The sequence below is a fragment of the Zingiber officinale genome, chromosome 7A (assembly GCF_018446385.1).
Source record: "Zingiber officinale cultivar Zhangliang chromosome 7A, Zo_v1.1, whole genome shotgun sequence".
Classification (NCBI taxonomy): Eukaryota; Viridiplantae; Streptophyta; class Magnoliopsida; order Zingiberales; family Zingiberaceae; genus Zingiber; species Zingiber officinale.
In genome coordinates, this window is record NC_055998.1 from 93183517 (window position 1) to 93327695 (window position 144179).

At 36.0% G+C, this 144179-nt stretch overlaps 8 protein-coding genes across 15 annotated transcripts in view; all 8 read left to right on the forward strand.

Annotated features, from left to right (window-relative positions):
* LOC122001801 (integrin-linked protein kinase 1-like) overlaps window positions 1-3400 on the forward strand; it is a 15498-nt gene extending 12098 nt beyond the window's left edge. For 2 of the 3 annotated variants that reach the window (XM_042556735.1, XM_042556736.1), the window contains exons 10-12: window positions 1224-1345; window positions 1596-1704; window positions 2962-3400. In XM_042556735.1, coding sequence (XP_042412669.1) covers window positions 1224-1345; window positions 1596-1704; window positions 2962-3060 — 330 coding nt within the window. In that variant the 3' untranslated portion in view covers window positions 3061-3400. The remainder of the gene's footprint in view (window positions 1-1223; window positions 1346-1595; window positions 1705-2961) is intronic. The other variant, XR_006117479.1, reaches the window with a different exon arrangement.
* Window positions 3393-4845, forward strand: LOC122001802 (HVA22-like protein f). Of its 2 annotated transcripts, none has more exons than XM_042556738.1 (5): window positions 3393-3527; window positions 3988-4014; window positions 4086-4208; window positions 4291-4534; window positions 4653-4845. In XM_042556738.1, the coding sequence occupies exons 2-5, from the start codon at window positions 3998-4000 to the stop codon at window positions 4677-4679; spliced, it is 411 nt and encodes a 136-aa protein (XP_042412672.1). In that variant the 5' UTR covers window positions 3393-3527; window positions 3988-3997; the 3' UTR covers window positions 4680-4845. The 2 variants fall into 2 exon arrangements, with proteins under 2 accessions (XP_042412672.1, XP_042412671.1); XM_042556737.1 differs by lacking the exon at window positions 3393-3527 and adding an exon at window positions 3534-3884.
* Window positions 4846-41819: 36974 nt separating this feature from the next.
* LOC122001803 (casein kinase 1-like protein HD16) lies at window positions 41820-47617 on the forward strand. 2 transcript variants are annotated; one of them, XM_042556740.1, is made up of 16 exons: window positions 41820-42413; window positions 43745-43879; window positions 43950-44023; window positions 44094-44163; window positions 44249-44304; window positions 44383-44454; window positions 44611-44705; window positions 44809-44875; window positions 44987-45116; window positions 45192-45410; window positions 45539-45669; window positions 45748-45922; window positions 46480-46570; window positions 46653-46810; window positions 46996-47184; window positions 47260-47617. In XM_042556740.1, exons 1-16 carry the CDS (start codon window positions 42084-42086, stop codon window positions 47317-47319), a joined length of 2052 nt encoding a protein of 683 aa, XP_042412674.1. In that variant the 5' UTR covers window positions 41820-42083; the 3' UTR covers window positions 47320-47617. The 2 variants fall into 2 exon arrangements, with proteins under 2 accessions (XP_042412674.1, XP_042412673.1); XM_042556739.1 differs by having other exon boundaries at window positions 41823-42413; window positions 45527-45669.
* Window positions 47618-50024: 2407 nt separating this feature from the next.
* LOC122001804 (kinesin-like protein KIN-14C) lies at window positions 50025-76084 on the forward strand. Of its 3 annotated transcripts, none has more exons than XM_042556741.1 (21): window positions 50025-50320; window positions 50394-50554; window positions 50648-50746; window positions 50916-51048; window positions 68371-68492; window positions 68585-68668; window positions 68785-68862; window positions 68931-69023; window positions 69117-69146; window positions 71361-71702; window positions 71772-71853; window positions 71928-72023; window positions 72116-72295; window positions 72484-72590; window positions 72704-72882; window positions 73113-73277; window positions 73356-73609; window positions 73688-73851; window positions 74623-75089; window positions 75313-75407; window positions 75732-76084. In XM_042556741.1, the coding sequence occupies exons 1-21, from the start codon at window positions 50278-50280 to the stop codon at window positions 75800-75802; spliced, it is 3045 nt and encodes a 1014-aa protein (XP_042412675.1). In that variant the 5' UTR covers window positions 50025-50277; the 3' UTR covers window positions 75803-76084. The 3 variants fall into 3 exon arrangements, with proteins under 3 accessions (XP_042412675.1, XP_042412676.1, XP_042412677.1); XM_042556742.1 differs by having other exon boundaries at window positions 68371-68459; XM_042556743.1 differs by having other exon boundaries at window positions 50027-50320; window positions 50394-50570.
* An 803-nt stretch (window positions 76085-76887) lies between these two features.
* LOC122001805 (elongation factor 2-like) lies at window positions 76888-81525 on the forward strand. The gene is made up of 3 exons (XM_042556744.1): window positions 76888-76961; window positions 78675-78805; window positions 78886-81525. Exons 2-3 carry the CDS (start codon window positions 78715-78717, stop codon window positions 81324-81326), a joined length of 2532 nt encoding a protein of 843 aa, XP_042412678.1. The 5' UTR covers window positions 76888-76961; window positions 78675-78714; the 3' UTR covers window positions 81327-81525.
* A 374-nt stretch (window positions 81526-81899) lies between these two features.
* On the forward strand, window positions 81900-82912 carry LOC122000265. The gene is made up of 2 exons (XM_042554729.1): window positions 81900-82191; window positions 82508-82912. The coding sequence occupies exons 1-2, from the start codon at window positions 82064-82066 to the stop codon at window positions 82782-82784; spliced, it is 405 nt and encodes a 134-aa protein (XP_042410663.1). The 5' UTR covers window positions 81900-82063; the 3' UTR covers window positions 82785-82912.
* Window positions 82913-85301: 2389 nt separating this feature from the next.
* On the forward strand, window positions 85302-94952 carry LOC122001806 (cysteine--tRNA ligase CPS1 homolog, chloroplastic/mitochondrial-like). 2 transcript variants are annotated; one of them, XM_042556745.1, is made up of 9 exons: window positions 85302-85814; window positions 87080-87143; window positions 87556-87717; window positions 93260-93430; window positions 93521-93802; window positions 93874-93999; window positions 94067-94264; window positions 94333-94434; window positions 94505-94952. In XM_042556745.1, exons 1-9 carry the CDS (start codon window positions 85426-85428, stop codon window positions 94736-94738), a joined length of 1728 nt encoding a protein of 575 aa, XP_042412679.1. In that variant the 5' UTR covers window positions 85302-85425; the 3' UTR covers window positions 94739-94952. The 2 variants fall into 2 exon arrangements, with proteins under 2 accessions (XP_042412679.1, XP_042412680.1); XM_042556746.1 differs by having other exon boundaries at window positions 85604-85729.
* Window positions 94953-95367: 415 nt separating this feature from the next.
* LOC122000266 (receptor-like protein EIX2) lies at window positions 95368-99123 on the forward strand. Its single transcript, XM_042554730.1, has one exon. The coding sequence runs from the start codon at window positions 95624-95626 to the stop codon at window positions 98963-98965; it is 3342 nt and encodes a 1113-aa protein (XP_042410664.1). The 5' UTR covers window positions 95368-95623; the 3' UTR covers window positions 98966-99123.
* The last annotated feature ends 45056 nt before the right edge of the window (window positions 99124-144179 follow it).

A 144179-nucleotide genomic window follows, 5' to 3' on the forward strand; every position in this document is an offset into this window, starting at 1 on the left:
CCTAATTTGTTTTTCTGGTCAACTCGGGTCGGGTTCATTTTTAACACTCCTACTTCATGGTGAGGATGAATTCTGGGTTCTTAGTCAAGATTTATGCTGATGTAGCAGTGGATAGTATATGCATGGTTAATAATATCAAACACACAATTCTGTTAGAGTGTGAGAAGTTATTTTTATTCTAGCGACTTTCTTGTTGGGCAGACAGCGAATAGGAAAAGAGTAATTACAGGCGAGGAAGTTAGCTGAAGATGAACAATAAAATAATTACTTGTCGGCTGGAGACTCATGATTTCTTATTTCTGTATGGCTAGCGAGTCAGTGAGCTAAAAATTTGCAGATTGGTTATATTTTATGCGTTATGTTGGACAAAAAATTGGAGGATCTTAAATTATAGCAAAATATGAACTAAGTTTGGTTCAGATTAATTAAATAACAATTTGAGCTGAGCCGAGTTAAAGTTGCATTAACTTTCTTATAGCCATGAAGCATTGGGAACTCTACTCTGGAGATTGTTTATCAGATATATAGTCCATGTTGCCAGTGGTTGAACCAACAATTGTGAACCTGTTGGGAAATTTGTTACTATACAAAGTGATAATTATCCAGTAACTTTATTTCAAAAGCCCTTGTCGGCCTCCTAGAATGTGGAGTTATACAATGTCAGGAAGAGAATGAATTAAGTTCCACAATTATAATGATCCTTTAGTTATTTGTGAAGAAACCACAAATAGCCAAACTGGATCAAATGCCAAGAGGGTAGTAGGAGCTTGATTGATTTCTCTTCTCAGTTAAAATATCCACTGTTTTCTTTCCTTCTGCTCTGTAGGCCTGGATTAAGACAGATAGTTTTGACTATCTTTTTGCAGTTTGTACAATCACTATTGTCCTTTGATGTTCATGTCTTTGCAATCTTGATTATTCTTTCTGTATTCATGGTGTCTGGACTTTCTCTTCCACTTTAACGATCCTAATTGATTTCTTTTTCCACATATTTCTTCTCTTCTAATAGAAGATGACAATAGATGTGCTATATCAAATTATTTTTAACATCAGAAGCCTCTTTTTGTCCTGGAAATATAGTTGTCTTGTAATTACATTACCTTCTTGGCTTGGAACATGTCTTGATCAACATGAAGTATATCCGAAATTTCTTGATATCAAATTTGAAGTTTAACTTAACAAAAAAGCACTAGCATGATTGCCACTTTATTGATTTCCTCTAGATGATTGAAGGTGGTCCGCCTTTTTCTTATAAACAAGACACTGAGGTTCTTGAAGCATATGCATCCAAAGAAAGGCCTGCTTTTAGAGCTTCAAACAAGCGATATGCACATGGTTTAAAAGAGTAAGCCTTTCTCCTTCTTGTAGTCCTTCTGTCCATCTACTTTTCAATACAGAACAGAGTTCAAAATATAATTCAGTAGTTGGTACTTGGTAGTGATGCCATGAACAGTATTATATAATTTGTGCTCATTGGGTAGGACTATGTACTTGCTTTTTGGATGCGGGTTGTCCTCTCTTTTGTACCATTTTTCTACATATTTGCATTCTTGAAGTATCAAATTGTGTATAACACAGTTCACATTGATTTGTAGGTTGATTGAGCAATGCTGGAGTCATGACCCTAAAGAGAGACCAGCTTTTAGTGAAATAATTGATAGGTTGTGCCACATACATAGCAACATTGGTCACAAACACTCAAAGGTATGCCTTAAGAGTTACATCATGCATTTTTGAGGAATAAACTTCCAAATTAACCTAACTTGGCCATTAACTCACGTTATTCTACGTGGTTACACTTACAATGCTCTTGAAATGGTGAATTGATAGGTACTCTTCCCTCACATATATTGAATTATGCAATGCATGATGTTTCGTGTAAATATTCAAACATTGGTCTGATACTGGCACATACATTAACATCTAGCAATAAAAACAATGGTAGACTTATCCAGTAAGTTTCCATTTGTGATACAGATATAGGGACACAGCAAAAATTATAACTATGATCAACTAAGGTTGTGATGTATTGCTTCGCTAGGCTGGCTTGAATTGAAGTTAGGGAAGCTGATACTAAAACTAGAAACATTTATCCCAATTACCTAAAACCCAAAACATGGACCCAATAACTCTATACCTCATCCTTTCCAGTCTTGCGATGCTGGAATTAAGGATCTGTTCCAACTGCCCCTGTTTCTTGCTTCACTTCTAACTATACCTGGTACACCCCACCTTAGACCCATAATTGCCTTGGATGCATGATCACCTTGGACCCATGAAAGATCTCTCCTTAACCTCGAAATGAATTTCCTAAGATTTAATTGAATTTTTCATGATAACTAATGGGCTGATTGCTTGGGTGGAAGATGTAACGCAGATGAGGAAAAGTGAAAAAAAAAAAGATGTACATAAATAATGAAGCTTTATCTGAAATTTTATTAGCCTTTCTCTTCTCTCTTTCATATCTTCCAAGTATTTAGACTCTATTTCAAGGTTTTTTATGTTGACTCTCCATTCCTCTTCATGACAACAATTTATAGATAACATGAACTCTCATCACTCTCCTCATTTTTTTTCTCAAAGCTCTGTTCTTGGTTCTCTTGGATACAAAGATATTATTCATGTATTTCTTCCTCGTATGAGAGTTGTTTATGGAGCCTTGTATGAGAAGAGTGAATCAAATTCTCAGGACAACTGTGGGCTTGCCTCTACCAAGCTATTTTTTCATCTGCTCTTCTTATTTATAATTGTCCAAATTTCACTTGATAAAATGTCATTGCATGTCGATTTCACTTTGACATTGTAAATAATCTAATCGCTAGAAGATTATTTCCCAGACTTTTGTTGAACAATTTTCTGTTTTCAACTAATTTCTTGTTTATTAGAGAACTAAATCCTAGAAGACCATCAAGCTGTGTCATCTATAACTCATTATTCTGTTCCACTATCTTTTTTCACCAGGCGGGAATTTTTAGTTGTTGCCAGAATTTGAACCTCTGGAAGAAGGATAGCTCTAATTCTAGCGGCTACTCATCCCATTCATCTGATTCAAGTTTCTGAATTGAACAGCAAACTCTTGTATGATTCAACACGAGGCAAATATTGAAGAAATCTACAACCTCTCCAAGCAAATATTGGCCTTACAACATGGATACCTCCTGTTCAGATGGCCCTGCTGATGGTTATTGAGCAAGCATCATATACAAATGATACTAGAACGCCAAATATTTTGTAAAAGAAATTGTGTATGGATTTGAAGTTTTTGTATTTGCAAGAATAGTATCTTTTTTTTTTTAAGTATCTTCTTTACACATTCGTTTTTTTTTCTTTTTCAAAAACATGTTATTCCACAAATTGTTATGCTTTTTGGTTCCTTTGTGAAGAGAGATTCTTGTTCATACGATCTAAATTTATGGGATTCTGTGGTATTTATCATAACAGCTATGGGTTATTCCTTATCCAAAAATTGCAGGGATCAGCATCTACTCAAGATCTGGAACAACAAGAGGTTACTTGATTCGATGAAGGTATGGAATATGTTTCTGATTATTCTGTTTTATCAGCAATTCAATTTCTCTTTTAGATCTTTTCCAAAATTCATTCCACTTACTTTTCTTCCCCATTCCTTGCCTTTCCTGCTCCTTTCTCCCTGCTTTTCTTGACCACAGAGCAAAGTAAAGGAGACCTTGAACCCTGACCACAGTTAGATACTTGTCTTATTTGCAACTCTCATTGAAACCTCCTTAAGATCATCACTTGCTCCTCATCTCTTCCACCCTTCACCAACTTTCATCTTAAGCTCAATCAATCTACCCTTCTTGGAGTAATAGAATCATCATGGGTGTCCTAGTTGCTGCAGCTAAGCATCTCGACACATTAATCGGGTATCGTGGGTGCATCACTCGAATGCATGTTTATAGAGTTTGGTTAATTGATACATGTTCCTGCAAATCTGACAGTTTGTGCTTTGTTTCTTCTGTGCATCAGCCCAGCAGTGATGCTGCTTTATCCTCTGTAAGTGGCAAAACCACCCCTATGAGCTCAAATCATCATACAACATGAACTAACTGGTGTTGTTCTATTAGATATGCGTCAATGCGCGCAATCGAGAGCCCTTCTCCGGTGGATGACCAGCAGTGGCTGACCTACTGGGTGATCTATTCACTCATAACTCTCTTTGAGCTCTCCTCCTGGAAAGTGTTGCACTGGTAATACTCAAGTCGATCCATAACACGTATCATGTATTCATGTTAAGTTTCGCAACTCAAGTTGTGGTTTCACATTTGACAGGTTTCCTCTTTGGCCCTACGTGAAGCTTGTGTTCTGCTTGTGGCTGGTGCTCCCTATGTTCAATGGAGCAGCCTACATTTACGAAGACCATGTTCGAAGGTACTTCAGATTGGGGAGATATGTAAGCCAAAAGTATCCCGCGCAGCAAAGAGTTGTGCAAATGGCAAGCCTAGATGCTAGGAAATCGGTCGAACAGTTTATCGACACCTATGGGCCGCAAAGTTTGGAACGAGTCGTCAAAGCAGTAAGAAATAGCTGATGTTTTAGTATTGTTGTCGTTACGATCCACTTAGATGAAAGAATTTAGCGATTAACGGATCATGATGTTCACGATATCTGATTCAAAATTCTTGTTGGTGCAGGCTGAAAGGGAAGCAAGGAAACACTAAATTGCATTGAAGAATCTATTAATGTAGACAAAAATATATTAAACTAATTTCAAATCTCTCTTGGAAAAAATTTATTCGCCTTGTATTAATTGGAGTATTGTAATTGATTCTAATGTAAATAGTTTTGTGTTCAAGTTCAATTGCAATCCATGACTTGATAATCAAATATTTTCGATATCACCCTCACTTAATGTCTATTTGGATTTGAAATATATCATAAAATTATAAAATTAGCATCACATAAACTCTTTGTTACTTGGGTAATGCGACTAGATCCAACCTAACCAAATCTTTTATTATGTTATATTTCATATCGATACAAAAATGATATTCAACACTAAGAGCCCTTACCAAATCATTGCTATAAATTCGATGTAAGATAAAACAGTCCAATGCTACAACATAAGAAACAAAGGATGCACTATGTGACTTCGCAATGAGATAACCAACTACATCCCAACAATGACAGACCTAGAAATTGAACTCTATTAGGGCTAAAAAACAACCCGGGCTTATAGTGGGTTGATGATAGAATTTAATCCCAATCTAATAAGGGAAATTGACTTAAAAAATTGAAAATGATATAGTAAATAATTGAAAAATTAAAATGATATCTGGTGGGGCCCTCGGGCTACCGCCCCAGTACATCAATGCCTCCCTTGCATCCCAAAATATACGACAAGCATTATGACAAAGTACAATTCACTCTCCAAGATTCTATAGAAGAAGTTTCACTTGTGTAAGCAAATTCAAAGAGAAGTTGTTTGAGCTCTAGAAAGACTAATTGCATTTATTGAAGTTACATTGTTTTAGATTTCTAAAAATCCAGTCATTTAGAAAGACTAATTGCATTTATTGAAGTTACATTGTTTTAGATTTCTAAAAATCCAGTCATCTAGAAAGACTAATTGCATTTATTGAAGTTACATTGTTTTAGATTTCTAAAAATCCAGTCATCCTTAGAATGGAATCTCTAACTCTTGCAAGATTCCGATCTTTGTGTGGTCTCTGATAGTAGAACGAGCAATCCATGTTGCTGACGATTCTTCGAGCTATGACAATATGCGGTGGAATCATTCTTTTTGTGCTTCCATCGATGTTTTCATCTTCATCATCGTCTGATCCACAATGGAGTGAGTCGCCAACATTCACCAAGCTTAGCTTATGAGGAATACTAACTTGAGTTCTCGAAGGGATCATGATCGGGTTAGATGATTTTCGATGAGATTGAAACTCCAATGGGCTTGACTTGGGACCAATGAACAGTTTTTCTCGGGAATCATACTCGGGCCATAAGATGTCTACCTCCAAGAACTCTTCATCCATCACGATGGGTCTCATAATCATAACTAGTATACGAGGAGAAAATGAAAGACGAAGTATTTATAGATATTTGTTTCTTGGCTAAGTAAGTTACTAGGAAGCTTTATGAGCACACTTGCTAGCCAAAATGTTAATTGATGTTATGAATTTGGCGTGGAAGCCACCATCATCCTTTCTTAAGGTTTCCATATATTCCACTTGGACCCCCAAATATAATATAATAATAAGATAAACTATTGAAGAAACTTCAATTTTTTTTAAATAATAATAAAAGTTGACTTGTGTTTTTAGAGTTAGCTTGGAGAATGTACTTCTTTATTGGGGAAAAAAATTAAAAAGCATCTTAATTTTATAAATTATTAAAAGACCATTTCTTTTTTTAAAAAAAATCAAATGAGTTTTTTTATAATTTTATCTCAAAAATATCCGTAGATCCACGTTGTTATATATAGAAGCTATCTAGTAACTACTAAAATATGTTTAAGGTGAGTTTAAGATTTAGAATTTAGTATTTATATAGTGTAGAAGCTACTAATAGCTGCCACAACATAAATAAGCTACTAAAACATGTTCAGTATGAATTTAAAATTTAGAGTTTATGATTTAAAGTTTAAATTCTTTGAACTCTATTATAGTAAAATACTATTTACCAACTTAGTCAAAATTATTTAACTTTATCAAAATCACTTTAAAATAATTGTAGAAGTTATTATATAGCTGCTACAATCCTAAATCTTATATTTTAAACCCTAAACTCATCCTAAACATGTTGTAGCAGTTATTGGTAAATTCTACATGTTATAGCAACTAATGAGCAGTATCTATATATTGTAGCAGCTACTTGGTAGTTTCTACACGTTATTAATCCTAAATATCAAATCATGAACTCACTTTAAACACATTGTAAAAGCTAGCGGATAGCTTCTACAACGATATATTTGATCTAAGGATATTTTCAAAATAAAATCATGGAAAGAGCGACCATTTGTTTTTTTTTTTTTTTGGAAAAAAGGCGCCTATATGATGTTTCTCTTAATTTAGACGCTCTTTTGATTTATTTATTTTCCCATCTTTGTTTCCTTGAAAAAAAATCCATTAGTAATAATTGATCAACATAAATAAGTAGTTATTAATTGTTATTTGCAATTGATCTATCTATGAACGTTGACAAGTAAATCACTGATGAGTTGGCTCTATTGCCAACTTAATTGTCAATCGTCGAATAATAACGAAAATGATGGCGTGATTGGGAGTCTGGACGAAGGTTAACAAGAAACAGAGGGTTAGAATGACAACCAGGTATTCCCCGCACTCAAGTTAGAGGATGTAGAAGATAAGTATTATAGTTTTGATGTACATAGATGTGCGTATATATTTGGATATCAGAAAAGATTACCTTTTATAAGGAGACCACGTACCTTTTCTTTCCATTCCCTTTTCATATTATCATTATTTAATTCCTTAAATAATGCGAGACTTGTTCATGTCACTACTTTTTTACAGAAATAATTTGAGATTTGCCTGATGATTATCCTTTTCTTGAAATAATCTGAGATTTGCACGATAATTTATTATTTTCCTGAAATGGTCCCACATTTCGTGTCACAAAGAGGCTAAGAAACCAAGGAGGCATTGATCCAAGAGTATGGAGTCGGGAGGCTAAGGAGCCAGGAGGCCCGAAAGGCTGGATCCAGGAGGCTAAGGAGTCGGGAGTCTAGAGTCGGAAGGGTAAGGAGTTGGATATTAAAGAATAATTATTATTAGAAAATATTTATTTCCTAGTATTTTATGTATTTTCTTATTTTATGTGTTTCCTATTTTACACTTGTAATGATATTTATATATCACATGATATCATAATAAAGTTTGTGAATTATAACGTCAACATGGTATCAGACCACTAAGCTTTACAACAACCTTTTTTCCTTTTCTCCATAATACCCACCGATCACCTTCTACAATAGTTGCCGCTAATGACATCACTCGTCGGATATCTCTCACAAATACTCCCAATTCACCTTCTGCCTTGTGCTTCTCAACGTCAATGCTCAGGCACCATTAAAACTCACCACGTCTAATTACTCTGCTTGGTGCTTGTAGTTCACATCTCTTCTATTCAAATATGATTTACTGGGATTTGTTGATAGCTCATGTCCCTACCCCCCTGCGTAGATAATGCCTACAGACTCCACGCTCCCTCACGTGAATCCTGATTATATTCTCTAGCTCTGTCAGGATTAACTTCTCCTCAACGGTATTATAGGTTCGATGTCTTCTACTTTTGTGCAGTTTATTTCTTCATCAACTTCATCTAGAGACGCATGATAGACGCTAGAGAGAACCTACGCAGCTTCCTCACGTGATAGAATTATGACTCATTGTTAAAATCTTACCATCCCTCAACAGGATAACAGATCTATCACTGATTATATGCAAGACATGAAAAGAAATATTGACGCTCTTGCGCTTATGAATGTCAAAGTTGACTTTGATGAGCTCTTCATTCATATCCTGAATGGTCTTAGCCAAGATTATTGCTATATTTCACATGCTCTGCAAGTTCATGACGTCCCTATTACCTTTGATGAGCTATTCGAGCAGCTCCTTAACTATGAAGCCCAGTTAAAAGTCTCGACATCATCTCCATCTTTGACGCCAATGACTGCTCTTGTGGCTCCAGTAGAGAATTCTTGTAATCAGTATTCAAACTATCATGGTGGTCACCAGCAAGTTCCGTCGATGTTCCATCAGTCACGTCTGTCTACTCCAGGGCTATTTGTGTGTCCTCCTACACATCCAGTTGTGTCCAGTTCCAATCATTATCTTGAGCGCTGTCAGATCTATGGTGTCCAAGGTCACTCTGCTCGCTAGTGTGGTTATATGACTGCCTTGATGCTTACTCTGTTTCCGCTGGCTCCTCCGCGTGCTCCGCGTCTCGCGTGTAGTGCATCGTTTGCGCACACTGCCGTTCATTTTATACCTCCGTCTGATTCTTGGGAATGGGTGGTTGACTCTGGCGCCTCTCATCATGTCACCACTGATCTCACTATCCTCTTGTTTCATAAGCCTTACTCAGAGAATGGTAGCATCATCATTGGTGATAGTTCTGGACTACCCATTACCTGTTGGTGCGGTTAGTACTAACGATTTAACCTAGGTTTTGATGAATGACAAATAGATTAAGTTAGGTTTGTCGTTATCTAATGCTTTGATCGAGTATGCAAGCTAAGTCCAGACAGGTCGACGGACTGACCGAATGTCTGGCACGAAGTCCAAGCGGGTCGACGGGCTGACCGGACGCTTGGCAAGAAGTCCAGCTAGGTCGACGGGCTGACCAGATAGCTGGCACGAAGTCCAAGCGGGTCGACGGGCTGACCGGAAGCTTGGCACGAAGTCCAGCTAGGTCGACGGGCTGACCGGATAGCTGGCACAAAGTCCAGACGGGTCGAAGGGCTGACCGAATGTCTGGCAAGTAAGTAAAGGTAAGTCACTGGAGGAGAGTGACTGTGAGGAGACATCCCAGTTAAGGGACAGTAGGCATCGGTCCAGTTTAGGTCCATTTTGGATCCCTAAATTGAGACTCTGACTAGGTTCTGGTCTCGGGAAGACAGGACCTAACTCATAAATCTATATAAAATGTCTATACATATATTGTTATAACTCTATTTTGTGGATACAAATGTAGAGCTTCAAATTCTGTACGCGTAGCAACTAACAGAGCTTGATTCCGAGTTCGGAGTCAAAAGTTATGACCTTCGGAAGATGACTGTGTCAAACAAGTAGTTGGAGACGACTCGGATCAGTCAGATTCAAACTCTCCTCATCTGATCCGAATTTTTGGGATCTGATAAGCTCTGGAGACCCCTCCAAAGGGCTATAAAAGGAGGGGATGAGCAAGCTTCAAGAACACAACTCTCAGAACGAAGAATCTGCTTCCTTGTGCTCCTGCTGCGCTGCGATCTCCAACAAGCTTTTCCTTTTTGTTCTAAGTCTTTTTATTGTCGGTAATTTTTCCTTATTAGCAATATTGTACTTAACTTGTAATCTATATTTCGAATTGCTAGTGAATTGCCCAACGAAAGTACTCACGGAGTACGGGCCTTCAAGTAGGAGTCGTCACAGGCTCTGAACGAAGTAAATCCACTGTGTTCAATTTTCTTATTCCGCTGCGTTTATACTCGTTGTTTTTCGAATCGATATTCACCCCCCCCTCTATCGACGTTTCACGATCCAACAACTGGTATCAGAGCGGGTACCGCTCTAATTTGGTGCAACCACCAATCAGACAGGGGGTGAAAATTTCCTTTTTTTTCAGTTTTTCCGCATAAGTCCAAACTAGTATCATTACTTGTTTTGGATATTTTCTTTCGTTGCAATTAAGACTAAATTGGTGCAACACCAACTTAGTTCATTTTGATTAAACTCTTCCCGCACTGCTAATCCAAGACGAAGTCTTGGGATATATATATATTTTTTGCTTAATTTCGTGTGTGCAGATTAACATGTCTCAATTAGAAGGCTTCAGCACAGTACGCCCTCCCCTATTCAACGGGGACGACTTTTCGTACTGGAAGAAAAGAATGGAGGTTTACCTGAAGACAGACTACGACCAGTGGTTCAGCGTCATAAAAGCCTACAAACCTCCAGTCGACAACTCCGGAAATCCACTAGACCCTGAACAGTGGACTCCGGACATGAGGAAAACGGCATCGACTGAGAACAAAGCAATTAACATGCTACACTACGGTCTAACACAAGAAGAACTGAACCGGGTCGGACCACATCAGAACGCGAAGGAGCTTTGGGACAAATTGATCGAGTTGCACGAAGGAACAAGCGACGCGAAGGTAACAAAAAGAGACTTACTTTTAAATAGAATTTTTAATATAAAAATGCAGGAAGGAGAAACGGCAAGTCAGCTCCACGCGAGGATCAAGGACATCCTCAACGGACTCCACGCGATAGGCCACCAGATGGAAAACAGAGACTTAATAAGGTACGCACTAAATGCTTTTCCACGTAATAGTTTGTGGGCATCGATCGTAGATGCCTACAAAATTTCCAAAAATTTATCTAAATTAAAGTTAGACGAGCTTTTTTGTGAGTTAGAACTGCATGAACAAACTAATGCTAGAGCCGAGAAAGGTGTTGCTTTATTTGCAGGCTCCTCCAGAGAAAAGAAGAGCAAGCCTGAATCTGAAGAAGATTCCGACCAAGATTCCGAAGACGAAGAATACCTGGTGAACTTGGTAAGAAAAATGTTCACCAGGAGAAAGAGGAGCTTCAGCAAGAAGGATCTTCAAAAGATCAGTTCTCCCATGGAACAAAAGAACGTGACCTCCTTCGGATGTAACAAGAAGGGACACTACAAGAATGAGTGTCCGAGACTAAAGAACGACAAACCGAAGCCGACCAAAAAGAAGGCTCTCAAAGCGACGTGGGACGACTCTTCCTCGGACGAATCGGAGGTAGAAGATCAGAAGCACCAGAGCCATCTCGCGCTGATGGCCCACGAAGCTGAATCGGAAGACGAATCGGAAGACGGGTCCGAACCCGAATCGAGCCACGAGTCCGTACTCGTTTCCAAAGGCCCGGAAGAGGTATATTTCGATTTAAACAAAAAAAAATTTAAAATTATTTCCTGCTTAAATAATAAATTAGTTAAAATAGAAAATGAAAACAAATCACTCCTTGAGGAAAATCAAGACCTCAAGGAACAAATCAAAAATTCAAATCCAACTCAAGATCTAACGAGGAGAATTTATCATTAAAAAATGATATTAACAATTTAAAAGAGATGTTAGAAAAATTCACTACAAGATCAAAAAATCTAGACTTAATCCTGAATAATCAAAAGGCGTGTTATAATAAAACCGGACTCGGATATAAGTCGAACTCAAATAAAACCTTTAAATCATTAATAACCCAATTCAAACCAACACATAAAGCTTGGGTCCCGAAAGCGTGATTAACCACGCAAGTAGGACTTAATCAACTTTACATACCTAAAGATAAAATATATTATATAAAATCTGATAAAGAAAATCAAAAATCAAAATACAAACTTAAATAAAAAAATTCAAAATCTGAACATTTTAAAACTCAACAAAATATAAATTATCACCAAGTTAATTATAACTATAAAAGAAATAGACATAAACCTAAATCAAAAAGGTTAAATTGAAGGCCAATAATTCAGGGGGAGGCTCCAGAATAGCTGGCACCTCCAAAACTAACATACCCGACAGGGTAACCCAAACAAACTAACTTGACAGGGTGATTAAGATTAGTTAAAAAGGGACCAGGTTTAACTTAAATCATGGTACTGGTGAAGTTTTTGGATGATAGTACGTTAGGGAAGCTTGGGCATCGCATGTCTAGAAAGATATGTCTTCGATCTGGTGCATTTGGCCAAGTGGAACTGACCGAAGCTACCCTTAAATAGATCCTAACTAGTTAGACCAAAGTTTAGTACTAAGCTCCGTGGATAGGACTATTCGGAAAACTTTGACGGAATGGTTACTCTAATGATGTCCAGATGACTCACCAGAGCCCAGAGGTTTATCCGAAGAATACCTATTTGTTGAGACCAAAGTTAAACCCGAATCTAACACAAGTTAAACCAAACTCTATAATCAAATCAACTTCATCTCACAAAATTATAGGATTCCCTGATCGATAATTTAGATCGGGTGAGATAAATAAGGTTTAAATTTTTAAATTAAATCTCAAATTAAATTAAAATTTCGAATTAATTTAAATCTCAAATTAATTAAATTTCAAATTAATTTAAATTTTAAATTAAATTTTGAATTAATTTGAATCTCGAATTAATTTAAATTTCGAATGCAAAATTTTAATCTTAAACTTAAAAATTAATTTTAATTCTAAACTTAATTTCAAAGTTTTAATTTTAAACTTAAAAATTAATTTCAAAATTTTAATTTTAAACTTAAAAAATTAATTAAGTTTTAATTTTAAACTTAAAAATTAATTTCATAATTTTAATTTTAAACTTAAAAATTAATTTCAAAATTTTAATTTTAAACTTAAAAATTAATTTCAAAATTTTAATTTTAAACATAAAAATTAATTAAGTTTTAAATTTAAACTTAAAAATTAATTTCAAAATTTTAATTTTAAACTTAAAAATTAATTTCAAAGTTTTAATTTTAAACTTAAAATTTAATTTCAAAATTTTAATTTTAAACTAAAAAATTAATTTCAAAATTTTAGTTATAAACATAATTTCAAAATTTTAATTTTAAACTTAAAAATTAATTTCAAAATTTTAATTCTAAACTTAATTTCAAAGTTTTAATTTTAAACTTAAAAAATTAACTTAAAAGAAATTATTTTCTTTAAAAAAAAATCATTTTACAAACCTTTTAAAAATCCTTTTAAAAACTATTTTAAAAATCATTTTAAAAATCCATTTAAAAATTATTTTTAAAAAAATCTTTTAAAAATTCTTTTTGAAAAAAAAACTGTTTTAAAATTTTTTTTAAAAAAATCCTTTTAAAAACTATCTTAAAATCATTATAAAAATCCTTTACAAAATTATTTTAAAAAATTATTTTAAAAAATTATTTTAAAAATATTTTTAAAAATTATTTTAAAATGATTTTAAAAATCCTTTTAAAAACTATTTTTGAAATTATTTTAAAATTATTCTTTAAAAAAAATTATTTCAAAAAACATTTTAAAAATTAGTTTTTTAAAAAAAAATCATTTAAAAATCCTTTTCAAAACTATTTTAAAAATTATTTTAAAAATATTTTTTAAAAACTATTTTAAAAATATTTTTTAAAAACTATTTTAAAAATTATTTTAAAAATCTTTAAAAAAAACTAATTTAAAAATCCTTTTAAAAACTATTTTAAAAATCTTTTTTTTTAAAAAAAAACTATTTAAAAATCCTTTTAAAAATACTTTTAAAAACTATTTTAAAAACTATTTTTAAAATCTTTTTAAAAACTATTTTAAAAAATCCTTTTAAAAATCCTTTTAAAAATTATTTTAAAAATCCTTTTAAAAATCCTTTCAAAAATTATTTTAAAAATAAATTCTTTTAAAAATCTTTTTAAAAACTATTTTAAAAATATTTTTAAAAAACTATTTTAAAAGTATTTTTAAAAAACTATTTTAAAAATCCTTTTAAAATCCTTTAAAAAATTATTTGAAACTTATTTTAAAAATTATTTAAAAAACTCATATAAAAATCATTTTAAAAACTCTTAAAAATTATTTTAAAATTATTTAAAAAAACTCTTTTAAAATCATTTTTAAAAATTATTTAAAAATTCTTTTAAAAATTATTTTAAAAACTCTTTTAAAATTATTGAAAAATTATTTTAAAAATTATTTTCAAACACTTTTAAAAATCATCTTAAAAATTATTTAAAAACTCTTTTAAAAATTATTTTAAAAATCATTTTAAAAATTGTTTCTAAAATTTATTTAAAAACTCTTTTTAAAATTATTTTAATTTTTTTAAAAAATTATTTTAAAACTCTTTTAAAAATTATTTAAAAACTCTTTTAAAAATCATTTTAAAAATTATTTTAAAAATTATTTAAAAAACTCTTTTAAAAATCATTTTAAAAATTATTTTAAAATTTTTTAAAAAACTCTTTTTTAAAAATCATTTAAAAATTATTTTAAAAATTATTTTTAAAACTATTTAAAAATTCTTTTGAAAACCATTTTAAAATTTATTTTAAAATTACTTTTAAACTCTTTCAAAAATCAGTTTAAAAAAAAAAGAAGTCTTTTAAAAATTAAATCTTTTATAAATCATTTTGAAAAATTCTTCTTAATATTATTTTTCACTTTAATAAAATTTTGTTAACTTAAAAAAAAATTATTCTTTTTGATTATTTAAAATTTAAAAATTATTATTTATATTTTAAATTTTTTTTACCTTAAACATTATTTTAATCTTAAAATTATTTTTAAACTTAATTTAACCTAACTGAAAATTAAAACTTAATATTGAAATTACAATTAAAATTTAAAAATTTAACTTAAACTTAAAACTTGAACCTAAATTAATCGCTGATATTAATTTAAATCTAAAATCAAAACTGAATTGAACGTATATTAATTGTCATTAAATAATTATAAAAATCATTTTAAAATCCTTTTAAACACTGTTTTAGAAATCCTGTTAGAAATCCCTTAAAAATAATAATAATAATAATTCTTTTAAATTCATTTAAAACTTAGACACCTAACTTAAATACTTAAATTCCGTTAACTTTAACTTTAAACTTAATTATGTAATTAATAAGTAGAACTTAACTGTTTAAGTTTAACTTCATTTGAGAACTAAAATTGACTTGAATTAAACCTTACTTAACTGTGTCTAATAATTTTAACTTCATGCTAACTTCAAACTAAATTAATCCCACTTAAAAGGAAGTAAATAAAAAAAATAATTATAACTAATACTTTCATTGACCAACTCAATCAATTAATACACTACTAGAAAACTAGGCTTTTGAGACAAAAATTTTAAGACAGTGACAAAATTCGTCTCAAATACTAAGTAATTAAGACAGTAATAATAGATGTCTCAAAATTTTACATGGAGACATTAACTTTAAGACAGTATTTAAGATTTTGTCTCAAATTCAACTAAATAAGACACCTAATGTAACATACCAAAAATGTAAATAAGGATATACTAACTAAAATTTTGTTAGTTTAAGGAAAATAAATATAATCCAGTATATAATTTATTAGGAAATAAGTTTATATAAATTTAAGATATTTACTGGAATTGTTCTAGATTTTAAAGCAATCATTTTATATTTTGAAGGTTTAAATTGGGTAAAAGATAAAGCTAGTTAATACCTAATTAAAGTGAGGTGTTAATTATATATATATATATATATATATATATATATATATATATATATATATATATATATATATATATATATATATATATATATATATATATATATATATATATATATATATATATATATATATAATACCTAAGTTTAGAGCTAAACCTAGGTTTTAATTGCCTAAGGGAATTCCACCGCTCACCTCTCACGGAATCCCCAATCCTCTTCCTCTCAACTTCACCGCCGCAACCCAAGCTCTCGATTCGGGCCGAGATCTTGGCTGATTGTTGACGCCACACCGGTGATCTCCTCTGTGGACAAGCCTTCCTCTCCGTCGCATCGTCCTGTGGCTAAGGCTCCTGGCAGTGGCAAAAGAAGGAGAAGGCAAGTACATCCTCTATGATGATATGGGATCGGTGAGGTAAAGGATAGGTAGCTAGGTAGGTTGATAAACTTGCCAACAAAGTCTGATTGATGGATTGTGTAAGAGATCGATTTCTTTCCGTGTTGTTCTTGATTCGGCTTGAGGTTCCGTTGATGTTCTTGCTTGGTTCGCATTGCTTCTGGATTTTTTTGCCAGTGCATTCTGTGGTGATGAGTTTGATTTTTCCCAGAGTGTTCTGCTCATGGTTCTTCTGGTGTCCGATGTGTTGTGATTGAGTTTGGATTCGATTTCTTATGTGAAGTGGATGTTACGAGTTTACTGTGTCACACTTGTTTGCTTAAATGCTTGACTAAGATATCGATTGGTAGAATGAGTTGTGATCAAGCTTTTGTGAAGTTCTAGATTCAGTTTGAGATTTCTGTCAGGTCTTGATTTTGGATTGGGTTTCCATGAGGTTTTTGCTATGGTTTGTGGTTGAAATGAGTTTTGATTGGTTTCTTCTTGTCATTTTGAGCTTGGAATCTAGTTTTTGGTAGCCTTGATTAGTTGCAATGATGTTAAATTTGTTTTTGTGCATCTGGAAGTTTTGGAAAAGGTAGTTGGGATTTTTATAGGGTCTGTTGATGATCTTGCTGCATTCCTTTTTGTTTTCGAGAACATTGAATGAAATTGGGCTTTGATATGGAATTACCTTTCAAGATTGTTCTGTTCCTTTGTTGTGGTTTTTGATTTCTGTTTTGGTTCTTGATGCTGTCCGTTTGTGTTCGGTAAAGATTGGACGAAATGGGAATGTTATGGGACTTCCCTGCATCGTTGTTTTTCTGTACCCAAGCACCTGTGGATTTCAGTTTTCTTTGTTACCCTTAAGTGTTCTTCAATTGAGTTAGCATTGGGTTTCCTCTTCCTGGCAGTAACAAAGATGAGGGGTTTTTCTTTCAATGGTGTGCACATCTTCTAGTTAGCTGAATTTTATTCCATGATAGCTGAACTTGGGTAGTTGTGATCCATCAATTCTGTGAAATTTGAACGTTATTGCACTATTGAAGTTTAATGTAGTTACTTCACCTAACTGCTTAGGAGGTGTAGAATTATGGAAGAACTAGAGTTGTAGTCCTTATTTATTATGCATGAGTCTTTATTATTCGTTAGTTATCCTATGTTATACATGATTTATGAATTGTTATGAATACAGAATGAATTGAATGTATTATTGTTATAGGTATAACGTGGATTGAGCATATTTTCTTATGTGGCTAATTGGATGGGTATGAGCATATGTGGTGATAGTACGGGTTGGGTGCCTTGGGATGAGCTCCGGGAAGGGCCCTTCCAAATATGACTGATACTGTAACTTATGATTGATACTGTAATTTATTGTTAGTTTCGGCTATATGACTGCATGTTCTCTAGGAGGTACCTCTAGGGTCATGAGACTGTTTGACTGGCTCTATTAGTGGTTACTGGATATGTGACATACTCACCCCTATTAGCTATGTAGGATCTTTCACATATTGCATTTTTCCTTAACTCTACTATATTTGAGTTATGTTTCATGTTGGTGGGAAGCTTAAACCGAAAGGAAAAGCATTGGATGTGAAGGGAGGTGGCATGAAAAAGAAAAAGAAGCATAACTATGAAATAGATTCCAAGACTGAAAATCAGGAACTTATAGAAGGTTGATTCTTACTATTTTTTTTCTCTAGAATATATTTTATAATCATACCAAGCAATTTCAAGATTATTCTCTCCTACCTTGGCCTTTCATGAGATGTTCTTGTTTTCTGATACTTATTAAAATCCACTTTATTTGAGAAGGGATGTAACAATTTTTTAAGATTGCTTATGGTATCATACAGGTGGGAGTTCTGGATTATTAACTGATCCAACTGAAGTCCTCACTGAAGCCGAGAAGGTTGGGTCTGAAGGACAAGCCCCATCAGTCGATGATCACTTGACTCCAGCAGAAAGGTGATATATTGAATAGAGGGAGAGGATTAATGTGAAAAAGTTGGCGAAGACATCAAACAAGTCTCACCGTGATCGCATCCAGGATTTCAATCAGTATCTGGCAAATCTCAGTGAGCATTATGACATTCCAAAGGTGGGTCCGGGTTAACTATATGGGTACTATCTTGAACGAACTACTAGATTTAAAAATCAAAACGTATCTTTACTTTATTTAAATAATTAACTTTTATAATAAATTTGGATAGTTTTGTGATACGTACATTATTTTTTATTTAGGTTGTAAATAATATTATTTCACATGAACAAGGAATGGATAACCAACAGGTACATTGGTAGTTGTTTTCATAAGATTTTTTTTAGTTTTATTAACAATTTTGGTGATGTAGTAGTGTACATATTTTTAAGCTGTAGATAAATTTATTTTACAGGTGCAACAACTTGAAAGGCACAAAGATATTGACAAACACATAAACCATCATTTCTTATTACGAGATGGAGAGGTTTGTTTAACTTGGGGTTGTTTATGTTGTATATATATATATAGTTGCAATAAAGAGAATTATGTGTTAGATGATGAGATTTCTTATTGAAATGTTCTATTTATTGATTTTTTTTTTTAACAGTATATATTATAAATCATCTTTACCTCTAATAAGAGTTTTTTTTTTATGTTCAGGATTCTGATGAAGAAGGATTATAGAAGTTATCTCTAGATCACGAGGCGTTGTTCTTTAGACTTTCTTTTGTGTAACTTTTATGGGAATAATTATTTTTTTTATTATCAAATTAGTGATAGATATGTAGATATTTCTGTTATTGGATGAATATTGGATGCATTTCAATTAATGATTATAGAATTTTATATTATGGATATCATTTTTAATTTATAAAAAGAGAGTTTTTTCTTTTGTTTTGAAATGATAATTTAATAAATTTAATCTAGATTAATTTGTATAATAAATGTTCTTTAAAGATTATTAATTTTTGTCATAATTGTTGCATCTAACAAGTTAAAATATTAGGGACAGTAATTTACTGTCTTCACTTCTATTTGAGACAGCACATTACCATCTTGATTTAGTGTCTTTAGTTTTTTCACAGGATAAGACATAACATTTGAGACAAAACAATAACTGTCTTAAATACTTTTGAGACAATTGAATAATTGTCTCATCACCATCTTAAATAGCATTTGAGATAGTACAACTGTCTCAATATTTTTTTGAGACGCTTGTATTAGGGACGACTACATTACCGTCTCATCACCGTCTCAAAAATATTTTGAGACACTAAATTTATAATTTAAGACATATTTTGTTGTGTCTCAAAAGCCTAGTTTTCTAGTAGTGATATGAAATTTAAATTATTTTATTAAGTATTAAATTATTAAATCAAGTAAAAATTAATCAATAAATTATTGATAATGGCCAACTGTTTTTGATTTAATAAAGTTTATCTTATTAAACCTTAAACTGAAACTTAAGCACCTGAATCTAATATTAATTATTGTTTAATCAAACTCAAATAAACAATTATATCAAGGATACAGAGATAAATATGTAAATAATATAAGTGTTACCAAATCCCCTAGAATACTTAGGTAGACAAATGTGTTAGGGCTTAAAATTTAACACACTCAAACCTTAGCATTATGTTAAGGGGGAGTAATAAATAAGGAGGATTAATAAATTAAAGGAGTATCAAATTCAGGGGGAGGTTTATTTTTTTAATTATCTCCTTAAGTGTTATTTTTTTTAATCTTCTCTTTAAAATCTCTCTAGAAAATTCTACCTCAAATTTTTTTTTTAAAAAAAAATCTACTTTGAATATTTTTAGCAAATATTTTCAAAATTTTATGTCAGGTTCAGGGGAGGAATTAATTAAAATTTTCCCTTTATTTAAAATACTTTAAAATTTGTGTTTGAAAAATGGTTTCTTAAAAATTTCTTAAACCTATTTTTGAAAACTAACTCTTATAAAACTAAGATGTTTTTAAGAATTGGGTTTTACTTTTTATTGAAAATTAATTTTGAAAATTAGATTTAACTTAGTTTTGAAAATTGAATTTAAAAATCTAGTTCTTAAAATTTGATTTTACTTAATTTTGACAATTTGATTTGACAAAATTAGTTTTGAAAATTACTATCAACTTAGTTTTGAAAATTATTTTAGAAAGTGATTTTTTTTAAAAAAAAAACTTATGTTTGAAAACTTGAATTTTTAACTTTGACCTTAAAAACTATACTTGAAAAATTAGCTATCTTTTAAAATTACAAAGTTTTAAATCAGCTATCTTTCAAGACTTAGTTTTTTTTCAAAGATTTAAGAAATAAAAGAAAAATAATCTATGTTTTAAACTCCCCCAGATTAACTTGACATTATTTCTTACTTTGTCTGAAGTCTGTATTTCTGCTTACTTAATCCATGCTTACTTTTGATGAATGCCAAAGGGGGAGGGTTAGGTGGTTAAGTTAGCTAAACCAAACTGAAAATACAAACTAACTTAAAAACCACATAAATGCATGTTGTTACTGTTAGGACCTTCGGATGGCTAGAGAGGGGGGGAATGAATAGCCTCCTCTAAAAACTCAATTAATCTCCTCACAAAAGTTTGTTAGCACAGCGGAAATAAACAAAAGGAAAACTGATGCAAGGAAAAGAAACAACCCACCACTAACACAACAAGGATGTACGAGGTTCGGGGATAACTTGCCCCTACTCCTCGGCGTGTCCGTAAGGTGGATGATCCCTTGATCTTTCGGTAGATCACACCCCGGACAGATTCCGGCTAAGTATTTCTCCTTCTCGGTGGAGTAACCTCTCCACAAAGTCTCAGAAAAGATTTGAAATGAAGCACAAGACTTACAGAGTTTAGTGGCTAAAAGGAATGAACAATAAACTTACAGTCACGATGAAAGCAAAGCGCAAAGACAGAAGAAGTTCCTCAGCCAAGAGCTCAAACACACAGCACTCTTGCTTGATCGACAGAGAGTTTTTTGAAAATTGCTTACCCAAACCTCTCTTCTTCCTTCTTCTTATTCCTCTGCTTTCTCACTGTCTTCAGCCAGAGCCAAATCACTGTCACCTGTATCGAATCACTGCGACCAACTCAGGCGTCGCCAATCACTCTTCCTCCTCATCTGGTTCTCTGAACTCACACCAATACCATTCATGGTCTTCACTGGTGTCTCTAAGCTCGAACCAATAGCAAGAGTCAAGCTGTTGCCAACTGATCGCAGCCAGTGAACGTTGACGCTCCAATTGCACCATTTGCAACGAAACACAGCAGAAAGAGCACTTGGTCTTATTCTTCTGATGGAGCTTAATTTGAATTTAAGCATTGGCACGACACCTGCAATCTGTAACTCAAAAAAAGCTTACAGCAGATGGTTAGATCAGATGAATCAGAAATCGCAGAGAAACAGCAGAAGATAAACGACATCGTTGTGGATCGGTCAACAGACCGATCCATAACTCTCTGGACCGATCAGGACACATCCTGATCGATCTGGAGTGATGCTGATCGGTCTGTGGACCGATCAGCCTATAGGTGGATCGGTCCACAGACCGATCCCCCTATCGATCCCCTGTTGTCTCGCTTCTTACTGATCGATCACCAGACCGATCAGATAACCCACAGAGAGCTATTGTGTGGTTACTGATCGGTCACGAGACCGATCAGATAACTATAGACACCGATCGGCCGATGACCGATCCGATGTACCAGTATCACCTGGATCGGCCATGCATCAATCCAATGCCTCTGGTTTTAGAGCTTCCCTAAACCCTAACATCTCCCGGTCTAGAGAACGAGCCACCGAGCCCTCTCGGACCTAGTCCAAGAACGAGCTACCGAGCCTCTCCGACTTCCACGTCCGGTCACGAGAACGAGCTACCTCTCTGACCTAGTCTGGAGAACGAGCTGCCGAGCCCTCTCCGACTTCGTCCGGTCCAGAGAACGAGTTACCGAGCCCTCTCTGACCTAGTCTGGAGAACGAGCTGCCGAGCCCTCTCTGACTTCGTCCGTTCCAGAGAACGAGCTATCGAACCCTCTCTGACCTAGTCTGGAGAACGAGCTACCGAGCCCTCTCCGACTTTGCGTGCCAAGTATCCGTACTTGGACTTTTCCTCTCCACATGATCAACCTTGATCATTAATCAATCTGAGTTTAATTAATATCTGATACAAACTTAAATCAGTGTCAACATCAAAACAACAGTCAGGTCAGACTGTATTAACAATCTCCCCCTTTTTGTTGTTTGACAACCCGATTTAAATTTAGATCAGAAATGTTCATATTTCCCTAATTTTAGGGGAATCAAGATCCTCCCCCTAAGACAGATACAACACCATGTAAGGATAGGGGAATCAAGATCCTCCCCCTAAAGCCAAACTTTCATTTATCTCTAAACTTAGTTATCTTCTCCCCCTTTGTCAAACACCGAAAAGGTGCGAATTAGGTAAGAAAACGTTAAAGGACTCCCCCTTAACCCATACTGTCTTTTCCTTAATCCACCTAGAATGTCCTCTAAGTGTATTATAAGACAGTGATAAAAAAAATAAGAGACATACAAGACATGACATATGAACAGCATATTAATAGCCAATAGGAAGTGAAACATAAAGAAAAAACAAGAAAATGAGCAGCATAAATATATGAAATCAGCAAGTATCCAGGTCAGACATAAGTATCCAACAAACAACATCCAAAACATAGATAATCAAAATGACAGCATAGAACAATGTGTATCAATCAACCTCCTCATCATGAGGGGCATCAGCATCATCAGCTGGAGGAGTGGGTCCCTGAGGTGGCATGCCACTGCTCGAGGATGGATAGCCCGGGAAATACTATGGAGGTGGGTATCTGGCCATCCATCCCATAATCGCCTGATGTGTCGCCAACTGCTGACTGCATAAATCATCGTAGCGCTGGTCAATCCGAACGCGCAGCCCGTGGAGCTCAGCAACCAGCAGCTCATCGTGCTGATCAATGTGACTCTCCAACTCGGCGATCTGCCAGCGCAGATCAGGATCTGCCTCTCCATCGTCAGCAGCAGCAGCAGGAGGAGCAGCAACAGGAGCAGCCGCAACCTGTCGTGGAGGTGCCCGTGGTAACTCACCTAGTGCTCTCCCATCCTTCCACCGAACCTCTCCATTCTGTCCTATGATGTCAAACTTGGAAAATGCCCGTTTCCCAAGTCTGCAGTCCTGCCTGACCATCTTGACTATTCTACCCTTGGAGACATCAATCTGAAGGGTCTCGAGCCAATCTGTAATTATATGCCCATAAGGCATATAAACAGTGAAGTTGTTTGGCTCACTATAGGAGATGATCGAAGAATAGATGCTAGACATGATGTCAAAGTTGAGACGCCGATGCAATCCATAGAGCATCAGGCAATGATATGGTCGGATCTCAGACAAGGGTTTAGATGTGATTGGCAGAAGACAGTTTGTGACAATCTTAAAAAGAATGTAATCTGGGGCAGATAATCTCAAGGCTGCAAAAATAGGAAAATCAACATCTAATTCATTTAGCCCACCCGGTCTAGGATGTCCGAAGAAATACTCATAGATGGAGTCAGATGAGATATCAAAGGGTGAAGGTAAGGGGTCTGGTAGATCAGGATATATAGAAAAGACATTTCCTGAACACCTCCGGCAATCTAGATAATCAAAGAAAGCCGAGAAACTGAAATCAAGAGTCTGCTTAGCAACTTTTGTTTTATAACTTACATCATTAGTTTGATGAAGGTTGTTATAAAACTCAGATACTAAGTCATAATTGATATCTCGTTCTAAATAGACAAGTGAATCGAGTTTGTAATAGACAATGATTTCTGACACAGATGGACAAAATTCGTCCATGAATTTTCGATCCACAGACCTACAAGGGAGCAATTTGAAAGTCCGTTGTTTAAAGACTTGTTCAAAATGGTGGTTTGGGAATCTCCCGGAGACAGATGGTTGAGGTCGGGAGGGAGCCTTAGTCTTAGACTTCTCAGGCGACTTAGAGGTTCCTTCACCCACTTGTTTCTTCCTAAGTTTTAACAATGTGATACAATGGGGCAAGTAAATGAGCACCGGAGCCACCAACAACCAAAAGCCAAAACAACATGCACAGAAACGGTGAGAAATGAAACTGAAATGCCAAGGTGAGTAGTTCTAGGGAAGTATGGAGTTACCTTGGTGCCATTGAAGTATCTTTTGGCTAGGGCTTTGGCTAGGGCTTCGGCGTGCAAAACGAACCTGATCGGTCCCTGGACCGATAAGATTACAAACAGAATGGTTTGGAGAGATTTTGGATCGATCGACAGACCGATCCACCTTCTCCTGATCGGGCTGTAGACCGATCAGTGTCTGATACTGAAGTTTCTCCAGTAATTTCAGTAACTGAAATTCGTAGAGGTGTTCGATAATTCGTAGAAGTTTTTCTAGTAAAACTTCCAAATTCAGTACCTAGAGCCTGAAGAATCTACAAGCATAACTATTTCCTAAAGATTATGGTCTGAAATTGTTTATAGTCCGAAAGTTTCAGACATTTAGAAAAATAGACAACTCAAGGCTTGAAAACTGAGATTTTCGACCTTGTTATGTTCAGTTTCAAGTTTGTCAAAATATAACCAAATTGCTATCATTATTTCAAGGACTTGTCCTAGTTTCAATCAAAATCATGAAAAGTATCGATCAAAGGTATCAAACAGTCCATCAACCAAAGTTACATAATTTCTAGATAAAGGTCCAACCAAGTTTCCTTGGTTGGAATATATGAGTAAGATCTAGGAACCAAATACACATGAATTATGTAATGGTCTTCCCCATACTCAATTTATGTCTCTTCAACCTAATTATTCAAGGGATGCATGATACATTTTGAATAATTCGGCTGATCCTAGCATCTCACCCCATTTCTAGCAAACAAAAATAATTTGTTAAACCTTATAGTTTGTGTGAGATGTTCCCAAGTTGCCCAAATTAATTTCCCTTTTTTTCTTATCGTTTTAATTGTCCTTATTGATCATGACGTGGTCCTAATGACCTATGGAGCCAAACACATTCCCAATTCTCTCCTCAAATGACTAAATTCATTTTTCGGAAGAGGTTTGGTGAAAATATCAGCTAGGTTTGATTTTGACTCAACATATGTGAGTGCAATGTCTCCCCTAGCTACGTGATCTCTAATGAAGTGATGACGCACTTCAATGTGTTTGGTCCTTGAATGATGGACTGGATTTTTCGTTAGGTTTATTGTGCTGATGTTATCACACAACACTTGCACTCCCTTATATGAAAGCCCATAATCTTCTAGGGTGTGGATCATCCACAACAATTGTGATACACTCTCTCCCATGGCAATGTATTCAGCCTCGGTTGTGGAGAGAGCAATGCAATGTTGCTTCCGACTTGACCAACTAACCAATGATGAACCTAAAAATTGGCAACCTCCACTAGTGCTTTTCCGATCCAATTTGCACCCAGCATAATCGGAGTCGGTATAACCTATCAAATCAAAAGACTCAGTACGAGGGTACCAGAGACCTACTCTAATTGTGCCCTTAAGGTATCTCAGAATTTTCTTAACTGCAATTAAATGAGATTCCTTGGCACATACTTGGTATCTAGCGTACATGCCCACAGCAAAAAGTATGTCCGGTCGACTAGCTGTGAGATATAGAAGACTACCGATCATGCTTCTATATTGCGTTAGATCAACTGGTTTTCCATTCTCATCATTGTCAAGACGAGTGTTCGTCGCCATTGGAGTGGATACTTCCTTAGAGTCACTCATTTTTAATTTCTTGAGCATCTCTTGAGTGTATTTCGTCTGATGGACATAGATGTCATCTCGAGTTTGTTTGATTTCAAGTCCAAGGAAGAATGTCAATTCTCCCACCAGACTCATCTCAAACTCACTTTCCATGTGAGTGATAAATTCATTCAAATAGTCCTTGTTATTTGAGCCACAAATTATGTCATCGACATACACCTGGGCTACAAATATGTTTTCACCATCTCTACGCAGAAATAGTGTTGGATCTATTTGACCTCTTACAAAACTCTTTTCTAGTAAGTAAGTTGACAACCTTTCGTACCATGCTCGAGGTGCTTGTTTAAGCCCATAAAGAGCTTTCTTGAGCTTGTACACGTGGTTTGGAGCTTCGGTATTCACAAACCCCGGTGGTTGTTCAACATAGACCTCTTCTTTAATGAAACCATTTAAGAAAGCCGATTTAACGTCCATTTGATAGAGTTTGAAACCTCTATGTGCAGCAAAAGCTAGCATTAAACGAATGGACTCTAATCGAGCCACGGGAGCATAAGTCTCATCATAATCGAGGCCTTCGACTTGACTATAGCCCTTGGCTACAAGTCTTGCCTTGTTTCTTACGACTTCTCCCTTTTAGTTTAACTTATTTTTGAAGAGCCATTTGGTTCCAATAATGGTGGTCTTCTTAGGTCTAGGAACTAAGTCCCGCACTTGGCTCCTTTCAAATTGACCTAACTCATCTTGCATAGCTATGATCCAATCAGGATCGTGCAATGCCTCATCAACTAATTTTGGTTCGATTTCTGGGATCAAGGCGACCTCATTAGACTTATTTCTAAAGAATGATCTAGTCCTAACCCCTTGTTGAATGTCTCCCACAATCTGGTCTTGGGGATGACTAGAGGCTATCCTAGATTGCCTTGGTGTTGGCGGTGCCTCATGAGTGGTCTCACTAGACACAGGCAAGGGCTCAGTATCAGGCAAAGGATCAGACTGAGCCCTCTCTTGCCTTTGCTCATCATCATCGGAGTCAATTTCGACTCTTTCTATGTTTTGATCATTTAAACCTAGATTTCTAAGTTCAAATTGAATTTCTCCTACATCCCTTGATTGATCATTTGATTTAGGAATTTCTTCAAATGCTACATCCGAGGACTCTTCAATCAATTTAGTCCTATTGTTGTAGACTCGATAGGCTTTGCTGATGAGAGAGTACCCGACCAGTATCCCTTCATCAGCCTTAGCCGTGAACTTTCCAAGATGATCCTTGGTGTTCAAGATGAACACCTTACAACCAAACACCCTAAGATGTTTAATTGTAGGGGGTTTTCCAAACCAAAGTTCATGGGGGGTCTTTCCTAAAAACCTATGTATCAAAACTCGATTTTGCACATAGCAAGCTGTATTTACAGCTTCAGCCCATAAGTAACTCGGTAGTGAGTACTCATTGAGCATGCTTCGTGCAGCTTCTTACAAGACTCGATTCTTTCTCTCCACAACCCCATTTTGCTGTGGGGTCCTTGGAGTAGAGAACTCATGCCTATATCCTTTTTCTTGACAAAATTCTAAAAATCTATGATTTTGAAATTCTCCACCATGATCACTTCTAATTGTTTTAATTGTTGTTGATTTTTCATTTTCAGTTCTTCTACAAAAGGAAACAAAAATATCTATGGTTTGATCCTTATTTTTCAAAAAGAAAGTCCATGTATATCTAGTAAAGTCATCAATGATCACTAAGCAATATCTACTTCCATTCAATGAAATGACATTACTACAATCAAACAAATCCATATGCAATAAATCTAAAGCAGTAGATGTACTTACAGCACTTTTACCTTTATGAGACGTTTTTGTTTGCTTACCCTTTTGACATGCATCACATAATTTTGTATTTTGGTACTTGATGCTTGGTAAGTCTCGCACTAATCCTTTGTTGGCTAGCTTTCAAATATTCTTCATGTTCACATGGGCCAACCTCCTATGCCACAGCCATGATTCTTCTTCTTTTGACATGAAACACTTAGCATAGACATTAGTAGCACTTTTAAAAAATACTTGATAAATGTTATCTACCCTTGTGCCTACTAGTACCGTGTCAAGTGTGTCAATGTGTTTGACCAGACATTGACTTGAATGAAACTCAATTGTGTAACCCGTATCACACAATTGGCTGACACTTAGGAGATTAAAGGTCATCCCCTTGACTAGAAGGACATTTTTGATTTGGAGACATTCGGATATATGAATATCTCCAACTCCTATAACCTTAAGGCTACCATTATTACCAAAGGACACATTACCTCTATTTTTGTTTTGAAGGGTAGTAAAGAGTGACTTGTCCCCGGTCATGTGCTTAGAGCATCCACTATCAACAAACCAAGTTGATAGATGCTCCCCCTTGACAAATGCCTACAAGACACGAAAGATAGATGTTTTAGGTACCCAAATCTTGGGACCTAATGCATCTACAATGAAAGACCTAGGAACCCATGCCTTGGTCACACTCTTCCTAGTCTCATGAACCCTAGAAGCATGTGATCTATGAAATTGGGTTCTAGACACTAGGGAAATGAAACTAGACTCCTTAGGTTGATATCCTAACCCAGCCTTGTTGTAGACCGCCCTTTGGGCATTTAGAATCATATCTAAGGTCTTAGAGCTAGTTGAGAATTTCTCAAGCATTTTCTTGAGTTTCTCAACTTCACTCTTTAAGGCTTTGTTTTCATCCTCAAGAAGTTCTTGATGTAGGTCATCAACCTCATCTTCCCTAAGAGTCTTCAAGTGTTCTACTTCAACTTTTAATGATTTGATTTCAGTTTTTGATTTCTTAAGCAAAGTAGATAAATGTGCAATAGTTTTATAGCATTTTTCTAAGTGAGGAGAAGTTACCTCTTCATCATCCGAAGATGATGAAGCCGCGGCTGATGTATCACTTCCGGAATCCGATTCCTCCCTTTCCATGAGCGCTAATTGACGAGTGTTTTTCTCCTTCTTCTCTTCCTCCGATGAGCTTGAGGAGGATTCATCCCAAGTAGCTTTGAGAGCTTTCTTCTTCTTGGCCCTTTCCTCCTTCTTCTTGAGTTTTGGACACTCGCTCCGATAGTGTCATTTCTTGCTACACTCATAACACGTAACATTAGTCTTATCAACATTTTGATCAATAGACTTACCTTTCCCTTTGTATCTCCGGCTCCTTCTCATGATTCTCCTTACGAAGTTGGCCATCTCGCTTGATGATGATCCACCTTCATCATCGGACTCGAAGGAGGATGAGGATGTAGGAATCTCTTTCTCCTTCTTCTTTTCTTTCTTCCTTCTTCCATCCTTGCTCTTTTCTCCTGCAACTAAGGCAATACCTTTCTCTTTTTGACCCTTGTTAGCAAGTTCATGAAGTTCCATTTCACAAAAGAATTCATCTAATTTAACAATTGAAAGGTCCTTGGAGACCTTGTAGGCATCTACCATAGATGACCACAAGGCATTCCTCAGAAAGGCTTTGAGAGCGTACCTTACAAGATCGCGATTCTCTACGCGTTCATCTACGGAATGAAGACCATTGATGATCTCTTTGAACCTCCCGTGTAGTTCACTTACCGTTTCGTTCTCCTTCATGGTGAGATTTTGTAGTTGGTTTAGGAACAAGTCTCTCTTGGCGATCCGAGAGTCTCGGGTTCCTTCTTGGAGCTCGATGAGCTTGTTCCACAAATCTTTTGCGCTCACAAATGGGCCTACCTTGACAAGTTGATCTTTGGCTATCCCACATTGTAGAGTGACCACTGCCTTGGCATCGGCTTGTCCTTTGCGAGTTTGCTCGGCGGACCACCTTGACGACTCTAGTTCCTTACCTTCTTCGTCCTTCGGAGGTGTGAACCCTTCCTTGACCGAGAACCACATGGAGATGTCGGTCTTGAGATAATACTCCATACGGCTCTTCCAATATTGGAAGTCCGCTCCGTCGAAGTAGGGTGGACGATTGGTGCTAAAACCTTCCTTCATAGCCATCTTCTTGCTCTTTAGGGTGTTAATCCGGATGAAGAGCGCCTTGCTCTGATACCACTTGTTAGGACCTTCGGATGGCTAGAGAGGGAGGGAGTGAATAGCCTCCTCTAAAAACTCAATTAATCTCCTCACAAAAGTTTGTTAGCACAGCGGAAATAAACAAAAGGAAAACTGATGCAAGGAAAAGAAACAACCCACCACTAACACAACAAGGATGTACGAGGTTCGGGGATAACTTGCCCCTACTCCTCGGCGTGTCCGTAAGGTGGACGATCCCTTGATATTTCGATAGATCACACCCCGGACAGATTCCGGCTAAGTATTTCTCCTTCTCGGTGGAGTAACCTCTCCACAAAGTCTCAGAAAAGATTTGAAATGAAGTACAAGACTTACAGAGTTTAGTGGCTAAAAGGAATGAACAATAAACTTACAGCCACGATGAAAGCAAAGCGCAAAGACAGAAGAAGTTCCTCAGCCAAGAGCTCAAACACACAGCACTCTTGCTTGATCGACAGAGAGTTTTTTGAAAATTGCTTACCCAAACCTCTCTTCTTCCTTCTTCTTATTCCTCTGCTTTCTCACTGTCTTCAGCCAGAGACGAATCACTGTCACCTGTATCGAATCACTGCGACCAACTCAGGTGTCGCCAATCACTCTTCCTCCTTATCTGGTTCTCTGAACTCACACCAATACCATCCATGGTCTTCACTGGTGTCTCTGAACTCGAACCAATAAGCAAGAGTCAAGCTGTTGCCAACTGATCGCAGCCAATGAACATTGATGCTCCAATTGCACCATTTGCAGCGAAACACAGCAGAAAGAGCACTTGGTCTTATTATTCTGATGGAGCTTAATTTGAATTTAAGCATTGGCACGACACCTGCAATCTGTAACTCAAAAAAAGCTTACAGCAGATGGTTAGATCAGATGAATCAGAAATCGCAGAGAAACAGCAGAAGACAAACGACATCGTTGTGGATCGGTCAACAGACCGATCCATAACTCTCTGGACCGATCAGGACACATCCTAATCGGTCTGGAGTGATGCTGATCGGTCTGTGGACCGATCAGCCTATAGGTGGATCGGTCCACAGACCGATCCCCCTATTGATCCCCTGTTGTCTCGCTTCTTACTGATCGGTCACCAGACCGATCAGATAACCCACAGAGAGCTACTGTGTGGTTACTGATCGGTCACGAGACCGATCAGATAACTAAGGTATCACTGGATCGGTCGACAGACCGATCCAGACAGCCAAAGTATCACTGGATCGGTCAACAGACCGATCCAGTGCCTCTGTTGGTTTTAGAGCTTCCCAACCCTAAATCCTAACGTCTCCCTGGTCTAGAGAACGAGCTACCGAGCCCTCTCTTACCTAGTCCGGAGAACGAGCTACCGAGCCCTCTCCGACTTCCACGTCCGGGGTCAGAGAATGAGCTACCGAGCCCTCTCTGACCTAGTCTGGAGAACGAGCTGCTGAGCCCTCTCCGACTTCGTCCGGTCCAGAGAACGAGCTACCGATCCCTCTCTGACCTAGTCTGGAGAACGAGCTGCCGAGCCCTCTCCGACTTCGTCCATTTCAGAGAACGAGCTATCGAGCCCTCTCTGACCTAGTCTGGAGAACGAGCTACCGAGCCCTCTCCGACTTTGCGTGCCAAGTATCCATACTTGGACTTTTCCTCTCCACATGATCAACCTTGATCATTAATCAATCTGAGTTTAATTAATATCTGATACAAACTTAAATCAGTGTCAACATCAAAACAACAGTCAGGTCAGACTGTATTAACAGTTACTTGTTTTTTTCTTGCATATGTTTTCACTAACTTAACCAAGTTGTCATTCCATCAAAAAGGGGGAGATTATTGGTGCGGTTAGCACTAAAGATTTAACCCAGGTTTTGATGAATGACAAATAGGTTAAGTTAGGTTTGTCGTTATCTAATGCTTTGATCGAGTATACAGGCTAAGTCCAGACAGGTCGATGGGCTGACCAGATGTCTGACACGAAGTCCAAGCGGGTCGACGGGCTGACCGGACGCTTGGCGAGAAGTCCAGCTAGGTCGACGGGCTGGCCAGATAGCTGGCACGAAATCCAAGCGGGTCGACGGGTTGACCGGATGCTTGGCACGAAGTCCAGCTAGGTCGACGGGCTGACCGGATAGCTGGCACAAAGTCCAGACGGGTCGAAGGGCTAACCGAACGTCTGACAGGTAAGTAAAGGTAAGTCACTGGAGGAGAGTGACTGTGAGGACACATCCCAGTTAAGGGACAGTAGGCGTCGGTCTAGTTTAGGTCCATTTTGGATCCCTAAATTGAGACCTTGATTAGGTTCTGGTCTCGGGAAGACAAGACCTAACTCATAAATCTATATAAAATGTCTATAGATATATTTTTATAACTCTATTTTGTAGATACAAATGTAGAGCTTCAAATTCTGCACGCGTAGCAACTGACAGAGCTTGATTCCGAGTTCGGAGTCAAAAGTTATGACCTTCGGAAGATGACTGTGTCAAACAAGTAGTTGGAGACGACTCGGATCAGCCAGATTCGAACTCTCCTCATCTAATCCGAATTTTTGGGATCTGATAAGCTCTGGAGACCTCTCCAAAGGGCTATAAAAGGAGGGGGTGAGCAAGCTTCAAGAACACAACTCTCAGAACGAAGAATCTGCTTCCTTGTGCTCCTGTTGCGCTGTGATCTTCGACAAGCTTTTCCTTTCTGTTCTAAGTCTTTTTATTGTCGGTAATTTTTCCTTATTAGCAATATTGTACTTACTTGTAATCTATATTTTGAATTTCTAGTGAATTTCCCAACGAAAGTACTCACGGAGTACGGGCCTTCGAGTAGGAGTCGTCACAGGCTCCGAACGAAGTAAATCCACTGTGTTCAATTTTCTTATTCCGCTGCGTTTATACTCGTTGTTTTTCGAATCGATATTCACCCCCCTCTATCGACGTTTCACGATCCAACATTACCCACACCGGTTCTTTCTCTTTCTCCACTCCATCTTTGTCTTTAGTTTTCTCCAGTGTTTTATTTGTGCCATCTATGTTAAAAAATTTAATTTCTATCACTGTACTTTGTGCTACTAATCTTATTACATTTCTTTTCTTTGATTCCTATTTTTAGGTGTTGGATAGTCGTATGGGGGTGACATTGTTAGTGAGGTCCATAGAGATGGTGTCTATTATTGGCCAAAATTTGTGTCTACGCTATCATCCTCTTCTGCCTTTTCTGTGTCTGTCTCATCATCTATTTCCTTATGACATAGCCATCTAGGTCATCGGACATTAAGTGTTTTGCAATATTTTTTTGTTATCCTTGGATCTTTTATTTTTTAAGGATATTTTGTCTAATTTTTCATGCACTTCGTACAATATTAATAAGAGTCATAAGTTGTCATTTCATAAATCTAGTATTTTGTCTTGTGCTCCTTTGGATATTATCTTTTTTGATGTTTTAACATCTCCTATATATCATTTAATGGACTCAAATATTATGTTATCTTTGTTGATAATTTTACGAAGTATATATGACTTTATCCCTTATGAAAAAAATGGATGTATATGTTGGTGCAACCTTAGGTCAAGGTTGACCTGGTTGACCTGGCTCGAGTTGACCTGACTCGAGTTGTATTTTGATGTTTGACTTAGGAAGATTGTTGGTGCAACCTTAGGTCAAGGTTGACCTAGTTGAGTTGTATTTTGATGTTTGACACTCGTGGAAGAGTTGTATTCTTGATATGGGACAAGAATAGATGTTTGGGAGATTATTAGTGCAACCGTAGGTCAAGGTTGACCTGGTTGACCTGATTCGGGAAAAAGTCCAAGTATGGAGACTTAGCAACGGAAAAGTCCAAGCAGGGAGCTTGGCACTGGAAAAGTCCAAGTATGGAGACTTGACACTGGAAAAGTCCAAGCAGGGAGCTTGGCACGCGAAAAGTCCAAGTATGGAGACTTGGCACGGGAAAAGTCCAAGTATGGAGACTTGGCACTGGAAAAGTCCAAGTATGGAGACTTGGCACGGAGAAGTCCAAGCAGGGAGCTTGGCACGAGGGAAAGTCCTAACTGGGATGTTAGGCAGTTGGAAAGTCCTGGTGAGTGAAGCCAGGCAGTAGGAAAGTCCTAACTGGGATGTTAGGCAGTGTGGAAAGTCCTGGTGAGTGAAGTCGGGCAAGGGAAAAATCCAGATGGATCAAGGGTGATCGGACATCTGGTGTGGAGAAGTCTAAGTGGGTCAAAAGGATTGACCGGACAATTAGCGGGAAGTGCTAGCAGGTCAAGGGAGTGACCGGATGCTAGGAATGATGTACCAACAGGTCAAGGTTGACCGAATGTTGGTGTGGAAGCCTTAGGTCTAGGGCTGAGAAGTTTGGATCGGTCTGGTGACCGATCCAGTGATACTGCGTTTGCCCTGATCGGTCTGGTGATCGATCAGAATCAGATCAGTGGCTCACTGATTGTAATCTGATCGGTCTGGAGACCGATCAGGAGGCAACGCAACCTGAAGAAAGCCGTGGATCGGTCTGCTGACCGATCCACCCATGGCCTGATCGGTCGGCAAGACCGATCAAGCATAAGCCTGATCGGTCTGTGGACCGATCAGGGCTTCGATCGCGACACCTGATCGGTCTGGGGACCGATCAGGTGACAAACAGAAGCTTCATGCGCCTAGGCTGATCGGTCTGCAGACCGATCAGGGTTCTAGCCGTTGCGACGCAACGGCTAGTTTCTTCGCTGTCTTCTTCATATAAAGGCTTTGGTGCTACTACTTCTTCTTCCTTCTTCCTGTCCCTAAGTGCTGCTGTGCTTGAGCTTTGTTGAGCTCCTCCAAAGCTTCGCGTGAGCTTCATTCCACGACTGGATCAGCTGCTGCTGAGTTGCTTGTTGCATCTGTCCGTGAAGTTGCTACTTCATCCGGGACCCCAGTCGACGAGAAGGCAAGCTACTGTGTTTACATTCCTGTTGTATTTTGTTCTTGCTATTCTCTTGTACTCTTAGCTTGCTGTTGCAAGTGATTGTGGCGAGGTTTCTCCACCCACAAGGAGTTTGATTTAGCCGGTTTTCCGGGGACTCATCCACCGACGGATTGATAGGCTTCGTCCACCTTACGGACACGCCGAGGAGTAGGAGTTTCATCTCCGAACCTCGTTACATCCTTGCGTAGAGGTTTGATTTCTTCTCCTGTTTTCTTTCTGCATTTAGTTTCCGCTGCGCTAACCCTAGTTTGTAGAAAGAAACGCGAGCAATTGGGGTCGGCTATTCACACCCCCCTCTCTAGTCGTACGAAGAGATCCTAACAGTATACTCTACCTTTATTGTATTTAAAACTCTTGTTGAAAATCGGTTCCTAATGACTATCACAACACTCTTCACTGACAATGGTGGTGAATTCTTAGCCCTTCGCTCCTTTCTTACTACTCATGATATCAGTTATCTTATTACTCCTCTACACACTCCTGAACGCAATGGATACTCTGAATGTCGTAATCGTCATATAGTCAAAACTAGTCTTACTTTGTTGCGCAGAGTATCTATTCCACTCATTTTCTGGCCTTATGTCTTTGTTGCGGCAGTCTATTTGATTAACAGCATGCCTAATGTCAAATTTTCCCACATGTCCTCTTTTGAAAAATTATTCACCACCATTCCTGATCTTTCTAAGCTTTGAGTTTTCAGGTGTCTATGTTTTCTATGGTTGTGCCCCTACTCTCACCATAAGCTTGGTCCCAAGTCAACTTCTGTGTCTTCCTTGGCTATTCTTTCACCCAGAGTGTCTTCCTGTGCTATGATGTAGCTTTCAAAAGAGCCTTTGTATCTCATCATGTTAAGTTTGTGAAGTATATTTTTCCATTTGTTGTCACCTCCTCCTTGGATTCCATAGTAATAAACACTGACTTTGAGCTTCTACCGCACCAGTCCTCTCATAGGACCCTCTAGCATCGGTGCCGCAACCTGCCACTAGTCGTAGCCGTCCGTAATTGACTTCTTCATCGCCGCCATCACTGTCTCCTGTTGTCGGTCCGTCCAAGCTATCTGGTGGTGACTGACCCTCAGCCCGCCACCTCTCTATCCCACTCTTGTTTCTCTAAATCAACATCCCATGCAAACTCGCTCTAAAAATGTCATCTATAAGCTCAATCCAAAGTATCCTTTTTATACTAGCCTTCTACAATCCTGTGAACCCTCCTCTGTCACGTAGGCACGCAAAGATTCGAATTGGGTATAGGTCATGCATGAAGAGTATGATCTCTTCTCTGTAATCAGACTTGGACTCTTGTCCCGTCTTTGCCAGACCAAAATCTTGTGGGTAACAGGTGGGTGTGTTCACATTAAGCATAATTTTGATGGCTTAATTGATTGGCATAAGGTCCGCCTTGTTGCCAAGGGTTTTCATCAGTATCCTGGTGTTGACTTTTATGATACATTCAACTCTGTTATTAATCTAGTAACAATAAGTAGTGTTCTTAGTCTGGTTGTGAATCGAGGGTGGTGTCTTCACTAACTTGATGTCAATAATACATTTCTTAATGGTGATCTTGTAGAGGAGGTTAACCTTTGGGTATGCACAATGCTGAGTTTTCGAATCATGTTTGTCATTTGCATAAGGCGTTTTATGACATGAAGCAAGCTCCGCATGCTTAGTATTTGGAGCTTCGCACTTTCTTGGTCTCTCTTTGTTTTGTCACATCTTGGACTGACACCTCCTCATTTATTTATTTTCGGGATGGTACTGTTATATATTTCCTTGTATATGTTGATGATCTAATCATTACAGGGAGTGATGCTTCTTTTGTTGACATCGGAGTATGTAAACTTCATGTAAAATTTACGATTAAGGATCTTGGGGATCTTTCCCTCTTCTGCGGTGTTGAGGTTCACCCAACCTCAAATGATCTTCTCTTGTCTCAGCAAAAGTATGTCGCTGATCTTCTCTCTAAACACAACATACTTGACTCCAAGCTGATCTCCACTCCTATTACTACTGGCTCTCATCTTACTTTACATGATGAGTCTTCATTTTTTCATCTGACTATGTTTCGACAAGTTGCTGGAGGCTTACAACATTTTTGTATGACTCGTCTTGATATTTCCTTTACAATCAACAAGCTCTCATAGTTTATGCATGCTCATTCAGAGACGCATTGAGATACTATAAAGTGTCTACTTCGGTATCTCAATGATACTAGGGATCTTGACATTCGTCTTCTTGTGGATACACCTCTTACTCTTCATAGTTTCTCCAATGCAAACTGGGTAGGAGATTTAGATGATCGGTGTTCTATGAGTGCGTTTGTTATTTTTTCTAAGTGCTAATCCAATTTTCTGGAAATCTACCAAACAACACATGGTTGCACGTTCTTCAACTGAGGCTGAATATCATGTCATTGCCTCTACGACATCTGAGATCCAATCAATTAAGTCACTTTGGACATATCTGCTTCTTCCTGTGCTATCCACTGATAATTTGGATGTCACCTATCTTTTGGCTCATCCTATTTTTCACTCTCTGATGAAACATCTGCAATTGATTATCACTTTGTTCATGATCTAGTGCGGGCCTCGGAACTGTGAGTTACTCATATTTCTGCTGAGGATCAGTTGACCGATGCACTTACCAAGTCACTTTTTCCACCTTTGTCGTTTGCTATTTGCAGTAAGATTGATGTCATTTTTGGGATACCATTTTGAGGAGGCGTATTATGAAATAATTATTATTAAAAAAAAACTTATTTGTTTCCTAGTATTTTATGTGTTTTCCTATTTTACACTTGTAATGATATTTATATATCACATGTTATCATTAATAAAGTTTGTGAATTCTATCGTCAACACTGGAAGGCCTGAGAAGTCAGAAGGCTAAGGGGCTAGGAAGACCTGAAGGCAAGAGACTAAGGAGCTGGGAGGTCCAAGAGTCAGGAGCCGGGAGATCAAGAAAGGTTGCATATGATAATCAAAATACCTGGAAAATTATAAAATCCTAAATTAGTATCTTAAATATGATAAGAGACAAATTAGAAAAGTGTTACAAAGTTATGTATCCAAAAAATTTCTTATTAATCCAATAGGTAAAAATTTATTTTGGGTCCCTAGATTTTGCTTAGTCTAAAAATGATTATGCACGTTTTATGTTTAGAAATATAAATTTCAATTTCAAAATTGAGGTCCTGTTAATATGTATATTTGAATTTTTTTTTTCTATTTCTATAATGAAAAATGTCTTAGTATTAAATTTTGTTAATTTTTTTTCTTCTTCAATTTAAAATAATTATTTTATGAATTTTTTGAAAAGACATAAGTTAAAACTTAAAATGTTTTAGATATATATTTCAATAAGCCTAATTTTTCGGAGAATTATCGTTATATTTTGAATAACGAGAAAAATTAGTATGATTTTTAAAAATATTTTAAATATTTATTTTTTAAAACAATCATATCTATTTTAAATATTTTTCAAACAATTCTTCTTTTCAAAATTCTTATCATAATTTTTTTTATATATAATGATAGATCCCTTAAAATTCTATTTGAAAATATTTTTATAAATTCTTTGACACAGAATAAATTTTCTATGCATTACTTACCAAAACCTTATTTTTAAAATAAAAATAAAAAAAATTATTAACAACTTATCCTTGAAAAGTTTAATTTTTTAATTATTATGCATTCTGTTCTCAATACTTAGAAAAATTTTAGAAATTTTTAAAAATCTAATTTTAAAATTTAACTTGCAAAAACTATGATTCTATACAAAAACAAGTTTTTTTAATATTAGAAAATTATTTATAATTTTTTTTTTTAACTTCTACTCTCTTTACCCTTAGGGTGCGTTTGGTTTAAGTTATCATATATAATCTTTGTTATGTGATTACTAGGTAATCATATAACAAGATTATGGGGAATAAAACATAACCAAAAATTATTTGGTTCAACTTAGGTAATGCAACAAAAACTTGTTTGTTTGAAAGTTTTAATCAATAACCTAGTTTAATATTTTACTATATTACCCTCAGTTACAAAACCAACTATACATATTATTATTATTATTTAAACTTTATGTTTTTTTATTTTTTTTCTTTTTCAAGTTTTTCTTTATTTTTATGTGTTTTTTTTTATTTTTTAATGTTTTTTTGTTTTTCTCCTTTTTTATTTCTTTTACGTTTTTCTAATTTTCCCCTATTTTTATGTTTTTTTACATTTTTTTTATTTTTTAAATATTTTTTTAGTTTTTTCTATTTTTATTTTATTTATATTTTAAATTTTTTCACGTTTTTTCTATTTTTCTATTTTGTTTATTTTTTATTTTATTTTATTTACTTTTTTCACATTTTTTCTATTTTTAATTTTATTTACATTTTTTATTATTTTTAAACAACTTTTTTTTTTTTACCTTTTTCCTTTTTTTTTTTTTTTTTTTTTTATGGTTTTACATTTTTTTATTTTTTTACATTTTTTCCCTTTTTTTTAAAGTTATTTTATTTTTTTCTTTACATTTTTCTTTTTTGTCACATTTTTCTCTTAGGTTATTTTGGGTAAAAAAAATCGTTAACCCCGAAATCATGAAAACCTCAGTTTTATGAGGTTTTCCGATTCTAGGTTGTATGCCCCTTCTGCTGACGTGTCGGCATGGAACATTATTTGGGAATCATTAATTACCTAAACCAAACATGATTTTCATTGATAACCTTTAATGGATAACTAAGACTATCAAGGATAACCCCAACCAAACGCACCCTTAGAGAAAGTTGCAAATTTTTAACATTGTTTTTTCTCGAGTTTATTTTTACTGTGATCAAAGGGGGAGAATGAGAGATTAAGTCTAGGGGGAGGTTAATTATGTAAATTAAAAAATTCTTAGTACCCTAACTATTATTTTATTACCTCTATGTTTTTTTTACCCTAACTCTACTTGGGTTGATACACATAAACAAAAAGAGAGATTGTTAGTACTCGAGGTAGTTTTAATGTGGTTAATCGAATTAGAGTTAGGTCATGTTGTGTTTTGATGCCCTGTGTTTGAGTGTATAGGAACTTAGGAGTACAGGAAGTCGAGCGAAAGACGCAGCTAGCAAGAAGGACAGCACGGAAGAGAATCGACGGGCTCGTTGCATTCGAGGGACGAGGTGCTGCGAAAGAGTACGCTGGCGGATGAGAAGGAAGCGCGCGACATTTCCGAGGGACGAGAAGCCGGAGCGGAAGATTGCTCAAGAAGGCTGGAAAATGGGTTCAGGTGAACCCTATTCCAGATGACCGAAATCATCCAAGCGAGTGAAACTGGAGTAAGAGCACAGATAAAAAAAGTCAACCAGAAAGTTGACTTCAGTTCGGGTGCCCCTGGGGCACCTCGCCCAATGGGGGTTGTATCGCAACAGTCCGGGCGCCCGGAATATAAAGTTTATTAAAACTCAACGTTTTGCGATCCATTGTGACTTGGATAAAATTTTATCCATGTCTAGGCGCCTGGAATCCTTCCAGACGTCTCGATTAGGGCTATAAATACAACCCTGATCCCAATAGTTCAGAATCACTTATACACGAGTTTCTTTAATTGTTCTACTACTTTGTGTGCTTCCAACGCTTAAGATGCTTCTCCGCCTACAACAAAAGGAGAATTTGATTAGTGCTTCAAAGTCTTGGATTAACAACCTTCCCGATTGTAACCAAGTAAAATCAATAAGCTTTTTTTTATTAGTTTATTAATTATTTTTATACAAGTGTCTTATTATTTCAAAAGATCGAGAAATATTTGATTTTCTTTTTGAAGGGCAATTCACCCCCTCTTGCTTGTCGCACGAGTTCTAACACCTTTGACACTTAAGTCAGTGGTGGAAGGTCAGCGTATACCGCCCCACCATTCCTAGGCGAGTCACATGGATGATCACATGAGCGAAGCACCGTCCATCGGATAGCCACACAAGCGGGCTGTTGCGCTGGGTCAAGGAAGAAGCCAGGAATTCCATATTGGAGGGGTGAAAGATGTGTCTTTACATTGAAGGAGAACAATTATATCATTATCCATCATTCGCCCTTCATTACTATACCCCTACACCTTTTACACTTAAAAATTGAAGGGAGGGTGGTCGTCGCCATCACCCTCACTTGGACTCTATCCTTGTTGGAGCGACAACTACCGAGTCATACTTTTGACGTTGTTCGATCCTTAGCCTGATATATGATTGAATATTTGATTAAAATTGCACTAAATCAAATCAACAAAAATCAAGCAACTAATTTTTTTTGAATTGACTAAATTTTTTAATAACAATTGAATAAATTGAATAATAACCTTTTTTTTTTTGAATCACGCTAGATTTAATAAAAGTTGAAACCAAAATTTTTTATAATGATGGAATAAGGAGATTTATTAGTTTATTTTTTTTTAAAAAAAATTAACTTAATAAAATATTGAAAAACTGAAATAAATCGATTTATTTGTTTAAACTGAACTTTTACATGACTTTCCAAATAGACAGTCTCATTGGAGGCAATTTAGCGTCAGAGATCATTTAGAGAGAACCGGGCCGGAGGGATATTAAGGGGGCGTTTAGTTTGGATTTATGAATTAGAATGGTAATAAATTTAATTATGAGATCAAATAGAAATCAGGATTATATTACGTTTAAATCAACTTCAGTAATGGTATCAAATAAATTACAATAGATATTTTTAAAATGTGAAATCTTAATAAAAACAAAAAAATATCATTTTCTTGGCTGAACTTTTTATTATAAAAAACTGCCTGATTAAAATTTCTTAATATTGGGCGTGTAATAAATGCGATTTCATAGATATTTACGGAACTACCCCCACGGTGATCGCTTATTCTCTCCCAAGGACACGACCACAGCTCGTCGACTCTCTCTCTCCATCGCATCATCGATAATATCAAAATCTTCCTATCAAAACCTTTCCAAACCCTAGCTCCGATCATTCTCGAGAACGGCATCCGTTCCCCTCTCATCTAGCCGATTCCACTCCGGCGAGATCGATCGGTTTCTCGCTTCCGATCTCCAGTTGGCCTGGTTTCACACTCTGGAGGCACGGTCGAATCGCGCTGCGAAATTGCGGTTTTGAGGCATGGGGTTGGGTCGGTGAATGATGCCGGAGCTGCGTAGCGGAGTGCGCAGGGGCCGGGCGCAGGCGAAACCAGTGATTCAGGCTGAGAAGCCGAAGACAAGGCGGAGGCGGACGGCGAGGAATCAGCAGCCAGTGGGCGAGAATCCGCCGCCGCCGAGGAGGCCTGCTGAGCGTGCGGAGGAGGTCGGTTTAGAGGAAGGTCGCGGCGAGGTTGGTGGATTGGCCGGGGAGGAGAACGAGGAAGGGGTCGGGGAAAGGAAGATGAATGATCACGATAGTGGGGCAAAGAGTGCGGATAAAATCGCTGGCGGGGAGGACGAGGGGAACGCTGCGCCTCTCCCAGAAAAGGTGTGACCTTTACTCTTTTTTTTTTTTTTTTTTTTTGCTGATTGTGCTGCTGCTGATGAGTGCTTTTGTGTTTGGATTTTCTGTGAACACCATGCTTACTGGCTTTATTTTATTGTCTCGTATATTTTGATTAACTCAATTTGAAGCACATGAAGTTTCACGAAATAAATTTCATGGAAAAGAAATTCTGTGATGCGAGCCTCATATAGGATTCTATTTCTGTAAATCGATTCATTTTAGGTTTTATATGCGTATCCAAATTTCAATTTGTATTTTTAACCTTGTAGCCTAAGTCTACATTTGATGGTTTTTATTTGGGTTAATTACCTCAAAGAAGCTCAAGTAAGCCAATCGGCTTGATGTTATGTTGAAATGTTTTTGGTTGTCCAATCATTTTGCCATCCAATGGAGTGGTTAGACAACTGATGAAACGGTCTAATGCTCAACACTCTGGTCACATGGCTACAAATGGATGTTTTGTATTTGTCCACTCACATATCTTACTTGTTTTTGGTATCCCTCATCCTCAATTGTACACAGTCCTTCGAATGAAAAGAGGATATCATTTTTTTTAAATTGATGTCAGCATGAGTGGTAGAATAGAATGCATCACTGATATGGTCTCGTTGATGTGGAAATGATAAATTGATGCTTAACAAATTAACATAATAGAGCTTGAGGCATCTAAAAGAGGAGTGACGCCAAGATAAAGAGGCATGTGATGTGAGTCTTCTGCATGGACAGTGTTTTTTAGCCATATGGACAGTGAATACATTGGCTGTATAAAAAGTGTTATAGGTAAGAAATTGAAGGAGGTCAAAACCATCTCACGTCTAGTTAGGATCTGCTAGGTGTATTTTGGAGGTCATGTTGATTAAACTTGCAAAGTGTAAAGGTTAGATATTGTTAGGTTATTTACCTTCTTTTTAATTTCTATCTATCATTTATTTGGTTAACATTCGGAAACAACCTCTTACAAAGCAGGATAAGGCTGCATACAATAAATCCTTCATCGGGACTCTGCATTAGCGGAAGATTCGTGTATCGGGCTGTCCTTTAAATTTGTTTGATTAACATGGCTTAGATTTGAACTTACTAAGGGTTCACAAGACAATTACACATAACTATGGATTGCCAGACTGCCCTATCAATAATATCTACATTAATGTCTCCTATTGTTGAAGATAAGCATCTGGGAGCAAGTTGTGATACTGTTTCAATACTAAGAGAGTACTTTTAGTGCAAGGAACTTCTTATCTCTACTTTTGTCCTTACTTATTATGATGCTTTTTATATTCTTGCAAAAATTGATCGTTTTATCATTTCAACAGGTACAAGTCAGCAATTCACCACTGTACAAAGTTGAAAGGAAACTAGGAAAAGGTGGATTTGGACAAGTTTATGTTGGACGTCGAATTTCGCCTGCCAACACCAATGATAGGACCACTGGTTCTAATGCTGTAGAGGTGTGGTATTTCCTATTAACATAATTCTGAATGGTCGTAACACTTCTGACATATACTCAGTGCTTCCCAGATAGCACTAAAGTTTGAGCACAGGACCAGCAAAGGTTGTAATTATGGTCCACCTTATGAATGGCAAGTGTACAAGTAAGTATTTTTCTATTTTCAGTGAAAACTACAAATATAGAGAAATCTGATCAATAATCTATTTGTGTAGCACTCTTGGTGGTATTCATGGGGTACCAAAAGTCCATTACAAGGGTCGGCAAGGGGATTATTATGTCATGGTACTTGGAGAATTTTTAGCTCCTCTGCTTTTAGAGTTTGTAACATAATATGAGATGTTTTCTAATAGCAAAAGGAAAACTGCAGATTATGGATATGCTGGGACCAAGCCTGTGGGATGTATGGAATAACAACTCACACACGTATGATTAATGCTGAATCTTGGTTAGCACTTGTTTTGAATTGGTTAACTGGCTATTTTCATCTCTCCTGTTATGCAGAATGTCTGTGGAAATGGTCGCATGTATTGCAATCGAAGCAATCTCCATATTGGAGAAGATGCATTCAAAAGGGTAGAAGTTTACTGTTTTCTTTGCATCTGAGTTTGTTCTTTTATGTATTAAGAAAACATTATAATCAATAACAACTTTTCAATCCTGGCATTTGAACAAGTAGCCTACCTCTTTTATATATTTTTTTAATGTAACTACTGCCATTGCTAATGTCAGTTATGTGCATGGGGATGTGAAGCCTGAAAATTTTTTACTCGGACCTCCTGGGACTTCTGAAGAAAAGAAATTGTTTCTTGTTGATCTTGGCTTAGGTAATTAATGTGTTTGTCTTAGCTTGTTTAATTTTTTAAATTCCTTTTCAGTAACTGTCACTAAATTGATGTCTTATTAAACTCTTACATTCTTAACTGACAGCCACTAAATGGAAGGATAGTTCAACAAATTCACATGTTGAATATGATCAACGGCCAGATGTTTTCAGGTAATTAATTCCTGCTACACCTTTAACATTAAAAATGATTCTCTACTTTCTCAATTAGATTTTAGATTTAGTTTAACCATTAGTAAATTTTAATTCTGGTTGTGTTTATAGGGGGACTGTGCGCTATGCTAGTGCTCATGCTCACCTTGGGAGGACAGCAAGCAGAAGAGATGATTTAGAATCCCTTGCTTATACACTTGTCTTTCTTCTCCGTGGTCGTCTACCTTGGCAAGGCTATCAGGTAGGCTAATTTGCACTTTTATTGATGCTGTCCATGTTTATCTTCTTCTTTATACCTTTCTGTGTGTACTATTAGGGTGAAAATAAAGGTTTCCTTGTCTGCAAAAAGAAGATGGCTACATCTCCAGAGTCTCTTTGTTGCTTTTTCCCACAACCTTTCAAGCAGTTCGTTGAGTATGTGGTTAACTTGAAGTTTGATGAAGAACCTAACTATGCAAAGTGCATCTCTCTTTTTGATGGCATAGTAGGTCCTAATCCAGATATTAGGCCAATTAACACTGATGGAGCTCAAAAGGTATTTCAATTTCCTATATTTGTATCTTGGATCTATTTATTTACCTCCTAGAGTGATTATGTAATAGACTGCCCATTTTTTTTTAAAGATCTAAGATGTCTTCCCATGTTATAAAGCTTATATATCAGGTAGGCCAAAAAAGAGGTCGTCTAATGATGGAAGAAGAAGTTGATGAACAGCCCAAAAAGAAGATTAGAATGGGGTTGCCTGCAAATCAATGGATTAGTGTTTATAATGCACGACGACCTATGAAACAAAGGTGTTTATTATCTAGATAGTTGACTCGTTATCAAATTCTTAGATAAGAGGAACTTGATGACAAGGTCTTCTACTCTAGGTACCATTATAATGTTGCTGATATGAGGCTTGCACAACATATCGAGAAGGGGAATGAAGATGGTTTATTCATCAGTTGTGTGGCTTCTTCTAACAATCTTTGGGCCCTGATCATGGATGCAGGCACTGGCTTCACTGCTCAGGTTTATGAGCTATCTACAAACTTTCTTCACAAGGTGAGTAATGTTCTGATTCACTATGTGTTCTAATGGCAATCCTCCAACTCTAGAATCAGATGTGCCAAACATGGATAACTGAATATTTTTTAAGTGTAAATTATATACACTCTTTTTCACTAGTAGTCCATATACATTTTTCAAATGTTTATCTAGGCCTGTGAATTGGCAATCTTAACTACATTTGATAAAAATTGATCCCAAGTCTCTAGGTGTCAGGCAACACATAAACTCATTATTAGTTACATTTACAATAGTTTCTGTGCATTCACAAAAGTGCCACAAAATACCCATTAACAAATCAAATCTTAAAACACCTTTCTTTTTGAAATATGGGAAGTATGTTGATTACTAGTAAAGTAGAGCTAGTGCACATATAATTTGCCCTTTGTGATAGTTTCTGTGGCTTACTCACCTACAAATATGTGAAGCAATTTTTATTAAATGTAGTTAACATTTAATAAAGTACATTGAAATTACTAGTAGACATAATGTGCATATAATTTACCCTTTGATTAATGCTTTTCTGTTAAACCACTTCCTTTTTCCCTTTGAAGGAATGGATAATGGAACAATGGGAGAAAAATTATTATATTAGCGCACTAGCAGGGACAAACAATGGCAGCTCCTTGGTGGTTATGTCCAAAGGTAATCTTCTTCAAACATGCATCAGTTCATTTTCAATTTCAAAATGTTCCATTGGCTTCATCTGTTTGATGATTTATTACAGGTACTCTATATGCGCAGCAATCATACAAAGTGAGTGAGTCATTTCCTTTCAAGTGGATACATAAAAAGTGGAGGGAAGGTTTTTATGTTACTGCAATGGCAACTGCTGGCAATAGGTGGGCTGTCGTTATGTCTCGTAATGCTGGTTTCTCTGATCAGGTCAGTTTCATTTCCCACGTTTTGTTACTAAAAAGATGGGAACTAAAAGGAGCAAAGGAGAAGAAAACAAAATAAGGGTTGTTCTATGTCTAGTGTTTTGTGGTTGAGGCCTTTAAGGTTTTGTATGCTATGCTGCATGGTTTTTGATGCCAAAGTCAAATCACTTAAATCATTTTAATTTTCAGGTTATTGAACTCGACTTCCTTTACCCTAGCGAGGGTATTCATCGAAGATGGGATAGTGGTTATCGCATAACAGCAGCTGCTGCAACAGGTGACCAGGCTGCCTTGGTGCTTAGTATACCTAGAAGGAAACTACCAGATGAGACACAAGAGACTCTTAGAACATCTGCTTTTCCAAGTCAACATGTGAAGGTGAGAGCAGTTACTTTTGTGTTAACATCACTATTAGTTTCTACCCTAACAAAGAAATGTTATGTTTGCTTCTAGGAGAAATGGGCAAAAAATCTATATATTGCATCTATTTGTTTTGGCCGAACCGTCTCATGAAGTTGCTGACCTCCACCAGAACCGTCAAGAACTTTTTTGGCAAATTGCAACACCATTGGCGGTTAGGATTATCTTGTTAAGGCACCTTTCATTGCTATTAATGTGGGAAACGAACTTACTGGTGCCATTCTATCAAGTTTCGAAGATGCTTTGCGTGTGCTATCAAAATATATTTGGTCTTCGGCATCTTCAGTAAATTTAAGCCTGTATAGTTACTAATATTTAGATTGAGACTGCTTATTTTTGCAGAAAGTTAACCATCTAGTGGATGCAATCATTTACTAGGACTGCTGTTTAATTTCGGTTGCTCTACTGCCAGTTTCTTTTGCCGCCTAATTTATTTTCCTTCGATTTTCGTAATTGCAACAACACACTAAAAGTAGTGGTCAGGAAATTGGATTTCGATATGCTGGGATTATGCTTTTATCCAACTTGCTGTGTTTAAGAATTTGCCTTCCTATATCATGATATTGCTCGACAAGTTAACAATTGTTCTCTTAGACACTAGACTACTTATTTTCATGTTTTATAAATGTTGTCACGGGAGCATGATGTTTGATGTTTTGTTCTTCCTTTTCTCCTCTCATGTTGTACCCACTTTCAGATATCATTTGTTTTACTTAATATCGATGAACTGTAAACAGGTCAGACACTTATCTGTAATGGTTGCAGTCTGCTTGATTTATGTTTGTCTTTTTAAGACCGAGTTCGACACTTCAACCCCAAAGTTTCAGTTACTTGTACATGTTAAAGAAGTTCAGTGCCATTTGCAGCTTTATCATATTATTTGAACATACCATACTGTTTGTAGAGGTTTCTAATGCCCCAGTCGTCTTGTGCTTGTTTATAGAGAAGTTTACATTCCGGTAGACATTATGGATCCTCTTATAGGATTGAGCTTGATTCGTTGTTATATTCTCATTTATATTTAGATAAATTTTAGTTGATGATAATTTCCATGCGTTCGATACTAAACCGTTGGGTTACATTCGCAGCTGAATGCTTGAGTTGATCCTGTAAACAGAGCAGTGTAGTTGTTTAACCTGGCCCTAGATCGATTATGATCATTACTTGTTTGCAAATCATTAACAATTAGGAACTATTAATTCTTAATGGATATTGATGGGAGATGATTTGAATTAACTTCAAATCGGTTTTCATATTTCTTTTAACAATTAGTAGCAATTTGATCGTTGATAGATTTTAAAAGCCTTCAAATTAAGGGGATAAAATAAATTTTGGTAAAAATCAAAAGTGATTGCCTCTTATTATGTTTTTTTTTGTCAAAAGTTTGTCATATCTCATATTTTAACTAGTGATCGTGCAGTGCACATGTATTGAGTGAGCTATCAAAGCTCGTCAGATCGTGTAATGTTAGGGTAACATTTGAGAATCTATTGTAATAATAAAAATTAATTTAATATCAAAGGTATGTTTTATAAATTGCTGGTATATTTTAGATTTTTAATTGATTAATTAGAAATTTTTTTAATAATATATCGTAGTTGAGTTTCGAACTATACATCTTTGAAATTTTTTTTTAATAATACGATGTAGTTGAGTTTCGAATTTTAGATCATTGATTGATTAATGTGAAAAATTTTCAATAATGTACTGTAGTTGAGTCTTGAATCCTTGATTAGGGTTATGGTGCAGTGGCAGGACATCTAGGTTGTCACTCATGTATTCGCGGTTCGAGTCCTAGTTATGATGAATTTGTAAGAATTTTTTCTCCAAATAGGGCACACAACTAAAGGATGTTTGTTAGGCTTTTGGGCTGCTCGCTCTGAGCGCTTCTGTGGGGACGGGCCGTACATAATTATTTTCAATATAAAAAATAAAAAAAATATTAACATAATTTTATTATTAGTAAAGAGAATCTATTCTTAATAAAATAGTAACATATTATTATAACAAGTTTAACTAAAATTAGTATAATATATATTATTCTCTTAAAAAGTATTACATATAATATTGTTCGAAATGGGTTAAAATGTGAAATAAGATGCTACAATAATATTGAATGAAGTTTACTAAATTACATCAATTTTAATTATATTAAAAAATATTTTAATATATAATTTGTGGTAATGTTAGTTAAAATAGTGTTAACATAATTTTTTTTTAAAAAAATAAAATAAATCGTGGTGTGATGTTTTTTAAAAAATTTAAAATGTCTTTTTAATGAGAATAAGATTTAAAAAAAAATTGCCCAATCAAATTCTCTCCGCAGATATTCGAGTCCCTGGCGGTTGAACCGGGCTCCCGGCTCTATAGACTATAGTCCTCTCCATCCATAGCGCCTCGCAGGTGGCACGTGTCGGTCTTCTCCCACTTCGCAAATCGTTTCTTAGGCGGGAAAAGCAAACGCCGTTGGCCGTTTTCCAATAGCTGACCTTGCTTAGTCTCATCGATAACGTTTCTACAAACACAACTGCTCACCGACTGGCTTACCCCGCTTGTGGGGCCCACAATTTAGAGGATAAGCGTCGGGGCATCCAACTTCCCACAATGCGAATGGAAGCACCACTTCTTCGAATTTGTAATTCGTTTTAAATAACCCACATATAGACCTGGATCGCCACTAGACAGGTCATGTGGGCACACGAGAGGTCCCCTTTCGGAAGAACCGATCACGTTTCTTCCCCACGAAGAGAGTGGCGTGAGCAGACTTAACGCCGTCAAGTCTGAGAAATCAGAAAGCGACGGAGAGGAAGAGAGACTAGACGAAACAAAAAGTTGAAGCGAGAGAGACAAAGGAAGGCGGGCGCAGACAACATCGAGATTGGCTTTAAGACAAGAAGAAGCCTATCCGACAAACTCCACCTCGCTAGGGCGAAGCTTCGCCCGGTAGCTGATCTCAAGCTAGTCGTAGCGACGCTTATTCAGCTTTCTTCAACGGAACTCGGAATCGGCTGCTGCTGAAGTTGAACTTTTGAGACTTAAGTGGCTTGGAGTATGACAAGCAACATGGAAACTGTACATGTCGACGCTGGAGCTGGTAAAGTTTTGGCTTTTTATTGGTTTACTAAACTTTCAGTTGGTACAGAATTACAAAATTGTTTCTTTTACAGTTTCAGAAAAAAGGCGATCGGATTTGATTCGATGGCTGAATACTCTTTTCGTGGGTTTGAATATGCCTACGGGATCGTCGGAGGAAGAACTGAGAGCTCTGCTATTGGAAGGCACTGTTTTCTGTGGAATTTTGAGCCGGATCAGTCCAATTTTTTCGGAGGTATGACTATGAAGCGGTATGTTTTAGAGTTTGATCATCTTAGATATTGAGTCTTTTGATAGTTGCTTACTCGCTGTTATAAAATGTTCACAGGATGGTTCTCCTGAGAAGCGGTTGATAAACATCAAAAAGTTTATCTCAGTTGTTGAGGAAATGGGATTCCCCAGTTTTAGACTTGTGGATCTGGAGCAGGTACCTGTCTACTCCGTTTAAAGTTAATTGGGATTTGAACTATAAGCAAGGGCACATTTGACATCCGTTTATGATCCAATAGTCAAAATTTATTTCCCCACCAAATTAAGCGTTCAATGCTTCATTTTCCCACTCGCTTGGTTTGTATTGTGCATCGTCACTGTTTCAGGCATCTATATCTAGAGTTGTGGAATGCCTTCTATCCATCAGGGATCACTTAAACTTAGACGTTGTTGAAGTTTCTCCTCCTGACCTGAACCAATCTGAAATCCAGCTAAGAAAGACGTGGAAATTTCCAAAAGGTTAGTCATTTTGTATGAAACTAGAATCCTTATCTGTCTCTTGTTGAGGTATAAATGTTAAAGAAATAACAAAATTATGATAGAAGTTGTAAAACCTAAGGAGCATGATCTCTAGAAATCGAATAAGAACCCGACATAGGAAATACAATAGTAAGGATGAATCTTGTTTCAACGAAAGCATGACATAACATCAAAGCATAAACAAAAGTGATAAGGAACCTAATTGAAGAGCCATTATCTTTGTCCTGTGTCTGAGCGATCCCTACGGAAGAAAATGAAACACAAGCAAACGAAGAGATCTTCCATTCCAAGGGGCTTAGGGTTGACGGTGCCGCAAACTCTTGTTAATGGGGAATGAGGGTTCTATCAAGATGATGCTCTAAACCCTTGGGGGCGTCCCCTTATATAGACAACCAATTCGTTATCAGCCTATATATGATAACGAATTGGGCTAAAGAGTTCTACACATTAACTCACATCGAATTACCTGAAACCCAATAACCTTAAGTTGATCACTTAAACGGATTCAGTTCATGTTTATATGCATAACTTACAAATAAGGCCACATAAAAGGGGATAATATCCAATAGTATCCTACTTGGGCTACTTGTGAGTTGTATATGAAATACAAGTAAGACTTTAGGTAATATCAAATTTTATGGGTAAGAACAATCTGGTTCATTAACTTTATTGATATAGGACTAAAGAGGTCATAGCAACGGTTCAAAATTTCGTTCCGTGCCGGGCGGAAATGGCAAAACTTACCGTTTCGCCAGCGCATTGAAACCGGCACCAGGTTAGCGAAGATTTAGTCACGTCATCGTGTGTGCTAGGAAGAATCGCGCGCACGTGACAGCATGGGTAGCGTTGTCAGACTCTTCTGGTGCCGCCGAAAGCGTCGTTGATCACTTGAAGCATCGTAGGCGCCAGAGGCATCACGACGCAATGTTTTTGGCAGCGTCGAAAGCGTCACGGGACTCTTCCGGGGCCACCGGAAGCATCTCCGGACGCCTTCGGTGCCGTCGGAGGTGTCGTCGGATGCCTTCGGCGTAGTCGGAGGCATCTGCGTGTTGCGGTCACAGGCGGGCGTATCGCGGGGCATGGTGTTACTGTGTAAAATTAACCCTAATTAAGTCAAACAATTCCCACTTAACTGTGATATTTTAAAGAGACTTTCATAAATCCTAATTAAGTTATCCTAATAAAATACAAAAAATATATTTATAATTTTTTAAAAATTAATAAATTTTATTAAATAATATTCTGAAATTATTTTTTTTGTTTTAAATTTTATTTACAAATTCTAAAAAAATTTATAAAAATTCTAATAAATCAAATTTATATTCTTTTATATTTTTTAATTATTTTGTATTTTTTTACTCTTTTAATGTTTAATTGATATTTTAAATTTTTTTATTATTTTAAATATATATTATTTAAATTATTAAATAAATAAATAGTTAATTTATATGATTATTATATATAAAATGGTATTTTGTATTAATTTATATAATTATAATTATTTAATCTGGATATTGGAGAACTATAAAGGTTGTCTAAGCAAAATATTACAAGAACCCTTCAATTTGATTCACGCCACTTCTTTTAGTATTAGTAATGTAACATATTATGAAATTATGATGTATCAATTTTAATTTGAGTTATTGATACATCAATTTTTTTTAAAGAAAATTATATTTAATTATTTTTTCTAAAAATATTAAATTGTTTAATAATGGAGAACTTATATAAAATCAATATATAACTTATTTTTAAATTATATACAATAAATTTATTTATCTAATAATTACTATATAAAAAAGGACAGCCCAGTGCACTAATAATTACTATATATAAATAAAAAATACCGAAATCATATGGCATGACACGATACGATATCGAAATCATATTGTTCCGGTTTAGGACTGAAACCTCGGCAAGGGTCGAGATTTTAAACCTTGGTCATAGCTACTATATATGCCTGTAACAAACCCTAATAGTAATCATAATATCAATGACATTAATGACATAGATCAAGATATAGATGTATAGTGTGGAAATTATATGAAATATGATTAGTACATGTCAATTTTCAACTAGTCCTAAGTGACCCAAAATTGTCTGATTATATTTGCAAATACCTTATGCTAAACTGCAATAGTAATCATGATCTAAACCTTATGATTCCTAAATGAGATTTATATCATATTTACTAAATGCTAAACAGTAGTAGTAAATCATGATACTTTATTTTAGAGTGTTAAATAAACAAACAAAATTCTCATTAATGTTTTGAACCTTAAGTACATATAATAATCAAAATAAAATGTTTGTCTTTATTAACATAGAGCAGTAAATGAATACAGACTCCCACTAAATGAGTCTTTCTATAAAGACTCTCATATCCACAACATGTGTATGAAACACCTTAGGTACCAAGCCCTTGGTGAGTGGATCTTTAAACATGGAATCTGTATTAATGTGCTCTATCGTGACCTAACGACTCTCAACTATTTCTTTAACTGCCAGAAACTTGATGTCGATATGCTTGGATTTTGACGAACTGTGGTTCTTCTTGGCATACAATTTGCTTTAGTATCACAGTTAATCCTCAATTATCTATTAATGCCATCAATAATTTGCAATGTTGTGATGAAGTTCTGCAGCCAAATACTGGGATTGAATGCTTCGTAGCATGTTACGAATTCTGCCTTCATAGTAGAAGTGTTTATTGGTGTCTACTTGATGCTCTTCCAAGATATAGCCCCTCCAGCTAGTATTAAAATATAGCCCAAAGTTGGCCTCCTGCTATCCAAGCATCCCGCATAATTGGAGTTTGATCACCTCTAGGTGATCTGACCTCTGATACATAAGCATGTGTCCCTTAGTTCTTTGCAAATACTGCATCACTCTCTTTACTGCTTTCAGTGTGATGGTCCTGAGTTACTAACATTTCTCCCTAACATCCTCACTATAAACGTTTTATTTGATCGAGTACAAATCTGTGCATACATGTGACTTCCCACAACTGACACATAAGGGAATTGTTCCATCTCCTTTATTTCAAGTTCAAGTTGTGGACATTGCTGCAAGATGAATTTGTCACCTCTAGACACAGGAGTCACTTGGTATACAATTCTGCATACCATACCTTATAAGCACCCTTTCAATATAGACATTTTGTGATAGTCCAAACTTGAATGATTATGACAAATTTGTATGCCTAAAACAAAGGATGCTTCACTAAGATCTTTCATTTCAAAATATTAGATAGAAATGACTTGGTTTCATGCAATGGATCCTTATTATTGCTCATAAGTAATATGTCATTCACATGCAGAACAAGTATAACAAATTTGCTCCCACTGAACTTGATATATATGCACTGATCAAAAGGGTTTTCTCTAAATCCAAAAGAGTTGACCACTTGATTAAATTTTCGATACCATTGATGGGATGTCTGTTTCAAATCATAATTGAACTTCTTTAATCTATATAATAGGTGCTTTGAGTCTGAGTTCTCCGGTTGCACCATATATATAGACTCCTCAATGTCTCCATTAATGAATGCAACCTTTATGTCTATTTGGTGTTGCTCTAAATTATAATGAATTACAAGTGTTATGATTACTCTAAGGGAGTCTTTTATTGACACAAGGGAGAAAGTATCATTATAATTAATATCTTCCTTCTGAGTGAATCTCTTAGCAACAAGACGAGCTTATACTTTTCGATATTGTCTCTTAAATCCCACTTGGTTTTAAATATCCATTCGAACCTTCAAGCAATTTGACAAGTTCCAAACGTCATTGTTGCCATAAGCTTTAACTCTTCTTGCATGACGTTAATCCACCTTTCAGAGTTAGAGTATTGTTTGACTTTTTGGAAAGATGCAGGATCACTTTCCAATCCTATGTCAAAATCATGCTCTTCGAGATACACGTACTCATGAGAAATCGTGGTTCTCTGTTTCCTCGTGGATCACCTTAATGACACTTGTGTTTGAGGTGACTGAGGTACTTGCTGGCAATATCTCAATTTGAGTGATAGACTCCTCCAATTGCATTGGAGATAACACAAGAATATCTTGACTCACTACTTTGATGTGTAATATTCATAATGTGTGGTATGGAAATCAAACTGCTACTAATTGCACTAGTAGTGATAACAGGAGGGTCGCTAATGCTTTTCTCAAAAGATATTCCCTCCCATTGTCCTCAATAAATTTGACGTTTCCCGTTTCAAAGAAGGATCTCTTAGAGGGATCGTAAAATTTTATCCCCTTGATTTTGCAGAGTAATATACAAAATTGCAACTAACTGTTCTCGAGTCCAGTTTCCTTTCGTTAGGCCTATAAGGCCTAACCTCAGCTGGACGACCCTAGACATGTAAATGCCTTATGCTAGGTTGTCTATCCGTTCACATCTCGAATGAGGTTTTAGTTACTGTCTTACTCGATACTCTCTTAAGTAGGTAAACTGCAGGCTTGAGTGTTTCGCCCATAAAGACTACGGTAGAGAAGTGTAGGCCATCATACTCTCACGCCTTAATCTCTCCTCCTCTTGGACGCATTGAGCTATAAGCTCATTCAATGTCTACTTTTCTTTTTGACTATTATGAGATATCTTAAAAGTAGTGAATTGTGCAGGCAAAGACATCAAGGCGAAATGCACTAACATAGACTTAAACATATTGAGTTTAAGTACTTTCAGACTTGTGGCGATATTGGACATCTCCATAATGTACTCTTTGATATTTCCTTTGTCGTTATACACATAGTTACCAACTTCGAAAGAAGTGTGAAAGTCTCGACCATTTCGTTTGGCCATGAAATAGTCTGCTAATTGGCTAAGGAAACTCCTAACATCCTCTCCCTCAATTATAAAGCTTTTAATTGGTGCCGGAATGGAAAACCTCATAATACTTAAACACATGTGGTTTGATCACTCATACTTTTCAAATTCTCTCCTTGCTCTATAGTGTCGGCACTAGTCAGGGGTACAGAGCGATCATACCTCAATGCATAGTCAAGTCCATACAACTTAAGATTACAATCACTTATTATTTCCGGTCAGCAAAATTCAAACAAGTTAATGTGGGAATATTATTAATAGTGATAGTTACAAAATTGCACTGAAATTAAAAGAGGGTAGATTATATAGGTTCACGATTTAATTAAAGTCAAGAACATGAATAAAATTATGCAAATAAAATGAAATTTTAAATGCATATAAATGGACTCTTTATGAGATACTAAATACAATATTGCATTTTACTCTGTGGACTAAAATACAATTTGTTAGCAATACTCTCTAATATAATTCAATATTTAATTGGCTACATAATGAGTCTTCCTTTGGGCGACCAATTATGTGCATAATTCGACACTTTATATGTTATAACTTGGTCCATAGCTTACAACAACTTTAATCTGTCACGTAATATGCCTTTTTTGGGCCGACATATTTTGTGCATGATTTAAACAAAATAAATTTTGTTCTATAGTTGTAGGCTACATTGAACATATATCTCGCATAAAAATAATTTTCCGAGCCAATTATTTTTAGCATAGATATATGTCTAAACCTACCTAATGTGCCTTCCTTTGGGTGACATAATAGTTCAATTTAGTAGCATGTGTGTAGATAGACCCAAAAAAAACTCTAGGAACTTTAACTGAATAGATCAACACTTAATCAGTTTGATAATTAATTGATTGGTACTCAATCGATTACCACATCAATTGATAATTAATCGATTAATTAACCATTTAATAGCATGTGTGTATGCGACTACAGGATCATATATAGAACACATCCTTAAGAAAATGAAGCTTCCTTGAAGTTCTTTAATTGAATCATTATTTAATACCAATTAATCCATTCTCACTGTTTCACGTAGAAAAGAATGTGTTAATCAATTGGAACAAATCCAATCGATTAATAATTGATCTTTTAAAGATTTTAATCGATTGGAAAAAATTTTGATTGATTGATAATTGATCCTGTCGCGAGTTTAAGGTTGTGATTGGAAAAATTCCCAATCGAATGATATCATCAATCAATTAGGCTAATTGATTCCAATCGATTTTATCACGATTTTCTTCTATTAATCGATTGGATAAAATTCCTAATCAATTGATGATATCAATCGATTAGCGATTTCAATCTATTTGTCACGGTTTTAAGTTAGTAATCGATTGACAAAAATTGCTAGTCAATTGGTAGCATCGAATTGATTGCCTTATCGTTTAAAATTGATCCCGTATTCGATCTAGTCGTGCTAATCGATTGGAGAAATTCATCAATCGATTGGTGTCTATCAACTGAATTGATTGGGTAATCTATTCGACTACGTTCTGTTCGCAATTTTAGACTTGATAATCGATTGGCCGACCAAGCCAATTGATTGAGCCATCGTGATTTGACTTAAAATTAGGTTAAACGCGACGGTTCTTCTTGAAGATGACAGTGGTTCACCACTGTGCTTCGTGTTCTTCGTGATAATCATGAAAAACTTGGACAACAAGCCTTTCTTAGGTTTTCTTATACAAGATTTTCGACAATCAAATACTAGCAAAGCCTAATCTAGCATGTAAACAAAGATCGATAAAAAACAATTATTATTGCTATGAAATCGAAGAAACAGAGCCTTCGCTATGATACCAATTGATGGAAGTTGTAAAACCTAACCTGCATGATCTCTATAAACTGAATAAGAACTGGACATAGGAAATACAATAGTAAGCATGGATCTTGTTTCAACGAAAGCATGACATAACATCACAGCATAAACAAAATGATAGGAACCCAGGGCCTATCATGTGGAAAAATCGAAAGAGAAAAATGAAAAGAGGATAGGGTGATCACTTCGAGGGGATCGACCTCCAATAATCAAATGAAATTGATTAACTAAAAAGAAAATTACTTGTCTTCCAAAATTATATAATGTCTCTTTAAATAGACACCTAAACGACCTTTTCAAGGAAAAGGTATAAAATAAAAATAAAATAAAAATACATCTTCAAGAGAAAATGTCTTACCTAAAACTTGTCTTATAAAAGGAAAAAGTCTAAAACTTATCTTAGAAAAGGAAATAAAGTTAAAGGATTTATTTGAATAGATCCATTAAAGGATCCTATCATTCCACCACCCTTCAAAACAACCTTGTCCTTAAGGTTTTTTAGCAATAAACTCTGGAACATTTTCTTGAATGGTATCATATAATTCATAAGTACTACTCCGATTCTAACTTCGGATGCATCGAGTTCAATGACAAATTGCTTATTAGATAGTGCAAGAACTAGTGTTGTTCATCATAGCCTCCTTTAAATTCTGGAATACCTTTTTTGCTTCAAGACACCATCTAAATGCATCTGTGAGATCCAAAAAATCACGTAATGCCTTGATACACTTTGGGGTGGGCCACTCCATCATAACTAGCACTTTTGAGGGATCAGTAGCTACTCCTTTTTGGCTTACAATATGACCAAGGTATTCCACCTTAGTTGTCCCAAAGCTGCACTTAGCTCTTTTCACAGAAAGAGAATGCTCACACAAAAGAGCGAGTACTTTATAAAGGTGATACAAATGATCTTCGAACGATGAACTATAAATAAGGATGTCATCAAAGAAATTCAAAACAAACTTACAGAGGTAAGGCCTGAAGATATCATTCATCAAACTTTGGAATGTAGAAGACGCATTAGTTAAATCGAAAGACATGACTAAAAATTCATAATGACCATCATGAGTCTGAAATGTTGTTTTTGGAATGTCTAGCTGATGGATTCTTATTTGATGGAAGCCTGAGCGAAGATTCAACTTTGAGAAGAATGAGGAACCTCCTAATTCATCAAGTAATTCATCAATGATGGGGATGGGGTACTTGTCTTTCATTGTAATTTTATTGAGTGTCCGGTAATCTACACACATTCGCCAATTTCTATCTTTCTTTCGTACAAGTAGTACTGGAGAAGAATATGGAATCACACTTGGGCGAACGATACCAGCCTGAAGCATCTCTTGTACAATCTTCTCAATTTCCTCCTGTATGTATGGGTAGCGATAAAGCCTAACATTTGCTTTAGGATCTTTTTTCATGGAGAGTTGCATGAGAAAAATGGAGCAATCTTTCTTTAATAATTGCTCTGCCTGATAACTATTGATTGATGTAATAGTATTTTGTCTCTTGCCTCTGATACAAACTTCTTTTCCTTGATCTTGGAAGTGCATTGTTAGTTGAGAAAAATTCCATATTATGTCTCCTAATGTTTTCAACCATTGTGCTCCAAGTACAACATCACATCCATTTAGGGGGAAGAAGAAAGAGATCTGTCATTAATTCATAATTTGGTAAGAAAATTTTAATACTATTGCACTTTCCTGGACTTGTAAGTGATCTTCCATCCGTCATTTTAACATCAAATGTAGATGCTTGCTCTATTTTTTGTTTAAGCCTGCTTGCCAAGGTTGAGTCTAGAAAATTGTTGGTGCTTCCTGAATCAATAAGTATCATTATTGGTTGTTTTTTAATGAATCCTTTTACCTTCATCATTTGCGAAATTTGTAGTCCTTCTAAGGCATGAACTGATATTGCCATAGAGTCATATTGTACTTCGTTGATATTATCTTGTGTTTCACCTTCATTGAAATCATCTTCTTCCTCATAGTTCTCTATTGGTTCAATCATCAGTATCCTCTTTTGCTTGCATTGATGATCACGGTGCCACTTTTCATCGCAATGCCAGCATAATCCCTTTGTCATTCTTTCCTTGATCTCTTCTTTTGTCAATCTATGGGGTGTTCAACAATGTGATGTGTTTTCATGAATTACCTTATTATTTCTTCTTCCTTCCTCATTGATCTTCTCTTCTTGTAGTCGCGCAAAGGATAAGGCAGTCTTCATGGTGCAGGGTTGATTCATTTTTACTTCTCGTCGTATATCAAGGCGAAGTCCTTCAATAAAAGTCCCTAGTAATTGCTTTTCTGACCAATCACGAGTTCGATTAGAGAGTTGCTCGAATCGCCCTTGGTACTCTAGTACGGTTGTAGTATGTTGAATTTTGGCCAATTCTCCATCAACATTCTCATAATCGGAGGGACCAAATCGATTGAGAAGTTCTTCTTTGAATTCCTCCCATTTTGGAGGTCCATGACATGCTTTAAGCCAGTCATACCATTGGATGACATCGCCTTCGAGGTTTATATATGCTAATTCTACCTTTGCATAGTCCGGTGTGCTGTGGAAACGAAAATATTTTTCAGCCCTTTAAATCCATCCAATCGGATCATTGTTCTCCTAGTGAGGAAACTCCACTTTCATACGTGGAAGGTTGTGCTCTCGATCTTTATTTGAGTTCGCTTCTTGATCATATTGTTGTTGTTGAGACTACTGATTTATTCCCCTTTTGAGTAGTATGTTTGAGCTGGAATGTGCTTTTAAACGATCCTTCAATTCTTGCACTATTGTGACCAACAATGTCATAGTTTTTTCGAGTTTATCCATTCTTGTCTCGTGCTTAGCTTTAAACTCCAGAGCCCATTTAGTGTCAAGATGAGATCCTCCGGTCGTCATGTCAGAGTAGATTTTCTTCTCTTGAAGTCGGGTTAAGACCATGCACTTGTTGAAGTTGCTGCGAGATACTATAGGGCGATGATGAAGTGAACGCGCTCTGATACCAAGTTGATAGGAACCCGGGGGCCTATCACGTGGAAAAATCGAAAGAGAAAAATGAAAAGGGGATAGGGTGATCACTTCGAGGGGATCGACCTCCAATAATCAAATGAAATTGATTAATTAAAAGGGAAATTACTTGTCTTCCAAAATTACATAACGTCTCTTTAAATAGACACCTAAAAGACCCTTTCAAAGGAAAAGGTATAAAATAAAATAAAAATTACATCTTCAAGAGAAAATGTCTTATCTAAAACTTGTCTTATAAAAGGAAAAGGTCTAAAACTTATCTTAGAAAAGGAAATAAAGTTAAAGGATTTATTTGAATAGATCCATTAAAGGATCCTATCACAAAAGCGACAAGGAATCTGATTAAAGAGTCATTATCCTTGTCTTGTGTCTTGTCTGAGCCATCGTTGTGGAAGAAGATGAAGCAGAAGCAAATGATGAGATCTTCTTGCAACGCCCGCCCTTCATATGACGGGGTTACGGGAACATACATGCATATTAATCTATTTCTAAAGCAGCGGAAGTATTTATTCATATATTTTTCTTTCTTTTAAACACAAATAACTAATTATCTAAACATCTATAATCATGTGAGCATGTTTAGCATAATTTTAAATTTAAGAAGTCATGATATCAACTTCTAACATAAGCATGAATAAGTGTTAAGTAATCATGCAAAACATTAACATAGGGTAGGCATAGTTCATATCAAGCATACATTAACATAAGCAGGTCTTTTTCCTTAGCCGAGCCACCACCACACACATCTCTTGCCCCTCCTGCTGCTCCCTTAGTTTATCCATCCTTTACCTTTATCTGCGGTACAAGGAAAGTAAACTATAAGCACACAGGCTTAGTAAGATCCTTTCCTACTCACAAAAAAAAAACATATATCATAGCATGATCACATAAGCATATAGCATGGAGACATAATCATCTAAACATCATATCATGTAAAAGAGCATCATAACATATCATATCATCTTATATAAGAGTATCATATCATACGTATCATATCATGAAAGAGCATCATGTCATATCATAACATATCATATCATATCATAAAAGAGCATCATGTCATATCATATCATAACATATCATATCATAAAAGAGCATTATGTCATGTCATATCATAACATATCATATCATAAAAGAGCATCATGTCATATCATAACATATCATATCATAAAAGTATATGCAAGATGTCTTTCAAAAACATGCGTCCTGTCATGTGCAAGATGTCTTTTAAAAAAAACATATCATATCATAAAAGTATATGCAAGATGTCTTTCAAAAATATGCGTCATGTCATGTGCAAGATGTCTTTTAAAAAAAACATATCATATCATAAAAGTATATGCAAGATGTCTTTCAAAAATATGCGTCATGTCATGTGCAAGATGTCTTTTTAAAAAAACATATCATATAATACTTAAATATAATCTCAACATGAGGGTCCGACTATGTACCACATAACATAAATGCGCGCAATCCCTAGGACGGGGTAGCTAGTCCCGAACCTACTAGGGATCTAGGTCCGTACTACGATCGTCGACCTAGGGGCGAACTAAGGAGCCCATCCCTTGGACACTAAGGTCCGGTACAAGCCATATAAAAAAGTAAAGTAGCATGTCATATTTACTTATCATATCATGAAGAGGTCCCAACTAATAGGGAAGTAACTCTTAGGCCTTTATTTGTCATATCATAAAGAGTGCTCTTAATCCCAACTAATAGGGAAACATCTCTTAGGCCTTTTCTTGTCATATCATAAAGCATGCATACTTGAGCATATAGCCCATCATAAGAGTCATTATCATGCATGATTCATAAGCATACATAAATGAGCATAGAACATATCATAGGGAAACATAATCATGCATGGAAAACATTAACTATCATCTCCTAATTCATATCATAGCATGGGAGACACATAGTAAATCATAATTGGGTCTCTAACCCTAATTCCATGGAGTGGCAGAAACATGCAAGGTATTGTCCTAGGCTACAAGCAACATAAAAGCATATCAACCCTAAACCAACTTTATAACACTTATCATAAAGAACATCATGAGCATGTTTAGTTTAGGTTCTAAGCTTCCTAGGTCTTTTAATCTTGTCATGGCCGAAACTTGCCAAGCATGAATCTAGGTTACAAGTAACATAAAAGCATGTGAACCCTAAACCAACTTCATATCATATACCATAAGGAGCATCATGAGCATGTTTAGTTTAGATTCTAAGCTTCCTAGGTATTTTAATCTTGTTATGGACGAAACTTGCCAAGCATGAATCTAGGTTACAAGTAACATAAAAGCATGTGAACCCTAAACCAACTTCATATCATATACCATAAGGAACATCATGAGCATGTTTAGTTTAGGTTCTAGGCTTCCTAGGTATTTTAAGCTTGTTATGGCCGAAACTTGCCAAGCATGAATCTAGGTTACAAGTAACATAAAAGCATGTGAACCCTAAACCAACTTCATATCATATACCATAAGGAACATCATGAGCATGTTTAGTTTAGGTTCTAAGCTTCCTAGGTATTTTAATCTTGTTATGGCTGAAACTTGCCAAGCATGAATCTAGGTTACAAGTAACATAAAAGCATGTGAACCCTAAACCAACTTCATATCATATACCATAAGGAACATCATGAGCATGTTTAGTTTAGGTTCTAGGCTTCCTAGGTATTTTAAGCTTGTTATGGCCGAATGTTTAAGGAGCATGAAACTAAGTCTAAGCAACATACAAGTATAAGAATATCAAGCTAACTTCATATCATATCATAAGGAAAACCATAAGCATGTTAGATTTTATTTTAAGCTTTCTTAGACCCCTAATCTCATCATGGTCGAAACCCTAAGGTGGGATGCATCTAGGCTCCAAGCAACACGCGAGCATGAAAAGTCATGAGCATGATAGATTAAATTTTTAAACTCTCCTAGACCTTCATTTCTATCATGGCCGAAACCCTAAAACCCTAAAGTGGCATGCATCTAGATTCCAAGCAACATACAAGTATGAAAACACTAAGAAATCTTCATACCATATTATAAAGAAAGTCATGAGCATGATAGATTAAATTTTAACCTCTCCTAGGCTTTCATTTCTATCATGGCGAAACCTACTAGGCATAGATCTAGATTTCAAGCAACATAAAAAAATATTAGAATTCTAAATGTAACTCATATCCTAAGTTACATATCATAAGGGACATCGTGAGCATGTTTAGTTAGGTCTTAAGCTTTTCTAGGTCTTTTATTCATGCCTTGGCAAGTTTAAAGAATATGAATCTAAGTTCTAAGCAACGAAGCATAAGAACACTAAACTACTCTCCTATCATAGGGTACATATCATAAGAAACGAGTATATTTAGTTTAGGTCTTAATCTTGTTATGGACGAAACTTGCCAAGCATGAATCTAGGTTACAAGTAACATAAAAGCATGTGAACCCTAAACCAACTTCATATCATATACCATAAGGAACATCATGAGCATGTTTAGTTTAGGTTCTAGGCTTCCTAGGTATTTTAAGCTTGTTATGGCCGAAACTTGCCAAGCATGAATCTAGGTTACAAGTAACATAAAAGCATGTGAACCCTAAACCAACTTCATATCATATACCATAAGGAACATCATGAGCATGTTTAGTTTAGGTTCTAAGCTTCCTAGGTATTTTAATCTTGTTATGGCTGAAACTTGCCAAGCATGAATCTAGGTTACAAGTAACATAAAAGCATGTGAACCCTAAACCAACTTCATATCATATACCATAAGGAACATCATGAGCATGTTTAGTTTAGGTTCTAGGCTTCCTAGGTATTTTAAGCTTGTTATGGCCGAATGTTTAAGGAGCATGAAACTAAGTCTAAGCAACATACAAGTATAAGAATATCAAGCTAACTTCATATCATATCATAAGGAAAACCATAAGCATGTTAGATTTTATTTTAAGCTTTCTTAGACCCCTAATCTCATCATGGTCGAAACCCTAAGGTGGGATGCATCTAGGCTCCAAGCAACACGCGAGCATGAAAAGTCATGAGCATGATAGATTAAATTTTTAAACTCTCCTAGACCTTCATTTCTATCATGGCCGAAACCCTAAAACCCTAAAGTGGCATGCATCTAGATTCCAAGCAACATACAAGTATGAAAACACTAAGAAATCTTCATACCATATTATAAAGAAAGTCATGAGCATGATAGATTAAATTTTAAACTCTCCTAGGCTTTCATTTCTATCATGGCCGAAACCTACTAGGCATAGATCTAGATTTCAAGCAACATAAAAAAAAATATTAGAATTCTAAACAGAACTCATATCCTAAGTTACATATCATAAGGGACATCGTGAGCATGTTTAGTTAGGTCTTAAGCTTTTCTAGGTCTTTTATTCATGCCTTGGCCGAAAGTTTAAAGAATATGAATCTAAGTTCTAAGCAACGTACAAGCATAAGAACACTAAACTACTCTCCTATCATAGGGTACATATCATAAGAAACGTAGTCAGCATATTTAGTTTAGGTCTTAAGCTTCCTTAAGTTTTTATACTTTGGTGGCCGAAAGTTTCAAGAAGCAACCCTAGATTTTTAAGCAATCTAAACTCATGGAAAAACACATGAACTACTTGTACCACAGGTGAGGGGATACTTACATCCTCTTGCTTGGTTTTGTTTTTATTAAAAGAAGGTACCCTTGTGAAGAGGAAGAAGAAAGCTTCTCCTTCTAGTTCTCCCTTTTTGCTTCTCTTGCTTGTAAGGAGTAGATCTTGAGGACTCCTTCTTGTGAATTAGTTTCCTTAGGGAGAAAACCTTAGCTTGGGATTTGGAAATGGGAGAGGGGAGAGTTTTAGGTCTCGGTGGAGGAGGAAAAAGGAGAAAGAAGGAGGAGGAAGAAGTAGCTAACCTTTCTTTCCCTTCTCTTCTCTCATTCCTATTTATCCTCAATGAGGAAAAATGTTCTAATTTATCCCCTTGATTCCTCTATTCCCTCACCCTCATTCACTCTCACGAAAATAGAAAGAAGAAGAAGAAAAAGGCAACTTGTCTTTTGTCTCTTGCTTGTTTCTTCTCTTAACCAAGAGAAAGAGGAGGAAAGCTACTTGACATTTTCTTGCTTCCTTACTTAATCATACTCTTGCTTTTAACTACAATTTCCATTCTTTGCTAATCATATATCATTCATGACTCTATTGGTTATCATACACCAATTTAGCTTTATCCATTGTGAGGGGTTCAAGGTTAAGCCTTAACTTCTCTCTCTTTTTATTTCTTTTTGGTTCTATTTCCCTTTTCCTTTTATTCTAAAAGAGAATACCCATATGTATAGCTAAAAAAAATTTCGCGGGTGTTACACTTCTAAGGGGCTTAGGGTTGACGGCGCCACAAACTCTCTTTAATTGGGAATGAGGGTTTTGTTAAGATGATGCCCTGAATCCTTAGAGACCTCTCCTTAGATAGGCAAACAATCCGTTATCAGCCCATAAATGATAACAGATCGGGCTAAAGAATTCTACACATTAACCCACATCCAATAACTCGAAACCTAATAACTTTAAGTTACATCAGTTAAACGAGTTTGGTTCGCATTCATATGCACAACTTACAAATAAGCCCACATAAAGGGGATAATATCCAACAAATTATTCTTAAACTCATACTATTTAGAGTAGATTTAATCTGATTTTTTCCCCTAGATTTGTCTCAGATTATTTTCTAATCTACCTGATATATTTTTCTTTTACAGTAATATAATACCATTTATGTACTCTCCATTTGTCCTCTATAAAAAAAGTTGATCAATTGTAATCAAATATATTGAAGCTAATAAAATTGCTCCACCATCAATTTTATCAACGGTATCATGTCTATTTAATCCTCTAATCTTTCATTGTGTTCTTGGTTAGGCGGGAAGCTGCAGGATGATTGCAGCCTCCTTCCTTTTCAGATCCTTTCCTCCCTCATTCTCTTGCCTCCGCTGCTCTGCCATTTCCTACCAGTGGTTCCATCAACTTTGTTGATGTTTTACTGGTATGTTATTTTTGCCTCGATTGTCATGATTCCCAGTTCGATCAATGCTTCAGACATGCCTGAACCTGTCTTTTGTCTCCCAATTGACGTTGGACAATTGTTGTCCTTGCTCAACCGGCAATCACCCTCACTGCACTTGCCACAAACTCTCATTTACTCCAGATTGATCACACCATTGCACAAGCAATTCTTGATGCCTTTGCCATGACATCAACAACCTTGGCCCGTAATCCCCATCATTGCACCTCAAAATGAAGTATTGATTAATATCACCATGAATCATTTGTGTTTTCTTGAAATTTCCGTTGTATTGTCAAACATGCAGATCTGCCATGGACCATGTGGGTTATCTGATTTGGTTTTAAGTGGTAATCCAGAATCAATGACACGTTGCACATATTCAATAGTTATGAAGTTTGCATATCAACTTTGGCTAGGTGTGTCGTCCAATCTGGTTTCAGCAGAAAATCTCATTCGTGTTTGATGCAAAATGAAATTATTTTCAGCATCACTAGTTTGAGGGGTTGTTAAATTAAGACAATTATTTTAATCTCCAACCTGATGTAGTCTGATTTCTTCCAGACTTGCCTCAGATGTTTTTTCAATCTACCTCAGATATTTTCCTAATTCACTCTGAGATAATACCATTTATGTACTCTATTTATATTATGCATTACCTCTATAAAAAAAGATCATCTATTTTATTCAGATATCTAAGCCAATGACATTATTCCACCATCAATTTTATCCAATAATAACCTGTTGACTTCAGAGAACTACACAGAATTACACATTTACCTTTGTTAGACCAACAAATCCAAAATTCTTTAGTTCAACTTACCATTCAGTCATCTAAGCATGTAGAGTATAAACAACTTTCATTGTACGACGCCTTTCCATGTGACCTAAACTTGAGGTGTTATGGTCCCCTTGGGGTGGTGCGGTGGTTGAGGCATGGGGTGTTGCCACATAAGGTCTTGAGGTTGAAACTCGGCACGTTCAAGCATGCCTTCCTCCATGCCTTGGTCACCTGCACTAATGGCTAGTAGCCACCCATGATTTACCTCCTCCGTGTTGGCCTAGGGACGGGTTGGTAGGGGTGTTGGGGGTGAGCGAATCTCCTTCTGCCACATAAACTTGAGGTGTTATGTATTCCCTCACATAAGGTTTGATGCCTTTGCTGAGGCTCAATGTTCATCTTATAGCCCAAGCCATCCATAATTGACCACATGTGAGTTCCAACCAATAGTGGTTCAACCACATGCACCCATTTTATACTGGAACATCTCACTATGTTTAATTTTGGTACCAACTATAACAACCTGCTTAGCTGAGACGATTGGTTCAATAGTTTACTCATCTGAATCTATAGACGCCTGCTTATTAGCTTCACAATTTTTTACATAGGAGTAAACTTGGGTTGTTAAATTGGTACCTTGGTCTCTTCTTGTCATTCGAAAAATATATTGATTTTCAAAGGGAAAAGAAATTCTGATGGTTGTATTATGATTGTTTATTAAAGTTTTTTTTTTTTAATTTCTTCTTTGCTTTTTGAATGTAACTGGCATATGTTAATGCAAAAATTGTTTCTTTTGGTAGGGTCATCCTTTGAATTTCGTCGTGGGCATAATTTTCATGAAGTTTTTCAGTTGAGACAAGGGCATAATTCTGGTCTTACACCTGCCAAAGTTACAAAAGTGTTAAAATCAAACTGTTTAGATGTAAGCTTTTAGATGTACTAAATGTGATGCAAATTTATTTTGTTGATTACAATAATTTCTTGTGCTTTTGCTTGTGACATGTTGGAATTCAGAATGCCCCAACTCAATCACTTTTAAGCATTACAAATGGAATTCTAGATGAAAGCATTGAGAGAAAGAATGGGGAGATATCTCAAGTATGTTCTGAGGAGAGCAAATAGTTGGTTTACTCTACAAAATCTTGTGCATATCTTGCCATGTCTATTTTGACTTTTCTGAGTTGACGAATGGTTCTCTGCTTTTCAATCCTCAGCATGTAGCATGTTTATTGAGAAGAGTTATGCAAGAGATGGAGCGTCGAATTTTAACTCAAGCTGAACATATAAGAAATGTAAGATAAAATGAAATGGCATTGAATGTTTTTTGGTTTATAGCTTTCTAATAGCCTCTTATTTGCAGCAAAATAATCTCATTAAAGCGCGTGAAGGAAAGTACTTGTTAAGAATTAGGGTGCTAGAAGAACTAGCAAGAGGGACACATGAAGAAAATCAGGTATTCAGTGATTAGTTCATGTATTCTCCCACCATCCATCAGTGCAAGAGATCTGTTTTGCTGATAAATTCTATATTTTTATTACCGTGGCAGATAATCATGAACCAGCTCTTGCTGATAAAGGTAGAATTTTTTTCTGCCAATCACCAATAACAATTTTTATTGTATGAGAATGTTATGATGTCTGAATCTTGCATGCTCCTTGTTTGTGAAATTCACAGCATATAAACTTCATCTTCATGTCTCCTTAAAGGCATGTTCATGTCTGCTCATAAATTTTATTTCTTATATGTTAACAAGTGATGTTATAGTTTTAAGAGAAATATTTGTTGTTTCATTGTGGAAACAGTACAGAATCTCCAAGCCTCCTAGTTTACTTGTGTGATCTCTTACATATTGGTATTTGTAATTTGTGTTGCATAGGTATAAATGCTAGTATATAAATATAAACTGAATTTGTGCCCCATAAGTATTAAAATATTTGAATCGCAGTTAAATATTGAAACTGAGAAATTGTGCATGTTTGTCGATAGAATGGTAAGTTTTAACCATGCCAAACAACAGAACATGAGATTTTAAACTACGATTTAAATAGTATATCAAATTATATCATGCATGCATATTTAGAAACAAATTATCAACCCTATCCACAAAATCGTTGCAAGTTTCATGTAAAATTTTAAAGTATTTAAGACGATTTGGAGATCTCTTATTAGAAAAGTTAAATGGTTTCATAATTTGTATAATAGAGATAAAATAAAGTAAATTGACCGATTGAAATTTGGATGCTAGTATCTTAATGATAGCTTAATTTGAAGCATGTTGTTGTCATTCTTAATCAAGTATCTGAAAGCTATGGGGTTTATCTTCAGTCTTCAAGGAGATGCTTCTCTCAATGGTTTGTATAGAAATTCTTTGTAGTGGGGTTGCCATATCTGCTTAGATTCATGGGAATTCTAGCTTTGAAACTGCGTAAACTAATGAGAAGAGGTTGGAGATTCTCTTAGATTTGCTCAGTGTTCTAAATGGCGGTCGAGGAGGGATGCGGGCATCAACCGCACTGCCTAGCTGAGGCGGTGCTTTAGGCGGTAACTCACATTTTTCTGCCACTGTTGCGCTTGGAGTCGCCGCTACTATCGTTTCGCCATCGCGATACATCCAGATGCATGGCTTGGGCCTGACGATGAGTTTGGATGCGTTGCGCTAGCGCAAACACAACGTGTGGGCCTTGCGACGTGTCTAGACACATTGCGCAAGCCCGGATGCGTCGCCTGAGCTTGGCGATGGGCTCGGAGACGTCGCCCAAACCTGACGATAGGCCTTGACACGTTGCTCAGCCAATGACGCATCCGAACTGGTCATGTGGTCCCGACGATGTGTCAAATTCGTCACCCGACTGAAACAGAGTACGCGGGTAAATTGTAAGTTAGGGTTTAATTAAATTACTTTATGTTAATAATTTTAATCAACTCCTAACTATGATTGGGATAATTTAAATAGACTTAATTAAAACCTAATAAAATTATCCTATTATATATATATAGATTAAATATTTAATTTTAAATTAATATATTTGCTTAAAAGTAAATATTATGAAGAATAATGATGATTTATAATATTATGTATATAAAAAAGTAAAGAATATTCAACTGCCTAGGCACTACCTAAACACCGCTTAGGCGGCCGAGGTGATAGGCGGTCACTGACCGCCCCGCCACTGCCTACCGTCACTTACAACACTGGATTTGTTGATATGTAATTTAGGTTGGTATTTATCTAGCTCAGGTTATTTTTTTTCGCGTTTATACTTAAGTTTGGGCATAGTTAAATATGTTCTCTTTTATAGTAGCTTTTGATAGGAGGGTAATTCTGTAATTGAGAGGTTTTCATTTTCTTGGTTAACGCATGTACATATTCTTTCTTCAATACCTTCCCTTGCCTAGTCCAAAAAAAAAAAAATAATAAAAAGGATGCTTCTTTCGAAAATGTTAACATATTCATCTCAGCAATAGCCAATGTTGCATTACTGTAATTTCACATAGATTGCAATTGGTTTAGCATCTTAACTTATAGAATTTTTTTTCTATTATTAGAAAAAATTATGTTATATTTTTAACAATTTTTAATTGAAGTAGAGTTATTAACTTTATTTCGGTACTATGTCCTGATAATTCTGTATGATTTTTGGCTTTTCTGAGTTATCTGGCATTGGAGACACTGATGTGCCTTTTAACTTATCTGAACCCTTTTACCACATTATAAGACATTATTTGTTATACTTGTTCTCTATTGCTTTTGACCAGTGCTTATTTATGACACATGCATATTTTTTTGTAGGCAGAAAAAAATAAGATAGTAGAAAGGGAAAAAAATGGAAAGCAAGATATGATTAGGTTGTCTAAGACAAAAGAAGACATGGATAATGTGATTGCAGAGCTGAAGAGGGAATTGGAGATGAGTCACAAAAATTATGCACGATGCTGCCAAGAAATGGAGGACAAAACAAACAAAATCAAGGGCCAGTTAGACAAGAAGACAAAGGAAGTTGAATTCCTTCTAGAAGAATCGAAAAAGAAGATTGGAGAACTTGAAGAAACTTCAAAATCTCAATTAAATAGCTGGCAAAATAAGGAAAACAAAATTGGAAATTTCATACATTCTCAACTGCAATTGATGCAGGTTTTGTTTGACCTTATTCTGCCCTTATAACATGTGTTTCTCTGTTAGACTTAAATTCTAATGTCTCAGGACTTAATGGAATCATCTAGCTCAATCAAGCAGGAAATCATTCATTCTCAGACAAAATTCCAGGATGAGATCATTAATTTGGGTACTGAAACTCTGAATCTCTTTTTGCATCATTCTAGTTTTTTCCCCTTCTGATCCAATACAAGCATTTTGCAGGATTGAATCTGAAAGTGTTATCAGATGCTGCTGATAATTATCATAAAATTCTTGCAGAAAACCATAAATTTCATAATGAGGTCCAGGAATTAAAAGGTAATTCTTTAGGCATAATATGACTAATTATGAAGTTTTCTGTTTTCTGTTTTCCATTCTGTAGGTTTTTTTTATATCCACTTACTTTGTAGGGAATATTAGAGTATATTGCCGCATTAGACCATTCCTTTCTGATCAAAATGCGAAGTCGACGACCATATATTATTTTGGCGATAATGGTGAGCTCCTTATCAGGAATCCCTACAAACAAGGAAAAGATGGACTCAGGATGTTCAAGTTCAACAAAGTCTTTGGTCCTACTGCATCTCAAGGTTTAAATTTTGTTGATGATCTATTATTTCATTGAATTGTTTCTTAAAATAATGCAACTGTTATTGCTTTTTACTAGAATCAATAAGATTTGATAATTTAATTGGTGTGATTTAGTTCAATATCTTGATTGTTAATTTCTATTCATAACACTTATTTCAGTTTATCTATTGTGCTTTATCAATAATAGCTGAAATATTCTCGGATATTCAACCATTAATAAGATCTGTTCTTGATGGCTACAATGTATGCATTTTTGCATATGGTCAGACTGGTTCTGGGAAGACATACACAATGGTACACTTTTTGTTCCTTCTCATTAATGAATTTTAAATCATTTTTTCCATTAGTTTACAATGTTTCTTTTTACCTATGATTTTCGGAAAGTTGAAAATCTTTCTTGTTTTAAGAGTGGTCCTAATTTAGAATCAATGGAGGATTGGGGAGTGAACTACCGAGCTTTGAATGACCTTTTTGAGATTTCTGAAAGGCGGAGAAATAATTATTTATATGAAGTTGGAGTCCAGATGGTTGAAATTTACAATGAACAAGTGCGTGATCTTCTTTCAGGCGATGGTTCTCATAAGAGATATCCTTTAAGCACATCTTATTTAAAAATTCTTGTAGGAATATTCATGTTTTACTGGAGGTAATTGGGATATTGATCTGATATCTAGCTTAATACGACTCAAAATATGCCTGTTGATTGTAGATGTAATTGTACCTACTTGGTAAACTTTTGTTCTATCTCTTGGTCTTAGAATGACTTTAAGTATTGTTGGAACATAAGTGCAACTTATTTACCTTAACCTACCAAACACTTGGTATTTGGAGTATCACTCAACCAAATGGACTTGTTGTTCCTGATGCTAGCATGCATCCTGTCAAATCAACCTCTGATGTTCTGCAATTGATGCATATTGGACAAACAAACCGAGCCGTAGTTTCAACTGTTCTCAATGAACGAAGTAGTAGATCTCACAGGTCATTCTTCTATTTTTTGCAGTTCATGCACATACTGTAGTTTTCCTTAGCTATTTTTTTTCTATTATTTTACTGCAGTATCCTGACTATCCATTGTCGAGGTGTGGATTTGAAGATTGGATCTACATCGAGGGGTTGTCTTCATTTGATAGATCTTGCAGGTAGTGAAAGAGTTGAACGTTCTGAGGCAACTGGAGACACAGTTAAGGAAGAACAGTATATCAACAAATCTTTGTCTGCTCTTGGAGATGTTATATTTGCTTTGGCACAAAAATCTACTCATGTTCCATACAGAAACAGTAAATTAACACAAATTCTTCAAAGTTCTTTAGGTAACTATTCTTTTATTTGTTGGAGATTCGTGTTAGCTGTGCAATGAGTCCTCATTATTTGGAACACTTTCACAACAGGTAAACAAGCAAAGACACTTATGTTTGTTCAAATAAATCCAGACAATGAATCATATTCCGAGACTATCAGTACTCTAAAGTTTGCTGAAAGAGTGTCTGGAGTTGAGTTGGGTCCAGCACGAAGCAACAAAGATGACAAGGATGTCAAAGATTTATTAGAACAGGTCTTTTCTCTCTTGTCCTTCCTGGAAACACAATACATTAGCCTCTAACTTCAACTTCCTTATAAGTAAATACTTGCAAATATTTTCAATAATATTTTCCCAAGGACATGAAGTATGGAAAAGATCTTTGTTAGAATATGGCTATGAGTTTTCCTGAATTAGGCCAACATAATTTTTAGATTCACTTGAGGTTGTAAAAGAAAATACGGTAGTTAGTAATCGTAGAAATAACCATGGGTAGAATGTGAAAGGAATTTTGATGAGGGCTGTACATGCATAAATACAAATGGTGATTGTTCTTCAAGATCATTTATCTTAGCTTGCCATTGACAGATTAGTTTGGGTACAACTCAAATGCTAAGGAAGCTAAATATCATCATCATCGTCATGATTATCATTGTCATCATCAACATTGTCGTTGTCGTCATCATCACATCATCATCGCCATCATCCTTCTAGTCCTCTTCATCACCATCCTCATCTTCTATCATTGTTGCTCATCAGGTTGTGCTTATTCCAACTATTTGGGCTCGGCAGGTTCTATAAGATACAACAGACCAAATTCTAGCTGGGTCATTTTAGCCTTATCCTCATATTGTTTGTCTTAGTAAAATATTTCTTATAATGGTCAGATAATTTTGTTCCATGAACCATCCTGTAATAGAAAGACTTCCTGATTGTAGTTATGTTTTGCAGTTAATTAATTTACCATGCTTTCTGTTCCCTACAAAGTTTCTTTGCAGTTATCCGTAAAACTTCATTGTTTTGCAGGTGGCATTTCTCAAAGACACAATATCCAGGAAGGATGTAGAAATTGAACAGATGCAGATGCTGATAGATCATCAGACTGTATCGCATGAGTCAACAAATGAGAAGTATGCAGTGTTAGGACACACTTCATCCACTCCTGGTATCCGTCCCTCAGAAGAAGAAACTACAAGTTCTCATTTGCCTCATGGCATGCTAGTAACAACTGATAATTTTGCCTCATATCTTGAGAACCAAACTCAATTTAGTGAAAACGATGACACATCTAATGGAGGGGATAAATGTCAGATCTTGCAAGCTGGTTCTGACCTTGTTGGTTACAGAGATGCAGATTTAGAAGACAGAATTAGTGACATATCTGATAGTGTCATATCAATGATGACAGAAACAGATGGTTCTGTAACCAGTTCCACTGATTTTTCATTATCCCCTGGTACTAACAAATCAGAAGAGAAGAAAACAGGGAAGATGTACGTTTCTGAAGTGCAAAAGTGCTTTTATCTATCAATTCAATGAAATTTCTTGATACTTTTCATAAATCTGTTGCATCACTGAATTTTTTTATCCAGAAATGTTTGCTCTCTCAATTTCTGATGTCAATGTTGTCTCCATTTTCTTTGCTAAATGTTTTGGCTTAAATATATTTGGTATCTGCTTTCAAATCTTTTACTTGTTTTCTTTTTCTTAATGCAGAGCTAAGTTTCAGTCAAGATTTTCTAAAACGGTAGCAAAGGTAGGACAATCAATAACTTCCAGGACGAAGTTGAAAGAACCCTCGAACTCTGGAGGTATGTTATGAATCTTTCTCAGCTTCTTATGGTTTTGTTCTTTCAATCAGTATGGTTGATTTCCATTTTAAAGATGTTATTGGAAGAAAAATTGAAAAGAACCTACTGTCGCTGTGCATGTTTAAAGATGTTATAAGGATTCCTCTTTCCATGATCAGTGATTTAATAGGTATTTTTATTTTACGGTTCATATTCTGGGTTGGATCTATCTCTCTAACAATCAAACATCATCATGAGCAGCCCTTATCAACCGTGTTACTCTACTATAGAAAATGCTTCTTGATTACATCAAGCATTAGTGCTTAATCCTCCTCACATTATCAGGCACAAGCAAAGCAACAAGCAATAGCAACCAGGCAACAGCTACCATGAAGCCTACAAAACACTGGCACTAGAAAAAGTAGATCCACAGAGCAAATCTATGGAAGGTCAAAAGAAGTTTAGAATGCAATGTATGTGCACTTCATCTGTCGATATGAACTCTATAGATCGAAATCTGTATCAAAGGTCAAGTGATAGTTCTGTTTGGGTTGTAATTTGTATCAAAATGATGCATAGAAAATTGTTCCAATGTCTGAAGAGCAATTACCATGGTAATTCTCAAAATGACCCAAGGAGACAGCTTTTTCAATATGCTCCTAAAATTTTATGGACTTGGGAGTAAGCACTCTTGAATATTTTTGTTTGCCATTGATAAATGAATAATTTGATCATGATAAAATAGTTGTTTTGATAGTAAAATAAAATATTAAATGTGTTTTGATATTAATAAAACTTTGACAATATTATAAGCTTTGTGAGGCATTTAAAAATAAAACTTGATGTATTAATTATTAATGGCTAATAAAAATGAAAGTTTATTGGAATGAAATTAATATAGGGAGAGGTATATTACATAAGATTTTATTATTAGTAATAATAAAATAAGATAAAATTTGATTAAATATAGATGGAAAATATAATAGAGGATAGTATTGGAATGAAATTTTGAACTTTATAAATTTAGAAAAATTGAGGGGTTTTTACAAAGATACAAGTAAATTGTAGAGGAGAAAAAAAGTGAAGGGCAAATATGCAAATTTGAACATATAATTTTAATAGTAATTCTGGTGTGATTTTAGAATTTATCAAATATATATTAATCCAAAAAAAGAAAATCATATAATTTATATTAAATTTTACCTTTTATAATTGACGAACATATAAACTAAGAATAACTAAGAAAGCAAATAAATTTTTTTCTTAAATTAAATTAAGAATTTCTTGGTTGATTTTATTCAATTTAAAATAATAAATAAAGGCAAGTAAAACCATAATACGGAACTAACTAAATTGAACAGTTCGATTATTAAATCGTTACGGAAGATGGGGCCACCTCTTCTCCAATTGAAAGACTGGTACAACGGTGGGGTATGTATCAACGGATGCACATACATTATGAAACTTTAACTCTATAAATAGCGCGGAGAGTGGCAGAACGAGGGTAACGTAGCAAGCTTAGGGTTACGCTTCGTGCAATTGCGGCGTGGTTCTCTTTTTTCTCCATCTTGAGAGGTATTACTCTTGCCGCCGCCGATCTCTCTTAAGATCTCATGTTTCTCTGTCAGATGTTTTCTGGAGCTTTTATGCAATTTGGATCGCTCTCGACGGATTTGTTCTCTGAGATAATCTTGGCTGCATATTGCAAAATTTGGCCCGAGAGCCATGGTCGTAGACGGCTGATTTGTTTTTGTTGATATCTTACGCTGTGATCTTGATATTATCATAGTTTTGGTGAATCTCGATTGGCTTGGCAGGAAATACGTATATTTGTAACATTAGTTGGTGTTACGAACGTTTAAATTCTTCTCGTGTTGTTTATTAAATACGCTTGGATGTTTATCTTGTAAGGTTCAAAATCGTTTTTTTTTTTTGCTGATTTGCTTTTTCTTTTTCTTTCTGATCTTTGACTCTGAGATTGGAGTTTGACGGGATGATTCATCATTGAATTTTATTTTCATCTACTAATGTTCTGTTGATTTGTTGATCTGTTAGACAAAGATCTGAAATTTGAATGTGGTTTTCTCCCCAGAAAATATTATTTTCTTATATAGCTTAGAGGTTGCATTTTGATTTTTTTTTGTGTTATTGATCTTGGTCTACAATATTAATTGATAGCTAGTATGTGCCATCAATTGAAAATCTAAATGCTTATAAAGCTAATATCTGAGTTTACGTTAGATGACTAAACTGTTAAATTTAACCTTTTTAGCACCTATATATTGATACGTCAATGTTCTTCCCTCTTTTGTTATTCTAGGGGCAATTTGGGTTGTGATTAGTATGGTGTTGAAGTGGAAGGATCATGGGCTAACGCCTTAGTTTTTATATACGGATTTCCTTCAAGTGGTTATTGTACATTGACTATCAAGTACAGGCATCGTGCATATTTAAGGCTTATGACTTGTGCTATTTACAATTATACTGATTGTGCTATTTCCTGTATAATGTTTCAAGTAAATTTGATTTGTATCATGTTTGCAACCTAAAGATTCATAAATATGTTTGAAGAAACACAGGACATATGACAATGACTGAATCTGTCTGTTGGTCTATATATTTTGTATTTTATATTAATTTAGATGTATGACCCTTTTGTTTCTGAATAGTTTTATCATCTTCTCTTGTTGTTGCTTTACTTTTAATCGATCTATTCTAGCTTCATATGTTTACATATTTTCATGGTTCCTACGTATTTCTTTTTCTGGTTCTTAACTTCCTGTCGGTGTTGGTTTTCATACTTTTATTTCTTAATTTGTATTTTATACTGATCAACTTTCATGTGAATGATGGCCCTATAACAGGATTCCCTTTAAATTTGTTACATCTCAGCTTAATATTTTTTGTTTGTGCGGAAATCCATGCTTTGTTGACAAATCGGGTATAGCTTCTGTGTCTGTGGTATTGATTGACATTTACTGTGTCATTTGAGTTCATAATTTCAGTTGTTGCTTGGTGTTCAATTATGATAAGTTATTAACACTTTGTTATCTTTCGTTAACTACATTTGTTTTGGTTGTTTTCTTTAAACTATTTTTTAAAGCCTTATTAATACGCTCCTCATCTTTTTATAAATTATTATGAGATTGCTTTTCTTTGTTAAAAAAAAGCTTTAAAAAAAAGGGAAGCTGGATATAAAGTTGTCTTTTTCATTATTCAAATTTTTTTCTCTATTGTTATATGATTCATTGTGACCAGGAACCTGTTCTGTCATTTGTGCATTCACAGGGTCATTTGGAGGATTGTATAATTTCTAAAACCGGTCGAGATGGTGAAGTTCACAGCCGAAGAACTCCGTCGCATCATGGACATGAAGCATAACATCCGCAACATGTCTGTCATTGCACATGTCGATCATGGTTAGTTATTCCCTAGCTCATACTTTCTCGATACATTGTGAAGTAACAAATACATCAAGTGTTGTTTCTTATATTTGCAGGTAAATCAACCCTCACTGATTCTCTCGTTGCTGCTGCTGGAATCATCGCACAAGAAGTCGCTGGAGATGTTAGGATGACTGATACTCGCCAAGACGAGGCTGAACGTGGTATTACAATCAAATCCACTGGGATTTCCCTTTACTATGAGATGACAGAGGAATCTCTAAAAAACTACAAGGGCGAAAGGAGTGGAAATGAATATCTAATCAACCTCATAGATTCACCCGGGCACGTTGACTTTTCTTCCGAGGTCACAGCGGCTCTTAGAATCACTGATGGAGCGTTAGTCGTCGTGGACTGTATTGAAGGTGTTTGTGTCCAGACTGAAACTGTGCTCAGGCAAGCTTTGGGTGAAAGAATTAGGCCCGTATTGACTGTCAACAAGATGGATAGGTGTTTCTTGGAGCTTCAGGTTGAAGGGGAAGAAGCCTATCAAACATTCCAACGCGTCATCGAGAATGCCAATGTTATCATGGCAACCTATGAAGATGCTCTTCTTGGTGACGTCCAAGTGTATCCAGAGAAGGGTACTGTGGCATTCTCTGCAGGTTTGCATGGTTGGGCATTCACTCTGACCAACTTCGCCAAAATGTATGCTGCCAAATTTGGAGTCGATGAGTCAAAGATGATGGAGAGGCTCTGGGGTGAGAATTATTTCGATCCAGCTACCAAGAAGTGGACTACTAAGAATACAGGATCTGCTACCTGTAAGCGTGGCTTCGTCCAGTTCTGCTACGAACCAATCAAGCAGATTATTAAAACTTGCATGAATGATCAGAAAGACAAGTTGTGGCCGATGTTGCAGAAGCTCGGCGTGACGATGAAATCCGATGAGAAAGAGCTGATGGGCAAAGCTTTGATGAAGCGAGTCATGCAGACTTGGCTTCCGGCGAGCACGGCTCTGCTGGAGATGATGATCTTCCATCTTCCGTCTCCTTCCAAGGCGCAGAGATACCGTGTGGAGAACTTGTATGAGGGTCCTCTCGATGATGTCTACGCTAATGCCATCAGAAATTGTGACCCAGAAGGCCCCCTCATGCTGTACGTTTCGAAGATGATTCCAGCTTCCGACAAGGGCAGGTTCTTTGCATTTGGCCGGGTGTTCTCCGGCAAGGTAGCTACCGGGATGAAGGTCCGGATCATGGGGCCGAACTACGTGCCAGGGCAGAAGAAAGACTTGTACGTCAAGAGCGTCCAAAGAACTGTCATCTGGATGGGCAAGAAACAGGAATCAGTGGAGGATGTCCCCTGTGGAAACACAGTCGCCATGGTCGGTCTGGATCAGTTCATCACCAAGAATGCAACTCTGACAAACGAGAAGGAAGTGGATGCGCATCCCATCAGGGCCATGAAGTTCTCTGTCTCCCCCGTCGTGCGTGTCGCCGTGCAATGCAAGCTCGCGTCGGACCTGCCTAAGCTCGTGGAAGGATTGAAGCGCCTAGCTAAGTCAGACCCCATGGTGCTGTGCACGATAGAGGAGTCTGGCGAGCACATCATCGCCGGAGCCGGGGAGCTTCACCTCGAAATCTGCTTGAAGGACCTGCAAGATGATTTCATGGGAGGAGCCGAGATCGTGGTATCCGACCCGGTCGTTTCCTTCCGAGAAACTGTGCTCGAGAAGTCATGCAGGACCGTGATGAGCAAGTCCCCCAACAAGCACAACCGCCTGTACATGGAAGCGCGGCCCATGGAAGAGGGTCTCGCCGAGGCAATCGACGACGGGCGCATCGGTCCGAGAGACGACCCCAAAGTGCGGTCCAAGGTCCTTTCGGAGGAGTTCGGCTGGGACAAGGATTTGGCCAAGAAGATTTGGTGCTTCGGCCCCGAGACCACCGGCCCCAACATGGTGGTCGACATGTGCAAGGGAGTTCAGTACCTCAACGAGATCAAGGACTCTGTCGTGGCCGGCTTCCAGTGGGCATCCAAAGAAGGAGCACTCGCCGAGGAAAACATGCGAGGAATCTGCTTCGAGGTGTGCGACGTCGTCCTCCACGCCGATGCCATCCATAGAGGCGGTGGGCAGGTCATCCCCACCGCGAGAAGGGTCATCTACGCTGCCCAGCTGACGGCCAAACCAAGGCTTCTGGAGCCTGTCTACCTAGTAGAAATCCAGGCCCCTGAACAGGCTCTCGGTGGCATATACGGCGTGCTCAACCAGAAACGAGGCCACGTCTTCGAAGAGATTCAAAGGCCCGGCACTCCTCTGTACAACATCAAGGCCTACCTCCCCGTCATCGAGTCTTTCGGATTCTCCAGCACGCTGAGAGCCGCCACCTCCGGCCAAGCATTCCCCCAGTGCGTGTTCGACCACTGGGACATGATGTCTTCTGACCCGCTCGAGTCAGGGTCGCAGGCAGGGCAACTGGTGGCCGACATCCGCAAGAGGAAGGGGCTGAAGGAGCAAATGACTCCCCTCTCTGAGTTCGAAGACAAGCTCTAGACCTTCAAGTTTCAACTTCACTTCCTGATTACCCTTTTCGCGCATTGGGATTTTGGTTAATGTTTTCGAGTTTATTTTACGGTGCAGGTTTCCCTTTTCTGAGAGTAATCATTCTGGAACCGAGTTATGTTTTCTTAGGCGAGCATCTGATGCTCTGGTTATTTATGTTTTGAGCAGAGTAATTGCGATTTCCATTTAATAGTTTAGTTCATTTTATACTTTTAACTCTCTCGCTGAATTCAGCCTCTGCTCCAAAAAAAAAATTAAGGGTGTCAATCTACAATTTGAATATGAATGTTATAATCTGATTAAAAATAATTTTTGATATATATAATTTTTAAAATAAAATTTAATTTAACTTTAGAAACCCCAGTAAATTTTAAATTCAGACAAAACCGCGTCAATTTGAGCTCGACCCGATCCACCAATATCGAATGCCCCACTAACTTGAGACGGGCGAATAACGCAATCCACCATGGACAGATGGCTCAATTCCTCCCGTCAAACCCCATGGTGGACAAACAAAAGGCTGCGTGAATTGCGATGGATTTGGACGAACATATCCACTGCCAGCCAATTTGCCATGAAGAAAAAGAATCCAAGACACAAGGAGAGGCACGCCAATGGCAAAAGGGAGCACCTCGCCTTTTCAACCCCCCCTTTAAATCGCAAGCAAGTACATAGAAATGTTCCCCTGAGGCATCAAACTTGAGCAATTTCTATAGCTGGGTTTCGATATGGGCGAAGCTGTAGTCGATGACGAAGAACTCTCTGATTTCGACTCCGACTACGACGATGATGCAAACATGAGTAAGACTGGACCTCTGTATGAGCTATCTACTCTAATGGAGCAACTGCCTATCAAGTAAGTAAATATAGGACCGCAAATGAGTTATAAATCAAGCCGTTCAAATAGTTTGAGTTTGGTTTGTTTAATTCAAACTTATTTGATTAAGCTAGGCAATACATGTTTTTTTTTTAAAAAAAATTATTTTAAAAAATAATTTATAATCTTTATTCATAAAGATTAACTAGCTAATTAAAAGTTTGTCCATTGTTGATGAAACTCATTCATTTAATTAACTTTTAACGTAATAAATAAATATAAATAAATTTTTACCAAGCTAAACTTTTCATAAATATTTAATTCATTTAGGCCCCTAAATAAATAGATCTTGCAGGAGAGGGCTCTCAAAATACTACCAGGGGAAGTCACAGTCCTACACGTCCCTCTCGGTGGTCCGGGGCATAGAGGACTTGCCAAAGAAGGAGAGCTCTTACAAGAGAAAGATGGCGAAGGCATGCGAGAGCTACAAGGGAGTGGATGCAAGGCAGAAGAAGGGTACTGGTCATGCTCTTGCAGGGAAGGTTCCAAGGGTTGCTTCTTGTGCTTCTTTGGCCACACCGAGCGACAACAAGAAAACCACCTCTTGTTCCCGCACAGAAAAATTCATGTGATTCTCATTGATTGTTTTTTTTTTTAAATTATATATCGTTTCTAGATAAGGAAGAAAAATCGAGTTGTGTGTTTTTTATGTATTTTGATGCGTTACTAATAATACGATTTAAGTTAGTTGTTGTTTGTGTTTCTAATGTGTAAATTTGTTGACTTAACACGATCGAGTTGTGTTTAACTTACTGACTTAGTAGCCTCGAATGAATGGTTAAGCTTTGGAGAAACTTGAAGAACTCAAGGGCATGGACCATTGATTGACAATGAATCCTAGTCATAAAGAAGGACGAACTAGCTAGGCGAGCTTAATGTATTTGAATACTTGGCGGACTAATGCAAGCTTAGGGAGCTTGGTGCATTCGATAACTTACCAGCTTAGATTGAAGAGATTAAAGATCATAAAAGTGAGTGTTGATAGATTATGAAAGTCAATTAGGTAGAGGGTTTGACTTTAATACAATATTTTTGACAAGAGGTAAAATCCATTCGATTTATTTTAGAAGCATTAGCTTTAATTCGACGGCTACATTTGGCTTGCCATTCAACTAGAGGTTTTGTTCAATTGAGATGACTAGATTAGAGTTGTTGGAGTGCTTATTATACTCGAGAGCACACGATAATATTCTCATTTTCATCCATGAATAAGTGCTCAAAATCTTCAAAGCTCTCCTAATCTCCTCGACCCCTATCTTAATGTTTCTTGTATCTTTTGAGAGAGAACTTATCGTAAACAATCATAGGTCGTGTAAGTAGAGTAGATAAGTATTTCGATACTTCTGCGACCATTAATTGTTGACACGATCGACCAAACACAGACGAGAACACTCAGCTACTGACTTTTATTTTTTAAAAATATGACCCGCAATCTTAAAGTACTGTTTTTGTCTAAGGTGTAAGGTGTGTCGTCTAGTCCATAATTTTTGGTCTCTTTCTGATCCCTTCCACAATTTATATGTCGAATTTAGTTAAAATTATCGAATTTAGTTAAAATTGACTATGATCTCACTTGAATTCACCTTCCCATCTAGATTATAACTTGGGTTAAGTCAAGCGACTGAAGACCGCAGGCGATTGAGCGGACTGTATGGCACTGACAAGTGGGAGGCTCGTCCACTGTCGGCGGCCTTCGATCATCTGGTTCAACTCAAACTATAACTTAGATGGAAAGATGAATTCAAGAGAGATCATAATTAATTTTGATCCAACATCTAAATGGTAGAAGGGACTAGGAGGGGATAAAAAATTATGGACCACAGAATCTAAACTGGTTTATTGGTGCTACTAAATTATATTTTTAAGTGTTATGAAATTATATAATAGATGTCAATAAATCTATATTATAGTTACTATCACATTATATTATAGATAATAACAAATTATACTGAAGGTGCTGCTAAATGATATGATGCATGCTACCAAATTATGTCTTAGTTATATGGATAGTTTTTATGTTATTGGATTATATTTTTTATTATATTATTATTTATATTTAAAAAAATTATTTTATTTTATTACTGTTAAATAATTTTTTTTAATCTTTCTCTTACTCATTTGATATACATATTTGTTATAGTTTCATGTCTTTTAACTAAAATATTTATTGATCGTTTAAGTATATATTCGTATCATTTTAAACATGTCTCTTAATAGATGCATCATTATTTTTTTCTTTAATATTTTTTGTTTCTTATCTTGTCCATTCTTATATATTGGTACATCCTCCTTAATATCTTCATATCTACAATTCTTATATTCTACTCATGTGTTCGAGTTATAACATAATATTCTATTTCAACTATTCTGATTACAAAGAATACATGACAACCTCCTCTATTTCAACTATTCTGATTCTATTCTATATAAGATGTCTCTTTCAATCCTTGTATCATTTTTATAAAAATGATACTAAATATTTAAAACTCTCAAATATAAGACAACTCATTATTTTTTATTTTAATAATTATTTTATTATGTCTAGCATTATTAAATTTAAATTTTATTTATTTTATCTTTATTCTACAGGGTTTAAAATTTTTCACCTTTAGTATTTTTTTTTTGTCAAAATTTAGATTTAACATTTATTCTCCACGTGTCTCATTTTGCAAATTTTACAAATGCTACTAAAATTGTATCATAGGTGTGACCAAATTGCTAAATTACATTATAGTTATTAGCAAATTTAATTATAGGTGCTAATAAATTATAGGTATTTTGTTAGAGAAATAGTTTGTATCCTGGTTTTAATTTTACTCCTCAAAATTACTAAATTATATTATAAATACAATTAAATTATATTATATACGCTAATAAATTGTATCATTTAATTATATTTATTAAATCTAAACAGTAGTGTAATTTTTTTGAAATTTAATGTAGAAATTATATTATTAAATTCTTTTATTTATAATAAATAGTGAAAATAAGGAAATTCTGAATAGATTTCAAAACTAAGATGATATATTTATTATTATTATTATTATTATTATTCCTGATAGCAACCTCTGGAGAATAAAAGGGGGGACTTGGGTTATCTTCGCGAGTAGTTCCTGCAGCGGCAATCTCGCGTTTGCCGGCGCCGGCGATAAGGCGAGCGTTAGGCGGCCAACAGAACCAGGGACGGTGCCTGCAGAGACTCATCCACAAGGAATGACTGCCTCACTGAAGCGCTGCTGCCTTCTCTTCTTCTCTCCCATCTCCCCCTTCTCCCTCGCGAGATTGGGCCCTCAAATCTCCGCCCGCGACCTCTCCTCCCTCTTCCTCAGATCAAAGGAAAAGAAATATCTCTCCTTTTCTCGACCCTTCTTCTCTCCTCCCCAATCCATTCCTTGCGACGGCGCCAATGGGAGGACGCCGGTGTCGGCCGAGGCGAAGCCGGCTACGGAGCTTTACCTCTACAATACCATGGAAAGGGAGAAGGCTCTATTTCAGCCGAGGATTCCCGGTAGAGTGGGTATGTACGTTTGTGGCGTTACCACCTACGACCTCAGCCATATCGGCCACGCTCGGGTCTATGTTACCTTTGATGTTCTTTATCGGTAAAGTTTCAATTTTTATAATTTTCAAGATGATACAATCTGGGGTTTGGGAAATTTTTTTATTGGATTGTTACACTCTGATCTACGCAAGAAAGTTTTCAACTGGTTTCCGAGTAAAAAGGGCTTCATTTGATTTATTCTATTTAAATTTGCAACTATCTTGTGAGGTTTTTGCACTTGAAGTTTCAGTGTCGGCTTTCAAAGTTTCCAACTTCGGTCATGCAATCATTTATCTTTTGCTAGAAGGGATTATATGATTCCATATTTAAGCATCATGCAGTTGCTTTAGATGTTAGCTTTATCTTAATTCAGCTCTGTGACCAATACATTCATGTTTCATTATGGATTGAATTAATTTCTTGGTGCTTTGAGTGCCTGTTATAAAATGTGATTTTTGACTATTAAGTTTAAGGTCCTTTATCTTGTATAATAATGTGAACTTCCAACAATCGGGCGACTATTGGAATCTTACAAATTCAAGTAGATCAGCTCAATTGTGGTACTTAAATCTTAAGTGGTTTGACTACTTATTCTTATATAATTATGACACTGAGAAATCCATGTTAGATTGTAAATAATGGGAATGAAATGTTGCAGAAATCAGCATTCACCGACCTCTTTGATTTTATCAGAGAATTCACAGAGTATTCTGCATTTTGTGCTTGAGTGTCAGACTAGATATAAGATATAAGCTCATTTCCTCTGTTAATCATCTCTAGGTTTATTCAATAAGAATAAAACAACATCTCATTTTAGTGAATTCAGTGAAAGTGAGTGTTCACAGCAAGTGTTTTCTATTTTTCAAAAAGGATTTATCTTTCTTATTTTTTTTCTACAAGTTTCTTGCCCATGTAACTGACACAGAAATCTGGGTAATCAAACCATAATTATGAATAATGATACAGAGAAGCTGGCTGTGGAGCTTAGTAAAGTTCGTAGTATTTCATAGTTAAATGGTGCACTTGTATGATCATTGCATGTCTAGGCTACAGATATAGTACAGATATTAACAACAATATACTCTTGGAGTCTTGGTCAAACCTGACATAATCACAGGTATTCTTCCTCTAAAATGATCTACTTGCATCTTTTGATCTCACATATCTTGTCTTGGCACACATCATCTTCTTGGTTGTGTTGTAATGTTGATTGTTTACCCTATCTTGCTAAAAATATGATGTATCTTGTGATAAGTTTTTTCGTCTCTTCTTATCTTATCTATAGATAGCAAATAAACTTATCATCCCTAACTGTCAATATGACAGATATTTGAAGCATCTGAATTATGATGTCTGTTATGTGCGAAACTTCACAGATGTTGATGACAAGGTAACAACTTGAATCTCATACTTGTTCTCATCAACTTAGCTATACATTTAACTTAGGTACTGTTTCTACTTGGAGAACACTAGAAATTAGAACCATATATTCCTGATCAATTATCTTGTCTTCCTCAATAACTGTTTTGAAGGTCTTGGTGTTTATAAGCAAGACATTTTCTCTTCTAGTTACCACATCCATAATCCTGCGCAGATATTCACACATCTCATACTTTTCTTTTGAGACAATTGATTTGCATTACATCTATCATCTCACTTTGTTTTCTGCTGCATGACAATGTAGTGATTCTAGTTTCTTAGTTTATATTTACACTTTCTAGTAGTATTCAGCTTTGTAGTCTAAGATTTTTCTTGTAAATGTATGATAAGGAACCTAATCTCTGAATTTGTAATATCCGTAGATTATTGCTAGAGCAAATGAATTGGGTGAAGATCCTTTAAGGTTGAGCAGTCGTTATTGTGATGAATTTCACATTGACATGGCTTACCTACAATGTTTGCCTCCGTCTATTGAACCACGTGTTTCTGATCACATAAATCAGATCATAGACATGATTAAGCAGGTACATTGTGATGTATATATTTTTTTACTCTAACTTAATTAACCTCATTCAAACATTCTATTGATTGTTTCTTGCTTATATTAAATTTCACCATGTTGCTCACTCAGTATGCTTATCATGCTATGTATTTTTTTTTCATACTACGTTCTGCCTAAGCCATATTAATTACTCCCATCTACTTTGGTGCTTCTATTTCTTTTAGACTGATCAACATGTTAGTTCGAACTACTTGGGATTGACTACATGGATCTTCTCTCTCCATTAAAGTATATGCAAGACAATATTTATTATTAGTAATATCCAAATCTCTTATATAAAGCATATTATCTGAATTGTAGTTTTCTTTGGTCTCCCTCTACCACTCTAATCAATTCAACTAAATTATATAATTGATTGCTTGTCTACAAACAATTATTACCATCTCATTCTATTTTATCTCATTCATCATCTGTCTAAGCGCTTAATTACTTACCTGATAATAATATTTTTGATTTATTTTTATAACCTCACACATCCATCTTTACTCTCCACTGTTAATTCTCTATGTAAATTGTAAATGTTTTTCTTTTAACAGGTTTAATCATTAATGCACCTCACTTATCCATTATACTTCCAAATTATAATTTATTGGCCAGTGTACTAATATACCAGAACTGACAAGCTACGATCCCAATTAATTGAAGCCAGTTAGACAAACCTTATTCTAGCATTATACTCTAATTGTATTAGATAGAGTTCTCTTTTATCTCCTCTTCCTTGCACACCTTCAATCCTAATTGATTGATCTTGTCTTATTATGAACTTGCTGGTGTTCCATATCAGCATATTTTATAATTCTATCATTCGATTAGAGCTGCACTTAATTGCTATTGGACACATTTATCTTGTCTTGTAATTCACAAATTCATCTTAGCATATTTTATCTTTGTTGCATTGACTTTATGTTTGCATTCTTTCTTAACCACCCTCACCTGTAAAGTATGGTTAGCGATACAATTTATGCATTTAGCTAAGGTGCAGTTGACAAATGCACAAGACTTTAGAACTCATCTCCATTTTGACTGCTTAGATTGTATCTGTAATCAAAATATAAAAAAAAAATTAATTGCAGGGGTTCCTTTCCTATTCAATTAATTACATCCACATTTTTATCATTATACTGATGTACAAATCACAAAGTCCTTCACGAAACTGGCTTTTAGGAATTGCCTATTTAGCTAGGAACAATGCATGCACTCATTCTAATCAAAGGAGTAAATCTTCCTAAGTTACATAAAGTAGCAACATATACAACAATACCACTCAATTTTTCTATGGTCATAATATATATTCAATGCTAAAGTAACTCTTCCTCTCTTGTTGTCATCCTCTCTTTTGCTCTTCTCTTCCTCTTGTTTTCTCTTTCCTCTTCTTCCTCTGTTCCCATTCACCACCAAACTGAGAACATGGAGACTGCACTGGTACGACCATAGCCACTAACATCTAATGATCCTAGATTCCTGTTTCTACCAGATATGGAAAATTTGTGGAATAATATAAGAATGTTTTCTCTCGAACATATCATTCCATGGCAGTGGTGGAGCCACATTAATGGCTACTCGAGCTGTAGCCGGGGTAGCCAATGACGGTCATAAATAAATTTATGAGGGAAGAAAGGAAAAAAATGTGGGAAAGGGGCGGCTAGCCTAGGGCGACGATGTTAGCGTCGGTGGCTAGTCCGGGGTGATGACGTTGGCGTCGGCGCTCGTGACCCACAGGCTGGGTAGATCACCTGGGTTGGCTCTCGCCATTGTTCCATGGCATTCAAAAAACTAAAGGTTAGCAACTATATCTTACACTAAATCCCTCTATAACATGCCATCTTGATTGTAAAAGAAGAATCCTCAGCATCTCCTTGAGCATTGCTCTGCCAAAGCTCTGTGCTTTCCTCTCTTGGTTGTGGTTGTCGACAAATTGTATTTTTGCTCTTGGTCTCTCTCCCTCCCTCCTGCTTGGCCTCTGGTGGCACAGTATACACAAACAAACAACAACAACAACAACAACCAAGCCTTTTCCCACTAGGTGGGGTCGGCTGTATGAATCCTTTTACGCCATTGAGCTCTATCTCCTATTATATCATCATCTATATTTAAATAAATTTTATCTTGTTTTATTGTTGCTAACCAAGTCTTTTTTGGTTTTCCTCTTCCTCGTTTGATATGCATATTTATCATAGTTTCACATCGCCTAACTGGAGCATTTATTGGTCGTCTAAGCACATGTCCGTACCATCTTAAACGTGTCTCTCGGAGTTTTCCCTCAATAGATGCAACTCCGACTTTCTCTCTAATCCTCTCATTTCTTATTTTGTCCATCTTCGTATGTCCACACATCCACCTTAACATCCTCATCTCTGCAACTCTCATCTTCTGCTCGTGTGCTCGAGTCATAGCCCAACATTCAGCTCCATATAACATAGCAGGTCTAACCGCGGTTTTATAGAACTTACCTTTAAGTTTAAGAGGTACTTTACGGTCACATAAAACACTCGACGTTCCCCTCCATTTCACCCATCCTGCTTGTATTCTATGTAAGACATCTCTCTCAATCCCTCCATCGTTTTACAAAAGTATAATCCAAAAATGATTCTAATGCTAATTTTTAATTGTTTTTCTCTTAAGTATACTATATTTTCTAAACACTTATCTCCAGCTAATTTACTAGCTCAAATATTTTAGTGTTACTATTTCTTTTGGGGTTCAAATTTCATATTTCGTTTAAGTATTATTAATGGTATTATATTTTAATGAGTGATTCTTATTACTAGATAAATGTTTATACCAAAAGATAGGCTTTTAGTATACATCCTGACTGTAACCCTATCTTTATTGGAAATGCTTGAGTTACTCTGTCCGAAATCTTTACCCTAGTTGTTACATCCTCGTACATATCTTTAATTAGTCCAATATATATTATGCTAACAACTCTCTTTTCTAGAATTCTCCATATAATTTCTCGGGACTCTATCATAAGTTTTTTTTAAGTCAATGAATACCATATGTAAATCTTATTTTTACTTTTGATATTTTTCAATTAATTGTCTAAGAAGATGTATAGCTTCTATTGTCGACCTTCCAGACATGAACCAAAATTGATTTTCGATCACCGTGTCTCCTTCCTTAATCTTTTTTCTATTACTTTTTCCCAAAATTTCATAGTATGACTCATTAGTTTAATACCACTATAGTTTGCACAATTTTGTACGTCTTCCTTATTCTTATATAAGGGAACTAGAATACTTATCCTCCATTGATCAGACATTTTTTTCGTTTTCAATATCATGTTAAATAATTTTGTAAGCCATTCAATACCTTGTTTCCCTAAGCACTTCCACACCTCTATCGGAATATCATCTGGTCCAACGACTTTTCCATTGTGCATCTCATTTAAAGTTTGTTTTACTTCTGAAGTTTGAATTCTACGATAAAAATTAAAATTTCGATGCTCATTTGACCTAATTAAATTACCCAAGTTAAGTTGGTCTCCTAAACCTTCATTAAAAAGTTGATGAAAATACCTCTTCCACCGCTCTTTTATTTCTCCATCGCTTACTAATACCCTATTACATTCATCTTTAATACATTTTATTTGACTAAAATCTCTTGTTTTTCTTTCTCTCACTTTAGCTATTCTATAAATGTCTCTTTCCCCTTCTTTTGTATCCAATTTTTGATATAAGCGTTCAAAAGTTTCATATTTTACTTCACTCACCACTTTCTTAGCTTCTTTCTTGGCTATTGTATATTTTTTTAAGTTTTCCTCATTCTTACAAATATATAATTCCTTATAAGCTATTCGTTTTTCCTTCACTTTCTCTTGTACTTTCTTATTCCACCACCAAGATTCTTTACTTAGCGGTGCATGCCCCTTTGACTCACCGAGGACACTCTTAGCTACTATTTTTAACTTTGATATCATCTTATCCCATGTTGTATTAGAGTCATCATATATTTCACCTAATGCTTGTACTTCTATCTTCTCCTTAAATATATGTTGCTTCCCATCCTTTAACTTCCACCACTTAATTCTAGGAATTGTATATATTTTCTTTCTATTGATACTATGTTTAAGGCGTATATCCAACACTACTACCCTATGTTGGGTAGTTAAGCTTTCTCTAGGGATGACTTTGCAATCATTACAAATCTTTCTATCCTTCTTCCTAACCATAAGAAAGTCAATTTGCGATTTATTATTCCCACTTTTGAATGTGACTAAGTGTTCTTCTCTTTTCTTAAAAAACGTATTAGCTAATATAAGGTCATATGCTATCGCAAAATCTAATATAGTTTTCCCTTCCTCATTCCTCGTTCCAAACCCATAGCTCCCATGTACTCTCTCATATTCCTCATTTTTCACTCCGACATGCCCATTTAGATCACCTCCTATTAAAATCCTTTCATTTGGTGAAATATTTTGTAATATTTCATCTAAGTCCTCCCAAAACCTTAATTTGGTAGCTTCATCTAATCCTACTTGTGGTGCATATACGCTAATTATGTTCATAGTTTCTTTCGCCACTATTATCTTAAGGACTATAATTCTATCCCCTTTTCTAACTACTTCTACAACTTCATCCTTTAACAAACTATTTACAATAATACCCACTCCATTTCTTGTTTTACTCTTTCCAGTGTACCATAACTTAAAACCCGAGTTCTCTATTATCTTTGCCTTCTCACCTGTCCATTTTGTCTCTTGTACACACAAAATATTAATTTTTCTCCTAATCATCATATCTACTACCTCCATTGATTTACCAGTGAGAGTTCCTATGTTCCATGTTCCAAATCTTAGATTATTAGTTTTCCTATCATATTTGTTCTTATCTAACCTATGGTGTGAGAACTCTTGCCTATTTAACACTACACCCAAGTTCTCATGGAGATGTAGCGGTCCTTGCTGAGACGTTACAGTTGGACCCTGTAACGCGAACTCTTGCATATTTATCACTACACCCGAGTTCTGGAGATGTAGCGGTCCTTGCCGAGACGTTACAGTCGGACCCTGCAACGCGTTCCTTCCGGGGAACAACCTAGCATTAGCACAATAGTTTAATGAATTCATTCATGAAATATTTGTCATAGTTTGACGCTGGCTGGCAACCTAACGCAACTCTCCTCCTTTATCCGGGCTTGGGACCGGCCATGACCGGCCATGACAGTGTACACAAACACACGAAGGAAAAAAAAGCAAGACCTTTCCTTCACACTACTGTTGATTTAAATTCATGGCAGGGATAGACATGGAGCCTCCTAATTCAATAATAGAATTTAATCTCCATAAATAGTTGGGATAAACATGGCTGATTATGCTCTTATAATTCATATAAAAAAATTAAAATCCAAAACTTATTTTGCGTAGTAACTAAAAATTCTTTTACTGGTCAGTTCCTATTCCAAGTTTGTCGATTTGCAAATGTGTATTATGAACTTAATTGTTCATCAAAGGACATTGTTCATACGAATTTCGCTTTGATATTCCTGGCCTATCTTTCCAACAGATTCTTGATAACGGTTATGCCTACAGACTTGATGGGGATGTGTATTTTTCTGTTGACAAATTCCCTGCTTATGGTCAACTATCTGGACGGAAATTAGAAGATAATCGGTCGGGAGAAAGGGTTGCTGTGGATTCGAGAAAGATAAATCCTGCTGACTTTGCTCTGTGGAAGGTACGATAAGTTTTTTGGGTTCTTCCTGTTGAAGAACTTTAACATCACCTCATAGGCTAACCATATTAAATGAATTGCTATGTGCTGCAGTCTTCCAAGGATGGCGAACCATATTGGGAGAGCCCGTGGGGACCAGGAAGGCCAGGATGGCACATAGAATGCAGCGCGATGAGTTCGACATATCTTGGTTATATGTTTGACATACATGGTGGAGGGATGGACCTTGTGTTTCCCCACCACGAGAACGAAATTGCCCAGAGCTGTGCTGCTTGTAGCAAGAGCAGCATAGCCTATTGGGTACACAATGGATTTGTCACTGTAAATGAGGAAAAAATGTCCAAGTCACTGAAAAATTTCTTCACCATTCGCGAGGTAGAGTTCAGTAAATCATTCCTTGAGTTTCTCCTCGAGTCTATTAGTTCAACTAATTATGGAATTCTCAGGTCTTAGAGCTTTACCACCCATTGGCTTTGAGGTTCTTCCTAATTGGTACTCATTACCGGTCTCCAATTAACTACTCGACAGCACATCTTGATGTTGCTTCTGATCGACTGTATTATATCTATCAAGTAAGTTACCTCCATTTGCTCCTTCACTGAGATTGGTGTGGTTGAGTGTTCCCTGTGCATGGTTCAGAGCCTTTTGGATTGTGAAGAAGCTTTACGCCAGCAAGCCCGTCTTAGTGATTCTCTACCACCAGAAACTCTTCAATGCATCGATAAACTTCATCTCGATTTTGAGAGTTCAATGTCAGATGATCTGCACACTCCTGTCGCATTGGCTTCGATCTCTGAACCTCTTAGAATAATCAATGAGCTTCTGCACACAAAGAAGGTACGAGTCTTAAGTCCTCTCTGCGCACATAACTTTCTAATTCTAATCGGTGTTCATCCATTGAGCAGGGTAGGAAGCAAGAACTGAGAATGGAGTCTCTTTCTGCTCTGCAAAAGGGAATCAGTAATATTTTGAGTGTTCTTGGATTAGTTCCTTCAAATTTTTCTGAGGCAAGTATTTTTGTATTATGGATATGTCTAAAGTTAATATCTCGCTTAGTGACACATATTAGTAAATCAGATATTACAAGAGCTGAGGGAGAAGGCTCTGAAAAGAGCTGAAATCACAGAAGATGAACTGCTGCAAAAGATTGAAGAAAGGACATCGGCGAGGAAAAATAAGCAATACGAGAGATCCGATGAGATCAGGAAAGAGCTATCTACCATCGGAATCGCTCTCATGGATAGCCCCGATGGAACAAGTTGGAGGCCTACCGTCCCACAAAGTGTCGAGGAGCATGCGAATGTAACATGATTGCATTCTTTTCTCAGGCATTCACCGAAGTAGCTTCTTTTTTGTTTTTTTTCCTGCTCTCAGAACTGGCCAATTAAACATAGAAATGTAATTCTTTTTTGAAGTTATTGTTTCATGTATCCAAACACCATAAAACATGAATAATTTGACTCAAGAAACCACCTTCCTTAGGTCTTCTTCATTAGGTTTTTAAAAAATTTTGAGATTGAATAAATTTTTTTTAAATTTTTTTTCTTCTTTCGTAGTAGCTGTTTCTTTCAAAGGAACAGTGAGTTCTTATACTTCCAAGGGTTATTAATTATGAAAAATGTAAATATGGTAGAACAGATGCTAACTCCCTTATATCACAATTAACAAAGCAAATTGTCCAAGCCTTAGACTCCGCAACACGGAGGACAGTTAATAAGGCTAGCTATTGGCAATTTCCTCTACCACATGGATCTTTATTTATCTCTTTTACGTTGAGATTGCTTTCTGCATTCACAATAAGGACGATATATGTCCTTTTTGATAATTGAATGATAAACATGTCCATTTGGTATCTTTATTATGCGCATAAATATATAAATTATTTTCAAATATATGCAATTAGATGCGTGATGAAGTTTTTCTTTTCCTTTCAGGAAACGCATGCAGAAATGAGCGAACGAAGTGCAGTGAAAGAGAGATTGCTACACTTGTGATGCCACATTGATCTGGGGCTCATTTTCCACTTAAATATGCTGGTTGATTTAAAAGACACGGCACATGGGAAGACTTGGAAAAGTATAATCAATAGAAAAGATTGAATCAGATGCACATCTATATATTAAACAATAAGCTATTGCAATCCCCCATCAAGGAAATTAAGCAGCAAGTAGCTAGTTTACCAAATCGAGGAAAACTATGCCTCTGCACTCGCTCTACTACTCTTTGTTGCTTTGTGGGCTTATTATTATGAGCCTTGCCTTTTGTTTCAAAGAAGCAGCAGTAGCAACACCAACACGAGGCTGCTCGGAAGTGGAACGGGACGCCCTGCTCGACTTCAAAGCCAACGTCAAAGATCCTTCCCACCGTTTGGCCTCCTGGTCTCCACAGATTGACTGCTGCAAATGGAGTGGCGTCGTATGCAAGACGACCAACAACGCAACTTTGTTCGGAGGCCACCGTGTGGTGGAGCTCAACCTTCAAAATCCAAATGTTGATAATGAGCAAACTTTCCATACGGCTCTGCGAGGTGAGATACTGAGTCCTTCTTTGTTGAACTTGACTCGGTTAGAGCGGTTGAATCTAAGTTGGAATGACTTCGAAGGAGCTCAAATTCCACAATTCATTGGCTCATTTTTGAATCTCAAGTATCTTGAGCTTTTTTGGTCCAACTTTGCTGTAGTCATTCCTTCTCAACTTGGCAATCTGTCGAGCCTTTATCATCTTGGGCTGCAGTCAGGATGGGGTGCGACCCGAATTGCCCATCGTTTGGATTGGCTCTCAGGGCTCTCTTCTTTGAGGTACCTCGACCTTACCCAAGTGAATCTCAGTGCAGTCTCTCAAAATTGGTTGTCGGAGGTCAACATGCTGCCTTCCCTGCAAGAATTATATTTGTACGGCTGTGATCTTAATCACATCCCTTCTTCATTTAATTCTCATCTCAATCTCACTTCTCTCGAAATTCTTGACCTGGAAGGCAATCCCTTCTACTCCTCCTCCTCCTTGCCCAATTGGCTGTTTCGACTCACTAATCTCTCATTGCTTAGAATTGATGCTTCAGGACTGATACCTGCTGGAATCAGTAACTTAACTAGACTAATTCAACTTGATATTTCTGGCAACATATCTAGTCCCCTACCTGTAGAAATCTGGAGTCTTAATCATCTAATACTACTTGACCTTAGTGACAATGAAATGCTAACAGGTACCATACCCGTAGAAATTGCAAATTTAAGTAGTCTACAATCATTGTTTCTTTCTGATTGTTCACTTAATGGTCAAATACCTTCTGAAATGGGAAACTTGAATAGTCTAACAACACTCGACCTTTCTTTTAATTCACTTTCGGGTCCCATACCTATTGAGATTGGGAACTTGACTAGTCTAATAAATCTTGACCTTTCTTTTAATTTACTTTCAGGTCCCATACCTACTGAGATTGGGAACTTGACTAGTCTATTAAGTCTTGAGCTTTCTTCTAATTCACTTTCGGATCCCATACCTACTGAGATTGAGAACTTGACTAATCTAATAAGTCTTGACCTTTCTTATAATTCCCTTTCGGGTCCCATACCTATTGAGATTGGGAAACTTTCCAAGTTACAAGTTTTATTTCTTTCCAATTGTTCACTTAATGGTCAAATACCTTCTGAAATTGGAAACTTGACTAGTTTAATAAGTCTCGGCCTTTCTTATAATTCATTTTCGGGTCCCATACCTACTGAGATTGGAAAACTTTCCAAGTTACAAGTTTTATTTCTTTCCAATTGTTCACTTAATGGTCAAATACCTTCTGAAATTGGAAACTTGACTAGTTTAATAAGACTCGACCTTTCTTATAATTCACTTTCGAGTCCCATACCTACTGAGATTGGGAAACTTTCCAAGTTACAATTTTTATTTCTTTACAATTGTTCACTTAATGGTCAAATACCTTCTGAAATTGGAAACTTGACTAGTTTAATAAGACTCGACCTTTCTTATAATTCATTTTCGGGTCCCATACCTATTGAGATTGGAAAACTTTCCAACTTGAAGGATTTATACTTGAGGGAAAACTCTCGAATTACCATTTCATTAGACTATGACTCGATCCCTTCTTTTCAATTAGAAAGCCTTGACTTGGCATCTTGTACAGCAGTGGGTCCTAGGTTTCCACAATGGCTCCACTCACAGAAATCCATGTCTGTGTTGAGTTTGTCCAATACAAGCATTAATGACATCCTACCTCATTGGTTTTGGAATTCATCTTCTTCCACCTTTTCGGTTATTGATCTCTCTCATAATAAGCTTAGGGGTACTTTGCCATCATCGATCGAGGTCATACGAAGCCTTGAATATATAAATCTACGTTCTAATAAACTGGAAGGACTTGTTCCTCGTTGGACACTTCAAATCTGGGCCCTAGACCTATCTTTTAATGATTTTTCTGGGCCTATACCATCATCAAAAATTTCACCATTCAACTTAATCCTTTCGAATAATCACTTCAATGGGAGCATACCATCTTTCATTTGCAAATCGGAGCAATTAGAGGGTTTGGATTTATCCTACAACAAATTATCCGGAGAGATACCCAAGTGTTGGAAAGAAGCAAATACGAACCTTTACTTTATTCACTTGGGAAACAATAAGCTCACCGGTGAAATTCCTAGCTCCATTGGAAACTTGATTGGATTGAGGTCTTTGCATTTGGACAATAATGATCTCAGTGGACAACTTCCAATGTCATTACAAAATTGCACTGAACTACGTGTCATTGATCTCACGGGCAACAACTTTTTAGGAAGTATACCTACGTGGATGGGACAAAGTTTGCAACAATTGACTGTTCTTATATTACGGTCAAATATGTTTTCTGGCATTATTCCTTCAAATCTCGGAGAACTGAGCAAGCTTCATGTTCTTGACCTTGCCAATAACAATTTAAGAGGGTCTATACCATGTTCCTTTGGCAATTTCAGTACAATAAGATTGACATCAAGAGCAACCGATGACACAATTTCAATTGAAGGATCAATCGATGATATTTCAATTGAAGGATCAATCGATGATTTTGAATATGGAGAAAGTGATAGTGTATCAATAGTTACAAAGGGATATAAATATAGATTTTCATCTATTCTCTATTTGGTGAAGATTATAGATCTTTCAAGTAATAGTCTTACAGGTGAGTTTCCTACGACATTAGGATCTCTTGTAGGACTTCAAACTTTGAATTTGTCAAGGAACTTTTTAAGAGGCAGGATTCCATATACTATTGGTGGAATGAAGTCATTAGAAACATTGGATTTGTCATTCAACAACTTATCAGGCGTTATTCCTCAAGATTTGTCAAAATTGACTGCTTTGGACCATTTAAATCTTTCTTACAATAATTTATCAGGGGATATTCCTTCCGGATTTCAACTTCAAACACTTCTAGATGCTTCCATTTATATGGGCAATGCTTATCTTTGTGGGGATTTGATTAATAAGAGTTGCTCTAATGATGTCGACAACAATGTGACAAAGGAAGAGTTGCAAAAGAGTAAATCATAAATATTTCTATCAATTTACTTTGGTGCCTCACTTGGATATGTGATTGGATTATGGAGTGTGTTTATAATCCTACTATCCAAACACAATTGGAGGAATTTGTATTTTCATTTGATTGACAAAGTTCATGTACCATTAAAGTAGGGTAACTAAATAATGTTTAGGCAAACTGTGGGATAAAATCTAAATTAATATCAATGTATTCAGATACTTAATATCAAGTTAATAGAGTCCGATTAAATTTTAGCAATGTTTAAGCAAATTCTGATATAAATAAAATTTAGTTTGTATCGATGTGTAACTACTCAAATATTTTATCTTCTATAATGGATCTTTATTACCCTATTGTGAGTACTTATAGTTAATATTATTATTTTTTCAATCAAAGGAAAAGATGCAAGTCCCTTGGTTAATAATATGGAGAATAAAGAAAAGAAACTGATGCAATACAAACTAACATAACAGAGACGTGAACACATTGTAAATAGTAAAAGAATGAGTCAATTATATGGAGATTTCGAGTGGAATAGCTTTGTGTTTTGGAAATATTTATTTATGTAATGATCAAATTCAATAAAATTTAAAGATTGTTTTTATATTTTTTCTTTTTTTTGGGTAGTCTGGCCCACCTTATCGTAGGGATGTATTGGCTATCACTATCAAAACTAATATAATTGATCTTTGCACCAATTAACTTAGAATTGGTCAATTTTGGCATCAAACCTCACTATATCACCATAATTTATAATCCAACTTAGGAATTTTTTCCCTTCTCATCTTGCGACCAATCTAAGCCTACCACATACTAACCTGCCTAGAATCGCAACACATACGAACTGACTCATTTAGATCCGCTTTTAAATGAGTTAATATAATTTTAATCCAACCTACTTAAATTATTTGGTGAGATAGATTAATCGAACGAGCCTAACTCAAATTGACAGTTCTAGTCAACATGCTCTCTTCCTGACAAGAACTCTATTTGGATTATTTTGTGATCTTAATTACATCCCCTTTTCATTTAAATTTCAAAATGATTAATTATTGTGGTTATTTCTAATATATTTTATTAATTTTTATTACTATAGTAATAAAATTTAGAACAATTAAAAATATTTTTTTAAAAAAAATAAATATGATTAAGTTTTAAGATTGTTAAATGTTTGTTGAAAATTATTCATGCTTGCATAATTCATGCAAATCAAACATCAAACACATTGGAGAAATTGCATATTCCTTTCTGCAACACTAAAATATATTGGAGAAATTTTTTAAATATTTATTATTATTATTATTATTATTATTATTATTATTATTAAGCATCATCTTACTATTTTATTAATAATATGTCCCCTTTGTTATATGAAACTTAAAATAAAATTATGTTAATATTCTTTTTTTTCCTTTTCACATTGAAAATAATTTCAAGCTTTATTAATAATTTTTACAAATATATCAATCAGGTATCCAGAGTTCGAGACTCAGTTAAGACATATTATTGAGAATTTTTCTTATTAATCAATCAATGATATAGAGTTTGAGACTCAACTGCGACATATTATTATAAATTTTTCTCATTAATCAATCAGAGAGAGATCTAGAGTTTTATACTGTATGAGGTATTATTGTGAATTTTTCTTATTAATCAATTAGAAATCTAGAGTTTTCTTTAGTCCCATATTTTAGAATTGGTAACACTGTGAGTAGAAAATTTTTTATAAATATCTTAGGTTTGCATGTTAAAAGTATATTTTTCTTAACTTTTTGAGTAAAATTAAGTATGATATTAAATTAATTTTTTCTCGGGTATGTACAATTGCTAATTATTATTATTTATATTTGTTCAAATTTTATACTAAATAAAATTTTTCCTGAGCAGTTTTATTTTTCAACTTTTAAGCATTCCTGACCAAAGATTATAAAATATGTGAATTCAAATTGGCAATGCACTTGTCAAACAGATGAGAGGTTGGTGAATTGCCATTATCAATTGCACAAGTGGAATTAATTAGAAGTGGTTTCCAGTGCACCACTGACCGAGTCAAAATTCAGTAATGATGGGAGTCACCTATCCTACCTCGCTGTTATTCGATAAGTTTTCGTTGCCTACAATATTTGTCTGGTGAAGATTAGACTCCAAAACGTGGTACGCAAGTTGTGGAAATGGAGGATGTATATATCTAATTAAAGCTACAGGAAAAGTCCAGATTAGATTCCACAACATGTAATTAATCCAAGTGTTAAACACGGTATAATTGAATTAATTAAGGCTATTAACAATCTCCTCATCCACATAAATCGTTATCTCTTGAAGTAGAGATTGCTTTGTGCCGTCTTAGTAATGGTGGTAAAAGACGACTACGGGTGGCTACCTCGCTGCTATTCGATAAGTTTTCGTTGCCTACAATATTTGTCTTGTGAAGATTAGACTCCAAAACGTGGTACGCAAGTTGTGGAAATGGAGGATGTATATATCTAATTAAAGCTACAAGAAAAGTCCAGATTAGATTCCACAACATGTGATTAATCCAAGTGTTAAACATGGCATAATTGAATTAATTAAGGCTATTAGCAATCTTCTCCTCCACATAAATCGTTCTCTTTTTAAGTTGAGATTGCTTTGTGCCGTCTTAGTGATGGTGGTAAAAGACGTATACGGTCGCCCTCAGTGCCCCTGTCACTGTCTTAGGACCAACACGAAAAAGGTAAATTACGGATGACTACTAGCTTTTGAAATAATGACTGACGCATAAAAGAGACATTTATCTCAATTATACTGAGATTTGAACCTCAAATCTTATAGTAATAATACCTTATATATTAATCATTAGACTATCTCGAGGAGTTTTTATTTTGATAGCCAAGAGCCCACTTCATATCTTTATTAATTATACAATTGTACGTCGTCAATGGTGATTCGACGACCTTGAGTCCAGTCTATTTGATATTGACCGTTTGAATTGGTAAAACTTAGTATGACAGCTTCAGTTTATAAATCCCATTTATATATATTCTCAACATTTTCTTTTTTCATTCATTTATTATTATTATTATTATTATTATTATTATTATTATTTAACTTAGTTTTATTGGTTACCAATTTAATAGTGTTGATTGTCAAAATGTCTTTTACACATTTTTTTCAGATAAAAATCAAGTATATTATTAAATTAATTTTTTATAAGAGGGTCCGTTATAGTAGCTTGCTATTGGGATTATTGAGCGCCATGCTAGCATTATACTATTGCATGAGTCTGAAGCACCCTTACCCAATTTATGAGTGACCACTACAAAAAACTAATAGATTAGGAACGAAATTTTGGGACAAATAATTTTCGTCCCAAATCGGTAACAAATTTAGCAACAAAATAAAAATTCGTCCAAAGTAGCAATGAACTTTCCAACCAAATAGTTTCATCCCAAAATTAACAACAAATAATATTTTGTGGCAAATTTCATTGTAGTTTGACAATGAAATTTAATTTTTGTTATAAATTATGCGACAAATAAAATATTCGTTGGCACTTTTGCAACGAAAATGAGATTTTGTTACAAATTAGTCACAGAAACTTAATATTTTAATGAAGTCAAATCTGGGACAAATCCTAAATTTGTTCCCAAATTTGGGACCAATCCAGGATTTGTCCTAGATTGAAAAAATATTTAAAAAAGGAAAAAAAATCAAAGGCCCTAAATATGGACATATAAATGTCAGAATTTTATGAAACAAGTTTTTATATGTTCGTACTTTTCTCCTAATTATAAAATATTTCCATCCATAATTTTGACGACTAAATATATTTCATGTGATGATTTTTTAACACAAATTAGGTAAAATTTGTGTTAAAAAATCACCAAACTTAATTTATTAGGTCAAAATTATGGATGAAGATATTTTTATGATCAGGAGAAAAATATGAACATATAGAAACTTATTTCATAAAATTCCAACATCTCTAGGTCCATATTTAAGGTATTATTTTTTTTTTTAATTTTTTCAATTTTCGGGTGAATCCTACATTCATCCCAGATTTGGGGATAAATCTCAAGATTCGTCCTAGATTTGGAGATGAATCCCGAATTTGTTCCAGATTCAAAAAATTTAAAAAAAGAAAAAAGAATAGGAAGCCCTAAATATGGACCTAGAGATGTTGAAATTTCATGAAATAAGTTTTTATGTGTTTGTACTTTTCTCCTGATCTTAAAATATTCTCATCCATAATTTTGAGCTAATATATTTTATGTGGTATTTTTTTAACATGAATTTCATGTTAAAAAAATCACCACACTCAATTTATTAGGTTAAAATTATGGATGAGGACATTTCTACGATCAAAAGAAAAATATGAATATATAAAAATTTGTTTCATTAAATTCTGACATCTCTAGGTCCATATTTAGGGCTTCGATTTATTTTTCTTATTTTTTATTATTTAAATTTTGGGACGAATCCTGTATTCATCCCAGATTTGGGGACGAATCCCTGGATTCATCCTAGATTTAGCAACGAATCTAGGATTCATCCCTAAATCTATGATAAATCCAAGATTCATCCCAAAATTTAAAAATAAAAAAATAAGAAAAATGAATCGAAAGCTTTAAATATGGACATAAAGATGCCAGAATTTCACGAAACAAGTTTATATATGTTCATATTTTTCTCCTGATCATAAAAATATCCTCATCCATAATTTTGACCTAATATATTAAATTGGGATGAATCTTATATAATTTTGACCTAATATATTAATAAACAAGTTTAACATAAATTTATGTTAAAAAATTGCTACACTCAATTTATTAGATTAAAATTATGGATGATAACATTTTTATAATCGGGAGAAAAATACAAATGCATAGAAGCTTGTTTTATGAAATTCTGATATCTCTAAGTCCATATTTTAGACTTTAGTTTTTTTTTTTAAAATTTTTTTCAATTCTGGGACGAATCCTGGATTTGTTCCAGATTTGAGGATGAATCCTGAATTTGTCTCAGAATCTGGGATGAAATTGGCGAAGAAATAGATTTGTTGCCAAAAAAACCCCTAAAATCTAGATTTGAGATCCAGATCTCCTTCCCTTTGTAAAAATCTCTCATTCCTTTGCCACTCATATCTTCTTCTCTCGGCGGCGGTAGTGGCAGTGATCTCTGGTGGCAGCTACAGTGATCCCTAGCGGCGACGTAGTGTCTTTCTAAGTCCCTCTCCCCTCTCCCCTAATGTGGCACCGCGTGGCCACGTGGGGTAGCGCGGGGACGCGCGTGGCCACGCCTACTCGCGTGTGGTAGTGCCTGGCTGCGCTTACCTACATGTGGCCGCACCTGGGTAAGTGTGGTCACGCGTGGCCCACCAAGCCCCGGCCGAGTGGCCTGGCATGGCTGCGGCTGGCCCCGGTGGACGTGTGCAACATGCCCCCCTCGCGCGGCAGTCGCAACTGCCCTTGGTGGCCGCGGCTGCCCCCGGGGGTAGACCGGTGGCTGGGGCTGCTCTCGGTGGCCGCGACTCGACTGCCCTTGGTGGCCGCAGTTGTAGATGTCTGATTTGATTCTTATATTAACTAATTATATTTTTGATTTATTATCGTAAGGTATTGTCTAAATTTGTAATGTTGTTTATGTAGGTCTCAATTTGCCGTGATCTCGGTGTAGTTGGAGACACTCGTATTTGTGATTTATTATCATAAGGTATATTATGATTAATTGAAATAGATCCAATGTTTACGTAAGAGTTCTTGTAGATCTTCCCTGTAGCATCCTAGTACTGGCATTGTTTATTTCAAAATTTCATCCTTGTAATATTTTATATATGTGTGTGTTCCTTCATTTTGATAAGGTGCTCTTTGTTACTTTGTCTTCAATGCTAAGATTTATGTGTAGTAGTTTTTAATAGTATTTAAATAAATAAATATAGGCAAAATGCAAAATAAAATAAGTTGGATGTATAACAAGAATTTTCTTGATTTTCGTGGTTTAACTGATCAGTTTATCACTGGATTGAGGTAATTTTTGAATTTTGCATCTAGTCAAGTAAGTATATCGATGACAATAGATAAGGTGTCCGTGTAGAAAGTATCACAATGGTAAATTTTTAGTCTCTGATAAAGTTGAAGAACATCTTTGTAGATTTGGTTTACCCTGAATTACTATAATTGGACATGCTACGATGAACTGTTCATATCTGATTGGGATTATGGACAAAATATCCAAGTCTCTGTTAGTGTGGATCAGAGTTATTATGAACAATTAAATCTATATCAGAGGATGTTAATTGATGCAACAGGTCATAATTTCATTCTCGAAACATTTGGTGCAAGTTCTTGTTTCCCTCCAATAGTTGAACAATTATTTACTACTTATACATCACCATTGGAGGAGTTAGAAGTACTAGGTATAGATGAAACATATCGCAAATTTTAGGAAGTGTTAAGTGCTGTAGATGAACCATTATAGGCTAGTTGTGATAGTTAAACTAAATTATCTCTCACCGCAAGACTATTAAATATAAAGGCAGATCATAATGTGTCACAAGATTATTTTAATGATTTTGTTTAAGCTTTTGACGACACATTGCCACATGATCACATTTTACCTCCAGATTTTTATAGTATGAAAAAATTGGTGACAGAAATAGGTCTTCCAATGGAATGAATTGATGTTTATAGAGATGATTATATGTTATATTAGGGATATGAAGCATATATAGATGTTTGTAAATTCTGTAATCAAGATAAGTACAAGACTACCAGAAGGAGTCAACAATGACATAAATCATATAGCTAGTTGTTTTATTTGCCTTTAACTCCTAGATTACAAAGATTTTATGCATCAAAGGCAACTGTTGAACACATAACTTGGCATGCAACTCATCAAACAAAAGAGAGGCTAATGTGTCATCTATTAGATGTACATGCATGGAAAAATTTTGATAGAATATATCCAGAATTTGTAAAGGAGACTCAAAATATTAAATTTGTCTGTGTGCTGATGGATTTGCTCCATTTAGTAAATCAAGAAGAACTTATTTTTGTTGGCCAATTATTTTAACTCCGTATAATCCTCTACTTGGGATGTACATGAAAACACCTTATATGTTTTTAACATTGGTTGTGCCTGGCCTATAAATTCTGAAAAAGTTAATAGATATTTATATGCAACCCCTGATAGCAAAACTGAAACAACTATGGAATGAAGGTATTCCTACATACGATGTTCATACTAATCAGATGTTTGTAATGAAGGTTGCTCTTCTTTGGACTATAAATGACTTTCCATCTTATGGTATGCTATTGGGTTGGAGTAGTGCTAGGATCTTTGGATGCCCAATATGTATGGAGAGATCAAAGTCAATTAAATTAAAACATGGGAAGAAGCCAAGTTATTTTCATTGTCATAGATAATTTTTACTGCTAAATCATAATTTCAGAAAGAATAAAGATGAATTCACTAAGAATAGAATTGAAAGAACACCTCCGCCATTGAGATTGATAAGTCTAGATATTTGGTACAGAGTGCTTCACTTTCCATCTATTATTGAAAAGCCACATGGTACAACAAAATGAATATGGAAGTACACATAAATGGACTAAATGAAGTTTATTTGAGATTTTCCATATTGGTTTAGTCATTTGATACATCATAATCTTGATGTAATGCATATTGAGAAGAATATTTTTGATAATTTGATAAATACAGTGATGGATATCAATGGAAAAATCAAAGGCAATCTTATTGTAAGAAAAGATATGCGACTCATTTGTAAAAGACTCACTCTTGATGTCGATGAAAATAGTAGGGCACCAAAGCCAAAGGTAGTTTATGTTGGTGCAATCAACCTAGGTTTTGATGTGTGTGTCAAAGAGTTTAAGTTAGGCTTTCATATGTATTTGATATGTGTTTGAGTCATGCAGGACTTGGTGGAACACATGAGAGCAAGTGTGAGAAGCTCATCCAAGGGCTCGGATCGTTGAGTCGGTGAAGGATGGTGTGGAAGACATCCGAGGGACCGCGTGGACGAGGAGTAATGGAGTGGAGCCGAAGGAAGTGGACTTCAAGGCAGCGTGAAGGATGGCACGGAGAGGAGCCGCGGGCTCGGGTGCATCTGAGGGACGAAGGCCGACGAAGAGGACTTCAAAGGCGACTCCGGAAAGGATGAGAGTGTGAGAATGTATTGAGACCAGTCGATTGGTCATGAGACCAGTCGACTGATCCAAACTCACAGAATGCACAGAAGCATTCTGTGCTTGTCGACTAAGGGGACCAGTCGACTGGTCCTGAGACCAGTCGACTGGTACATGTCCGTTGGCTGTGAAAAGAGCTGTTGGCTGTGCCTAACGGCTAGCACCAGTCGACTGGTGCATGGACCAGTCGACTGGTGTCGGGGTTTGAGTTGATTGTGATTAACTCTCTCCTCTTATTTAAGGGGAGCTTTGGGGCATTGAGGAGGTTACTGATGCTTGTAGTTTAACTCCTATTCTGTGCCCAAAGCTCCCAAGTCAACTCTCTTCCTCCTAATTCTAACTCCATCTTGTAAAGAGGAAGAGTGCCTTTGTGAGAGGTTTGCTCCACCGAGAAGGAGAAGCTCTAGCCGGAGATTGCCGGGGACTAATCCACCGAAGGATCAAGGGATCGTCCACCTCAAGGACACGTCGTGGAGTAGGAGCATCATCTCCGAACCACGTTACATCGAGCTTGTTAGCGTTTGCATTCTTGGTTGTCTTTCATAGTATTAGTTTTAGTATATTCCGCTGTGCACTAACCCTTTTGTAGAGAAGAAATCGATTTGGGGGTGGCCTAGCTATCCAACCCCCCTTCAAGCGGCCACCGATCCTCCAACAAGTGGTATCAGAGCGAGGAAGCTCTTCAACGGACTAATCGCCAAGAAGAGCAACATCATCAAATGGCCGGCTCAAACATTCATCCACCCAAATTCGAAGGAGACTTCTCTTGGTGGAAGAGGAGAATGGAGGTATTCTTTAATACCGATTTTGACATTATGCTAATCATGAGGAGTGGTTTTGAAGAGCCCAAGGATGAACACAATGAGACAATCGACATAACAAGATGGACCAAAAGGCAAAAAGAAGAGCATCTAGCAAATGCCAAGGCAATCCATCATCTACATAATGTTCTTCCCCAACAAGAAATAACAAGGGTTGAAAGCTACTCAAGCGCCAAGGAATTATGGGAAAAGCTAGTGGAGCTTCATGAAGGGACATCGGAAGCGAAATTGGCAAGAAGAGACCTCCTTCGAACTCAACTCAACAATGTCAAGCTTGAGAAAGGAGAAAAGGTATCAACTTTACATTCCAGAATTAAAGAAATTATTAATGGACTAACAAGTGTAGGTGAGACACTCTCAAATCGAGACATGATGACAAAAGCCCTAAATGCTTCCCCAAGAACCACAACTTGGAGCTCCATTGTAGATTCATACTATATATCAAAGGACCTAGAGAAATCCTCTCTAGATGAACTCTTCTCAATGAAAGAAGAGTTGAAGGATTAGATGAAGAAGCACATAGATCAAGAGGAGTAGCCCTTGTGGCAAACAAGGGAAAGGGAAAGAAGAAGAAACCTTCATCACCATCATCTTCCGACTCCGAAGAATCAAGTGCCTCAATGGATAGCGATCAAGAGGCATATATGGTAAGGAAGATGAGAAAGGCATTTAAATCTTTTTCTTCTAACAAATCTCGTGCTAGGAAAAGTTCAAGAAGCAAAAGTAGGACAAGGAAGATCATTTGCTACAATTGCCAAAGAGAGGGACACATAAGAGATGATTGTCCTCTCTTGAAGAAGAAGGAAGGGAAGAAGAAGGTGGAGAAGAAGACAAAAGAAAAAGGGAAGAAGGCTCATAACCTAAAAGCAACATGGGATGATCCATCATCATCATCGGAGGAAGAGGAGCACCATGTAGTCAATTTTGCTCTAATGGGAATTGATGATATAGCCTCCACCTCATCAGAACAAGAAGAAGGAAGGAACTCAAGTGATGATGAAGAGGGGAGCTCAAGTGAAGGGGGAGGTCAAACCTCGGATTCGGACTTCTCGGTAAGTGAGGTACATAATCTTCCTCCTCATATTTTAATTAAAATTATTTCAAGCACAAATGATGATTTGTTCAAGGTAAAAAGGAGAAATAAACTCTTGAAACATGAGATTATGTGTCTTGAAGAAAAGTTAGAATCCATGTCTTCTAAGGACAATGATATGCATGCTTCTTCTTCTTCAAATTCAAATGTATCATGTTTAGAAGAAGAAAATAGGGAATTAAGGGAAAAGATAGAATACCTTACCAATGCCCTTAGAAAATTTGAAATTGGCTCTAAAACCCTAAATATGATCATTGGGAGCCAAAGGGCAAGTTTTAAGAAAAATGGGATAGGATACAACGAACCAAATAATGAAAAGACCTACCATTGTTTACTTGCTAGGGGCAATCAAAAACCAAGACCATAGATAGAAAATGGATTCCCAAGGAATATTTGGTTAACCCAATTAGAAAGAATTTCTATTGGGTGCCAAAATCAATCCTCAAGGGTTAGAGGATTTTGGGTTTAGTCAACCAATGAAATCATAACTCAAATTTTTGAAAAATGGAACTGATACCATAAGTGTGTGTACGAGTTTGGTACAATATTTTTGATGGTGTCAAAGGGGGAGAAAGGGGTAGGTTTAAGTTAGAGACCTACTTGGTTTATGTGTGTGCAAATCTTTGAAAATTAAAGTATGTGATAAGGGGGAGCTTGGGTGATTATCCTTCATGTTTACACATGGCTTGTAATTTTCAAAGTTATTATTTGTGCTTAACTTAAACATATTGCCACACATCAAAAAGGGGGAGATTGTTGGTGCAATCGACCTAGGTTTTGATGTGTGTGTCAAAGAGTTTAAGTTAGGCTTTCATATGTATTTGATATGTGTTTGAGTCATGCAGGACTTGGTGGAACACATGAGAGCAAGTGTGAGAAGCTCATCCAAGGGCTCGGATCGTTGAGTCGGTGAAGGATGGTGTGGAAGACATCCGAGGGATCGCGCGGACGAGGAGCAATGGAGTGGAGCCGAAGGAAGTGGACTTCAAGCCAGCGTGAAGGATGGCACGGAGAGGAACCGCGGGCTCGGGTGTATCTGAGGGACGAAGGCCGACGAAGAGGACTTCAAAGGCGACTCCGGAAAGGATGAGAGTGTGAGAATGTATTGAGACCAGTCGACTGGTCATGAGACCAGTCGACTGATCCAAACTCACAGAATGCACAGAAGCATTCTGTGCTTGTCGACTAAGGGGACCAGTCGACTGGTCCTGAGACCAGTCGACTGGTACATGTCCGTTGGCTATGAAAAGAGCCGTTGGCTATGCCTAACGGCTAGCACCAGTCGACTGGTGCATGGACCAGTCGACTGGTGTCGGGGTTTGAGTTGATTGTGATCAACTCTCTCCTCTTATTTAAGGGGAGCTTTGGGGCATTGAGGAGGTTACTGATGCTTGTAGTTTAACTCTTATTCTGTGCCCAAAGCTCCCAAGTCAACTCTCTTCCTCCTAATTCTAACTCCATCTTGTAAAGAGGAAGAGTGCCTTTGTGAGAGGTTTGCTCCACCGAGAAGGAGAAGCTCTAGCCGGAGATTGCCGGGGACTGATCCACCGAAGGATCAAGGGATCGTCCACCTCAAGGACACGCCGTGGAGTAGGAGCATCATCTCCGAACCACGTTACATCGAGCTTGTTAGCGTTTGCATTCTTGGTTGTCTTTCATAGTATTAGTTTTAGTATATTCCGTTGTGCACTAACCCTTTTGTAGAGAAGAAATCGATTTGGGGGTGGCCTAGCTATCCAACCCCCCTTCAAGCGGCCACCGATCCTCCAACAGTTTATATATTAACTAAGGATTAGAGATGTGTTCTTTGTGAATGGTTAAAATCATTGAAATTTCAAGATGGGTATGTCTCTAATCTTGAAAGATATGCCATATGAAAGAATGCAAATTGATTGGTTTGAAAAGTCATGACTGCCATATAATAATGCAAACACTCATTCTTATTGCTTTTAATGAACTCTTACCATATTTTGTATAGGGTATGATTACGGAGTTGAGTATTTTTCTATATGATATTTGTTCAAGAGTTTTGAGACATTCACAAGTGGTGAAGTTAGAGAGAGACATTCCAATCATTTTGTGCAATTGGAAAGGATATTTCCACCATCCTTTTTTGATTCCATGGAGCATCTTTTAAGTCACTTGCCATACGAGGCCAAAGATGGAGGACTTGTTCATTTTCAATGGATGTATCCATTTGAAAGTTGAATTTTCATTTTCTATACTTTGACTTTTTGAATGCATAAAAAATTACTATTTATATTATATATTAATATTTAATACAACTTATTTTTTTAACCACCAGATTCTTATACCATTTGAAGAAAAAAAGTGAAAAATAAAGCACGAGTTGAGGCCTCTATTGTTAATACATACATTGTGGAGGAAGTAACAACTTTTGCATCATATTATTTTGAACCTCATGTTCAAATCAAAAGGTGAAGAGTGGGCAGAAATGATGAGGGTCCTATTGATCCGAATGTAAACTAATTTTAATTTTTAACTATCTTGGCTGACGACCAAGTGGACCATGTAAATAAAGATATTTAACTAGTAAAGAATGATGAGCAACCCAGACCTATATTTTACTGAATTGTCCACAAGAATCGCCATATTACGAGTAAGTATATATATTTTTATTTTTGTAATGTCGTAAATTGTTTGTGTTGTAATATATTTTTTTGAGTAGGATTTTCCTAAACTTATATTTTGAATTGTCAATACAAGAGTTTGATCGATTTTGTGAAAAAGAATTTGCTGCATGGTTCAAATCATATGTAAGTAAAAATCTATATTTGTTTGACATATATCTATACTTTTAACAACCGGCGTTTTGACCTTAGGTTCATGGTAATCAAGCTCACCTTGAGCTAGAATGACTATTCCATTTGTCATGGGGTCCAAAAGTATTAGTACGCACTTGGCCAGCATATTTCATAAATGGATATAATTTTCATACTCAAGAATATGGAATGGGGAAGAATACCATGAATAGTGGGGCGTGTGTTCAGTCATCCGATGATGAAGGTGCAAGCAATGATTTTTATGGTTTGCTTGATGAAATTACAGATGTAGAATATCCAGGGCCAGAAATACGAGTTATCTTATGTATGTGTCATTGGTTTGACCCTGTCAAAGGGATGAAGGTGCATCCACATTATAATTTGGTTGAAATAAATTATAAGAGATTTTATAAGAAATATGAACCATTTGTGTTGGCACAATAAGTAATTCAAGTATTCTATTCTTTGTATCCTAATTTGAAACGTGATAAGATTGATTGGTGAGTTGTTTATAAAACTAGAGCATGAAAAAAAAATTAAGGAACGTTGGGAAAACATTGCATATCAATAAAAGAAAGTTGTGAACACTTTTCAGACTGAGGAATATATTATTCCAGCTTTACGAGATCCTAGCGGTGTAGTGATAAATGTGGATACAAGTGAAATTGATAATGATGATAATGAGGACGAGGAGGATGAGGATGACAATGAGATCTTTGATTTTTGATAATGGGTAAGTTTTGTTAGCTTAATTTAAAAAATTTGCCATATTGTTTTCCATATCTGGTACTGATTTTTTTACAAGAACATTTACCTTTATTATGAAAATTTACCAAAATCATAGGTTTTTTATATACTGCCTCATTTGTAATTTTATATGTTTTATTTGTAATACACTATATTTTTTTCCTACAGGTCATTAGAGGTGACATTTCATTTTTTCCTTCCTTATTCTATGAGCTTTACTTAAATATGGTAAGTTTTTTAATGTTCTTTTTTATGCATCAAAGCATTAAATTTACTTTATCCTATATTGGAATTTTTAGCATATGTTTCGACGAGGTGGACGTAGATGGAGATCACAGGATCAGACAGATTCATTACCAGCCAGTGTACCTATACCACCCCCTGATCAGGCATGACCATCTCATGCACCTTCTCTAGCACCTTCGCATTCGTTCACCGCCAGTACCATTGCCAGTGCAGTATTACTAGTTCCCGTAGATCTTCTTGACTCGATAAGAAGCTCATTTGCTGAGTTTAGAAATGATAGAGCTTTTATAGTCCCCATCAGAGATTCATATGTATTATAAATTTTTTTATTTTTTGATCTATCTTAATTATTTAACATTATTTGTTTGTAATTTAATGCAGATTTGAAAATCCTGTATAAGTTATTCATGAAATCAATAGAATCGTGAATAACCATTGGGGAGGAGAATCAATGACATATTCAAGTACTCTACTGGCCACAAAAGAATTATGGTGGAGCGAGTTCAAGGTATATCTGCTTGAATTTATATTAAAATTTAAAGTGAATATATAATCAATTATTTTTTTTCTATTTCAATGACTAAATAATTGGGACCCCACTAACGAAATGGAGATCAAAAGAATATTTAAAAATAAATGTGGCGATCACATCAAGCATATTGAATCATGCCGAGAGTCGGGGGAAAAAAAGCCAAACTTCACAACCAATGAAAATTTGGAGAGAATCACCAACTTTTGGGCAACAGAGGAGAGTAAGCAAAGGAGTAATCTGAATAGAACAAATCAATCTTATAATTCTGGTAACTCTGCAACAACAATCCAAAATATGTAAGAACAACGCTCTACCACAAACCAACAATAATATGTGGGAGCTCCGCTCCACCACAAACGATCCATAAGTGTCCAAGGTACCTAACTATCCAATTAGAGGCTACACGAGATCACTCAACCACATATCACTGTGGGCAACCAAAGGTATAACAATCCAGCAATCAAATCAAACTCATCGTCAATTCTATCAACATCGTAGTGAGTCACCCACTGATAAGAAAATGGGTTGACAGGGTAATCCAACAAATGACATAATGCAGACACTCCACATCCTGCATTCAACATAAGTAGAATCATCATGCTGTTACCAACAATACACCTGGCACACGTGCTCACACAACATATGTATGATCGACATAATCCTCCAATTTGTACACACCACACATACTCACAACATAGGTATAATTCATCATGATACCTCCAACAATGCATACCAAACCCGTGTGCATATATCAACATAGGTATAATCAACAATACACCTCAAACAACACTCACATGACATATATACACTTATGCCAAGAGTATAATCAACGTAATACTTCCAACAAATCATAATCAACACGAGTATACACTCAAAACAATCATATAATAAACAAGATACCTCAAATATTACACCGAACACATCTGCACATATCACAACTCAGATTAAGTCGATAAGATACCTCCACTAAAACATTCAAACACATGTGTACATTTCACAACATAGATTTAATCGACAAAATACCTCTAATAAATCAATCAGACCACCCGGGTATAATCTACTAGAAACCCACAATAATCATCATCTGGACAAATATACACTCACTACATGTAATTTTGATCGTCTATCATAGAACTCCTACAACACATAATAATCAAGTGTATAAACTACACATGTATGTATAATTAGCATATTTAATCCAATCTACCACACAAACCCTATGTTACCTACTCTCATGGTTTAGGGGTATAACTAAATAAAATCAAACATAAAGATCATACAGGAAAACACAATCATAGACAATCCCACTAGGTACATACAGTCTAAAATTAAAGTCCACCTGGAATAGGATACATTGATCCTCAATAGACTGACCAAGCCGACAATGGTATACGGCTAATTCAGTCTTTTCCACGTCAGTACGAGTCATGTACTCAAATGTACTCTAAATACTTAACTAAGCACAAAAAAAAAAAAAATCAAAAGATTCGAACCTCTAAAAAAAATAGAGTATGACTGTCCTCTACTGATCAAACTAACAAAACTAAATCAGTCATCTACTAACTAATCAAGAATACATTAATCCTCCACAAGCAACTAAGGTATATGAATATATGACTACCCAAATCAACAAGTGTAAATCAGACTCCTACTGACCGATCTAACAAGAGTAAACCAATATTTACTGATGAAATTAACTAAGATAACATGGTATACAACTGGCTAGGTCAACATAAATAGGTAGATACTATCCACTACACAGCTAATAATAGCAGAGGCAGGTATGTGCCTCCATCTCCTACTAGTAGTACTAGAAGCTAAAAACTACTGGTGTATGATATGAAAAATCACCAGAAACTGTAACTCTTAATCTCTATTACGGTCGATAATCATCAGTGACTAACCCATCACATGTAATATGACTACAACATCAGACAGATACCAGATACAAAGTGCTATTACATGTCATAACTATCACAGTCAAAAATGCATACACTAACAAAATAGTAGGATAACAGTATACCAACATACCTCCTATAACTTGGAGATGTCCTGCTGCTACCAGGTCCCAAAACCTGAAAAGTCACATCGAGAAGACCAAAACATGAAATCCGAAACATAGGAAAAATAAGACTCGTAAGCCGATCTCTGATACCAAATAAATTGGTATCAGATAAATCTCGAAAATCCAGAATACATAGCAAGTATCGTATACCTACTCTGATACCACTAAATTGTCATGCCCCGGGGGAGTCCCTGTCCGAAGAAATTTCGGCAGCACCACCCCTGTACGGCTGACAATCTGAATCATTTCTACATGCACAATATACATCAGCCACAGGCGGCTGGAATATACACCCAACCACGCAGTTATATGATACACCCTACTCGGCTGATACAATAAAAACACAACCACACGGTTATATGTAAAGCAGCCCACTCGGCTGTACCAAAACCAAAACACAACTAAAAATGACAGAAACTAAATACAAACCAAACACAAAACTGCTAGCCGACTAGGCTTACACAACCAACAATAATACAAAATACCACATAACAACTTTAAAACTCCAGAAACAAAATCGGAGCACAAACTAAACACATTGACACATAAAACAAACAAAACATAAATGAAACCGATAGATCTTCTGAGGTGACGTGGGGACCAGTAGACAGGATACTCCAAGCGACATCATAACCAACCTGGTACCTGAAAAAGATAGTGTCCACGGGGGTGAGTTCAACAACTCAGCGAATACCAATGGACATGCCTAGTAAGATATATCTAACAGCAATAAACATGGAATACAACTTCCTAATCATATCTAGGAAATATGCAAAACTGAAAGGTAACTGAGGAAGCTGTACTCACCAGGAACTCCTATCCAGAACAAAAGGGTCGTCAAACCAGATACACAATATGCCTCCTGTATGCATGTCAAACAAATGCATCCACCAAAATACAGCATATAAGTGCAGCAAACACAAACAAATAAATACAATAAATGCATATGATGCCAATGATATGGTCACCCCTGACGCCAGTCAGTCATCTCACACACAATGGTGAGACTGAGTGGGTAGGGCTGTGACAATCGTGCACTCTGACTTCACTGCTCCTGATGAGTGACCGAATGGACGGGATGCTGTCGGAGTACATACATACTCCTACCCCAAATCATAAATGGGGGAGCGCAATGCTCTCATCTCCCGGTACACCATGACGGGGAGGGATCCCTGACGTGCTACCACGCTGCGTCACACTACCCATGAGCTGACCAACAGAGCAAAACTGACGTGCTACCACGCTGCGTCACGCTACCCATGAACGGACCAACGGAGCACCGAACAGTGATGAAACTGGCGATATGCTCTACAATAATAGAGCAGCCTATCACGCAACATGTAATCATGCGAATGGTGCATGAAACTAAGCATGACAATATCCTGAACCAAATCCACACACACACACACACACACACAGATATATATATATATATATATATATATATATATATATATATGTGTGTGTGTGTGTGTGTGTGTGTGTGTGTGTGTGTGTGTGTGTACCCTAGTACAAGTAAGTCAAATCCACAGATCTAGGGTATACAGGTCTTCTATGGTATAACAACCTAGGTCCTGAACATATCCACCTCCATAAAATATGCACCAACAATGTACATGGATCAAAGCAAAAGGTCTAGGTACACAGATCAAGTATGATATAAAAATATAGATACACATGTCAGATAATAAAAATCCAGAGTCTAGTCCTAAACTCAGTAAAGCATGGTATGTCACTTACTCTAGGAACTAAGGTACTCATGGCAATAATCACGAAACGTAAACATGCATACATAACAAACGCCTAACAGAACATGCTACGGGTAACAAATAGTGACATACCAAAGGCAAACATGATCATTGCTTGTAGCTATAAAATACTATGCATATCCAATTGACAATATCATAAAAGATAAGTCAAGAGGTACCCGCCTCCAATAGAAAGGTCCAATCTGATCCAAATCTAACGTCGTGATGCCGTCTCAATCAAAGTCCTGTATCAATATATTTTATTTAGCTAAATTCACATGGATTAAATAGCTAAATAAAATCCCTAAAACTAATTAAGGAAACCTCAATCCAACGATAAATCTGGATTCATCTAATCCATTTGATTGAGTCAGGTTTAATCCGACATTCCTAACTCATCGAATAAATCCAATGATCCTCAATCAATAATCAAACACTCCACGTATGATAATCAATTCAATGAGCCTAACGACAAACATACCTTCATGATATTCAACCAATCCCAATTACACAAACCATAATAGATTTACTTACTCCAAAATCCATGGTTAACATCATCAATTAACAGACCAAATCTAATGTAGAAATGAAATCAAATCTCAACATGTCTTACCCCAAGTTTAGCAGCTAGGGGTACTGGAAATGACTCACGACCAACAACAACAATCCACTATTGTCCTCTACCTCCTTCCCTTGTAGCATAACAATCCAATTAATGAATCCACCAATTAGTCTTGGAATTCAAATCAAGATTGATTCTATAACCTTACCACAGATTTATGTCGGTAATGCCAGAGCCAACGATGGTCCTAGCGCAACGACAGATGCTGGCCGCTTCTGGTCGCAACAATGCAACAACATACAGCGATGATGGTTCATAGAGGGGGGCTAAGAGAGGCTGGAACAGCCCGATCTGACGGTTTGCAGTGGCGCGCAGGGACAAGTCTAGGGCACAGAGAGGAGATGGCAGTGCTTAGGGCATAGGTTGGAGTAAGGGCGGCTCGTGAGGGAGAGGTAGAAGCTTTCGGCGGAGGTGTAAGAGATCCGGCTGTGCCAGGAGGTGTCGGGCGGTGCTGGGCGGTTACGGCACAGGCGCTAGGGAGAGGAGAGGTGCTCAGCTATCGACGCTCAGAAGAGGAGAAGAAGGGTCGGTGTGTCCCTTGCGGCGGCAGCGCTGGGGTTTCCTGTGGCCGATGACAGTGCTAGGGCACGGGAGAACATCGGCGGTGGTACTCGGGTGCCGACGAAAAGGAAACATCGGCTAGAGGCTTGGGCAAGGGAAGGCATTGCGATGTCGGCTGTGGGCGACATGAGGAAGGAGAAAAAGAATCGGCGACGTCGACGGTTTAGGAAGGGAAAACCGTCGGGGAAAGCAAAGAAGAGGAAGCGAAGAAGGGACGACACGGGCACAGGGAAAAAAGAAAAGAAATAGAAAATAAAAAGGAAAAGGAAATCAAACTTTTCCTCGCTTAAATGAGGTAGCCCAAACAGACTTTCCCGGGGTCTAGTTTTATCCCCGTAAGCTCGTTCGTACAAGCTCCAAAAAATTCCCGAAAAATTTCTAAAAATTCCAGAAAATTCCCTTATCATTATTCACTATTTTTCCGTTATTTTACATTGGACTTGAGTTTGAGTTAAGTTCAGAGTGTTTAATCGATCGGGTGATCGATTGAACAGGGTCCAAATCGATCGGTCGATCGATTGAACAGGGTCCAAATCGATCGGTCGATCAATTTGGACCATGCTACGATTGTGGGAAGGCCCAATCGATCAGTCGATCGATTGGGATGTGAAATCGTGAGCATAGATGCTTTCTCAATCGATCGGGTGATCGATTGGGAGCTGCCAATCGATCGATCGATTGGGCAGTAGAAGCTCTCACGCGGACGCGAGAGCACAGAAAGGTGCTGAATCGATCGGGCGATCGATTCAGGAAGTCCCAATCAATCGATTGATTGGGAAGTGACCGTTGCGCAGGATGCAGGTGATGGACAACTGCGATGGAGTGGTGCTGACGTGTCAATCGATTGGGGATGAATTCAATCGATTGGGAGCACAGGATATAGCCGTTGCAGAGCGTTTTCTCTAGAGTTCTTTTGCGAACTTCTCCTGCGATCTTCAGCGATCTTCACGCGAGCTTCTCTGACTTTCACCGCCAGTTCTTGAAGGCTCTTGAGAGTGTTCTCTCAAGGTTCAAGAGGTAACAACAAGCAACAAGTAAGCAAGAAGAAGGGTGTATTTCGGTTATATATTGTATTTTCTTCTTGGGTGAGTTGTGTTGTTGTGTGTGGATTTGTACGAGGCTTCTCCACCTCCGGCTACGATCAAGAAGGAGGTTTTCATAGTGGAGATAGCGTGTCATGTGTGGATCCTTGGATTAGTCACCTCTTCTTGAGGTGAATACCAAGTAAATCCTAGGTGTTAGCATTGTAAGTGTTTGTCTTCGAGTATTCCGCTGCACAACAACAAGACGAAGCAAACCGACACAAGAGCGACGAAACAGTATTTACCCCCCCTCTAGTGGGCACATCAATCCCAACAATTGGTATTAGAGCGAGGTCGCTCTTCTACGAACTAACCGCCAAGAGAGCAAGAATCTAGAGGAAGAAGAAGATGGAGTCCAAAGGACCGCTAGGATGAGATACCTGAATTCCACCTCTGTATGACAAAGAAGATTTCAACTATTGGATGCCGAGGTTGGAAACTTGGTTCCAAATGGATTGGAATCAATGGGTTGTATTGGAAGATCCATTTGAGCCTCCAAAGGACAAAAAGGGTAAACGCCTCTAACCTCGATATTGGACCGAGGAACAAAAGGAGAAAGCAGAGGCGGATAAGGAGGTAACAAAAATCTTATTAAATTTATTACCTTCTAATATCATTGTGAGTGTAGGTGAATGCACAAGTGCATGTAATCTTTGAAAAAAGATCATTATCTATCATGAAGACCCATCACAATTCCAAGGAGTAGAGGAACCCAAGGAGAAGGGTTCATTGGTCTAAGAAGAGGAGGACCAATCGGATGTTGACATGAGTGCAACATTCAAGGAAGAAAAGAAGAGGAGGAAAAGGAAGAGGAGAAGAAGGAAGATGAGGAGAGATCATTCACATCTTCAAGAGAGAAAGAGGTGGAAGCATCCACATCCTCAAGGGTTGAAGAGGTGGAAGCACCCACATTCTCAAAAGGAGAAGAAGAAGAAGATGATGCAACCTCCATAATTCAAGCTACATCAAATGGAGAATCAAACATCATCCCTACAAGCAAAGGTATAGAAAATTCAATTGAAAATAACAAAAATCATATCATTTGCTTTGAGTGTAGGGAGCATGGGCACTACAAGAGCAAGTATCCCAAGTTGGTCAAGAAGAAGAGCCAAGTAGTACCCAAGGGCAAAGAGAAGCCCAAGGAGACAATCCCCACAATAAAGAAGAGCAAGGAATACATTGTGTGTTTCTTGTGCAACCAACATGGATATTATCGAAGTCAATGTCCAGAGGGGAAGAAAACGACCAAAGTTAAAGGAGGAAGCACAAGTCTAGGGGGAGCTTCCAAGGTAAAAACCAAGGTATCATTTAATGAACCTATTCCTTTGACACATAATAAAAAGCATGCTAGAAATAATTCTTATCATTTTAATGCTAATTATCATGAAGGTAGGAAACATGATGACACTAAAGATAAATATATTCCTCCTCATGCTAGACTTACCACACCTAAGGTTAGGAAGGTAGATAATTACTTAGGCAATAACTCTAAGGATTATAGATATATGCCTAAAATTAGAAATGTTCAACAATTCAATGAAAAACCAAAATCTAGGGATTTATGGAGTGAAAATCAAGTCTTGAGGACAAGACTTGATAATTTAGAAAGAACCTTAGCAAGAATGGAAAACATGCTTAGGGGTCAAAACGAGCATAATCTAGGAAAAGCTAGACAAGAGCCATCCAATGACTATAGAGGTTTGGGATACAAATCTAAAGTCAAGAAGGATGTGACTTTCTTTCATAGGATTCCATATAGCTATGGGACCAACCCTAGGTGTAGAGGTCAAGTCAAAGATACTAGGGAAGGAATCCCTAAGAGGACTTTTGACAAGACCAATGTGACTAAGACTTCCAAGAAGTCTAACAAAGTCACAAAGAAGGTTACAAGGAAAGTTATCCCTATGAGTGACATAATAGAAGTGACCAAGGCCTCTAAGAAGCCTAGAAAGGTCCTTAGGAAGGTATCTAGGGAAATTATCCCTAGTGAGTACCTAGAGTATCCAAGGAGCACCAATAGATTTTGGGTTCTTAGGAGCAATTCTCTACACCCTAGATGGGTTTAGAGAGTGTCAACTCCAATTGGAAGGGTAGTTAACCCAACCTTGTTAAAGTTGACACTTGAGAGCATTTTCAAAGTTATTGTTAACCTTTGAAAATAAAAAGAATTGTAGGGTTACTCTTTAAAAGAGTAATATATGTGCCAAAATTTGAAGAGTTGAACTTAATCTAAATTGACACACTTAAGAAAAGTATAAGAAAAATCAAGTTAGAATTTTGCTACTTTCTTAAGGAATTAAAAGAAAGCACATGCTTTAATAAAATGTGATTAAGCCTTGAAAAGCAAAAAGGTGCCAAGTTTTGAGGATTTGAAACTAGGTTAAAATTGACACACTTAAAGGAAAATCATAAGAGATACTAAGTTGAGATTTTGACGTTCTCTTAATGGGCTAAGGGATAATTTAAACCTTAATAAAATTAATTACTCATTGGAAGAGTAAGTTGTGCCAAACTTTGAGGAATCACATTTAATGTAAGTTGGTACACTTGGAAAAAGGATAAGAAATGTCTAGTTGAGATATTAGTATGATCTTGAGGAATTAAGAGCAAACTTAAGTCTCAATCTAAATGTTTAATCCTTAAGAGGAGTAATATGTGTAAAACAAAATTTTAAGGATTGAATTCTTAAGCCCAATAGGCACAAATAGAAAAGGGTAAAAGAAATGTCAAGTTGGGTTTTGACATTTCTTCAAGATATAGGCAATCTAGGATTATAATTTAAAGGCTTAGCTAAGAATTAATGATACTTAGATATATTATCTAGATATATTTTATTTATGCTAAAATACCATGATTGATTGCCTATTATATATCATGACATCATGTGTTGCATTCATTTTTATTATGAAAAACACAAAAATACCATGTCATGCATACATACATCATGTAGCTATAGCAAGTTTTTCTTTTGAAAATTACTTATTTTGATGTATGCCATGTAACATCATGCATTATGTTAATTTCCTTGTAATTAAGGACAAAAAGCACTTATTAAGAATGGTAAATATCCCAACAAGTGGGATTATACCAAATGACATCCTAGGTGGATGGTCATAAGTCTCATAATGCCTAGATAGATATGCATGATCCCTTAGTTAGAGCAAAACCAAATATACATCTCACAAAGAACTATAAGGTGACTTGTATGTATTTAAGTATACGTTAGATACAAGTGAGATGTTAGGATGGTGAACAAAAGTCAAGATGCTGATTTAGTACATCTTATTGAGTTTTAGGTTCATCAAAGCACATAGTCATGTGACTTCCAATCATTGGGAAAGCTAATGGTTGGATATTGGTTTTGAAATTCATTTTAAAATGCTTTTTGAAAACCTTGGTGAAAACTATCTTTTGATAGTAATCATCATTGAATAATTAGGCACAAACTTGGAAGAAAATACTAAAGTTTTTACATGTTCTCAAGTTTGTATCCATCTTTGAAAATAGGAAGTATTTTCGTAGAAAATATTTTTTCCTTGATAAAGTATACCCTAAATAATGTCTACATGAATTTTCATGATTTTTAGAATTTTATAGAATTTTTGGAGAGTTTTTGAATATCGTTGAAATTGAATTTCAGGAAATTAGAAACCCAATCGATCAACTGATCGATTGGGATGAGTTCGATCGATTAGTTGATTGATTGGGAAGCCAATTCCCGCGAACAGAAGGTCAGTGAATCGATCAGCCGATCGGTTGACCCAGGATGGATCGATCAGTGGATCGATTCAGAGGGAATTTCTACAAGCAGTAGCTTGCGGAATCAATCAATGGATCGATTGAAGTGATTTCAATCAATTGAGTCCCAACTTCAATTGATTGGGAAGTTTGATATTGGTCTGAAAAGCCTGATTTCAGCACTTTAAGCCTCTTTAAGTTCTAATAACCATTCCAAATCCCTTGGTATACATTTGTATACATTTAAGGAGAGTTTTTCTTGATGAAAACAAGTATAGATTGGTTAAGATAAATCAAGGTGAAGTTTAGGATGGGGGTTTAGTTTAAATTTTGAATTTTGGAACCTCAAAACTTCAAGTTTTGGTTTTCAAGGGTCATTAACCATTCCTAACCCTTTGAAATACACCTGTATAAATTTAGGGCGAGCTTTCATGATGAAAGCAAGTATGGATTCGTTAAGATAGATTTAAGTGAAGTTTAGGTTAAGGTTTAGTTTCATTATTGAATTTTGAACCTCAAAACTTCAAGTTTGGGTTTTCCTAACTGTTTAGGAACTCCAAGTCATTGTTGGTACAATGATAAAAGTTTGACTATGTTTTTAGGGGGAGATACTCCTTGAATGCATGAAAATTTAGCTTTTTAAAGACCTTGGAAGGTGGATTAAACCTTCGTGTTGGATAATACTCAGGGTCGAGTATTGGGGAGCAATGGAAGATTGGTTATCTTCGTTGTTAGGATGATAAATGCTCTCGGATGAGCATTGTGGAGTAGATTACTGCTCAAGGGGGAGCATTGGGTTAATGAAGGGGATCATACCTTCATTGATAAATGTTAGGATGTATACTAAAAGCCTAGCTTTTGGTATAAAATATTTATCTAGAAATAAGTATCGCATTGGTCAAATGTCTACATTTGTGATAAATACAGTTGTTCAATTAATTTATATTGTAGATAACATGGTGTGTGGTGTCACACACAGAAGATCATGTTATCAGTACCTTATAAATTATAAACAGTAGCTCACGACCATGATGAAAAGGAACAAACCATTAGAAGGTTGTAGTATAATTAGGTGTTAGTTTATCTTAACTATATAATTACACTAGTACACTAAGAGTGTATTGAGTAGGACCATTAGAGGTCGTTTCTTTTATACTGACTTTATAAAGAAACAAAGACCTCAGTTATTATGGAAGTGTGTGCTCTTAATCCTAATATAATAACAAGCACATATATTTGATATTTATTTCTTTAATTTATCAATAAGTGAGATTTAGTTCGATAAATCAATAAGCCCGATAAGTTGGGAAATGATATCACTTATAGTGTGTGTTGTTGATTATAGAAGGAAACTGTGTCCTAGTAATCTAGGTTGAGAATGTCCCCAAGAGGAGGTCATAAGGATTGTCATGTTAAACCCTGCAGGTGGACTTAGTCCGACATGAAGATGAAGTTGAGTGGTACTACTCTTGGAGCTAGATATTAATTAAGTGAGTTGTCAGTAACTTACTTAATTAGTGGATATTTGTTATCTTAAACACAGGGAGACTGACACACTCATAATAAGAAGGAGCCCAAAATGTAATTTGGGATTGGTGCGGTAGTTCAATAATAGTTCTTTAGTGGAATGAATTATTATTGATGAAATTAAGTTGTGTGTTCGGGGCGAACACGGGATGCTTAATTTCATCGGGAGACAAAAACCAATTCCTCCTCTCAGTCCCTATCGTAGCCTCTTGTATATAAAGATTTATACCCACCACATACCCACCTTCTTACCCATCCAATGGGGCCAGCCAAGCTAGCTTGGAACCCAAGCTAGGGCCGGCCAAGACCAAGTGGATGAGCCATGTAAGTGGCCGGCCAAAGCTTGGGTCCCAAGCTTAGGTGGCCGGCCACTAGAATATTAAAAAGGATTTTTATTAAAATTATTTCTTATGTGGATATTATGATTTTAAAAGAGAGTTTAAAAATTAAAAATTTCCTTTTATAGCTTTCTACAAAAGAGTAAGAGAAAAGATTAATCTCTTTCCTTATTTGTAGTTTAAAAGGATGGTTTTAATTTTTGGTAAAAACTTTCCTTATTTGTAAATCATCTACATGTTTAAAAGAGAGTTTAAATCGTTCCTTATTTGTTGATTAAAGGAGGATTTTAAATTTTAAGAAAACTTTCCTTTTTAACCATGTTCATGATTTAAAAGAGAGTTTAAAATTAAATATTCTCTTTTATAAGTTTCTACAAAATATTAAGAAAAGATTTGATATCTTTCCTTATTTGTAGATTAAAAGAGATTTTAATTTTTAGAGATAACTTTCTTTTTATCCACATGTTTAAAAGAAAGATTTTAATTTATTAAATTTCCTTTTTATAAACCAATCATGAAGGGATAAAAAATTATTGGAGAAATTTTTATAAATTTCCGGAAGCAAATAAGGAAGTTTTAATTGGTGTTTAAAATTTTATTTGTTTGGAGATTTTATTTGTTGTGGTCGGCCATTGTAATTTGAAAAGAGAAAATTATTTTAATTAAATAAATTTTCCTTTTCAATGGAAAAAGAATTAAGGAAGTTTTTATTAAATTTTCCTTATTTGCCAAGACCAAGGATTATAAAAGAGGGGGTAGAGGAGGCTTCAAGGCTAATGACTCTATTCTATTTTTCTCCCTCTTTTCCTTGGTGGTGTGGCCGGCCCTTCCTTCTTTTTCTCTTCTCTCCTCTTGTTGTGGCCAAAATCTATCATCTCTTGGAGCTTGGAGGATGTGGCCGGATCAAGGAAGGAGAAGAAGGAGAGAAAGCATGCATCCCTTAGAGCTTGGTTGGTGAAAAATTCTTCATCCTTTGGAAGTTCTTGTGCTTGGCCAAAACTTGAAGGAAGAAGGAAGAAGGTGCCTAGGTGGTTCTCATCTCGGAAGATCGTTGCCCACACAACGTCCGAGGTTAGAAGAGGAATACGGTAGAAGATCAAGAGGTCTTTCTAAAAGCTATAACTAGTAATTTTTCTTTCCGCATCATACTAGTTATTTTTGGAAATAATACCAAATACAAGAGGCATGCGATTCTAGTATTTCGAATATGTTTTTCGATGTTGTGTTCTTTTGTTTTTTTTTCCTTGTGATTTGATTGTTCTTTTCGGTTAACCTAAAGTTATTTTAGGAAATTAAATATTAGCTTTCCATAAAAGGTTTTGTCTAGTCGGTGGTGGTTGCTCCCATATCCAAGAAGGCCATGTGCCTCACCACGTCAGTACTGGGAACCAATTATGAAAATTAATATTTAATGGAATTAATAACTTAAGGTGATTTGGGTCGAACGTGTTAAGTTCCGCAGGAGATCCAAGTCAAAACCTAAAAGAACAAATAGATTAAATTTTGGATCAAACGTGTTAAGTTCCGCAGGCGATCCAAAATTTAATTTAAAAGAACACATGGTAGCTAGGAAAATGTTCAGATCTTTGTACAAAATTTTTGTACAGTGGAACCACTAGGTTTTCCGAGTAGCAACCAACAATTGGTATCAGAGCTAGGGTTTGCCTCTGTGTATTTGGTATTAGTTTAATTATGCACATGTCATACATAATTTAGGCTGGATAATAGTAGGATGTGCTAACTTTATGGATGCAAGATCCAACTATTATGGCTTATAGTTATGATGTGTAATTGGACCCTTGGACAAGTCAAGAGCATTTATTGTGTGTGCATGATTGTATTATAAAATACAGCAGGAGCTGTATTTAGTTTTATTAGGATTTTATTTTTTGATCTAGTTACATGTACATTCCTTTTATGGAATATAGGATCGATGGATGTAAATTTTACTTTATGTTCGATCTAGTTTACATGTACATTCCTTTGAGGAATATAGGATCGAAAAATGTAAAATTCTATTTATGTCGCGGATCAAATCTTGCAAGGCATGGAACCTTTTTTTTTTTTTGAGGACCAGAGGCGCAGCGGAACAAGGAGCAAGATGGATGCAACAACTAGACCCGGTGGCGGTGGCCAAAGATGGCAGCAGCTAGGGTTGGCGACACACGGAGGACAGCAATAGATAAAAGTCATAATAGTTGAAAATTAATTTTTCTATTTATTGCTTTTTATGCTGTGTTGTGTATGCATGTTAGGTAGACTAGCATAGTCAAAATTCCTCACTTTAAATAACTAAGTGGGAGAGGGATTTATTTTAAATAAATTCCACGGTCTCCATTACTGGTTTATAAGTGATGTAACAAGCTTGCGTGTTGGCTCTGAGTGCCTTCCTCCATATCGGATGAGCTTGTTTGCGGATCACTAGATTAAACTTCCATTTTGGATGACTATAGGAAGTTAATTAAGAGCGTGTGATCTTCCCCATCGGAAGGGACATAATCTTATTAATGGACTTAGTGTCAAGTAATGGTATACACTTAGGCACGTCTAATAGTATCCTCCCCATCGGAGTCACTGCTATTATTTGTGTGACTGAAGAAAACCAACTATTAATTTGTCAAATAAATAGGTTGACAAGATAATAAAATTAAAAACCCCTCTTACGAATGTTTGATTTTGTATACGTCCACACTATCGTGGTATACAAAATTCACGGTGTTTGAGGTAATTTTATTTGTCATAAAGATTTATTGACAAGGTAATTAATGGGTAAACCCCTCCTCTTACAAATGTTTAATTTTGTATACGTCCACACTATCATGGATGCAAAAATCACGGTGTTTGAGGTGTTGGTGAATTTAAATAATATTGTTTGAGGAATCAATGTTATTTTAAATTCAAAAAGTTTTGACCAAATATTTGATCAAAGACAGATCAACTATTAATTTTATTCGTCATAAAGTAAAGTTGACGAGATAATAAAATTAATAAATAAAATCTCCTCTTCGATTTTGTATACGCAAAATTCATGGGGATTTTAAGGAGTTGATCTTGACCAAATATTTTTGTGATTCTTAGGATTTAAAATGTTTGTCAATCCCCTAGTAGTCATACTATAGAAAAGACTTAGTAGTCCCAATTGTAATGATTGGAAATAGGACTTGGACATTAAGGTAGACTGTCTTCTTAGAACTAAGAACAATATAGGTGTATTCATTAGTTGAAACATGTTTAGTGGTGTTATCTACCAGAACTTGGAGTGTAGATACAGATGCCATCAATCATGTCCGCAATTCATTGCAGGGTTCCAGGAAACCCGACAACTAAATGAAAATTAAAACACCGTCCACATGGGCACTACTGTAAAAATGGTAGCTGTTGCAGTGGGAGATGTTTATCTTTTGATAAGAATAAAACATGGATTTTTGAGTAATTCTCTTTAAGCACCAAGTTTAGAAAGAACTAGTTTTCAGTTTCTAAACTATTCAAAGAACTTGATATTCTGTCTCTTTTAATAACAAAGTTGTTATTAAGAAAAAGAGGGAAGTTATCTGTTCTGGTACGTTGGTTAGCAATTTATAAACCCAAAAACTCTCACGATGCAAAAAATGGAAATTAGTAACACATCTTCTAACTTTAAGAGAAAAGTAACCTTTGGAAATGAACCAATTATATCTTTGGCATCTAAGGCTAGGTTATATTAACTTGAGTAGGATTCATTGGTAGCTGATGAACTTTTGGGTTCATTAGTAGTGGAAATCTTTCCAACCTGCGAGTCTTACTTAGAAGGAAAAATAACCAAGAAGCTTTTAAGTCTAAGGGGTATGGAGTCAAAGATATGTTGAAATTGGTTCATTCTGCTTTGTGTGATCCTATGACTATCCAGACAAGAGGTAGTATTGAATATTTCATCTATTTTATAGACAACTATTCAAGATACAAATAAATTTACTTAATGTACCGCAAGACTAAGTACTTTGATTAGTTCAAAGAGTACAAGGCTGATGCGGAGAAATGTTAAAGTAAAAGTCACTATGGTAAGATCATAGTGGCAAGTACCTCTTGGGAGAATTTAGGAGTCACTTATAAGAAGCAGGGATTCAATCCCAATTAACTGCACCTGGTACACCCCAACAGAATGGTGTAGAAAAAGGAAGGTATAGGACTCTTATGAAAATAAGTAGATTGATGAGTTATTTAGAATATTACCAAAATCATTTTTAGGATATACTCTGGAAACGGAAGTGAATATAGTACCTTCAAAGTCAGAACTCTCTACTCATATAGAATTGCTGAATAGGCGTAAAGCCTATTTCGAGGCATATTCGGATTCGGGTAGTCCAGCACATATGCAGAAGAGAGACAATGATAAGTTGGACAAGAATTCATTTGTTTGTGGGTTATCCTAAAGAAATGAAAGAGGTTTATAGTCTTAAAAATCAGAAGGTCATTGTTAGCATCAATGACCGATTTTTAGAAAAGGACTATGTAATAAACCATGTGCCCATAAGAAAATTTATTCTTAAGGAAATAATAAAAGACATGTCTAATCTAGTACCAACTGTACAAGATGAGATACCACAAGGAAACTGCAACACGTATCACAAATGATACACAATTGCAGAAAGTGCCTCGTCGTAGTGGGAGGGTTGTTAGGCAACCTAAAAAGATTCATGTTTTGGGAGAGTTTTTGGACTCGATCCCTGGAGGACATGAACCTGATCTCCGGACATATGACGAAGCACTCCAAGATAAAGATGCAACATCTTGGCAAAGAGTAATGAATAACAGAATTAGAATATATGTATTCTAATAAAATTTGGAAGCTTGTAGAACCACCAAATGGTGTAAAAGCCTTTGGGTGTAAAAAGGTCTATAATAGGAAAAGAGGGATAGATAGGAAGGTAGAAACTTTCAAAAGCAAGGCTAGATGAAAAAGGAAACTTTTTCACTGGTAGCCATGCTTAAGTCTATCTGGATTCTTTTATCTATTTGGCAAGTGGATGCCAAGACAACATTCCTTAATGGAAGTCTTGAAGAAAGCATCCATATAAAGCAACCAGAAGGGTTCATTATAAAGGGCTAAGAGCATCTTGTGTGCAAGCTCAATCAGTCTATGGACTGAGGTAAAGCTTCAAGGTCTTGGAACATCCAGTTTATCAAAGTAATCCAGACCTATGGATTTATTGAGTAAACGGATAAGTCTTGTGTATACAAAGGGTGTGATGGAAACGTGGTGGTATTTCTTGTACTATACGTAGATAACATTTTTGGTAGTTGGAAACAATATCAAAATGTTGTCAGAAGTAAGGGTATGATTGTCCAAATAATTCGATATAAAGGACTTGGGAGAATGTATATATATATTTATCCCAAGCTTAATACATCGGAAAAATCCTTGCTCGTTTTTAGCATGCAAAACTCCTAGAAAGGTTTCTTACCTTTTAAGCATGGAGTGTCTTTATCTAAAGAGATGTCTCCGATGACATCAAAGGAGATTGAGGACATGTAGGCAGTTCTTTATGCTTCGGCAGTTAGACAACCTAATGTATGCTATGCACGAGATCAGAAATCTGTTTTGTCAAGGGCATAGTTAGCAGATATCAAAGTAACCCTAGACAAGGGCATTGGACTGCAGTAAAGTATATATTAAAGTACCTTAGAGACACTAGAGATTATATGCTAGCTTACAAGGTAGTTAATTTGGTTCCTGTGAGTTGCACGGATTTTGACTTCCAATCGGATAGGGGACAATAATAAGTCGACCTCGGGGTTTTGTGTTTACTTTAGGAGGAAAAGTCATAACTATGGAAGAGTGATAAGCATAGGTGTTTTTCTGGACTCCACCATAGAAGCTAAGTATATGGCAAGCCTCTGAGGTAGCCATAAAAGCTGAATGACTTAATAACCTCAAGATAGACTTAGATATGATTTCTAGTTTGTCCAAAGATTATTACAATTTATTGTAATAATAATGGTGCAGTAGCAAACTCGAAGAAACCATGAGTCTATAAGGCAAGTAAACACAATAGAGCGCAAGTACTACCCAATACGAGAAATTGTATAACGAGGAGAAGTTGTTGCCGCCTAGATTGCATCAGATGATAACCTAAGGTCCTTAAGGCAAGAGCTTTTTGAAAGGCATGGGAATCAGATGTACGGCAGTAGATATGACAGCTAAGTCTTTTAGTATAAGTGGGAGATTGTTAGGATGTATACTAAAAGCCTAGCTTTTGGTATAAAATATTTATCTAGAAATAAGAATCACATTGGTCAAATGTCTACATTTGTGATAAATGCAGTTGTTCAATTAATTTATATTGTAGATAACATGGTGTATGGTGTCACACACAGAAGATCATGTTATCAGTACCTTATAAATTATAAACAGTAGCTCACGACCATGATGAAAAGGAACAAACCATTAGAAGGCCGTAGTGTAATTAGGTGTTAGTTTATCTTAACTATATAATTACACTAGTACACTAAGAGTGTATTGAGTAGGACCATTATAGGTCGTTTCTTTTATACTGATTTTATAAAGAAACAAAGACCTCAGTTATTATGGAAGTGTGTGTTCTTAATCCTAATATAATAACAAGCACATATATTTGATATTTATTTCTTGAATTTATCAATGAGTGAGATTTAGTTCGATAAATCAATAAGCCCGATAAGTTGGGAAATGATATCACTTATAGTGTGTGTTGTTGATTATAGAAGGAAACTGTGTCCTAGTAATCTAGGTTGAGAATGTCCCCAAGAGGAGCTCATAAGGATTGTCATATTAAACCCTGCAGGTGGACATAGTCCGACATGACGATGAAGTTGAGTGGTACTACTCTTGGAGCTAGATATTAATTAAGTGAGTTGTCAGTAACTTACTTAATTAGTGGACATTTGTTTTCTTAAATACAGGGAGACTGACACACTCATAATAAGAAGGAGCCCAAAATGTAATTTGGGATTGGTGCAGTAGTTCAATAATAGTTCTTTAGTGGAATGAATTATTATTGATGAAATTAAGTTATGCTTAATTTCATCGGGAGACCAAAACTAATTCCTCCTCTCGGTCCCTGTCGTAGCCTCTTGTATATAGAGATTTATACCCACCACATACCCACCTTCTTACCCATCCAATGGGGCCGGCCAAGCTAGCTTGGAACCCAAGCTAGGGCCGACCAAGACCAAGTGGATGAGCCATGTAGGTGGCCGGCCAAAGCTTGGGTCCCAAGCTTAGGTGGCCGACCACTAGAATATTAAAAATGATTTTTATTAAAATTATTTCTTATGTGGATATCATGATTTTAAAAGAGAGTTTAAAAATTAAAAATTTCCTTTTATAACTTTCTACAAAAGATTAAGAGAAAAGATTAATCTCTTTCCTTATTTGTAGTTTAAAAGGATGGTTTTAATTTTTGATAAAAACTTTCCTTATTTGTAAATCATCTACATGTTTAAAAGAGAGTTTAAAATTTGAAATCTTTCCTTATTTGTTGATTAAAGGAGGATTTTAAATTTTAAGAAAATTTTCCTTTTTAACCATGTTCATGATTTAAAAGAGAGTTTAAAATTAAATATTCTCTTTTATAAGTTTCTACAAAAGATTAAGAAAAGATTTGATATCTTTCCTTATTTGTAGATTAAAAGAGATTTTAATTTTTAGAGATAACTTTCTTTTTATCCACATGTTTAAAAGAAAGATTTTAATTTATTAAATTTCCTTTTTATAAACCAATCATGAAGGGATAAAAAATTATTGGTGAATTTTTTATAAATTTCCGGAAGCAAATAAGGAAGTTTTAATTGGTGTTTAAAATTTTATTTGCTTGGAGATTTTATTTGTTGTGGCCGGCCATTGTAATTTGAAAAGAGAAAATTGTTTTAATTAAATAAATTTTCCTTTTCAATGGCAAAAGAATTAAGGAAGTTTTTATTAAATTTTCCTTATTTGCCAAGACCAAGGATTATAAAAGAGGGGGTAGAGGAGGCTTCAAGGCTAATGACTCTATTCTATTTTTCTCCCTCTTTTCCTTGGTGGTGTGGCCGACCCTTCCTTCTTTTTCTCTTCTCTCCTCTTGTTGTGGCCGAAATCTATCATCTCTTCGAGCTTGGAGGATGTGGCCGGATCAAGGAAGGAGAAGAAGGAGAGAAAGCATGCATCCCTTTGAGCTTGGTTGGTGAAAAATTCTTCATCCTTTGGAAGTTCTTGTGCTTGGCCGAAACTTGAAGGAAGAAGGAAGAAGGTGCCTAGGTGGTTCTCATCTCGGAAGATCGTTGCCCACACAACGTCCGAGGTTGGAAGAGGAATACGGTAGAAGATCAAGAGGTCTTTCTAAAAGGTATAACTAGTAATTTTTCTTTCCGCATCATACTAGTTATTTTTGGAAATAATACCAAATACAAGAGGCATGCGATTCTAGTATTTCGAATATGTTTTTCGATGTTGTGTTCTTTTGTTTTTTTTCCTTGTGATTTGATTGTTCTTTTCGGTTAACCTAAAGTTATTTTAGGAAATTAAATATTAGCTTTCCATAAAAGGTTTTGTCTAGTCGGTGGTGGTTGCTCCCATATCCAAGAAGGCCATGTGCCTCGCCACTTCAGTACTGGGAACCAATTATGGAAATTAATATTTAATGGAATTAATAACTTAAGGTGATTTGGGTCGAACGTGTTAAGTTCCGCAGGAGATCCAAGTCAAAACCTAAAAGAACAAATAGATTAAGTTTTGGATCAAACGTGTTAAGTTCCGCAGGCGATCCAAAATTTAATTTAAAAGAACACATAGTAGCTAGGAAAAGGTTCAGATCTTTGTACAAAATTTTTGTACAGTGGAACCACTAGGTTTTCCGAGTAGCAACCAACAGTAAAGTGAAAAATGCTCTTGGATGAGCATTGAGAAGAAAATTACTGCTCAAGGGGGAGCATTGGGTTAATGAAGGGGATCTACCTTCATTGGTAAAGTGAAAAATGCTCTTGGATGAGCATTGAGAAAGCGATTACTGCTCAAGGGGGAGCATTGAACACAATGAATGGGAGTTTCATTGGGAAGTTGATGCATGCTCTAAGTTGAGCGTTGTGATGTGAGGTAGAGCTCAAGGGGGAGCTTTGGCGGATCTTCATTGTGGGGTTATTAACAACATATGAGGTTGTAAACAACGTAGAGTTAACTCTTATGGAGAAGAGTTTGTTTTCTGATTTTGATGTGTGACAAAGGGGGAGAATGGAAGGTTAAGTTAGACCCTTATCCCAAGCAGGGGGAGTTTACCCTCTAGGAAAGGGAGAGAATGAAGGAAACCTTCATTCATGCCTTGTCATGAAGAGGTTAAGGCTATGAGATTTAACCTTGTGATAAAGAAGGGTTAAGGCTATGAGATTTAGCCTTGTGATAAAGAAGAAGTTAAAGCTATGAGATTTAGCCTTGGTATAAAGAAAAGGTCAAGGCTATGGGATTTAGCCTTGGTATAAAGAAGAGGTTAAGACTATGGGATTTAGCCTAACTTAGAGGTATTGTCAAACATCAAAAAGGGGGAGATTGTTGGGACAATTTCCCTAGGTCAAGTTTGACCAGTTTGACTAAGCTTGAGTTGAGTCAAGCTTGAGTCAGGATTTGAGTTTTGATGTTTGACAATAAAAGGAGATTGTTTGGAGCAATTGTCCTGTTATGGAGATGGTTAAAGGGTTGACCAGACTGATGAAAATACAAGTCAAGTAGGTCAAGGTTGACAGGAGACTTGACTGGGAAAGTCTTAACTGGATGTTAGGCATTTGGAAAGTCCTAGTGAGGAGCTAGGCAGGAGAAAGTCCTGGTGAGGAGCCAGACAATTAGAAAGTCCTGGTGAGGAGCCAGGCAATTGGAAAGTCCTGGTGAGGAGCCAGGCAAGTGGAAAGTCCAAGTGTGATCTTGGCAAAGGAGAAAGTCCTGGTGAGGAGCCAGGCAATTGGAAAGTCCAAGTGTGATCTTGGGAAAGGGTGTAAGTCCAAGCATATGGTCTTGGCAAGGTAAGTCCTAGTATGACTTGGCAAGAAAGACCCGACAACTAGGATGAGGCCGAAGGAAGCTCCTGAAGGCAAGGTGTGAAGGATGGGGAGATATCCGAGGGACGCAAGGCTGATGGAGGAGGCTAGAAGGTTAGTTTGGGATTGGTCAGGTGTGGCCAAATGCTAGGCATGGGGACCCAACAGGTTACAGTTGACTGGAAGTTGGGTTTGAGACTTTGGACTTGAGTTTGAGTCAAGTTCAGAGTGTTCAATCGATTGGGCGATCGATTGAATAGGGTCCAAATCGATCGGTCGATTGATTTAGACTGTGCTGCGATTGTGGGAAGGCCCAATCGATCGGTCGATCGATTGGGATGTGAAATCACGAGCACAGAGACTTTCCCAATCGATCGGGTGATCGATTGGAAGCTACAAATAGATTGGTTGATCGATCGGGCAACAGAAGCTCTCATGTGGACGCGAGAGCACAGAAATGTGCTGAATCGATCGGGCGATCGATTCAGGTAGTCCCAATCGATCGGTTGATCGATTGGGAAGTGACCGTTGCGCAGGATGCAGGTGATGGACAGCTGCGATGGAGCGGTGATGACGTGGCAATCGATTGGGGATGAATTCGATCGATTGGGAGCACAGGATATAGCCGTTGCGGAGTGTTTTCTCTGGAGTTCTTTTGCGAACTTCTCCTGCGATCTTCAGCGATCTTCACGTGAGCTTCTCCGACTTTCACCACTAGTTCTTGAAGGCTATTGAGAGTGTTCCCTCAAGGTTCAAGAGGCAACAACAAGCAACAAGTAAGCAAGAAGAAGGGTGTATTTCAGTTATATCTTGTATTTTCTTCTTGGGTTGTGTGTGGATTTGTACAAGGCTTCTCCGCCTCCAGTTGCGACTGGGAAGGAGGTTTTCATAGTGGAGATAGCGTGTCGTGTGTGGATCTTTGGATTAGTCACCTCTTCTTGAGGTGGATACCAAGTAAATCCTAAGTGTTAGCATCGTGAGTATTTGTCTTCGAGTATTCTGCTGCACAACAACAAGACGAAGCAAACCGACGCAAGCACGACGAAATACTATTCACCCCCCTCTAGCGGGCACATCGGTCCCAACAAATTTATCGCCAAATTATCATAATTTACTGTGTATTGATAATTTTGTGAGAAATTATTTTTCGTTCTAAAATTTGTCCTAGTTCTGGGACAAATCTACAAATTCGTCCCAAATTTTGGGACAAATACACGGATTAGTCCTAGATTTTGTGACAAAATTTGGGATAAAAATTAATTTGTAGTATATCATAATTTTTTTATTATTTTTGTCACCAAATTTGTTACAAATTTGGGATGAAAATTAATTTGTATCATAAATTTTTTTATATTATTATTTTCATCTCCAAATCCGTTATAAATTCTGCAGCAAAAATATTATTTGTTGCAAGGGTTGTTTTTGTTGTAGAGTTGTCCATGATAATTTTATGACGAATATTATTTTTGTTGCAATATTTATAATAAATTTGGTGATAAAATTATAATTCATTGCCAATTTTATCGATGAATTCACCCAAGTTTGCAATTTTCGACGAATATTGTTATTGTTGTAAACATAGCGATGAATTTGGTGATAAAAATATTATTCGTCGCCAATTTCGTCTCCAAATTTGTTGCCAAGTGGGCAATGAGAATTTTGGGAAGAAAATTTTTCATCGCAAATTTCGTCCCTAAAATTTTTGCAACGATTTTTTTTTAAAAATTCGTCCCAAAATTCATCCCAAAATAGTGATTTTTTTGTAGTAGGCCTTTTGGCTAAAATTAAGTGCAGGATGTATTCTTATAAGTTTAATATCTGATATAAAGAATTAATTATATTACACACACAACCAGGGATACACGCAACCAAAGGTAGAGCCACTTATAGCTTTGGTGGGATAGTTATCTTATCTCAATTTTTTATAAATACCCCTGGAGATGTATAAAATTATAAAAATATTAGAGTCTTACCTATTAAAAAAATAAAAGTAAGGATAATACTAAAAAATTAAACTATTTTTTATAAGTTAATTCTTCTCTCTCCCTATATTGTTTCATCTAGTATAAAGAGTTTAGCGCCCCCACGGGCGGGATCAGCCGGTTATGACATGGATTCTTGTAACATGGGTCGAGAGGTCGAGGGTCTGCGGCAGCAAATGCGATAACATCAATATCTGTCCGTGCTAAACACCTGAGACCACCATGTCATAGCCGGGCCCGTATTCACCGTGATTTACTCCCTCTCATACTTGTGGGGCCGGGGTGAGGGGGCCGCTGGGTTGGCGGTTCCAACCTTTGCAACATAGTATAAAGAGTTTAGCTCATGCAACGTGTATATATCATCCCTAGTTATTATTATTTATATTTGTTCAAACTTTATCCTAAATAAACTTTTCCCTGATCAGTTTTTTCAACTTTAAGTATTCCTGACCCGTGAAAGATTATAAAATATGTGAATTCAAATTGGCGATGGCACATTGATATACGTGGACTAGCTGCTGTTGTTGATATTTGTCAAACAGATGAGAGGCTGGTGAATTGCCATTGCGAATTGCACAAGTGGAGTTAATTAGAAGTGGTTTCCAGTGCACCACTGACTGAGTCAAAATTCAGTAATGATATTGATGGGAGTCACCTTTTTATCCTACCTCGCTGCTATTCGATTAGTTTTCGTTGCCTACAATATTTGTCTGGTGAAGATTAGACTCCAAAACGTGGTACGCAAGTTGTGGAAATGGAGGATGTATATATCTAATTAAAGCTACAAGAAAAGTCCAGATTAGATGCCACAACATGTAATTAATCCAAGTGTTAAACACGGCATAATTGAATTAATTAAGGTTATTAGCAATCTCCTCCTCCACATAAATCGTTCTCTCTTTAAGTTGAGATTCATTTGTTCCGTCCTAATGATGGTAGCAAAAGATGTTTACGCTCATCCTCAGCGCTTTTGTCAACCTATTATAGAGTCAACACGGAGGAGGTAAATCACGAGTGATTATTAACTTTTGAAATAATGATTGACAGATAAAGAAGATATTTATATCGACTATGTCGAGATTTAAACCTCAGATCTTATAATAACAATACCTCATACATTAATCATTAGACCATCCCGAGAAAATTTTATTTTGATGGCCAAGTGATGTCCAAGCCCACTTTGTATCTTTATTAATTATACAATTGTACGTCGTCGATGGTGATTCGACGACCTCAGAGTCCAGTCTATTTGATATTGACCGTTTGAATTGGTAAAACTTATTATGACAACTTCAGTTTATAAATCCCATTTATATATATTCTCAACATTTTCTTTCATTTGTTAAGGCACCATTATTATTATTATTATTATTATTATTATTATTTAACTTAGTTTTATTGGTTACCAATTTAATATTGTTGATTGTCAAAATGTCTTTTACACATTTTTTTTTCAGATAATTTTTTTCGTATCTTTATTAATTATACAATTGTACGTCGTCAATGGTGATTCGACGACCTCAAATCCAGTCTCTCTGATATCGACAATTTGAATTGGTAAAACTTAGTATGACAATTTCATTTTAATCACATTTATATTCTCAAAATATTTTTTTTCAGTTGTTAAGGCACCATCATTATTATTATTATTAACTTAAATTTTTTTATCTGGTCTGAAATCAAAGGATGGATCAACTTCTGTCCCATCAACTTCCATTTGATCGCCTTCTATTGACTTGTTCTAAGTCGATTGTACAATGGGACTTGATATCACATAAGTTATTCAAATCAATTTTTATAATATTATGAGAGAGATTTTCTATAGTGGTTTACGAATAAAATGATAAAGTTAAAAAATTTAATAAATTCACATATCACAAACTAGTTGTACTATTTAACAATGAGACTTGATTTTGAAGTTCTATGATGCCTGTATTGTAAACGGTATTCAATATCATATGAGGTCCTGTGATTCTTGCAGAACTACTCAGAATAATGTGTTAGTGTACCATCTGATGAGGGTGACAATTTGAATTTTTTTAGAGTGTTAAGGATATTGTTAAACTATTTTACTCTTTTAGGTATAAAGTACAATTATTCTGGTGTGAATAGTTTCAATATAATCCAAAAGAGAAATTAATGGTTGAAAAGTTTGGTCTAACACTTCAAATCAAGTTTATTATTTAAATAATATAAAGTGTGGAGACCATTGGAAGGTAGTGCAAAAGGTTTAATATCAAGAAATATACGAAGTAACTGAAGTTGATAAAGTATCTGATGAAATTAAATCGGGAAATAATTTTAACATTGAGACTAACCAAGATATTTCATCTAATAAAGCAACTTTAGTAGTTGGTGAAGGCTTAGAGATATCCCAACTTTGTAGATTAGATATTGATCATCAATATTTAAATATGTCAAATGCACAAGTGGAGCTGGGTAGGGATGCTTAAAGTTTTCTTAATAATGAGGATAAATATAATGAAATTGATAGTGGCGCAGATGATCAATTATCTCTTTCAGATGATGATAGCGATTAATTTTTATTTACATGATATGAGTTATTTTTCTTCATTTTTAATTCATTTATGTTGATGCATATTTGTTGATCTATATATATATATATATATATATATATATGATGAGTATGCGATAGTCATGCCGCCCAAGAGGATTTAGCATCTACCAATTCAACAGATACATGATAATGATAGTTCTCGTAGTGGTAGTTGTTTTGTATTTACATTACAAAAGCTTTATTTAGTCAGCTATTTATTTAAGTGTTTCATTTGTTAATTGTTAACACTTTTGTATTTATAGGCCTACCGCTACATAGGGAGACACGTGACACACATTCCAATAAGCTACGACGTCAGATCAATGAACAGGGCAAATTATCAGTTGCTTTTCATTAGAGTAATAGACATACAATTAGCCCAAACATAACTTCATTTGTGACCGAGTTAGATCTTTCAGTGAAGAAATTTGCTAGCTAAGAGTTGGAAGCATGTCCCTGCAGATAATAAAAAGATGATATATGATCGATTATTAGTAAGTATAAGTAATTCAACATATGTATAACCACTACTCCTTTATTACTAATCATATTTGATCCTGTCCGGAATCTGAGTCAGATGACCTGTTACTGGGTTGACCGGGAGGGGGGGGGGGGCGATTTAGACACCTTTCTCGTATGCGCTTACAAGAATGGACTTTCATGTGGTGTTGACGGACAACGATTTTAAGTTAAACTAATTTTAAAAATAATTTTTAAAATAGATTTTTAAGTTAATTTTTAAAATAGATTTTTAAGTTAAATTTAAAATAATTTTTAAAATATATTATTAAAATATATTTTAAATTAATTTTAAAAATATATTTTAAGTTAATTTTTAAAATAAATTTTTAATTTAAAATAATTTTATAATTTTTAAAATAATTTTATAATTTTTAAAATAATTTTATAATTTTTAAAATAAAATTTTAAGTTAAAATAATTTTTAGTTAAAAATAATTAAAATAATTTCTTAAAATATTTTTTAAGTTAAAATAATTTTTAAAATAATTTTTATGTTAAATTAAATATTTAAGATAATTTTTAAGTTATTTTTTAAAAATATTTTTTAAGTTAAATTAATTTTTAAAATAATTTCTTAAAATAATTTTTAAGTAAAAATAATTTTTTAGAAAATCTTTATGTTAAAATAAATTTTAAGAAAATTTTAAGTTAAAATAATTTTTAAGAAAATTTTAAGTTAAAATAATTTTAAGAAAGTTTTAAGTTAAAATAATTTTTAAGAAAATTTTTAGGAAGATTTTTAAGTTAAAATAATTTTAAAGAAAATTTTAAGTTTAAATAATTTTTAATAAAATTTTTGAGAAAATTTTAAGTTAAAATAATTTTTAATAAAATTTTAAGTTAAAATAATTTTTAAGATAATAATTTTTAAGAAAATTTTTAAGTTAAAATAATTTGTAAGAAAATTTTAAGTTAAAATAATTTGTAAGAACATTTTAATTTAAAATAATTTTTAAGAAAATTTTATGTTAAAATAGTTTTTTTAAAAAATATAAGTTAAAATAATTTTTAAAAAATTTTTAAGTTAAAATAATTTTTAAGGAAATTTTTAAGTTAAAATAATTTTAAAGAAAATTTTAAGTAAAAATAATTTTCAAGAAAATTTTAAGTAAAATTTTTAAGTTAAAATAAATTTTAAGTAAATTTTTAAGTTAGAATAATTTTTAAGAAAATTTTTAAGTTAAAATAATTTTTAAGAAAATTTTAAGTTAAAATAATTTTAAAGAAATTTTTAAGTAAAAATTATAAATTAAAATAATTTTTAAGTTAAAATAATTTTTAAAAAAATTTCAAGTTAAAATAATTTTTAAGAAAATTTTAAGTTAAAATAATTTTAAAGAAAATTTTAAGTTAAATAATTTTTTTAAAATAAAATAATTTTTTAAGTTAAAATATTTTTTCGAGAAATAATTTGAAATTGAATTTTAAATTTAGTTATAAATTTAATTTAATTTAGTTTAATTCTAATTAATTTTAATTTAATTTAATTTATTTTAATTTAATTTAATTTAATTTAATTCGATTTGATTTGAAATCCTTAGTCATGTTACTCGATCTACGTTTTCAATCAGGGAAATCTATAGTTTTTATGAGATGAAGCTAAGTTCAATTTTTAGAATTTGGTTTAACTTTGTATTAGATTCATGTTTAGCTTTGAGCTTAACAAACAGACATTTTTTGGATAAATTTCTGGGCTATGGTGAGTCACCTGGACATCATTAGAGTAACCATGCCTTCGAGGTTTTCCAAATAGTCCTATCTACTAAACTTAGTACAAAACTTTAATCTATCTAGTTAAGATCCGTAAGGGATAGCTTTAGTCAGTTCCACTCAGCCAAATGCACCAGGTCAAAACCATATCTTCCTAGACATGCATAGACTGAGCTTCTCTAACCTACTATCATCCAAAACTTCACCAGTATCGTAAGTCAGGTTAAACTTAGTCCCTTTTTAAGCTAATCCTAATTACCCTACCGGGTAGGTTATTTTTGGAGGTGCCAACTAACTTGGAGCCTCCCCCTAAATTATTGATTTTACTTTTAAGATTTTTAATTTTGTAATTTAAATTTAAGTTTTTAATTTTGAATTAATTAAATTGATCAAAATTTCCTTCCTTAAAAGAGTGTATTTAATATTTAAATTTTCTTTCAATTTTGACTTTATTAAGTTAAGATTTTTAGTATTTAAGTTTTTATTAGTTTTAAAATTTGAATTGATTAAACTGTTTGAATTATATTTCTTTGTAAGTTTATCTCTTAATTTTTTATTAACGGTTAATTTTGAATTTTCTTTAATGTTTAATTTTGAATTTATTAAATTCAATTTTGGTTTTATTGAAATGTTTGAATTTATTAGATTAGTCTTATCTTTAAAATTTGATCTTTTGTTAATTAAATTATCTTGAGAAGATTTTCTAGATTGATATTGTCTAGATTATTAAATAATTTATTAAGAAATTTATTGATTTCATCTAAATCTATTTCGTTATTTTTTGAATTCAACTTTATTTTAATGTTTGAATTAATTATTTCTGAATTAATTAATGTGTTTGAATTGATTTGGTCAATGTTTTGTTTGACCAAGTCACAGTTGATGTCAATTTGATCAAAGTCTTGATTGACTTGATCAAAATCTAGATAGTCATTCAAATTGATTTGGTTATTGATCCGGTAGTAAGAGCGGGCCCCCCCTTCTCTTGCAAAGTCACCGCCAAGTGGAAGTCACCGGAACAGCCGCCCACCCAGAGGAGAGTGTGGTCCGACCGGACGGACGGCCATAGATGGCCGGTCCGACTGGACTGCCGGCCGGCCGATGGAATCGAGTACCCGGAAGGGTCCGGCCGGTTTGCACTTATAGTTGGTAGGCACCCTGTCAAATCGGGGTTCCGACGCTCAGTTAAAAAGGTCATGGACCGAGCTGACCTTTTGACCGATCACAGTCATAAAGCACCCCTGTTTGTTAGTCTCCACAAAGCACAAGTAAACCACTGCGGATGTCCGGTCGGATGTTTAGGTATCTTTCCGCTCGGACTACAAGTTTGGAGCAAAGGAAAGGGCCAGAGGATTTCTTTCTCTGACAACCTGTAGGTTTCACGTGTGTGTCATGCTCCAAATCTTGTGACAGGGGATTCTGCTGTCCCATCGAGGGCATGCTTTGACTGTAGCGATATGGGTCAGGTAAACTTTCTGACAGCCGCGTACCTAGGAAAGGACAGGTAAGCTTTCTGACAGCCGCATACCTAGGATAGGACAGGGGACACTTATGCACTTCGGTACGCGTGCCCAAACTTGACACCGCTCTATATAAAGAACCTCAGGTTTCACCGGCAAGAGGATTCTGGTACGTACTCTGAGACTTCTGGAGCCACCTTGTTCATCGTGATTTACCTGACTTGAGCGTCGGAGGGTCGTCGCTGGGAATCCCCTTCCCGGCTCGACTTCTGTGCAGGATAGCCGGAGCATCTCGACACTAGTTGGAGATCTACATCAGCGAGCCTTGGAGCGTCACGTGCCCAGCGTCTGTTGACTTCTGGTTCGGACAGGATCAAATTGGCGCCGTCTATGGGAACGCTCCTGCATCCGAGCGAGACAATGGACGAGGCTGGACGACGGCACACGGTGGCGCTTTCAAGGGAGGAACTCGGCGCTCTGGTCGAGATAAGGGCCGCCAAACTCGTGGAGCAAAAGCAAAAAGCATCCGCCGAGCGGGCGGAGCAACAAGCAACGTCCCGTCGGGGGGCCGAGCGGAATTCCACCGGGCCTTATTTCGCACCCCTGGAGCCACGCCAGCCCGAAGAGATATAGGATCTTCCTCGGATGAAATGCCAAGGCGGGATGACAGGAAGGGAAAGCTCCCCGGACTCATCTCCCGGCGGACCAACCGCCAATTTTCGGAAGCCTGCGAGATCCTCTGCCCAAGCACTACGTGCCCCTACGATCGGCGAGTATAATGGAACAACGGACCGGATGATCATTTGGGTAAGTTTGATAATACCGCCACGCTCCACCAACAGATGGAGTGAAGTGCTGAGTCTTCCTTACCACGCTCTCGGGATCGGCTCA

What these genes read in the sequence shown, in the direction of transcription:
- LOC122001802 (XM_042556737.1), top strand. Translation starts at nt 3,838, where the DNA reads ATGGGTGTCCTAGTTGCTGCAGCTAAGCATCTCGACACATTAATCGG. An exon ending in GTGATGCTGCTTTATCCTCT is followed by an intron (nt 4,015 to 4,085) that starts GTAAGTGGCAAA and finishes TTGTTCTATTAG; the next exon opens with ATATGCGTCAATGCGCGCAA. An exon ending in TCCTGGAAAGTGTTGCACTG is followed by an intron (nt 4,209 to 4,290) that starts GTAATACTCAAG and finishes CACATTTGACAG; the next exon opens with GTTTCCTCTTTGGCCCTACG.
- LOC122001803 (XM_042556739.1), top strand. Translation starts at nt 42,084, where the DNA reads ATGATGCCGGAGCTGCGTAGCGGAGTGCGCAGGGGCCGGGCGCAGGCG. An exon ending in CTGGTTCTAATGCTGTAGAG is followed by an intron (nt 43,880 to 43,949) that starts GTGTGGTATTTC and finishes AGTGCTTCCCAG; the next exon opens with ATAGCACTAAAGTTTGAGCA. An exon ending in AAGGGGATTATTATGTCATG is followed by an intron (nt 44,164 to 44,248) that starts GTACTTGGAGAA and finishes GGAAAACTGCAG; the next exon opens with ATTATGGATATGCTGGGACC.
- LOC122001804 (XM_042556741.1), top strand. Translation starts at nt 50,278, where the DNA reads ATGACAAGCAACATGGAAACTGTACATGTCGACGCTGGAGCTG. An exon ending in TCAGTCCAATTTTTTCGGAG is followed by an intron (nt 50,555 to 50,647) that starts GTATGACTATGA and finishes AAATGTTCACAG; the next exon opens with GATGGTTCTCCTGAGAAGCG. An exon ending in GGACACATGAAGAAAATCAG is followed by an intron (nt 69,024 to 69,116) that starts GTATTCAGTGAT and finishes TTACCGTGGCAG; the next exon opens with ATAATCATGAACCAGCTCTT.
- LOC122001805 (XM_042556744.1), top strand. Translation starts at nt 78,715, where the DNA reads ATGGTGAAGTTCACAGCCGAAGAACTCCGTCGCATCATGGACATGAAG. An exon ending in CATTGCACATGTCGATCATG is followed by an intron (nt 78,806 to 78,885) that starts GTTAGTTATTCC and finishes TTATATTTGCAG; the next exon opens with GTAAATCAACCCTCACTGAT.
- LOC122000265 (XM_042554729.1), top strand. Translation starts at nt 82,064, where the DNA reads ATGGGCGAAGCTGTAGTCGATGACGAAGAACTCTCTGATTTCGACTCC. An exon ending in ATGGAGCAACTGCCTATCAA is followed by an intron (nt 82,192 to 82,507) that starts GTAAGTAAATAT and finishes TAGATCTTGCAG; the next exon opens with GAGAGGGCTCTCAAAATACT.
- LOC122001806 (XM_042556745.1), top strand. Translation starts at nt 85,426, where the DNA reads ATGACTGCCTCACTGAAGCGCTGCTGCCTTCTCTTCTTCTCTCCCATC. An exon ending in TCATAGACATGATTAAGCAG is followed by an intron (nt 87,718 to 93,259) that starts GTACATTGTGAT and finishes TCTTTCCAACAG; the next exon opens with ATTCTTGATAACGGTTATGC. An exon ending in CTGACTTTGCTCTGTGGAAG is followed by an intron (nt 93,431 to 93,520) that starts GTACGATAAGTT and finishes TATGTGCTGCAG; the next exon opens with TCTTCCAAGGATGGCGAACC.
- LOC122000266 (XM_042554730.1), top strand. Translation starts at nt 95,624, where the DNA reads ATGCCTCTGCACTCGCTCTACTACTCTTTGTTGCTTTGTGGGCTTATT.